This window comes from Arvicanthis niloticus, chromosome 5 (assembly GCF_011762505.2).
Source record: "Arvicanthis niloticus isolate mArvNil1 chromosome 5, mArvNil1.pat.X, whole genome shotgun sequence".
In the NCBI taxonomy this organism is placed as follows: Eukaryota; Metazoa; Chordata; class Mammalia; order Rodentia; family Muridae; genus Arvicanthis; species Arvicanthis niloticus.
The window spans coordinates 74,880,234-75,024,412 of NC_047662.1; the positions used below are offsets into that span (position 1 = coordinate 74,880,234).

Genomic DNA, 144,179 nt, shown 5'->3' on the forward strand with positions numbered 1-144,179 from the left:
TTAAAAGGAAAAACACTTAATTGGGGACTGGCTTACAGTTCAGAGGTTTAGTTCATTGTCATTATAGCTGGAAGCATGACTGCATGCAGGCAGACATCGTGCTGGAAAATTAGCTGAGAGTTCTATGTATACAGCAGAAGGCAGCAGGAAGAGTCACACTGGGCCTGACTTGAGCATTTGAAACCTCAAACACCACACTTCCAGTGACACACTACCTCCCCAAATGCCACACCTCCTAATAGTGCCACTTCCTTTCAGCCTATAGGAGCCATTTTCATTCAAATCTCCATACCTAGTGAACTTTCCAGGGCTAGTAAAGTCATGGATCTTAGAAAGGAACCTGTAAACTATTACTAAACCAGTGCCATTCCAAACTGCATTTTAAATATTTGAACCCATAGTTAAGTTCAGTCTTTAGATGTCATTGAATCAAAGTCTCTTTATAGAATTTATAGAAAATTCTCTCGTTATAGAAAACTGCAACTTATCAAACCGTGGAGAAATAATGTGCAGAAAAACCTGACAGATTTCTGGATTTGCTATCAGGGTTACTTCTTCCAACAAACTCAACTGGACTCTTTATACTTTTAAATGGAATTCTTCAAGTTTTAATTGGATTACCCCAAGGATATGAAAGATCAGACCTAGTAACTCCTGACACCATCAATATAAAATACAAAGAGTTTCAATGATTTCTTTTGTACTTTGCAAGAATACTGTAATTATGGCATCTCATTGAATTCCAGCAAGCCATGTGTCTCAGGAAAATGTCCTACTTGAACCAATTCTGAAAGTTAAAATTCTTTATTGTGGGCTTAAACTAAACTGTGCTAGATATTTTTTGCTGTATGGGTATTTGGGTCAGTTCTATTTCACGGCCTCTAGGTACTGTCTATGAAGTGAATGGTGTGAAGAAAGGTTTGATTTTTGTTTCTTCTTTCAGAGGAAAATAGATTCTTTTTCCATACAATACATGCCGACTATAGTTTCCCCTTACTCCATATCTCCCAGCACTCCTTACACCCCTACATGTTCTCTCTCCCCAACATCCACTCTCCAGTCATCTCTCTTCAAAAAAGAAAGAAGCCTCTAAGAGACAATAAAACAACATCCAATAAGACAAGGCAAATGCTCTAAGACCGAGGCTAGGAAAGGCAAGCCAACAGGAAGAAAGGAGTGACAAGAACAGGCAAATGAGACAAAGACATACTGGCTCCCACAGTTAGGAATCCCCCAAAACACCAAACTAACAGCTAAAACATATTCACAGAGGACCTGGCCTAGAACCCTGTAGGCCCCAGGCTTGACACTTCAGTCATTGTGAGCCCATATGTCCCCTGTTTAGTTGACCCAGTGGGCTTTGCTCTTCTGCTGTTCTCCATCCACTTTGATGCCTACAATCTTTCTGCTCCCTTTTCCATGAGCTTCCCTAAGCTCTGAGGGGAGGGAACTATGGAGACATCCAATTTAGACTCTTTCTCTGAATAATGTCTTGCTATGGGTCTCTGCAAACCCTCTCATCTACTGCCAGAGGAAACTTTTTGAATAACAACTAGACAAGGCACCAATCTATGAATATAGAAAATATCACTAGGAATCATTTCATTATTACTATTTTCTTTTTTTATATTTCTTTCTTTTTCTCTTTTTTTAATTTTCTTTTCTTTCTTTTTATTTATTTATTTACTTTTTTTTGATCAGTCATGTTTTGTTCTACCCTAGGCCTCTGACCTATGCAATTGCTGGTTTCTGGCCATCCAAGCAGTGTTGGGCATGGGCTCCCAGTTAAGTCAGACATTACTTGACTACTCCTACAAGTTCTGCCCCATTACTATCCCAACACATCTTGTAAGCAAGACAGATTATAGGTCAAAGGTTTTGTGGCTGAGCTGGTGTCTACATTTCTGTTTCAGTAGCCTGCAGAGTAGAGCCTTCTGCACCAAAGCACCTAGAACATAGGGGTAAAGGCTTCATACAAGAACCAGCACCACATTTCTACATTCAATGAGATGTGTAGATGCAGTCCTTAACAATGAGTTCTCATTGTCAGTTTTTAGAGAGTGATCCTCTGTCCTAACATCAGCCTAGATTGTTTGGAGATCTGCATAGGACCCCTCAACTAACAGCTTTACTGAATGCACGCCATCCATAGCTACAGGACGTGGCCATATCCTCCATTACTAGGAGTCCTCACTAGAGTCATCCTCATAGATTTCAGGAAGTTTCCATTGAGCTAGGTTTCCACACTGCTCTCCAAATGCTTCCATTTCTAGCCATCGCTGCCCATACTCTCTCCCTCCACCCCATCCCACAACTGACCTCTCCCACTCCTATTCTCAGTCTATTCTATTTCCTCTTCCCTCAGAGATCCATGTGTGCTACCTAGAACCCTTTATGTTACCTAACCTCTCCAGGTCCTTGAACTATAGCACAGTTATCATTTACTTAAGGGCTAATATCCACTTATAAACGAATGCATAGCTTATTTGTAAGACAGGTTCTTAGAGAAAGGGCAGGACCTTTCTGAATTCACAGCAAGCCATCAACGTAACTGTAGTGAGAATTTTAATTTCTCTAAAAACCCAGTTATGTCACATGAATGTTTTTGTTTTAATTCCAGATATGTGGCTTCTTTAGATTGTCCACATAAGCTAACTATAGTTTGTTTTGTGTTCTCACAGGGGCATGATTTCACCAACTGAAAATAGTTTACATTTGGAATTCTAGGGACTTTTGAGAAAGTGTAAAAATGCCAGAAACCTGAGAGACTGTGGCAGCTGCTGTACCCCCTGTTCCTCCTGCCCTGCTGTTGCTGGTTCCTGATATTGCTTTTGCTGTTTGTTGTGTTGTAGTTTGCTGGTTGTTTTTGCTGTTTTGTGGATTGCTGGTTGGAGATATACTAATAACAAAGATCGAACTTGCAGCAAGGAACCCAACACCCTGATTCAGCAAGTAGCCTTAAAGATCTATGCCCCCTTTCCCCTCTAATCTTTTTCTCCTACCTAGGCTAAATTAGATGTCACTATCACTTCCCTCCCCTCAGAGCTTGGGGGATCCAATAGAAGAGGGGGCAGAAAGATTGTTGGCATTAGAATGGATGGAGAATACCAGTAGAGGAGGGCACACTGAGTCAAATAAGCAAGGTGAATATAGGCTCACAATAACTGAAGTGTCAAGCCTGGGGCATACAGGGTTCTAGACCAGGTACTCTGAATATGTTGTAGTTGTTAGTTTGGTATTTGGGGTATTCTAAACTGTGGGAGCCAGTATATCTTTGTCTCATTTGCCTGTTCTTGTCACTCCTCTACTCCTGTTGGGTGAGTTTGTCTAGCCTCGGTCTTAGAGCATTTGCCTTGCCTTATTGGATGTTGTTTTATTGTTGTCTCTTGAAGGCTTGCTCTTTTTTGAAGAGAGATGACTGGAGAGTGGATGTTGGGGAGGGTGGAAGTGTGAGGAAAGCTGGGAGGGATAGGATGGAGACATACAGTTTACAGCTGAGTATTCCTATCTCTCTCTCTCTCTCTCTCTCTCTCTCTCTCGTCTGGCTGTGGGTCTCTGTATTACATTTTCCTGTTTGCTTCAGGAAGAAGCCTGCACTGATCTATGAGTGGAACACTTCATCCTTTAGGAGTCATTGTATTGTTCTGGTTTTGGTTGGTTTGATTTAGAACAGTAGTATTTGGTTTTATCTTAGGTTCCCGAGCTAAGTGTCAGGTTACTGGTCACAAATGCTGTGTCAAATATGAGTTCTACCTTGTAGACTGAGACTTACATCACATCAGATACCGAATAATTACTCCATTTGTGCCACCATTGCTTTAGCATATCTTGCAGGCAGGACATCATTGTGGATCCAAGAGCTTGTGTCTGGGTTGCTGTTTTTGTTCCTTTTTTGGTAACGTACACAGTAACTTCCTGTACAAAAGACACTAGAACCCAGAGCAGAAGGCTCTATGTAGCCACCAGCTTTACTCCTCCATGTTCAGAATTGTGTAGGTATTGTCTTCAGCAATGGGACATTGTTGTCAGTTTGTGGAGAACAATATATACTCATGGCAACAGCATTTGGGAATATTTGGGAATTCCTATGGGATCTCTTGGCCAACAACTCAATAAAATATTACCAAATCAATGGGTGTCAAGAGATGTCCAGTAGGTCTTGTCTCCTCCATTACTTGGTGATTTCATTTAGAGGACCTTCATATATAAAAATATTTTAGGAAGCTTTTACTGTATTAGGTTTCCATATATCCTTTAGATGGCCCTTAATTTAAGCTGTCTCTCTCCATATTTCCTCCTTCATTCCTATCTCTCCTCTTCTTCCCCATATGATCCTCTCATTACAGCCATATCCATTCATCTATAGATGTTTTATTTCTTCATCTATTTCTTCTCTCTAGTCCCATACTCTCTACTGAACACCTGTAGTTCTATAGGTTGTAGGTTGGTTATCACTCACTTAACAGTTAATATCCACATTATAAGCATATATATATATATATATATATATATATATATATATATATATATATAATTTTTCTTCCTGGGTCTGAGATATCCTATTCAGAATGATTTTGTCTAATTACATCCATTTGCCTGTAAATTTCTTGATTTTATTTATTTATTTTTAAGGGCTGAATAATATTCCATTGTGAAAATGTATCACATTCTGACAAGAATGCCTTCCTTACCCATCATGGAATATGCATTATCAAAAGCAATGCACTTCTGTCTGATTTTTTACATTTTTAATTTCCATATTTCCCTCACTTTGTTTTCTTTTTTTCTTTTATTGATTCTTTTTCTACTTTTAGGTCTTGAGTTATTTTCTTCCATAGTTTGTAACATTATTGACTTAAGGAATTCATTTCCTTTTTAAAGACTGCTATCATATTCATAAGGATTATTTTCCAGTCTTTTTCTTGAGCTTCAGCTATGTTGGGATATTTAGGGATTACTGTAGTAGGGATGCTGAGCTCTAGCAACAGATTGTCCTGAGACATGTCCAGAGACATATTATCCTGGTTTTGATTTTTTTTATATGCTGGCCTCTAGGTATCTGAGTTGAAAAAATTATAATTCTAGGAGGTGCTATGTAGTTTTGTATTTGTTGGGTGGGTATTTTTTACTTGATTTCTGTTGCTCTCTATTGTTTTTAGTAGAATGTAGTGACTGTGTATTATCTAGTAGGAAATCTTCTGGGATCATAACAGGCATGGCTACTGAGAGTTACAAGTAAAAAGTGATTCTATATTTAGGGAGCTGAAACAGGAATAGAGATGAATAAGGAAGGAGGACCCGAAGAGTCCACAGGAAAGAGGAGAATAGAGTGTTTCACCAGGATCTGCTTATTCCTGTGGGAATGGGGGCACAGAGTGATAAGTAGCACAGCAGGCTGGGGAAGGGGACTGTGGGACTGGACTTGGAGGAAAGGAGGAAGAAGTGAAGATCTACAGTTACCCTACCTGCTTCTGTGATGGAGTGGTCTGCTGGTTCCTGGTTATTGATGCTGTGATAAAACAATGAGCATAACAGAGAAGTATTTGTGTGATACACTAGAGATTGGCCGAGTGTGTCTGAGAGATATAGGCCTCAGTAGGTATTCTGCTACAAGGCTGGGGATTGGTTTTGGAAAAGCAGAAGGAAGGAGTGGTGAAGATCTGCATTTAGCTTACCTGGTTCCTTAGCTGAAGTGCCCTGTTTTTCTTCTGTCTTCCCCTGACCCCCCCCCCCCAACCTTTCCCACTGAGGCCAGACAAGGCAGCCAAATTACTGGAATGGGATCTAGAGGCAGGCAGCAGATTCAGAGTTAGCCCCTGCTCCAGTTGTTGAGGACCCACATGAAGACCAGCTACACATCTGCTACATATGTGCAGGGGAGGGAAGGGGCTTAGGTTCAGCTCATGCTGGTTCTTTGGTTGGTAATTAAGTTTCTGAGACCCCCAATGGTCCAGATTAGTTGAATCTGTTGGTTTTCCTGTGGAGTCCCTATCCTCTTTGGGTTCCTCAGTTGTTCTCCTAACTCTTCCACAAGACTCCCCCAGCTCCATCTAATGTTTGGCTGTGGGTCTTTGCATCTGTTTCCATGGCTGCTCGACAGGATCCTAGCATAACTGTTCTCTGAGAGGCTCCACCCAGACCCTATTTCTTTTTCCATCAGAATCAGGCATCAGATCTTAAATTGAAAGGGTGACAAAAATCCCAGTATGAAGGAGGAGATAACAAAATGCCCCCTTAACTGAGGCGCTACTGGCAATTGCTCACTGCTGAAAGACATGAACTAATTTTCTTTCAGGTTGTTTTATTAGGTAGGATAATTAAACTTCAGTGGATGGCTCCATACCCAGGAGTATGGAAGGGTACAAGAGAAATGTATAAGGAGGAGGAAGAGGAAGAATGAGGAAGAAGAGGAGGAGGAAGAGGAGGAAGAGGAGGAGGAAGGAGGAAAAGGAAGAAAGAGGAGAAGGAGACATGAAGCTGGAAGGGGTAGGGGAGGGATAGAGTTAGATATAGAATTAAGGGCCAACAATTGACAAGTGAGACCTGATGAAAATGAGAAGCTTCTGGACAGTAAAGGAAATATTTGATTGAATTCATCTTTGCCATGTGTCTTAGTTACTGTTAAGAGACATTATAAAAGTAACATACAGATAAAACTGCAGATACATTAAAAATACACACACACACATACACACACACATATTTAATGAATAAAATGCAACACCAAGATCACTAATTAGCAAAATTAAGTGTAAGAACATATCAAACCCCAATTAATTTCCGAAAATAATCAACAATACAAAGATGTGTTTCAGATCAATCAGCAAAGATTTAACCTCAAAAATTAAATCACCCAGGGCCCAAAATACTCAAAACCATGTTGTTCTCAGTGTGCACGTCACTGTCTTCCTGCATCCATATCCTCTTCCTAACCCATTTAGTTTGATAGTTTGCTGGTAGGAGTGAAGTTACACTTGTAGCTCTCAGATTGTTACCACGTACCACTTGGGTCTCAGTTAAATGCCGTTCTTCTAACATAATACCTCCATTCTTTTAAGGCAGCAGGGTAACTGGATTTGACATAATCTAGTGAAATCATAGAGGTGAAATGAGGTCTCTGTACACTTTATTTGGTTTCTCTCTTTTTTTTCTGTTCCATGATTCATAATGAAATACAAACTTCTGACTCAACTGAGAAGACCAATATGCTTAAACTGCACCTTTGCTCACAGGGAAGCAGAACAAATGAACTCTGGGATACCATCACAACATGGCATCAAATGCTTGAACCTACCACTCTGCCTTCAGTTCTAAGGATGAGTGCCACGAGTGCTGTAGCTGAGATGTAAAATATTATTTAATAAAAATCTACATCATTTTTTAAGATTTAGTGCATTAAGTCATAGGACACAAGTGTGTGTGGTGGGACAAAGAACAACTTTCAGAACTTAGCTCATTTTTGTTTCTTCTACTGTGGGATCTGAGGATCAAGCACTGATTGTCAGGTTTGCAGCACAAGAGCTTTTATCTGCTGAGCCATCTTACCACCCCATAGCCATGTTTGTTAATTGCTAACACACTTACAATGTTATATATTAATTACAGAAACAAAAGCCATCAAAGGGGAAGATCTCTAATGTTTTCTTTGAAAACTATACCAGAAGCAAATGTACAACATCCACATGTGATAATTTTCAATAAGGGGTATATTAGTGTCAAATTATTTTCTCATGATTTATATATATATTATATGTTTTTACATATGTACATTTAATATATAATACAGTTTATATATATTAAATACATATATTTAATATATATAAGTAAAATGTCTATTTTAAATATATATTTATTAGTATGTATTATAAATATACATACTTTATATACGTATTTCATAATGCATTCTTTTGTATGTATCTTCAACATTTTTCCTTTCATTTCCTGGGAATGGCAATTCATGAGTCTATGTTCTTGAGAAGTAATGCCCATGCAGTGATACATCTATTTCTGAGTATTCCTAGACTTACTGAATAGTCCCTCAGTGGTGTGTGACTTGTGGGATATTTAGTTCCATCTTAATTGGCCTATTGGATCTCTCTAATGCAGAGTAAGTGCAGAATTAAGTCATTGTGTGAGGAAAGGTCTTGTGCCTGATGGAAACTCTACACTGTGGATTATAATGCATGTCCATGAAATGCTTTTCCCACTTCTCAGGTAAAAAGCAGGTTACTGTTATGCGAAAGCAGACTAATGTACAACAAGGAATCATTTATTGGGAGTTCCTACTTTTTACTAACATGAAGCTACACAAAATACACTTTTGAGGACATTTGTAGGAATTTATTTAAATTAATATCACATCAAACCCGAAACTCAAGGCTTTGGTAATTAAATACAATGAGGGATATTAATAGTTTTATCTCATCTCAGAAAGGATTCAGTAGAACTGTTTCCCACATTTTTTGTTTGCAGCATTTCAGAAGGCAAAAAGATTTCCTTCCTCCCCAAGGAAATCTTTACGAATCTTGTTCCACATTTATATCTGATCTCCAATCTTCTCAAACAGCCAGGGAGCAGGCTGTCTCTAGGAACCACAGTGGTGACTGGCTGTCAAAGGCTCCTGTGTTATCTCCAGTTCCTGGCTCACTGTTTTCATTTGTAATACAGTAAAAGGAGAACTTCTGTGTCTTTCTTGGCTTTCCCCACAGAACACTGCTGGTGATGTCCCAAAGGTTCCTGCAGCCCGTTACATGATATGAGAGAGGAGGATGATAAGCCTTGAACTTGTAAGTGACAGATTACAATGAAACTGTGGGAACCAGATCCTATTTCACTGACACTGACAAATAGAGTCATTAGATAAGACAAAGAAAACGCCAGATTTATGCTTATATTCATTCTCTTAACAAAGAGCTGTTAATTTACTTACATGATAAATGTGGCTAAAGGGAGAAAGATTTGCATTTGTACAATACACTAGGTTGCTGAGGACTTGTGTTGCCCACCCAGAGCATTCCCTTGGTTCTCACTAATTAGAACACAACAGAATATGCTTTGAGTTAGGGTGCCTTTTAAACCTTTGTACTCTTGATATCCTCACAAGATACATTTATGATGGTAAATATGAGCATTACAGAGTGTTCAGGAGCATATCTAGCCGATCTATTAGATTCTGGTATCATTTTCCTCCTTTTGAATTAAGACAAATGTCAAATACTGTTTCCAGAAGTGCCAAATTGACAAGAGGATCAGCATTCTCACAGGATTGGGGAGCATTAGCTGGTGAATAACAAAAAAAAAACAAGTGCTTGAAAATGAGGGTTCAGCTGTGGCAGTGTAATGATCTGAAAGCCAGCTTGACAAGATGGAGGGTATATATTACTGCTTGTCACAGTGTCCTTGATGTGAGCTGTTGTCTGGTAATGGTCTACAGAGAAGCACATACCTCTGCATCTATGACTTTGTGAGGTGCCCTTTCACATTGACTTAGGTGTTCTTACATGACTTCTTCTGGTTTATGGAACATCACCAACAATGACATAGGCTGACCTTTAAAGTGCATCTGTGCACGGGACTTACTATCTTGGAATGGTGCCACCATGTGAAATAGCCAGTGCCAGTCTTCCAAAAGCATAGGCTAGCAATCACCCAGCACCTGCTCGATGTTACAGAAGCTTGGCAAGTTATTAGAGAAAGCAAATACTAAAACCAACCAGTTGAACCCTGCTCAAATGGGTGACAAAGAACTTATGCACAAATAAATGGTTACTGTTTAAAATGACTGTGTATTGGCTAAGTTACTAGGAAACAAACAAACAAACCAACAAACAAACAAACACCAAAACTCATCTAGCTGGTCTGCAGCAGGTTAACATTAGAGGAAATGAAATGTTTATATATGACATTTTTAATATCTGTGTTTCTTGGTGACTAACAAAAAGGCTGGGATAAGAGAAAGGCAGGTCAAAAAAGATGTAAGAAATACTGGATCATAATTATGAATGAAGTTGACTGGACAATCTTTTAAGAATACACTTTAGCCTAAGCAGTACAGAAACATTAACTCATCTGTCTTCAAAACACATCTACTACTGTCTAACTGCACAAGGCTGAGCTTACAAAGATTCAGTTTAATCAGCTAACATATAAACCTGTAAAGGTATTTCCAAGCTAGTCAATTTTTACATTACATGAAAAAATCAATCTTTAGAATCAATAAGAATGTACATGAAATTACTGCTTATGATAAAGTTTATTGCAATAATGATAAATCCCACTGGTGTATTAGGCTTCAGACCACACATCACTACGATCAGGTTGCTGAGATGAGAACATCTGGGTAGAATGACTCTCATAATTTACTAGTTACACTTGTGTATGGGGCTATGTAGATCTTAGACTCCAGAGAATTCTGTGAGTGTGGCCATGTTCAGGAAGCATCAATCCCTTTGAGTGTGGTCACATTCAGTGCACCATTCAAGGAAGAAGACTCCTTTAGAAAGTCAGCATTGAGATTTATCTTTGATGGCATTTTCTCAGAAGGAGTGTGCCAGGCAGACCCCTCTACAATTTCCATGTTTAAAACAACCTCAGTGATTAACAATAATTTAATCCATCTTTAGAAAAAATGTGAAATGCCGAGTATGATGTTAATATTGCAAACTTGACAAGATCTAGCTTCCAGAAGGGACAAGACTCTGGCCATGTCTGTGAGGTATTATCTAGATTAAGCTAATTGAGGTGGAAGGATTCATTCTAAATGGGGATGCTACCATTCCACAGGCCCAAATCTTACTTGTGGACTGAATGAGAAAGGGAAAAATAAAACCAAGCACAGACATTTGTCTGTCTTTGCTTTATGACCACAAATGCAGTCTGAAGAGCTGCCTCAGGCTCTTACTGCTGAGCTTTCTTTACCATGATAGTTTGTATTCTTTGGACTTGTAAACCATAATAAATCTCTCCTTCCTTAACTTGATTTTGCATTCCATTGTGGCAATCCTGTATGATAGTTTCCTCTGAAATATAAACATTGCAATGTTCAGGGAGGGGAAGCTCCTTAAGATAGAGAGTGAACAACTCAAATCAACTTTAGGAAATACCTGAAACTAACTAGATTCCCTAGGAACTTCCCTTCCAAGAGTAAATATGAAGAGACAGAAAAGTCAAGCTGCAAAGTCAAGTCTCCAGGAATAGGTATAGGCAACTAAGCCACCTGGGAGGGACACTCTCCAACTTGGTGATTGCTTATAGGCTGTGCAATCTATTTCAGGTTCCCAACTTTAGTGAGCTGTCACTAGTGCTGGAGTGGGCTTTATTGATACAACTGTCTTTGAGACTTTGTGTTCCTGTAAGTAACGCTGCAACTTACAGCTTTACCACTTTTTGCACAAGCTCCTTGAAATATAACTCTGAGATTTAATTACATATGAATAAATGTTTAGGTCTGCTTTCCAACTAGCTCATGCCTAAATTACTCATTTATTTCATTCTACGTTCTGTCATGTGAGTGGTTACCTGGTCCTCAGTTTCATATGATGGTCTTCTGTGTCTAGAACAAATCTCCCAGACTTGAGTATTTACCCAGAATTCATCTCTCTATACTGGAACTTCCACCTTTCTATTTCTTGAGATAATGGACCAACAGCATTTTTTATTGACAGGTGATGCTTCCGTACAGGATAAAGATTCTCTCTGTGTAACTGTTCACCCATATTCCTATAAATAACCTGAATAAAACTCAATGGTTTACTAAATTGGACTTTGGCGGTATCCAAATTTGGCTCTGTCAGTGTGTTGCATCTCTCCAGGAAAAGTGTTCACAACAGAAAAAATGTCAAATAACTAATACAGAAAATTGATACTGTTGCTATGATAAAGCTGACCAAGTTCTTAGGGGCTTTGGAAATAGCTTTTGAGTTGAATGTGGAAGAATTTGGAACTGGACCTTGAATACTGTGCACAGAGCTTCATTGTTATTCTAGTGAAAGTTTAGAAGACTAGAATGCCAAGGAAACACAGATAGTGGATGCCCATCTCATGAGTTTACCAAGGAAACAGATTCTATCAGGAACTGAGCTAGGAGCTATTTATGTGATATTCCGGTTAAGAATCTGGCTGTCTTCTGCCTGATCCTTGAGCACTTAACTGAAGAATAATTTAAAGGTAAAAGTCTCAATAGTTTGATAATGTCTTAGTAGTTGCTTACCATTTTCACCCTAGTCTACAGTAAGAGAGCAAATTTGAGCAGAAAGCTAAGAAATATGTGAAGCTTGTCAAGGAAAGTTTTATGAACAGTAGTTTAAGAGAGTGCAGATGACAAAGCATCTGTCTTATTGAAGAATTCAGTATCACTAAAGAGAAAGCCTGTGCAAAACTGTGGAAAAGGTTCCCTGAGGGAAAGGCTTCACCCAAGAATGGTTCATTTGTAAAAAAAAGCCTAAACTGAGACTAAAATCTGAAATACTTCCCTGTTCAAAGCAGCCACCTAGGAAAGTATTTTTTCGTGTTGATGCACAGAAGCAAATACAACTATGGCCCTAGAGAGACAGGCTTTATCCAGAGCTGGTCCTATAACTTACCATTGTCATCCACATTCTACTGGCATGAATGATGTAGGATTGAAGGGGTCCTGGAGTCTGAGACCATGCAGTGTATGTCAGGGTTACCTTAAGGCAGCCCTTGAAGGCCATTGCATGAAGCTGCGAAAGTGAAGCCTAAATTGCAGAGAATTTTGTAGCTGTACGAGATGTCAAAGTTCATGGGATTTTCACTGAAGAAATCTGCAGACATGGCTTATAGCCAGCTCAATAGAGAGACTTTGCATGCTACAGGTAGCAAAGATAGAAGGATGAGGTTGCTCATATGTTTGGAGCATAGATGATTCCACTATAAACCCAGGTGCTAGACACAGCTACAGGAGTAGAAAATGAATAATGCTTTCTAAGAAAGCTAGAAAGCTAAGAAAGTAAGGTATTTACCTTATGGAGTTTCAGTTTTGCTTTGGCCCAATCACTTTTTTTTGCTATGATTCCTATGAAGGGATTTTGGCAGCATGGCTGTGTCAGGCTTTGCCATGCTCTCTCATTCCCTCCTCTTCCTTGCTAAAAATCATTAGATTATATTCCTAAAGCTAGCTACCAAGGTCTATTCTATTTCTTTGGCTACTTCTTCCTCCTAAGACTGATTACCAAGGTCCAGCTATCAAAAGTTTAAAGTCCAGCCATCAAAAACTTCATTTAGTTCACCTAATTAGCACAGCCAATCAAAATGTACCATTGCATCCCAGCCCATTCAAACACAGCCTTCCCCTTTTTCTCTTTTAAAAATGACACCTGTAAGAACAGTTGCTGCTGTTTTTTCTGCCCAAGTCAGAAAGTAGACACTTCAAATTTTTCTTTTTCACTTATTAAAGGATCTCTCTGTGAAACAGGTGTGTTTTGTGAAACAGGGTGTGGTTTGTGCCTAATCCCAGGATCTGAAAGAGGGGAATTCTTGCTGAATGGGGTGTGTCCGAGGGTAGGGAGTCTCCTAACACCCTGTCTTCCCTTTTAGAATGTGACTGTTCCCTCTGTGCCATTGTATATTTTAATTATGTAACTATTTTTTAAAAATAGCTCATAGTAAGGAAATTGTTTGGAGTCACAGAAGATACTCTGATTTTGGACTTTTAAGTATTGTTCTTTAGAATTGTTAAAGACTAGGGGGACTTTTGAAGTTGAACTGAATTTATTTTGCATTGTTAGATGGCCATAAGCCTATGGGGATAAAGAGTCAAAGGTTATGGTTTAAGTTGGTGTGCTTGGATGTTGAGGGGACCATGTGTAGATCTGGGATGCTTAACGGTTGCTAAGTTTGACAGTATATAGAGTTACTGAGGAGACAAGCTTCTGGGAATGTCTGTGAGGGAGTTTTCTAGATTAGATTAATTGAAGAGGTAAGATGCACTGAAAATGTAGACTACACCATTCTATAGGCAGAGTCCAGGACTGAATAAAAAGACAACAAGCTAAAACAAATATTCATTGTAGTCTGCTTCTTACCTATGGATGCCATAAGACCCCTGCTTCTGCTACTATGGCCTCTCTACCATGATGGAATATATCCTCAGAAACTATAAGTAACTAATCCCTCCTTTCCTTAAGTAGCTTTTGTAAGGCATTTTGTCCTGGTAATGAATAGCTAATGTACAGTGTTACAATGAAAAGAAATGGCAATACATAAAATAAAGCCCTAAAGGTAGAGGAAATGAATAACATGACTACCATAAAAGCAATCCAAATGTATTTCAGAGTCCAGGAGCTTGACAGAGAGAAATCTTTAAATGAGCTCACACAGACTGAGGGTTTCCTGGTAATGGAAACACAAGGGAAGTTTTTCTTTATTGTAACTATTATTATTGTCATTATTAATATTATGTAATTAAGTCTTGTTCTGCAGCCAAAACTGGCTTTGAACTCATGGCAATCCTACTGCCTCAACATTCCTGCTGTTGAGATTAGAGGTTTGAGCAACTCTGGCTATCTGGACAAGAATGAAAGTGGAACCATTTTTAAAGATACTATGCAGGGCCGGGCAGTGGTGGTGCACACCTTTAACCCCAGAACTTGGGAGGTAGAGGCAGGTGGATTTCTGAGTTTGAGGCCAGCCTGGTCTACAGAGTTAGTTCCAGGATAGCTAGGGCTACACAGAGAAACCCTGTCTCAAAAAAAAAAAAAAAAAAAAAACCAAAAAAACCAAAAAAACAAAAAACAAAACCAAACCAAACCAAAACAAACAAACAAAAAAACAAAACAAAACAAAACACGCCCCCCCCCAAAAAAAAACCCCACACAAAACTGCTATGCAGGAAGGAGGAGTTATTGTCAAGGAAACAATTAACATTGTCCGTATAAATGTTCAAATCCAGAGGAATATGTATGTAACATCCATAAGTTTTGTTTAGAGAATGTGGTCTTAACCCTGTGACCTATAATAGCAACCTACTTGCAAGATATACTGGTGCAGTCAAAGAAGAAATGTTAGGGAATGACCTTTTGATTGGATTTAAGGTCTACTCCATGAGACAGAACTCATACCTTGTTATGCCTAGGTCTCAGAATCTCCAAGAGCTCTCAAAGACTTGCCATAATCGCTGTAGAGATACATAATATCCCTTTATTTCAAACCCAGGTTTGGACGGCAAATTGCACAAAGTGAAGTTGCAGCCCTGTATCTAGGAGTGTAGGGAATATATACAAGCAGGTTACATAGTGGGAGGGAAGCTGAGGATAAGGGAAGCTGTAATGTTTTTACAAACTGGTCCCAGATGCCTGGGAACGCTTAACTAGCATTTCTCTCTAAGGATGTATGGTTTTTGCTTTTCTCAAGGCCATAAGCCACCTGTGTTGGAGAGTGTTTGGCCATCCATCAGAGAGGGTGCCAGCTTCAGGTGGCATGGAGACTGAAGGCTGTGCTGCATCTGTTTAACTGTTCTCAGGCTAAAGAAGGTAGCAATAAAATGACTCCTAGTGATGTATTTTTATACCTATAGATCAGAGATGCTATTCCCTCATCAGAGATGTTACTTGCTGTAATAACACAAAGACCCACAAGTGAACAAGGCACGGAGCGCGATTCTGAGGGGCATTCAGTCCTATGTTGAATGCCCTTATCAAACCCCTCTCCTTGAGGTTCAGGGATCTGTGTGGAGCCAGAGGCAGTGGGTGACTGCAAGGCAATAAGGCAATAGTGTTTTCTGCACACAACAGGAGTTTTATGAAGTAACAGGACTGTGGCAACACATGATATCTGCCCATGTTCAAGCCAGAAAAATAAAAAATCCCAACGTGAAAACAGGAAGTAGGTGCAAATTCCTACCACTAATCAAGAAACTATATGCAATTGCTAGCTGATGACAGATGCAAAATGAGTTTTCTCCAATGGAGTGTCAACAAGCCTATCAACCATACTCCTAGCCAGACTGAAGGGCTTGAGTTGTTGTTGTTGTTATTTTGGTCTTTTTTTCTTTTGTTTGGATAGTTTGTTTTCTTTGTTCTGTTGAGAGAGAGGGAAGTAGAAAGAGAGAGGGAGGGAGAGAGGGAAGGAGACAGACAGAGAGACAGAGAGTCAGAGAGACAAAGAGACACAGAGAGGCAGAACAGAAAATTGGGTAGGGAGGGAGGTGGGGGGGGAGAATATGGGAGAAGTTGGGACAGGAGAAAACATGACTAAAAATTTTTTTTCAATACAAAAATGAAAAAGAAGCTTTCTTTAAGTAATTTTAGTATTAGTTTTCTCTAAGGCCAAGAAGTCATGGAGTGACAAAATTTGTTTCTAATTAGGGATATGGGAGATCAACATGATAATGCCTAACCTATATAAAATTAGAGAATAAGGTCTTCTGGTACATTTTTCTTTGATACATATTTTTTAAAGGCATCTTGTATATAGACAGACTTACCACGTGTCTGGAATTAAGAGAGACTTCATAGCAAATAACTTTAGCCAATTCGTTATCATATCTCTACCCACTTTTCCCCTTTGGTCGGTGCGTTTGAGATTCATGCTCAAGGGAGGAAGGATTAGTATCTGTGCAAAGGAGCCCCTAAGAGACCGTGATGTGCCTCCAGTAAGTCCCCCAAAGCTTAACAGAGAGATGATCCAGCTGTTGCAGAGAAGACAGCCTGGGAGTCAGGCAGTGTCTTTGCTCCACGGTAGGGTGGAGCCTACACGCAGGGAGGTGGCCAGTGGCGCTCGCTGGCTCAGGGCAGCATTTGGGCGGCTGCAGCTGGAGGCGAGCGCCTGGCTCCCTGGCGCCCCGCCTCACCCGGACATCCCCGCCCGCGGCAGGTGGCGGAACCGGCCGGACTTGCTCCACTGGCCGAGCCTCGGAGCTCGGAGCCCCGCGGTGGCCAGCGGGGCCATGGAGGCGGACGCGGACCCCGAGGAGCTGGCGCGGCTGCGCTCAGTCTTCACCACCTACGACACGAACCGCTCGGGGCGTCTGGGGCGAGCGGAGTTCGGCGCTCTGTGCGCGGAGCTGCACGTGGCCGAGGCCGAAGCCGAGGCAGTGTTCCTGGGGCTCGACACCGACCGCGATGGCGCCATCACCTTCCCGGAGTTCGCTCGTGGCTTCCGCGGAGAGCTCGGTCCGGACAGTGCGGAGGCTCAGGACTCCTGGGACGCGGCAGAGCCGGAGAGCCCCGGTCCCGCGTGGCAGGACTTCCACGGGCGCCTCGGGGACGAGGCCCAGCTCATTCCCAGGTGCGTGGTCGGGCGAGAGCGGGAGGCGTGAACTTCGCAAGCCGGGAAAACCCAATCTGTGAGTTGCTTTTTTCTGTTCATCAACTGGAGGTGACTTCTCCGCAAAGGCAAAGGAAAGGAGATCTGGAGTTACTGGTAGGGAAAGGAGTTCCGGGTTTCTTGCAAGTCTGTGGTGGACACCTGTAGCCTCTGGCGCCGGCGAAGCTGGCACACTCCTGGTGGCTCACAATGACCTCACTCACCGGTTACCTTTTTCTGCTGTTTCCCTGCCTCACTAAAAAGCGAGCCTAAGCAGTTTGCCAGCTTGGCATGTTATATACTAATACTTGTGCATTTGTTGTTTGCTAAGGCCGAAAAGGGAGCTACAGCGTTGCTGGATTCACGTACTTATTGATGTGCACGACGTCACTCGTTTTATTTTAAGGATACTTTGGGAAGTCCATTTGTCTGTTTATGACTTGGGTGAGAAACAGTACTAGAAATTTAAACTCACAAGCCTCAAATGACTTGCTCAGTTAGTTAAAAAAACAGAAATTTGATCCTAGGTCTTCTAAGCTGAAAAATCCTTTTCATTCAGTAGATGAAATGACACAATCACACCGTGACATTACAGATAAGAGAAAAATAACTTATTACCAGGTTTCTAACTTTATTCTCAATGAAGGAAGGAGTACAAGGGCGATGTTAGGGTGAGAACCACTCTCCTCTTCGCTGCATTTCTGCTGCCTTTTACTGGAAGGTTTTCTGCTTTGTGTTTGGAATTTGGCTGCGATGTTATTGAACTCTGGTTGTTATTAAGACCCGAAAGGCTTCGTTTTAAGTGGAGTTTGTATATCTGAGACTTGGGTCTCAGAGAAAGGAAAGGGTCCTGGGAGGTATCAGGCTCCTTCTGCTTCACACCACAAGCTTCATCATCCTAGTTTCTCCCTCAGGTAGGGGAATTTTGTGCAAGGAGCTTGAGTGACTCATTATGTTGAAAAACTGGGTGGGAGGACTAATCCCTTGCAGACATGTGGGAAAAAAACAAACAAACCCCACAATGTCTCAGCCAGGGAAGTAGATAACTTTAAACCCTGTTGCTGTAGGCTATGCCTTTTCTTCAAGCCATCTTCCCAGCACATCTAGTTATTATTATTTGTTTAGTTAACGATTTAAAAAACGAAGTAGGGAGAGATACTGTGTCTGAGTATGACCATTCCCCTTTTTTCCTTCTTAGATTTCACCAGCAGATGCTTGACACTTAACCTCTCAAGGGTATATTGACTTTTCTAGAATTGGTTGACAAACCAGTACTTAACATACCTAGTGGATGATTATCTTTCCAAATGCTGTCAGAGGTTATTAAACTGTCAGGGTCACCTGATAGACCTGTCCTAAGCCCTTCCGATGGGAGGTTAACAAGTACAGTGTTTGCCTTTCTGTGTTGGTCTAGTGAAAAAGTACCAAACTGAGTTGAGCCACCTGATTGTTGCCATGGCAGCAATAAACTGTTTTGGTAAGTTGGGTTGCTGTCACTCTACTTCCTCAAACAGTTAGTTGTTCACTTTTTCTTTGTTCCATCTAAACTTGTTAAAAAAAAAAAAAAAAAAAAAAAAAAACACAACACAATGGAAACCCCACAACTTTTGTTATTGATCTTCTGCTGCATTATTTCAGGCAAATTCATTCTGTGAACCTTTTTGAATGCCCTACAGATAGATGTCAATTACTATCTTAAACGTTCTTTCAGACCTCTGGGGAAAAAGTCAAGGAAGGATGAATATGCTTATAGTGTGCCCATAACATTTCTCAGATATTTCATTAAATAATATTTACAGACCAGTTGGTTGTTTTCAGGAAACCATAAATTGTGAATCATAAATTAGAATTTTTTTTTAATGTTTTGAGGATTTTTAAAAAGAGATTTATCTTACTTTAAATTATATCTGTCTTTGGGTATTCACACGTGAGTACAGCTGACTTCAGAGACCCGTGGTATTGGATCTGTCTAGAAACGGAGTTAAAATTAGTTGTAAGCTGCCTGATGTGGCTGCTGGGAACCAAACTCAGTTCTGTTTGAAGAGCAGCCAGTGCTCTTAACTGCTGAGCCATCACTCTAGTCTCACAGTCTTAAATTTTAATCTTCAAGAAAAATGATACTTGTTTATTTTACTGTGTGATATATTGGGGTTGTTTTGATTTAAAAAAAATGTTATGTTTTCTTCTGCAGTAATAACGAAACCTCCAGAAAGATATAGCATTCTAGCTTGTTCCTAGACTAGTATTCTATCTTATTTGGGGGTGTACCTTGCCTGTCTTAGGATGTATACATATCCAGTTTAAAACAGAAATATACTAGATGTAAGAATGTTTCCTTCCCATAGAGGTAAAGCAAGTTAGTGCTGACAGCTTCTGCATTTTAGATCATCCAAGCAAAATATGAAGTGATTTTATGTTTAAACTCCATGCTCCACAATAATTTTGAGATTAGAGAAGAAACTAGATTGCTCTGTTGTTGCAGTGAATATTAGTGAGAGTTTCTACCCCACCTTAGATCTCAAATGAAAGACATAGACCTTTATATGAATAATAAACCCTAAAAGCACTATGCTATGTTGCCTGCTTCCCTGTCAATAGCCCTGATATAACTTGTCGCGTTCTACCTAGGCTACTTTTACTCCAACAAGTCAGCCCTCATAACCATGTGCTCACGATCCAGGGCAGCTTCTCTGTTCTCACTTCTTGTGGGTCCTTGCCTTAGACCCCACCAGTTTCTCTTCTGCCTAACAACATACTGTAGGCTTCTTTGTTAACCAATAATGGATAACTTGGCAGGGGGCAAAGTTTATACAACAAAAGCTGGTATACATGAGGATCTGCTTGAATTGGAGCAACCAGGTCTTGCAGGACAGAATTTAGCAATTGAATATAAGCAGCATCAGACCAACCCACACCACACTGTAAAAGAATGTAAATCCTTGTGATGTAATCCAATACATGCCTAAGTTTGTTTTCTCTTAGGAAATTGAGGGACTGATTCCTGTACTTTCTGGAAGTTTGTGACTTGTAACTTTGCATCCGGTAGATACAATGATAGAATGTGGTCTTATAACAGTGGAAATAGAATAGGAATCGAGGTGAAGAACTAACGAAGGAGAATTTATCAAGGAACTTGGTCAAAGACCAGCTTCCACACTAGAGGTAAACTGAGGAAGGCATCGAGGTGTGGTGGGCGCCTGGTAGGGGTGGCAAAAGCTGCTAGCTCCTGGAACTTTAGCTCTTTGCTCTCTGGAGGCCAGAGTTGATGGCTTCTGGCAATTAACTGTCTTTTACACTCATGGTACCAACATGGAATGGCCAGCCAGCAAGAGGCTCAGAGCTCATTAACTCCTCATGAGCCAGTGAGAAAGAAACGGATAGGAAGTTATGCTGATACACTCATACTGGAAGAGGAAAAGCACACTCTGACAAGCAAGTTCTAGCAAGCACGTTCCAACAATGTATACATACATATGTAGGTAGGTACATACATACATACATACATAAATACATATATACATATTTACAGTTGACAGAACAAAGCAAGCTCTAGCAATATTTAGTGTTGGTTTTAGCTTTTTATAGAATTTTAGACAAAAGTTCTCTATGTAAGAAAAGATTACCTCATAGGTAATTTTTACATAAATATTATATGAGTGAGTTACAACAGGATGTTGATCATAAGTTCAAAGCAGTTGTTTTATCTGTGTGTCATTCTATAAGCCCATTATAAGTTCAGAGCAATAGTTTTATATATTTGTGGCCTTGTTTTATTATGGTACACACGTGTGGCCTCATCCTTGGACTTAACCTAGAATGAATGTTTTTCCTTAATCATAAATCTGTCTCAAGCTTAGTTCTCTTCCTAGTGCAGTCTACATGCTTGTTGTCTTTTTCATACAGCCTTTACTTATTATTCTATCACGTTATTCTTTCTGATAAAACAACTAAAATAATCTCCTCATGCTCTTTACCAATTAATGTAACTTCCTAAAATTATTTGAATGAAATCAGGAATTCTATAAAATCATTAATTTATCTAGGCAGCATTGATTCATGAAAGTTCTTTTTCATGTTGATCTATAGGAAATCTGTCAAACAGAATGGATAAATGCCCAGGAAAGTATAGAGTTTTTCCACACCATGCCAGATAAGTGAGGAATAGAACATGGAAAGGCATATCAGCAAGCAAAAGACAATCCTGAGACAAAGTCCCTGGGGTCCTTCCATCATCAGAGCATACCCATTGCAGTCATGCAAATTGGTGGGTCACCTCCAGAAAGCTCACTTGCATGCTCAGTCTTCCCTTCATGGCTCTCGCCAGAAAGTGGTGTTGGTCAAGGGGAGTCCTAGAGGTAGGGAGAGCAATGGCTGGAGTGTGGTGTTCATATATAGAGCAGAGGTACAACCATAGAAAACTTCTGGAGCCTGAGTGGTTATATTGGTTATAGGGAGTTTTGTTGGCTGAGTTTTTGGTTCTTGCATTTGCAAACTCCAGGCTGGTTTTCCTCATTCTTTGTGTAGATACCAACACTATTTTGAAAGTTCTTGATGATAATGGCCCATACTTCGTAAAGTAAATACTTCAGGAAGATTCTTGATTCCTGTCTGCCAGAAAAAGGAATTGATCAGAGATAGCTAGATAATAGCAGAAACAGATACTTAGATATTCTGGGTTTGGGCAGTCTTTAGCATAGGTCAAGCTTCCTTGTTCAAGCTCCTTCACATGTCTCTTTCTTTAAGTTGACTGATTCTTTGGCAATTTCATACATGGATATAATTCGGTCTAGTTGCATTAATCTTTCTAATGAATCTTATCCTCCCAATCCCATTAACTGCTCATCCTACCAAGTGTCTATCCCACTCGCAAGACTTTTTTTTTTTTTTTCCGTTGTGATTTATTCAGTTTAATCAGGTCCACTCATGTGAACACAGATTCAGAGCTGTTTCCTTAGTTGGAGTTCCTATTGTTGTGATAGAATTCTAAAGTAACTTGGAGAGGAGAGAGTTTATTTTATCATATTTCAGGTCACTGTCTTTTACTGAGGGATGTCGAGGAAGGAGCTCCAGGCAGGAGGCTGAGATGAACTGAAACAGAAGCCCTGGAGAAATGCTGGTTATGGGCTTACTTTATTAGCTTGCTAGCCTACTTTTTTATCCTCTACAGTGGCTGGGCCCTCCTATATAAATCACTGGTAAAGAAAATGCCCTATAGACAGGCTTGCCTGTAGGCCAGTTTATGGAAGCATTTGTAAAATATGGTTACCTCTTCTGTTTAGCTCTAGATTGTGTTCAGTTGACAAAACAACATAAACAATAACAACAACAGCAACAACAACAAAATCAAACCAACCAACCAAAAACAACTACCAGTACAACTTTCACTGGAGCATGAGTAATTAGCCAGTGGCTATATCACTGAAGACAATGCTACCCACACCCCAACCATAACCCTTGACTGTCATTAGCTCTCCTGGTTAGTGTGAGCTCTTATGAGGCCCTATACATCTATGACTGTATGTTAACTGGCTCAGTATTGTGGAAGAACGATGCAGGCAGCCACAGATGCTGTGAATTTGAGCATCAAAACCATGTCACGCCCACAATATAGCCCACCTTCTTGTAGTTAAACTCTTTCATTCATTTGTCGTCTTTGAAGTGCTGTGTACTGAACTTTGGAAAGGGTAATGTTGGTATCTCATTTAACACTGAGTTGTAAACACTGCTTTTCTTAGTACCTTGACCAAGCATGAATCTACATTAACAGCCATTCACTGAATAAAGAAGCTTTTGTAATTAAGGCCTAGGACAGCATTAATCTATGGATACCAACGTAAATGTTTTAGAGGAAGTTTGACAATATGGGCATTCAGCAAAATATATTTATAACTATGGTGATTTGATTGAGCTGTTCCCTGTAATCTAGCCATCTGAATACTTGGTCCTTAGTTGGTGGTGCTTCTGGGGAAGACATAGGAATTGAGACCTTGATGAGGAAGGTATGTCATTGGAGGCAAGCTTTGAGAATTTGAAGACCTTTGCATCTTGAGTTTGCTCTTGAGACTTACTGCTTGGGGTTCAAGATGTGAGCTTTCAGCTGGTTTTTTCAGTTGCCTTGCTTACCTCCTCTGCCCTGACATCATGTACTCTAACCCTGTGAAACCACATGCACAAACAAACCCTTCCATCTTATAAAATGCCTTGGTCATGGTGTTCTATTACTGCAATAGAAAAGTAACAGGAATGAGTCAGGTCTTTATCTGGAGAAGGAGGAGAGCAATACTGAGGAAAAAAGAGGGAGGAAGATATTTATATTAGTTACTTTTCTGTTACAGTGATAAGGCACTATGACTTCATAGAAGGAAGTGTGATCTGGACCAGCAGATCATTTTTTCAGTGACAAGTTTCTAAGGGGAAGGTTTGGGGAAGAGATAATAAAGAAGACAAGAAAGTTGTGACCAGGTCTTGCATAAGTTGATGGCTTATACCAAGCAACTTTATTAAGAAATACACTGTCTTTTTATATAGTTTTCAGGGGGAAAAATGAGAGCAACTCACAGGAAGCTAATCAAGTAATGCTGCACAAAAGGTTCCTAAGTGCATCACCAAATCAAGAACACAATAGCTTTGGAACTGATAACCTCATTTTTATCAGAAGGAAAATTCCGGTTCCAGGTTCAGAAACCTTTCTTGAGGCCCTGGCTCCAGCCACATCTATAACCTTCTCATGTCTTCCTCTGTGCAAGGACATTGATGTAGCATTCTCCTTCTACTTCATCACGACCTAAGAAAGTTTTGGATTAGCCTGGCTCCAAACAGTAAGGCTTATTTGGTTCCAGAGAGTAAGGTCTGCCATGGCTACAAAGCATGACAGCAAGCAGCAAGCATGGAAGCTAGAGATAAAGCTCAGGTCTAATGTTTGAATGTCTGGGAAGGGTGGGTTGATTTGAAACAGCCAATCTGTTCTCCAATGACATACTTTCTCCATCAAGACTACACCTCTTAAGCCTACTCAAATAGTGCCACCAACTGGGGACCAAGTATTCAAATAGCTGATCCTATGGGGAACTTTTCATTCAAACCAATACACAGAACAACAGAAGTAACTTCACCCCTACTGGCTATAACCTGTTCAGACATGGGTCTTTGACCATGTGCACAACTCTTTGAACACTTGGTCCCTAGCTGGTAGTGCTGTTTGAGTATATTTAGGGCATGGATTCTCTTATTAGAGGTGGGTCTCAGGTCTGATCACAAATCAGATGGTGATTTCTCTGAAGCAGTTTGTGCCATTGTTTCACCAGGGGAAGTTGGTATTGTGAAACACAAGGCATAAAGCTGGGGAAGATTTTTGCTGACTTTTCTTCCCCAGGTGCCAGAATAGTGACTTCCTATAGTATTAAGTATATATATATATATATATATATATATATATATATATATATAGCATTGCAAAAACTTTCAGGTTAGTTCTAGCATCTGTAACCAAGAAGTGTGGTATCTTCAGCAATAGTGGTATCTTCAGTCCAGTTGTGGTTAACAACCAGAAGCAATGACCATAACTTATTTGAGGAATACCTGTGGTATCACATCTCTTTGGAGGAGTGGCCATTTTACTACTGTAATGAACTTTAAGGTCACCTTCAGACAGTTTGGAGTACCTCTGTTCTTGAATTGTTTATATTATTTCTTTTAACTGTTTTCACGATCCTCATTTAAGTCATTTGTTCATATGCTCCATATTCATGAGCTTTTTGCCATTTCAAGTTCTAGTGTTTGTTAAAAAATTTGTATGCAATGTATTTTGACTATTTCCCCTTTTATTTCCTAATTCTTCAAAGATCTTCTCCACCTTCTTACCTATGCAATCTTTCTGTCTGTAAAAATAAGCAGAAAAGAAACAAAAACAGCAAGAAAACAAACAAGAAACACAAAGAAACCCACACAATGAAAATCAAAATGAACAAAACACCCATAAGATTAAAAAAAAAAATCAAATACAAAGCAAAATAAAACAAAAAGTCTAGAAAAATGCCAATGAGATCATTTCATTTTGGCCAACTACTCTTGGGCCTTTCCTTGAAGTGTGGTTAATAAGCCCAGTGAGTCTCCGTTGTACCAATTGTAGATAACTATTTGGTTAGTGGTTGGATCCTGTGCCCACTTAACCTCTTTCAGTGTTGGAATCTTGTCTAAACTGAACCTTTGTAGGCCTTGTTCATGGTACCACAGTCTTTGAGTTCATATGTCCGTCACTCCTACGGTGTCCAGAAGACACTATTCACGTGGCTCCTACTTCTGGCTCTTACTGTCTTTCTGCCTCCTCTTCTGCATAGCTCCCTGGGTCATGAAGGGTTTAATGAAAACATCTCATTTAGAATGGAATGCTCTAAAGTCAGTTACTCTGTACATTACTTACTTGTGGATCCTTGTGTTAATTCTCATGTACTGTAAGAAGAAACTTCTCTGGTGTTTATTGATTGATGCATTGATGTATGGGTATAGCAGTCTGTCATTAGGAATCATTTTATTGCTGTGTGCCTTAACAGAGTAATTATAGTAGTAACTTTTTCACTAGGCCCTAGTTAATCTATCTAGTCTCAGGTTCTTTGCCACATTAGCAATGTCAGCTATGGGTTTCATATTACTGAGTAGGCTTTAAGTCTAATAATAAAAGTGGTTGTGCTACTATTGCACTAGTGTGTTTTAAAGGCAGGTCACTGTAGTAGGTCACAGGGATTGTAGTTGATTGATACTGATAATTATTTTTCTCCTCTGGCAATGCATAGTGTATTCCAGTCCCATGAATACTAGTCAGTAGCGGTGATGTTTCTAGTTAGGTACCAAACTGATTTCTTTGTTTTTTTGAACATCTTTATAGTCACTCTCTTGTAATCATTGTTTTATGCATTATCTAGAAGTTGGTTTCCTCAGAGAATATCGCTAATTTCTGGAGGAGCCATGTTCTTTGTGATTTATGTTGTTTGACTTTTTTTTGTGATGGGTCTTAGGTATCTAGAATATAGAAGCTGGTAGAGTTTTCTGGTTTGGATATCTAGTTTCACATTTGTTGAGTGTTTCTTTAGGTTTTCGTTTGTTGTTACTCACCTTGTCAGTTTGTGACTTGTAGCAGTTTGTCTATATTGCTTTGTGCTCCTGGTAAGTTGCATGTTTCCAGCCACTGGCCCAGGAACTCTTTGGATTTGTGAATGAAAAGCACCCCCCCCACACACACACACACATTAGCTTATTTTTGAAATGCTTTGGCTAACTCAATGAGTTGGCACTCTTAAACCTTCCTCTGCTACCCCAGACCAGTCAGAAGTGGCTAGTGGCCACTCAGCCGAATTCTTATGTGGATGGTTGACTTTCTCTTCTGCAGCTCCTGCTTCCCATCCTTCTTCTCTGACTCATGGTGATCTCTCTTTTCTCTCTACAGTGTCCTAGCCTGCACAACTCTAAGGGTTCTGCTCTGTTTCTCTCTGCCCAACCATTAGCTTCGGGCATCTTTATTGATTGATCAAAAACCAACTGAGGACAAAGATGTTTAGCCTTTGGACATGCAGACTCCCGATTGAATCAAAACAGTAGAAACAATCTCCGACATGGTCCAACAAAATGGTACTTGCTGTTTACTCTTGGGGTCACTGTGTATTGATGAGAGAATGCAGTGTCAGAAGCAGTCTCAGCTTGGCTAAGAATAGGCAACAAACCTTAGTCTAGGAGTGTTGGACTTTCTGATTCTCAGAAAATGTGAGGCTTCAACTAGATGCCAAAATGAGAACCTCCTTTTCATTCCAATGTCTCAATATTTTCCCCTGTTTTTCTAAACTGCTTCTGCCTGAGGTCATGTCTGTACACTTCTGTAACTAGTATACTCAAACAGTGTCTCTCTAAATGTAAAAACCACATACTAAGGAAGTGATGTTAATTGCTTAACAATCAAAAATCAGTATTCTAAGAACCAGTAGATGTTTGAGAAAAAAGAAAATATAAAAATTTGCTATTTTGTTTTCTTAAGGTGAAGACAGATTGAAGGAAGGAGGTGTTGGGTTGTGGCTGCTTAGTCATGGTTTCAAGACCAGAGTGAGTACACAAGCATCTGAGAGCTCAGTGAAGGCACGTGTCAGCCTCTGTCTACTTGAAAACCATGGCTCAAGAGGTGTGGCTTTCATCCATAGACTGCTATATAAAGTTATACGTGGCCTGCTTGGATACACACTCAAATGAGGCTTGAAGTAAGACTTACAGAGCATTTGATTGCTTTGAAAGTTTTGTGTTAATATAAAAAGACAAAGGATCACCTGTCTCCTGCAAGGTACAGTGAGATGACTTTAGGTTAAAGGTTGCAAATGTAATCCAGGTGGGCGTATTGGCTAAAATTAAAATAGGAGTCTTAGAAAGTGAGTGTGTTGAGTTAATGTTCAACAGAAATTGAGGTTTCAGTCCAGTTTTTGTAGTTAACTGGGCTCTGAGAAGCTGAATTTGCTCATCTGTAGTTTAGCTCCAAACATCATAAAGTGACTTACACTACTATTGGAGTTCTCTAGAAAGAAGCAGAACCTGTATATGAGTAAATACACACTTGCATATATTACCTGGCTTATTCTGGCTCAGTGAGGATTCTGGGTGGTTTCAAAGAACCAACTTGCTATGGAGGCTGTTCCAAACTGCTTGAAGATGGGTAGAAGGCTAGAGACGTGAATGGAGACTCTGGCAGGAGTTGGAAGGTCATCAGTGTGATTTCTGTTTTATCTGGAAGTCAGTATTTTGTGTTAAAGGCCTTGGCTCATTAGTTGAGGCCTACCTCCCTACCACTAGGGCAGAATTTGGTTTATTCAAAACCTCTTGATCAAGTGGTATAGAAATAATGTTTACTTGCTGTCACTGTGTCAAGATACTGAAAATAAGGATATTTTAAATTATATAATTTTATTGGAATACTATTTTCTAATAGTATTATAAAATGGTTCTATTCAAAATGTTTTCTAAAAGAATATTGCTTCTGACATATATAAAGATATCTAGGGCAGTACAGGTGTATGTAGTCCCAGCTCCTCAGGACTGAGGCATCTCAGCCATGTAGACTATGGCTACCCTTCCCCATGTTTGTGCCTCATTCTCTTTGGAGGAGTGCTTTTTTTCAGTGCGATCCTGTTCTGCTGTGCTGTGTTCATAGTATTGCTTTCAGTTTCGATAGGTGCATGGCTATGATTATTCTTGTTACTATGATTATTAAGTCAAAATTTGCAGACATTAGCAGTTGACTATTTTTTGTAGCTGAGGTTGCTTTGACTAAGAGAACAGAACATTCCTGTTGAAGTTTGATGCTTGTTATTTTATTGAGATAAATATTTTTGTTTGTTTTTCTTAGTCTGTTGGTATCAGGAGGGTTCATTGCTGAATGCAAACATGTTATCATTTTATTAAAACATGATTTGTAAATGTAAACAGTATGAAAACTGACTGAATCACTGTGGACAGAGCTCTGATTACTCAGTTGCTCAGGGTCAGGATTCCCTTTTCCTGCCCTCTGTGCTTGTTTCCTATAATGTCTCATCTTTCCTAGACACCGTTTGAGCCCTGAAGGAGCTGTCTGTCTCCTTCTTTTATCTGAATTTAATTATTTTATGGAAGAGGAGCAGGAAAACAGAATATTTACATTGTGAACATCAGTAATGGTTTGACCTTACAGTACACATAAGTGCCAGTTCCACTGTTAAACTCACTGCCTACTGTGGATGCAGGAACTAAAGCAAGGGAGGTTAGGTGTTGGCTCTTGCACATAGAGCTAAGGTGATGGAGGTTGTATTTAAGTCCCCCTGAGCTCTAATTCACATGCTGCTCTCTGTTAATCTATGATACCAGAAGCCACCAGGGACTCTTCTCACCTTGTAGCACATTGCCTTCTGTTCTTTCTATTTTACTGTTTTCATTGGCAAAATACCAAATACTAAATGTCAGTGGTTTTGAATAGGAAGCCATTTGCATTTTGAATTCTTTCTTTTGTTTGAGTGATTCCAGTTAATTTTCTCATCTTTCAGGACTTATTGAAACTTTTGGGAGAATGAGGCACAGATAAGTACTTAGGTATTTAAAATGTGTTGCTGTGACACATCTGGAGTTTTAACTACCAGAGATGTATTTGAGCAAGGGACCCTGACTTAGACCTTGGTTTAATAATTTCATGAGATCTTCCTTAGATCATTTAGCAGCAGAACAGAGTCAAGGTAGCCCAGGTCTGCCTGTTGGTATCTTTACATGCTCTATATACTAACTGCTCCCAGTTCTGTACTGACATCATCATAGAACTTTCAACTGTGTATGAGCATATGTAGGATAGCGATACCCCTTGAGTTGCATGAATATGTTGATTTCCTGTCTTTGAATGTTAGGATTAGAGTGTAAGATTTTTTTTTTGTGTGATATTCCTTAAATTGAATGATGAAGATAGACTTGTCACTTAGCCCAGTTTGATTTTGTACAGAGAACCAGGATCTGTATAGGGTGTCTTTTCAATAAACAGTTTAGCCTTCTAGTGTAAGGCTAAGTTTGCAGGAATTGTATCATGAAGGCTAGTTTCTCAAGCAGCATTTCTGGTTATTCTGGGTCACGCTGTTCCTTTCTTTGGAGTTTGATTGTTTTATAGGAGTGTCCTGAAACTAGGTGTGCAGACATTTGCAGGAGAACCCCAGTACGCTACAGATACAAACACAAACATATGTTATCTAAGTGAAGTGTTTGTTTTATAAAAAACGTATGACCTTTGAAACATTTTACATACTCCTTTTTATTTTATTTTTTCCTTTAAGGATCTGAAGCATCTTTCCCAACCTCAATGGTAATACTTGCAACTTAAAATGCTAATATACTCGTATCATTTTAACATTGTAAGTTGTAATTTTTTCATTGGTAATAAATTATTTATACTATCTTTCATACAAATCATGTTTTGATTTTTTGAACCTAAAAAAAAGTACAGGCTTAGATATTTAAGTATCTAAGACTCATCCATAGTTCATTGTGCCTTTCCTAATAGGTTTTAGTATATCATCATATAATGTGACTTTCTATTATGTCTTTATTTATAATGCTTAACTTGAATAGTTTTTTTAAAATATCATGATCAGTCTCTGAGTAGATTGAACAATTTAATTAGAAGAACAAGTTACAAAGAATTTAAAGCAACATTGACATATTTTTTTTTTTTTTTTTTTTTTTTTTTAGCTATTCCTGATTAAGCAGCAGAGTTAATATGAAACTCATGTCATACAGTGTTTCACAGTTCTGGGATTAACTTTAATCCAATTTATTCTCCCAAAGTGCAGGTATTTAACATAGGTGAGAAGTAATAGTATATTATGGCTAATTATGATGTCTGTAGTACAAAACAGAATTTTAATTCTGCCATTCAGTTTATGTGTTCTTGTATCCTATGGGCTGCTCAGGCATTTTCAGTATCAAACACCATAGTGAGTTTAAACATCAGAAAATTCTCATAACTGTAGAATCTAAAACTCTAGAACCAGGTTACAAGAAGGGTTTGTTTATCCTGGTGCCTTTTGTTCTGGGTTTAAAGCTGCCATCTTCCCTTATGTCCACACATGGTATTCTCTCTGTATACATCTGTGTCCAAATTTCCTCTTTCTATAAGTCCACTAGTAAGACTTGGTTAGAATTCACCACCTGATCTCATTTTAACTTAATTCCTTCATCAAAGACTCTCAAATATTATTAACTGGAGTAGTATCTCTCAACCTGTGGTCTACAACACCCTTGAGGGTTGAACAACTCTTTCACAAGACCATCAGAAAACACAGATATTTACATTACAATTCATGACAGTAGCAAAAGGATAGTTATAATGTAGCAACAAAAGTAATTTTATGGTTTGGGGGTCACCACAACATGAAGAACTGTATTAAAAGGTTGCAGCATTAGGAAGATTGAGACCCACTGAGCTAAAGTCTGAGGTCCTAGTGGTAGGATTTCAACTCATGAGTTTGGGGGCATTAGGGTTATGATTTATTTTATAACAGATTTTTAGATCTGCCTGATTTGTAAAATAACTTAATAGAAATACATTCTGTGGTTGTTATGAACATCTCAATAAATGATATACTCAATTTGTGCAGCAGTTAATCTGGAATCTGGTGAGTATGATCTTCCCTACCATAGCCAAAGCCTCTTTATATTGAAGGCTTGCTTCCTGGGATACCATTCATCAGAGACCATGCAGTCTGGCTTCCCTTCTGACACCACTGGAGAACCAGGCTTGCTGCTATTACCACAATCTGTGGCTGTGCAGGGACAATAGAAGAGGGTGGGGACAGTAGCAGAGTGTGGGAACAGTAGCAGACAACTTTTTTTTTTTTAAACAAAGAACATTTATTCTAATTCTTCCTGCTTGCCTTTCTACCTTTCTGTATTCCTGCCTATTGCGGATAATAGCAGCTTTGTAGAAAGGAAGTTGATATGAATTACCCTGTAGATAAGCTTTATTAGAAGAATTATAGCATCTCAGCCTGCAGTGCGAGGACAAGCATTCAGGTCCAGATAAGAATTTTATTGTAAGACAGCTCTCGGGGATAGTGTTGATGGGGTCAAGAAGGGACAGAGCCTTCAGTTCTCCTCAGGTCGGAAGGACAAGGAGAATTATAACACAATGGGATCCTGAAGGGAAAGGTAGACCCATCAGATCCAAGAAACAAAAGACTTCTTGCTCTCAAAGGATTTCAAGGGCAAGCTGGGGAGATGGTTAAGTTCCATACCCTGTAACCTAGCATAGTGTAAAAGTCACAAGACACTGATAAAGTAATAATTCTAGCTTGTCTTGGGTTTAGGAGCAGATGGTCTGCACCTGCCAGAGGGAGGGAGTGAACTCTGTGAAAAATGCAAGGTTACTGAAATACCTTCTCAGCATTGTCTAGGGAGTCTGTAACCTGACCCACCCTTCCTGCCTTCCCTCCTGCCCTTCACCTCCTTGAACTTTCAATCTGTGTACTTCTTTTTCTTCCTTTTAATTTAACAACAACAATTTGCTACAATTTAGCTAAAATGGTCCTGATTAATCTCATAATCTTCTTGTATTAGCTTCTCAGGTTTTTCTTCTGACCTCTGTGGACTTCAGACATGCATGGGATACACAGATAAACATGGGAGTAAAACTCTAATACACACAAAATAATACATCTAAAACAAACATCAAAACATATGTCCTTAACAGATTCTGGGCAAAGTGGATGGAGAAGACGATGTGAATTTTGTGTTCAGGGTATTTGAGCGATCTGTGGTCATCAAATTGTGCATACGTACTGTTCTGGCGATGGCTCTGCAAAGCTTGTGAGCTTCTTGATTTCTTGTCCTACCCAGCAGCTTTTCCAGTGTAATATATGCACATCAAGAGTAATCTCTCCATATTAGGGTCAGGAGATAAGAGATATTTGGCATTGTACAGGGAGTAACTATAAAATCAGTGTCAGAGCACCAAGTAGAAATAGCCACGTGCTGCTGCTGCTTCTTCCATAACGTAGTGTGCATGAAAGGATTGTCTGAGTACTAGCTAAGTACTAGCTAGCCCTAGTATTTTTAACTCTAATGAAAACTGGTAACGTTTCTTTTGTGCTAGTGTTGTGCTAAGTTATTTCAGCTCTAAGGAATTAAATATTTTTCAAATACTTGCTGTATCTTTTAGTCAGTGTAAATGTTATTTGCTTTAAAAAAACATCCCTGCTACTATCATGTGCTGTCACAGTCACAGTTCATGTCAAGTTACAATACTCCTGATTCTCTAGTGGGGTAAGGAGGAGGGTAGACTGCATTGTCTCTGGTGTACCATGCCATACTATAAGTAGATAGTATTCAGCCCATCTGTTGAGAAAAATGTTGGTGCTTGTAGACAGTCCAGTGATTATTAAATTCACACAGAGTGTGTGTGTTAGCTGGGGTTACTACCGTTGTGATACAACAACATGACCAAAGACAACTTGGGGAAGAAAGGGTTTATTTCACTCATAGTTCCATATGACAGTTTATTATCAAAGCAGTGAGGACAAGAACTCAAGGCCAGCTGGAATCTGGAAGCAGGAGCTGATGCAGAGGCATTGGAGGGGTCTTACTGGCTTATTCCCCATGGCTTGTTCAACATGCTTTCCTGTAGAACCTAGGACCACCTGCCCAGGGGTAGCCCTATGCACATCAACCTAAAAACTGCTATGCGGCTCCATCTACAGCCTCATTCTATTGAGACATTTTCTCATCTGAGGTTCCCTCTCCTCTCCAGTGACTCTAGCTTGTGTCTAATTGCTATAAAACTAGCCAGCACAATATATGTTTCTATAAAGACATAAAGAGTTTAGTACTCAAAAAACATGCCCAGTTCATGTAGAGCATTAGCTGCTGATTTCTGTGACTGGAACACCACAGTTTAGCCGGCCAAACTGTTTCTTATCTTCTATCGTAATGAAACAGATGACACCATTAACCTGTAAGTTGCTTCAGAATGGAGGCTGATTATAACAAAGCAAAGCAACCCAGACAAATAAAAACCAATTGTAAAGCATTATCAGAGGACTGGAATTGGGAATTTCATCTTGACTCTGGGGAAGAAACAAAGGGCTGGACTTGAGTTTGACCTATGGTTATAAGAGTGTGCTGGGGAAACTTCTCGATTGGTGAACACATCAAAGTGTAAGTCGAATAAGTGGAATTAGATAGGGCATGAAAACTGTGTGGCCCCTGTCACCCCTGTATGCCCTTTGCATGTTGCCAGTCTTTGTGGTAAGCCGCTAAAAGTAAGTAAACTGTTTTCCTGAGTTCCATGAGCCATTTTAGGAAACTATCAAACCTGTAGATGTTTCGTGGGAACCTCTGATGTACAGCTGTTTAGTTAGGAGGCCTCACTTGAACTGGTGCCTGGCATTTGAAGTGGGGCAGCAGTGTGGATCAGAGCCCTTAGCCTGGGTGTTTGTGCCAACTTTCAGTAATTATTAACTGAATGAAAATGTTGAACATCTAATTGGTGCCTGGAAAATAGAAAATTAATTGGTGTGAGAAAACTCCATTTAGAGTCTGAAACACTAGAAGAAAAAAAAAATGTATGAATGCACCCGTAAAAGTGAATTTGAGCAATTTTCACTGACCACAAAAATAATAGGTATATTTGTTCTTCAAAGTTTAAGGATTAATACATATCTTGTTAGGGATTGGAGAAGCACACAATTTTATAATTAGTTTACCTTTCTCTGAAGTTCTTTACAATTCAATTTTTAACATAAAATGAAGACCTTTTCTAGGTTGCTTCCACTGCCCTTCCCCTGGAGTTCCCGGTAGCCATTTTCCAACATGGGAAACACAATAGGCTCTCTGCCTTGTCTGCTCTCTTCATTCTGGATCAGTCTATAAATTTTTATACCGTTCTTGTTTCTTTTTTAGTTGTCTTTCTCTTCCCTATACATTTTCTGTTGTACTTTTAAACTGATACCATTTAATTTTCATATTTTTGGCAGGAAAGAACAAGTTAGTACCTTGTACCAGAACATCAACCTTGTGGAGCCAAGACTAATCCAGCCGTATGAACGTGTTATAAGGAACTTTCTCCGTGAGATCAAACTCCAGAGCACAGAAATGGAAAACTTGGCCATTGCAGTGAAAAGGTATCAAACCACTTCCTTCCTAAGGACACATAAGGTCCTTTAACTTGTTCTGTGACCTGGGTGGCAAAGGGATTGGATGACACAATCATATTATGATGCAAGTAGACTTCCTGAACTTTAGGAATCTAGAACACTCTGGAATATTCTACACAGGGTAAGTTTTGTCAGGTAGTAATTGCAGGATCAAACAGCAATCTTTTGGTAGATCATTGCCATCCTATGATGTCAGTTCCTCAGAACTGATAAGTCTATCCTGAAATATTCAGAAAAATTTTTATCCAGCTACTTGACAAAACAGATGCTAGGACCTTATTGGACACCCAGTTCTCCCAGGAAGGCAGTGAAGTGGGGTATGGAGTTGGTGATCAGGACTAAAGCCGATTTACCTTTGGAAAATCTTCTGTTGGTGATTAGTAGCTAAAAGCTGTTTACTTCTGGCAATTCTTTTGTCTTCTTTAACTCTTTGCTGGTCTGTGGCTGGAAGCTGCTGGCTTCTGGTAATTTGACTTCTGCTGATAGCAACAGGGGATTAAGAAAAAAAAAAAAAAGACTAAGTTACTTGAACTTTTCTTTCTGACTCAAGGGCCCCTCTCTGGCCAGAGGAGAGGCTTGGAGTTTGTTAACACTTTGTGAGCCAGAGAGAAAAGAAAAGAAAGAAAAGGAGAAGTTAAGCACATATAGACACACAAATACATAGGTGCATGCACACACACAAACACACACATACAAACACACATATACACACTTTGGTTGGGCCTGAACACTTATTAATTCTGCAAATGTTTTGTCAGGTAGTAATTGCAGGGTCAAACAGCAATCTGTTGGTAGCTCATTGCCATCCTATGATGTCAGTTCATCAGAACTGACATACATGTATAACTGATGGTTACATACATGTATGCTTGTATGCATGTACATGTTGACAAACATTTACATATGTACATTTGGTGAATGGGGCAGATCCCCCAAAGCCACACTTTATTTCTTCTCTCTGGCAATTCATATGTTCTAGACAAAAGTTCTTATAAAATTACCACATAGATAAAATACAGAAAGATGTTGATAGTAAGTTGAAAGCCGTAATTAGAAACCATTCCTGAGCGTGTTCCTTCCACTTTAGCCTACGACTGTCAAGACTATATAATAGAAATTTAAAATTGGAACTAATTGTCTATCCCTGTAAAGTTTTTTGTCTAGGCTTGTCACCCAGTTGTGGCAACAATATTTTCAGATTTTTTCTGACAGTCTCCCAGAAGTCTTCTGACTTTAGTTACTGTTTGTTTCATCCTAATATTTAATATCTTTTAGTTGTTTAATGTCATTTTACATTCAAGTAGTCACATTGACAACCTTAGTTTATTATATAGATGGGCTGGGAAATATCATAAAGACCATCTCTATAACGTGAAGCCTGGTGTTTTGAGTTTCTCTTTGAGTTCAGTCCAAGCATACAATGCATTTTTTGAATTTTAGAGCCCAGGACAAGGCGGCCATTCAACTAAGTGAATTGGAAGAGGAAATGGATCAGAGGATTCAAGCTGTGGAAAATGAGACCCGGAAAGATGTGAGTTTTTGGATTGGTGGTTGATTCATTTGGCAGATCTTCGGGGAGACCTTTTCTTGTATAGCTGCAGGCACTTCTCTTGGTGCTAAGGTGTGGGGACAGCAGGCTTCACTGTTTAGTACTCTGTAAAAATATCAACGTTCTGGATTTTGATTTTTTTTTTTTATAAGCAGAAGTGTTTTGTGCTCATGAGTTAAAGAGGTACAGAGATGATAACCAAGTAAGTGAAGGCTGCTCCACAGGAGGCATGGCATGAAATTCAAGTGAGTTGGAAAGGAGTCAGCTTTCATGGGAAGGCAGAGGACTCTTTGAAAAGAAGAATGTCGTGGAGTGGAGGGCTAGTGGACCGTGAGTCGGCTTTGGTGAGAAGATGGCCGCACATCTATCTATATATTGGTCTCACTACCCAACTTTATATTTTTATTGCACTTACTTTAAAATCTGGCCTTGTAACTGTCACTTTTATTATCGGAGAAACTCTTAAGTTGAAAGCGTTATCTTCAGAAATTTCCCTAGAAAGGTATGTTTTTCAGTATAAAAATATATTTGGGCAGCTGATGTTTGCTGAAGGTAGAAAATATACACATTTCTCCAAGTAAATAATATTAGGACTTAAATTTTATTTTGATGCTGAGAGGCAATAGGAGTGTAGACCTGAGCGCTGGTTCTGACACACTTAAGTCTACTCTTAATCCTGAGTTCACTTTTACCAAGGCCAGTGGCGATGGTAAACTAATCTCTTGTCAGTCAAATTTACAGAACAGTCCTACCACCTAGCAGCCTCAAGGAGGATTAATCATCCTGATGTATATAAAGTACTGAGAGCTGTTGTCTGTGTTAGGCACAACCATGGCTGCTACGATTTCTTTCTGTGCCTTTGTTGTTTCCTTTCAGATAATTTACCTTACTTGTCTTTATCACATACTTAGATCCCTCTAGGTACCTTTATTTGTTCTATCTCTTTTAATAAAAATATATTTATTAATGCTTTGAGAATATCATACAATGTATTTTGATCATCTTCAAAACTTACATTTATAGCACAGTCCAATTATGTTTAGAAACAGTAAATTCATTTTTAGCCTTCCTTAAAACTCTCTACCACTGTTGAATCTATACTTTCATTCATGGATCGAACAGTTCTCACAGCCACATATTATACTATGACCATCTCTCCTTGCTTCCACTGCCTCCCAAATCAATTGTTGGTAATGAGGATAATAACATGACCTCTACCTCCTAAAATTTCATGCTTTGCTAATGATAATATCTTCTTATTTTCCTGGCTTCATTCTAGAAGTCAAAAACAAACGTATATCACATATAGCTTCTTTTCTGTATTTTACTTGTGGCCAGTCAGTTTCTATGCATGTAAATCCTGAGACTTTAGCATGCCAGTCAAGGACTTTTCTGCCAGCTGAATGTTTTGGCATTGGAAAGAGCTGTGCTTGGCAGCCCTTCCCAGTACCAACGTCACACCTTTAATCATGTTTTCTCTGGATCACAAGTGCTAGGTCATTGGAGACTTTCCTTAGCTTTCTCCAGTCACCATGGCATCCTTCTGTCTCCTGGACTCTTCATCCTGTATAGCTACCTCCCAGTGGCATCACTTCACTCCTTGTGAGTCTGGTTTTCTTTCTATTGTTTCTTTACCTTGGTGATTTTTTTATTTATTATTTTTTACTTTTTTGTGTAGCACTGGCTGTCTTGGAACTGACTCTGTAGTCCAGGCTGGCCTTGAACTCAGAGTGAGCTCAGAATTAAAGGCTCAAGCCACTACTGCCCAGCTGCCCTGGTAATTTTTTTCAGATTCTTCTATTTTCCTAAATTCTGCAAAATTGAGTCTCCATCTTATACCAATTTCTGCATCTAGTTCTCTAGCCAAGGGAATCTCTTTTCCCCATGACTTTTTTTTTTTTTTGTACATGAAATGTACATTTTTTCACTGTACCATCTTTAGTGACTTAAATTTGTGTTCAGTAAACTGTACTCATACAAGTTTTAAGAATATGGCAAGTGTGGGCATACGTGTGTGTGTGTGTGTGTGTGTGTGTGTGTGTTTGTGTGTGTGTTGCCATCTTTGTCTTTGCCTGGCAACTACTCTTCAATTTTTTTTTTTTGCCACTATAGGTTCATTTGAAGTTTTAAAACTATATATCAAAGGAATATTATACTATGTGCTATTTATTCCTGGTTTCCTTTACTCAGCGTAATTATTGTGAGACTTAGCTATGTATCAGCACTCATTTATGTTATAGTAAAGTAGTAACTTTAAATTGTATAATATGTACATGGTGTGTGTTCTTGCATTGGTTAATATTTCAGCTCCCTTCAGTTTTAGACTAGTACAAGATGTTGTGAGTATTCACGTATGAAAATTTATGTAGGCAAATACTTCTTATTTCTCTTTAGAATTCTTAGAGTAGAATAGTTTGTTTACTCTCTGTGAGTATGATTCCTTCTGTAAGATACTGGTGTACACTGTACAACCAAAGGTGAGAGTTCTGTCCTTTCTTTACATTGTAGGTAGGTGAAAGAATCTGGATACATTTTCCTAATGACTAACCTGCTAGTATGAGTTAATGTGCTTATTTTCATATACTTACATATACATACATTTGTATGTAACTGCTTTGATAAAATATGTTGCTAATTAAAAAACATACATTTTTTATTGCTGAACTTCAGTTTCCTTAAATTCTCTGAACATACCCTATCTGATTCTTGATCTGTAAACGTTTTTATACAGTTCTTACTTTTATTATTCTTCTAAGAGACTTGTTGAAAAGTAGGAAAATTTCCTATCATGAAGTCCAACTCAGAGTGTTTCTCTTTGTGGGCCATACTTTCAGTGATGTAATTAACACCCTGACTGAACCAAGGTGACTGACCTTGTATCTCCTTTGATATAATTTATGTTTTACACTCTCAGTTCACTTTGCATATGTTACAGTGTACATTCTCAACTCACTTTGTACATGGTGCATATATATTGTGCAAAATCTCATCATTGATTTCTATGTTTTTCTATCTAATTATGCTAGTACTGTGGAAAACAGCATTTGTTTGTCCATTTGCTCTGCCCTGGCTCTGCCCTGTGTTTACAGCTGTTGCTTCATAGTGAATCTTGAAGTCCAAAGGTTTCAATCCTTATTTTCATTCCTTTACAGAGTTACTATGCCATTTTTACTTATTTAATTTTCATAGAATCAACTTATATTGATGTTTAAAAGCAAATCTAAAAAAAAAAAAAAATCCCACTGAGGATTTGACTTCCCAGTTATTTACAGGTTAGGGTAGTGCACTGACATTGTGACAGCACTGTGTACTCTCTACAAATGAACCATTTTCTCTATCTTCCTTCTCAGAAGAGTTTGATAGTCTGTAGTATGCAAACACGACACGTGGTTTTTCTTAATTGTTCAATTTTGATGACATTGAAAACATTTTGGATTTTTATTTTTGATTGTTAGTAGTAAATCTGTGAAAAAATGTAAAATATTAGTATATGTAATTAGTGTATACATACACATACATACATGTGTGTGTGTACACATATATACACACACTGAGTAACTTCTGATGGATTCCAGCAAGTTTTCATGGTTGATAATAATCTATGAACAAAGAAAACTTTATTTCTCTTATGAATGATGTTTTCTTGTCTCACTATGATATATTCCATCTGTAATGTTGAATTCAGTTTGCTGAATTATAGTTGTGTATAAAATTGTAGCTCACTGGAGAGATAATTATGTAATTTTTGTTGTGCTGGGATGACCTGCCAAGGAACAAGTGTACAAGAATTTGTGAGACCAGAATTGACTGTTTTTCTGGCATCATATTTATGTCCATCGGAGGTAAGAACTCGCTTTCCAGTTAGGTAGCATTTCATAGCACCATTTCTCTCTGCTGGGGCTAATCATTTAGTGCAAGGCCTAGGAGTCTTTAGGAGTTAGGCATTTAGGAGTTAGTTATTTTTCTTTTATAAAAGACATCACAAGTCATTGGATCAGATGACTAGCTAGCAATTAGGGCCTGGTTATTGGCAGGAGGGAGATTTTTATTTTTATATTTTGGTCTTCGCTTTTGGTCAATGATGTCACTTTTTTATGAAAATAAAAGAGATAGTAGAAAAGCAGTTATTAATATTTATCATTTAATACTGCATTGCTTTTTTCTTAATATATTTCAGTGTTTACTGAGATTTTTCTTCATTAAACATCAATATTTTTATTACTTTTTACAAAAAGTTTAAAATGAAATTACATTGTTTACTCCTTATTTTTTGTCGGTCAAACTCCTACCATGTCCTCAACTCTCATTTTCTCTCAAATTCATGGCCTCTTTTTCTTTAATTGTTACTGGTTCATACATGTGCATAAATATATGCACAACTATGTGCATAAACACAACATGCTCAGTCTGCTTAGTGTTGTTTGTATGTATATGGTTTCTGGCCTGCTCACTTGGTTTTAAACAGTTAAAGAGCTAATCCCTGGGGAAGATTTATTCTCTTCTCTCATCATTCCGTTGTAGTTTTTATTTAGAGATAGGGACCCATGAAATTTCCCCCCTTACTTTAGCATGCTTATTGGTGTTAGCTTCTCTTGTCTTTCCAAGAGACATGGTTTCAGCAGATTGCTAGTTTTCTGACTTTTTCAGTATTTCCTCTCCCTCTTGCATGATGTTCCCCGTGCCTTACATACAGTAGTTGTGGTATACCTGTATCCATTGTGACTGGGTACCCTACTCAACTTTTCTTTGTATTTTGACCAGTTGTGGTTTTCCATACTGTATTGTTCTTGAGCTGTCCTTTGATCGGGAGTATGTTGGGGGGGCAGTAGCTACACTTTTTGTTGTGTAGTAGGATGAGTGTTTAGAATGCAGTTAGGAATCAATCATGCTGGGTTAGTAAAGTGCCACAGTTGTACTCTTAGACATATCATGTCCTGCTGGTCATCGTTATATAAAGGCACAGTTGAAAAAGGATTTTTGGTTCCTTCCCTTTTTTGGCAGCTTCTGTAGCACTTTCTGGTAGTAGAGAAGTTATTCTCCAGGGAAGAAATTTTTGGATGAAATTCATGTGTAGAAAGTACACAGTATCTTTCTTCAGCAGTCGGTAATTTAATAATACTCTGGGAGACAAGCAAGTGCAGCACAATAGACTATATTGTTTTGGAGTCTCTTGGGCTCCCTTGGTTTGAAAGGTCTTTTCTTTCTAACGTTGGGGATTTTGTTAATCTATGGCTCTTGTGGAGAGCATTGCCAGCCCAAGTGACATAGTAAAGTTTTAAATTTTATCAGTATATAAATATATACATATATATTCAATATATGTACTTTTTGTTAGATAAAGAATGATTCCTTGTATTTCTCAAAAAGTCTTAGTGTTGTTTTTCCCCTTTCTTCCTTACTGTATTGACTTCCTTTCTTTTCTCTGACTCAAAAGACCACTATTTTTTGTTTTTTTCTTCTATTTTCTCTTTTATGTTACTTATACACTGCTATTTCCCTCTCTAGAGACAAATTCTGCTTGTTGGTTTATTTTTACTTTCCTGGTTTCTATGGTTACCTTAGGCTATATACTCACATCTGATGATTTGGATATTGGAACTGTAGATGAGAGTGACCATACACATTTGTCTTTCTGACTCTCGTTTACCTCAATATAGCCTTTCCTACATTCATCCAAGTACCTGCAAATTTCATGATTTCATTTTTTGGTTACAGTTAAATTGTATTGAATCCTGTATATGAACCACATTTTCCTTATCCATTCCTCAGGTGAAGGACATTTAGGTTATTTACATTTTCTACCTATTGTGAACAGAGCATCAATGCACATAAATGAGCAACTATCTGTGGGGCTGATAAATCCCCAACATTAGTAATAAAAATATTAGGCATACGCCAAGGATTGTATAGTGATGCATGGGTTATGTGGTAGAGTTATTTTATTTGTTTGTGAATTCTCTGTACTGATTTCCATAGGGGCTACATTACTTTGCAATCCCAACAACAATTAATGAGGGCTCTCTTTTCCGTATATCCTCTCTTGCATTTGTTGTTTAGTTGTTTTGTTTATTTTAGCCATTATTTCTGGAGTCTGAAGAAATCTCAAAGCTGTTCTGAATTGCATTTTCCTAATTTCTAAGGATGGTGAACATTTTAAAATAATTTCTAAGTTAATATCTCTTTGAGGACTCTGTTCAGATATATAACCCAGTTTCTGAATGTGTCTTATTGTTGATTTTGTTTTTTGAGTCTGTACCAATGTGCTGGATGTCCGAAGCAACAAAGGAGTTCTAATTGTGTCTTGAGCTGACTTTTGGTGGTTTTGTAGATGGGGGAACCTCTACTTAAGCCACCACCTGACTGTTTTGGGACCTGCAAGTTGGTTCAGTAGGCCTTTACTCTTAACTTTGGCATTCAATTAACCTTTGCTTGGTGAAGCTAATTCCAGTGCAAAGACATTTTGTTTTACAAACAGATATTTTTATTTTGTATGTGTGTATCTGTGTACTGAGTGCATGCCTGGTGTCCATGGCAGCCAGAAGAGAGCATCAGATTCCCTGAAACTGGAGATTCAAATTGTTGTGAGCTGCCATATGGATTATGGGAATCAAACTCTGGTCCTCTGTTGGAGCAGCTGGTGTTCTTAACTGCTGTGCCATCTCTCCAGCCTGGATACCTCAATTTTTTGATAACTACGTTGACTCTATAGGAATGACCAAGGGAGTTCCAAACTAATGCTAAAATTAAATAGGTATAAGATTAGAATAGAAAATATTCTACTGGTCAATAGTAAACAAGAATTTATACTGAGTTAACTATTTTTTTTTTTTTTTTTTTTTGTAATCAACAAGGATTTAATTATGCCAGGGCTGATCTTAAAGGAATGTCTTCAGATGAACATCTTGGGAAAATAAACTCATACTTACTATGACAATAACAGAGAAGGGGTATGTTTGGGTCATACTTTGTGGAATGTGTTACGCTTTGATTTATAAGAATATAGCTCCTGATAAGACAATCACCAATGCCATTGGTAGATTATCTACCCTTCCCAATGAATTAACAACAGCAACAAAAATAATTAAAAGAATCTCAAAAAAGGACAATTATAAGATTAAATGATAAAAGAAAGAGGGATTTGAAAGAAACAAACTGTTATTGCCCTTTTTATGCTGAACTTAGAGTTCAATAGAGTTATAGGTAACTAGGAAAATGTGTGCTCACTGCCAGCTGTCCAGTGGCACCTGTTCATTTTAAAACCGAGAGTTGAGAAGTTACCTATAGTTTGCTAGGTGACTGAATCAAGGTGAGAAGAGAGAGCAGTCTCCAGCTTTAAATTATTCACTAGAAAAGGCTTTGGTCTTTAAACCAATTAAGATGGTACATTTGGTAATGAGGCAAGTCATGGCCTATGGGGGAAGAAGACAGCAATTTCTCATAATCTGGTTACTTAAAAAAAAAAAAAAAAAAGTAGAAATTACTATCTTGAGCCTGTATATCACAACCATTTTTGCCTTTTCTCTATTTGTGGACCTTTCAGTGGAATTATATATTATTAAAAACCTGCTTTGTTTTCACTAGTGTCTTTTATTTGTTATTACCTCATTTCCAACAAATAGTGATCTAGCTTGACCTGGCTTGACCTTCTGGCCAAGGACCATAAATTTATTTTGCAGCTTCAAGGAGGAGAGGACAACTTTTTTTTTTTTTTTAAATCAACCTTGTCCTGCAAACACATTGTGTGTGTGTGTGTGTGTGTGTGTGTGTGTGTGTGTGTGTGTGTGTGTGTATAGCGGGTGAGAGAGTGGATTGGTTTGCTTTTCCCTTGTTGCTGCAGGTGCCTCTCTGTCAGGTATCTTTGTCAGAAGGACAGACTATCAGGGGACTTCCTTTGGGGACAGAGAAAGTCAGCTAATGGATCTGTGACATAAAAGTCCTGTACCAAAAGAGAGAGATGGGATCATTACCTTTTATGAAACCCTTATATGTTATTTAATTTTTCTGGATGAGTCTGTTTTTCTATATGTAGCCAGCAACATGAGAAGTTTCCACTTTTCCGTCATAGTTGTCTTTCATAAATGAATCCCTTTCCTCCAAGCCTATTCCTTCTACCTCAGTGAGGATTTCTGAATAGAAGTCTTTAGGCCTCCTGGTGTGCCATTTTGTCACTGTCTTCTACAGGAAAATTTAACAGGATACATCAGAGTGCAACATACAATCGCATGCTGTGTAATGGTGTCTCAGCTGCGTGTTGTACAATGACTGGCTCCATCATTATTGCCAACTGATGTTGTAGCCACCTTATTTGGTGTAAGAAAATGTAAGTGTATTTCACCATGTTTACTTGAGAAGAAAAATCACTCAAAAATATTTCTCAGATGGCACCTTCTTAAGAAAATCTTCCAGCCTATCACAATTTTTGTGCACTTTGCATAGAAAATTTTTCCTTTTTTTATTCATTATTTTATCTATTTACATTTCAAATGTTGTCCCCCTTTTTGATCTCCCTTTGCTTCTGAGAGGTTGCTCCCTAGCCACCCACCCACTCCCAGCTCACTCCTACAGAATCCCCCTTCACTAGTGCAACATGCCTCTACTAGACCAAGGACCCTCCCATTGATGCCTGATAAGGCAGTCTTCTGCTATGTATGTAGTGGAAACCATGGACCCACCCATGTATACTCTTTGGTTGGTAGTTTAGATCCTAGGAGCTCTCTGGCGTCTGCTTAGTTGATACTGTTGTTCTTATAGGGTTGCAATTCCCTTCATCTCCTTCAGTCCTTCCCCTAAATCTTCCATTGGGGTCTCCAGGCTCCGTCCAATGGTTAGCTGTGAATTTCTGCATCTGTCTTCGTCAGGTCCTGTCAGAACCTTTCAGAAGACAGCCATACCAGTCTCCTGTTTGCAAGCACTTCTTGGCAATACTATTGGGGTTTGGTGTCTGTGGATGGAATGGATCCCAAGGTGGGGCAGTCACTGGATGGCCTTTCCTTCAGTCTGTGCTCCATTTTTTTTTTTTTTTTTTTTTTTTTTTTTTTTTTTTTTTTTTTTTTTTTTTTTTTTTGCTGCTGCATTTCCTTTAGACAGGGTCAGTTCTGGGTGAAAATTTTTAAGATAGGTGGGTGGCCCCATCCCTCCACTGTGGGCCATATTGGGTTTTATCTCCCTGCTCTTGGGTATTTCAGCTAATGTCATCCCCATTGGGTCCTGTGAACTTACCTTTGTGGCATCTGGGGCATTTTAGTGGTTCCCCAATACCCCACCCACATTACTACTTATTTCTATTAGGTATCCTAGCCCTATGGACTTCTCTCCTGTCTCTACCCATACCTTATCCTGCTTTCCATTTTTCTCTCTCCTCCTCTCCTCTCCCACCCACCCAGGTGTTTCCGTTTCTCTGCCTCCCATGATTATTTTGTTCTCCTTCTAAGTGGGAATGAAGCTTCCATAATTTGTCCATCCTTCTTGTTAAGCTTCATATGGTCTGTGAGTTGTATCATTGGTATTCTGAACTTTGGGCTAATATCCGCTTAATCATTGAGTACATACCATGTATGTTCTTTTGGATATAGGTTACTTCATTCAGGATGATATTTTCTAGCTTCATCCATTTGCCAAAAATTCCTGAAGTTCTTGTTTTTAATAGCTGAGTAGTTTCCATTGAGGAACATCTTGGTTGTTTCCAGCTTCTGGCTATTACAAATAAGGCTGCTATGAACATAGTGGAGTATGTGTCCTTGTTGTATGTTGGAGCATCTTTTGGGTATATACCCAATATTAATAAAGCTGAGACTTCAAGTGGAGCTATTTCCAATTATCTGAGGAAATGCCAGATTGATTTCCAAAGTGGTTGTACCAGCTTGCAATCCCGCCAGCCCATTTATCCTTTGTGTAGAGGAAGGCTACTGATTTATTTGAGTTGATTTTATATCGAGTCACTTTCTGAAGTTGTTTATCAGTTGTAGGAGTTCTTTGGTAGAATTTTGGGGGTTGCTGATATATACAATCATATCATCTGCAAATACTGGTACCTTGACTTCTTCCTTTCCAACTTGTATTCCTTTGACCTCCTTTTGTTGTCTAATTGCTCTAGCTAGAACTTCGGGTACCAATTGAATAAATAGGGAGTGAGTAGGCAGCCTTGTCTTGTCCCTGATTTTAGTGGGATTGCTTCAAGTTTCTCTCCATTTAATCTGATGTTGCCTCTTGGTTTGCTGTAGATTGCTTTTATTATGTTTACATATGGATCTTGAATTCCTGACCTCTCCAATACTTTAAACATGAAGGGGTGTTGTATTTTGTCAAAGGCTTTTTCAGTATCTTAATGAGATGATTATATATTTTTTCTTTGAGTTTATGTTGTAGATTATGTTGATGAATTTTTGTATATTGATCCATTGCTGCATCCCTGGGATAAATCCTATTTGATTTTGGTGAATGATGGTTTTGATGTGTTCTTGAAGTCAATTTGTGAGAATTTTGTTGAGTATTTTTGCATTGATACCCATAAGTGAGATTGGTCTGAAGTTCTCTTTCTTTGTTGGTTTTTGTGTTGTTTAGCTGTCACTGTAACTGGCTTTATAGAATGAATTAGCTATTGTTTCTTCTGTTTCTCTTTCCTGGAATAGTTTGAGAAGTATTCAGATTAGGTCTTCTGATAAAATTCTGCACTAAAACCATCTTGCTCTGGGCTGTTCTTGGTTGGGAGACTTTTATTGACTGTTTCTATTTCCTTAGGGTTTATGGGACTGTTTAGATGGTTTATCTGATCTGATTTAACTTTGGTACCTGGTATCTGTCTAGAAAATTATCCATTTCATCTAGATCTTCCAGTTTTGTTGAATATAGGCTTCTGTAGTAGGAACTGATAATTTTTTGAATTTCCTCAGTTTCTGTTGTTATGTCTCCCTTTTCATTTCTGATTTTTGTTAACTTGGATACTTTCTCTGAGCCCTTTAGTTTGCCTAAGGATTTATCTATCTTGTTGATTTTCTCAAAGACCAGCTCTTAATTTTGTCGAATGTTTATGTGGTTCTCTTTGTTTCTCATTAGTTTATTTCAGCCCTGAATTTGATTATTTCCAGCTGTCTACTCCTCTTGGGGCATGTTTGTTTCTTTTTGTTCTAGAGCTTTCAGATGTGCTGTTAAGTTGTTAGTGTATCACCTCTCGAATTTTTTTATGAAGCCAGCACTGTTTTCATTTTGTTTCAAAAATTTGGGTATGCTGTGTCTTCATTTTCATTGAATTCTATAAAGTCCTTAATTTTTTCTTCATTTCTTCCCTGACCAATTTATCATTGAGTAGAGAATTATTCAGTTTCCATGTGTATGTGAGCTTTCTGTTGTTTTTGTTGTTATTGAAGACCGGCCATAGTCCATGATGATCTGATAAAATGCATAGAATTATTTTCATGTTCTTGTATCTTTTGAGGCTTTTTTTGTGTTTGATTATATAATCAGTTTTGGAGAAGGTACCATGAGGTGCTGAGAAAAAGGTATATTCTTTTGCTTTAGGGTGAAATGTTCTGTAGATATCTGTTAAATCCATATGGTTCATGACTTCTGTTAGTTTCACTGTATATCTGTTTAGTTTCTGTTTCCATAATCTGTCCATTGCTGAGAGTGGGGTGTTAAAGTCTCCCACTATTATTGTGTGAAGTTCAATGTATGTTTTGAGTTTTAGTAGCATTTTCTTTACAAATGTGAGTGCCCTTGCATTTTGGGCATAGATGTTCAGAATTGAGAGTTCAGTTTGGTAGAGTTTTCCTTTGATGAGTACAAAATGTCCTTCCCTATCTCTTCTGATAACTTTTGGTTGAAAGCCTATTTTATTGGATATTATCATGATTACTCCTGCTTATTTTTTGGGACCATTTGCTTGAAAAATTTTTCCAGTTTTTTTGTTTGAGGTAGTGTCTGTCTTTGTTACTTAGATGTGTTTTCTGTATGCAGCAAAATCCTGGGTCTTGTTTATGTATCTAGTCAGCTTAAGATTTTTCATTGGGTAATTGAATCCATTGATGTTGAGAGATGTTAAGGAGAAGTGATTGTTGCTTCTTGTTATTTTTGTTGTTAGAAATGGTATTATGTTTGTGTGTGTTTTTTTCTTTTGGGTTTGTTGTGAGATAATTAATTTCTTGATTTTCCTTGGGTATAGTTTCTCTCCTTGTGTTGGAGTTTTTCTTCCATTGTCTTCTGTAGGGGTTGGATTACTAGAAAGATACTGTTTAAATTTGGTTTTGTCATAGAATATCTTGGTTTCTCAATTCATGATGATTGAGAGTTTTGCTGCGTATTGTATCTTGGTTTTGTATTTGTGTTCTCTTGAGGTCTGCATGACGTCTGTCAAAGGTCTCCTGGCTTATAGAGTCTCTGTTGAAAAGTCTGTTGAAATTGTGATAGATCTGCCTTTATATGTTACTTAGCCTTTTCCCTTTACCACTTTTAATACGTTCTCCTTGTTCTGTGTATTGATTATTATGTGATAGGTGGATTTCTCTTCTGGTCCAATCTATTTGTTGTTCAGTAAGCTTCTTATCTGTTTATGGGCATCTCTTTCTTTAGGTTAGGGAAGTTTTCTTTTATGACTATATTAAAGATATTTTCTGGCCCTTTGAATTTTGAATCTTCACTCTCTTCTATTCCTATCATTCTTAAGTTTGTTCTTTTCATTGTGTCCTAAATTTCCTGTGTGTTTTAGGTTAGGAGGTTTCTGCACTTTGTATTTTCTTTGATTGCTGTGTCAGTATTTTCTATGGTATCTTCTACACCTGAGATTCTCTCTTCTATCTCTTGTATTCTGTTGCTGATGCTTGCATTTGTAACTCCTGATCTCTTTACTAAGTTTTCCATTTCCAGGCTTGACTCACTTTGTGATTTCTTTATTGTTTCTATTTCCATTTTTAGGTCTTGATGGTTTTGTTTAGTTCCTTCTCCTGTTTGATTGTGTTTTCCTGTATTTCCTTAAGAAATTTATATGTTTCCTCTTGAAGTGCTTCTACCTGTTTATCCTTGTTTTCTTGTATATTTTTGAGCGAGTTATTTATATCCTCCTTAAGGTCCACTATCATCTTCATGAGATATGATTTAAGTCAGAATCTTGCTTTTCAGGTGTGTTAGGGTATCCAGAGTTTGCTGTGGTAGAAGAACTGGGTTCCAATGGTACCAAGTGGCATGGGTTTCTGTTGTTCATGTTATTGTGTTTGCCTCTTTCCATGTGGTTATCTCTGGCGTTAAGTGACCTTGCTGTCTCTGACTAGAGCCTGTTCCTCTTGTGAACCTGGTTATGATCAACCTCATTGAGACAGGGTGTCTCTGGGTGTGGGAAGGGACTGGGAACTCCGGATTTGCAAGCCTGGTTATGACAGACTTCCTGGGAGTCAAGCTGTTTTTGGATGTGGGCAACTGGGGGAATACTGGAGCACCTGCTTTGCCCCCAGGAACAGTTCTGCACCAGAAGAATGATGTCTCTCCAGGGTGGATAGGTCCTGTCAATTTTGGGTCCTATGGAGGTTCCAGTTATGCTTGGTATTGGGATGGGGAGTGTCACCTGGGAGCCTGATTATAATGTATGTCTTGGGAGTCAACCTGTCTATGGGTGTGGACAAGGGGGAAAGACTGAAGCACCTGACACTCCCCTGGGGACAGTTGTGGCTGCATAGAAAATTTTAATGTGATGTGCTTTCAATTCAGGTTAAAAAAAAAAATAGGACAATTATACTGGTTGTGCCTTCCTAAGTCCTGAGACAACACAGTATGTGGGAATTCAATGGAGCCCATAGATGTACTATATTTTTTGTCAGTAATAGTTAACTGATTTTTTGGTGTGTTGTGAACTTTGCAAAGTGTTACAGTCTTAGAGCCTGCACTTCAGGATGATGTGTGAATCTTGATATTCTACATTTCCTCCAGTTTTGTAGGTTTCAAGTCCAGCACTGGTGTATACCTGAGACTTCCTGGCATTCTTTTCCTACCTAGTCTTACTGTTCTCATTTAGGAGCATTTTGATCAGTTTAGCTTGATTAAAAAAAAATGCTTTATGTTAATGTGGGTTTGAAGGACATTTAAGAGCAGAAATTACTTACATGATGCTTCTTATTTTCCTTCTAGGAAAAACGCAAAGCTGAGGAAGCTCTCACTGACCTCAGACGTCAGTATGAAACAGAAGTAGGAGACTTACAGGTGACCATTAAAAGGTTAAAAAAGGTGTGTATGTGGCATCTAGATATTCTAGAAACAGCCTTAGTATCTCATTAATTGAAACTGGAAAATTTTTGAATTCTATTAAAGTGGAAGTAAGAATGACATTTCTTAGTTTGTCCAACTCCTTGAGACACTTATTTTTAAAGGCCCATCTGACTTTTAACATGGGAATAATAAAATGTTTTATCCTTGAACAGTTATCATACCTGTGGCTTTAGTTTCATTTATTAATTGCTTTGAGTGAATCCCTTGTTTTTAGTAGAAAGTCTGTTCTTTACTGAAACATTTTCTGGATAGGCCAGGAATCCTTGAATTCCTGTTCCTACCTGACTTCAAGCTGTGTGACAGATAACTAGTAAATATTAAGATTAAGTGAAATAAAAAGCTTTAAGTAGAAAGTTATGTGTCTAGAAATCACCTGATTACTGAGAGGTAAGGAAAAAATTGTAGAAATATGAGCAAAAGCATGTTTAAGTCCTGGCATTCTCTCTCATTGTTCCAATGAACAGTTTCTTTGTGCTCTGTGTCTTGCTAGCGCGTGTTTAAAAGTGGCTGTGGAGTGAGACAGCAGGATAGGTGAGACTTGGAGGCCTTACCTGCCTTGGTGCAGATGTTTATAGTGTAATTGATATTGTGCTATCAAATTGACATCTCCATATACAGAAACAATAATAACAACATCAACAAACCCTCTTACTGTCACTACAAGCTGATGTCTCAGGGTTAAGCTTATATCTTACATGTGGTTGTTTCCATAAGTACTGCAAATAGCATTAGACTTCATAAACATCAAAAGAAAAAAAAAAACACCAAGAGAATGTCTCAATTCTGAGCATCTATGCCCCAAATGTTAGGGCACCATCATTCATAAAAGAAATTTTTCTAAAGCCCAAAACACACATTGGACCCCACACAATAATAGTGGGAGACCTCAACAACCCACTCTTACCAATGGACATGTCATTGAAACAGAAACTAACCAGAGACACATTGAAACTAAAACACAATTTTAATAATAAATTTTCCCACCTAACCATAGCAGTTGATATTTTATCAAATATAATGTATTAAGATCATTCCCATAATTTGAAAATGTTAAATATGGGTCTGATCATTTTCTTAGATATACTAAGAAAATGTTGTACTTTGGTCAGCTTTCTTTAAGTATTTCTTTTGAGACTTAGCCTTGATCTATTTAACCACAGTCTTGATCAGCTTGACCTTGAATTCACTGTGTAACCAAGGCTGGCTCCAGACTTACCAATCTTTCTGCCTATGCCTCATCTTGATTAATAATTGATAGGAAATTGATTGCCCAGACTCATGGGGAAGTTATTTTTGCATTAGATATTCTTGAACTCTAGTATGAGTGTCTCATCAGCTAGCAAAGAGATCCGTGTGCAACGTCATAGTTTATTTTCTCTCTGTGCCTGTTTAGCGACACATCATGTTTAGTTAGTTATTACCGATTTCAGTTATTGTTGCAAACATTTCTTAAGTTCACCATGAAGAAAAAAGGTGGGTCTGACATTAACACTTGTCTTAAATTTTAATTCTAGCATGCATCTGTCTTCCTAGTACTTGAGAGGTACTGTAAACAGCAGTTTAAAGCAAAATTGTGACTAGACTCTGCATTATGAGACTGTATCTACCAAACCAAAATGGCAACAAAAAATGTATACACTGTAACAGAAAGTAAGATATTACAAAGATTACAAAGTAAAAGAGAAAGTGTTAAGCAGAGATGTGTTGTAAGTTATTTGATGACATTGTGAACCCCAAGATTGTGTACTGGACAAACCTTGTTGTGGTGTGGCTCAGCACTAGCAGACACCTTTCACCCAAGACCTTTCTGTTTATTGTAAACAGGTTGTTGTAGTGTGGTCTTTTGTAACACACACCCTTAAGTCTTCATTTGGCGAATCAATATTTGGGATTTTGTTTTAAAATACAACCGACAGGATAAAAAAGAATGCACACATTTCTTTAGCAAACAAGGAAAGAAAGAATTGCTTTATAGGGCTTTTCCAGTATTTTAAAGAAAATAAGTTCAATAATAAAAATCCCCCTTCAAATGTTTGTGTTATTTAGAACAAATGTTTTAATATTAAGGATTTTATGTCATTTAATGATTCATAAAGCCATAAAGTGTTAAAAATTGAAAATGGCTAGAATACCCTCATTCATATTCAAGAATATCGCTAATCCTCACCAAAGCACTTCTAAATGAGTTTTGTTTTCTTTTTCAGCTTGAAGAGCAGTCAAGACAAATAAGTCAAAAGCAAGATGTGACTGCTTTAAAGAAACAAATTTATGATTTAACAATGGTAAGAATTATACTGCACTAGAAGAAATTTATTTCCTGTTAGACAGTGTCTTACTTACCTTCTATAGGGATGATAAAGCAACATGACCCCAAATAACTTGGGGAGAAAAGTTTACTCCATCTTACAGCTCTCAGATAATAATCACCAGGAAAAGTCAGGGCAGGAAGAGAAGCAGAAGCTGATGACAAACACTGCTTCTTGGCTTGCTCCATAACTTTCCTTCTTGTACAACCTAGGACCACCTGTCTGGAGATGATAGCACCCACAGTGGAAACTTTCATATCGATTATTAATCAAGAAAATGCCCAATAGACTTGTCTATAAGTCAGTCTTATGGAGATGTTTTTCCAATTTAGATTTTCCACTTCCCAAATGACTCTAACTTGTGTCAAGTTGACAAAAATGTAACTTAACACAACAACATGCCCATGCTTGTAGTGTTTATTGCTTTTTGTATTTCAGGAATAAAGGTGTAAAGAGAAACTGATACTATAATTATAAAAATTTTTTGCAAATATTATAAGAGTTTTTCCCTTCAATTATGTACCATATGCATGGTTTTATTCTTTTATATTTATTTACTTAAAGTGATGCATATATGGTGTTGAAAATTAGCTTATGTGGCTAGTATGTGTGCCTTCCTCTGCCTTCAGCCTTTCTCTCTGATCTTTTAAGAAAATCTGTTCCTATGTTTATAGTTTCTTTCTCTGTCATCAATGACATTTACCTTTGCTAAGTTATTTTATTTGTTTTGATTTTAGATTAATCTCAAAAATTAAAAGTGCTTTGCGTACTCTGGCTCTTGAGTTGGAGTTGCACGACTTTCGATCTAATCAGCATTATTCAGTTTAGGAGAGATCTGCCCTAGCCTCACAGTCTGTGCCATTCCTGATGCCGTTGCACTGTAGTCGGCTTTACGTCTGGATCCTGACTTTCATGAAGAGTTGCTGCTTTCTTGGATTTTCTGATTGTGTTTTTTCGGTTTCTTGTTTTAAGAAAGATGGTTTAAATAGGGTTACTGTTGCTGTGATGAAACACTGTGTTCAACAGCAACCTGGAGAGGGTTTACTTCAGTCACAGTTCCAGTTTCCAGTTCACAGTTCATCTGTAGCTGTGAAGGCAGGAACTCAAGTAGAGCAGGAACCTGGAGACAGCAGTTGATGTTGAAGCCATGAGATGGTGCCACTTAGGGATTTGATGCCTCTGGGTTACTCAGCCTGCTTTTTTTTTTTTTTTTTTTAAATTTTTTTATTTTTATTTTTTTATTTTTATAGAGCCCAGGACTTCAGCTCACAAAAAAAATACCTACAAGGTGCTGAGTCCTCCCATATCAATCTAATTGAGAAAATGCCCTATGGATTTGCCTATAGCCAGATCCAAAACTCTAGCTTAGGTCAAGCTGATATAAAACTAGGCAGCACAAAGATAACCATCTTTGTTATGCCACTACTACTATAAAAATGCTTTATTTTCCCCTCAAAGTGTTAATTGTATGAAATATATTATTGTAATGAAATGACAGTTTTACTGGATTGTTTTAATCTTGTTGTACGTAAATATCAACCTAAAATTTCTTTACTTTGAGCCCTTCATTATAACTATATTTCTTTGACTTCATGGACCTTGAGGGTCATTACACTCAGTGTTTCTTGCTTCTGGGAAAAATGAAGCAGTACATAGCATAACTGTCACAATCTTATCTTTCCCTCTTCTTGAAATCTTCTTGTTCAAAGAACAATTGATTCAACTATTGTGTATTATTAAGTGAATATTTAAATTTTTAACATCATTCATTATCATTCATTATTCTTGTATGTGGCATTTGATACCAAAATATGGTAGACAAGAGTTGGTCACTATGCCTCTGATATGTTATTCTAGGCAGACAGACAGAAAGACAGATGCACATGTTTCTGTTCACACATGCATGTGTGTGTGCACACAGACACACACACACACAGACACAGACACACACACACACACAAACATACTTTATTGAAAGTTTGTCTAAATGACTAGATAAGAAACCCTGTCTGTGCAGAAGAAATTGGCCTCAAACTCACAAACATCCACCGGTCTCTGCCTCTTCACTACTGAGATTAAAGACAAATTCCACCTTGCCCAACTGATTCTAATTTATTTCCCCTGTGTTCCTCGCCCCTTTTCGAGTCCCCTTCGCCCGAGAAAGAGACACGTGAGGCAGTGTTCGGGTGGTTACTACAGCGAGGCTTTATTCTTGTATCAGCAGAAGCAGAAAGACCCAAAGCCCGGGAAAGGCACTGCTATATGTACCCTAGAGTGGCGTGTTCACTTCTGATTGGCTGTTCACTCATCACCCCATATTACGCCCAGGGATGGGCAGTGACTTTGTCGAGCTTTTGCCTTTTGCACCTGCGCAGTTAGTTGTTTACTTGTGGGAGCACAGGATGCCCGCGCCATCTTGTAATGATGAATGCTGTCAAGCTCACCGAGGCTCCTAACACCCCTGTCCCCTCTCCTTTTAAAAATTTTATTTACTTTTATTTTATGGGTGTTTTGTCCTGATATATGTATATGCCATAAAAATAAAATAAAAATCTGGTGTCCACAAAGTCTAAAAGATGGCATGGGACCTCTGGAAGTGGAGTTACAAATAGTTTTGAGTCACCATATTGGTTCTGGGAGTGGAACGCAGGTTCTCTGGAACAGCAACAAGTGTCCTCAACTGTGGAGCCACCTCTCTAGCTCCCTAGTTCCACTTCTCATTCTCCATTTGGGTCTTTGACCAGGCAACTTGGCCTTTTCTTTGTTCAACAGCAGGACCTCCTAAGCATTGAAGGTTGCCACGGTGCCTTTTATTAGTATAATTAAATACTGGAGGCAGGCTATCTTTATTTAGCTCACAGTGGGAAGGATTCAAGAGCTTAGTGCAGTGTCAACTTAACTTTGTTGCTGAACTGATAGTAGACAGCTGGGAAAAGTAGCCAAAAGGCAAACAGGAAATAAATAGTGACCTCCAGAAACCACTTCCAAGGACAGCACTCTAGCTTACCTAAGGAACACAATTTTGGCTTAATTTTCCATTAACATCAGTGCATTATTATCAGCCCTTATTCATTATAGTTTGGGATAGATTTCAAGTACAAAATGAAGAAAGGCTTTAAACTTTAATAATGTACAACATTTGAATATATAATCGATTTTTTGAGCAGGAAAATGTGAAGAACTAAGGAAAGGTAAATGTTATTTTTATGGGGCTGCACTAGCTAGTTTATAATAGAAATTTTCATATAAACGGATGCTGCAAATTGACACAGTAGCTGTTTTTCTTTATTTTAGATAGTTCACCAATAATGACACAGTGTCACCAATATATATTTAATCAAGCTTTGCCGAACTACCTAGAGGATATTAATCCTCTAGGCTAATCTGGCTACCTCCCAGCCAAAATACCTGAGATACTAGCATTTTAGTATATTCTAGTTCTCTGGACTAAAGATGAAATTTTCTATGATCTCTCTTCTTGCTATCCTTGTGGCTCAATCTGTCTTCTGTCTTTCTCCCTCCCCTAGCTGACGGAAGTCCCACCCTATTATTTCTTATGCCCAGCCATTTCATGATCAGCTTTTATTGACAAAGCAGAGAATAAATGGTAAGCATTGTTTACACAAACTTGAGACAGGAGATTTTAAAGATAAACATTGCAATGCTTTGTCCAGACTGAAATAAGATATGAGGGCAGAAAAATTAGCATTTGAATATTACAAGGATAGACTTTACACAGTGCACAATATTATGCCTACATATGTTAACTGCAAGAAAAGTCTGAGTCTAATGCATCTCATGATTTATTTGCTTTAGGAAAATCAAAAACTCAAGAAAGAACTTTTGGAAGCACAGACAAATGTAGCTTTTCTACAGAGTGAACTAGATGCTTTGAAAAGTGATTATGCTGACCAGAGTCTGAATTCTGAACGGTATGAAACTATTCATAACAGAGGGTCATTTGTTAACTTTGGGGAATATATATTGCTTTGTAAATATGCTACCTTTAATGACAGATTTCCTCGTGTGTGTGTGTGTGTGTGTGTGTGTGTGTGTGTGTGTGTGTGTGTAAAGAGTTTTGAATTATAGGTCTCTTAGGACAGTGCAGGGCCTAAAATATTTGTTTTAAGTGGCTTTGGGAGGAAAATACTGTGTAAAAACAAACCTGTGTTAAAAGTGGTTGTCAGATAGGAATCCTGGCCTAAAGCAAGAGCCATTAACTTACTCAGTGCTTAGTTCTGAGGTATTGGTATTAGCAACATATAACTTCATATAATCAGAGACAGACATTTTTACATGAGAAACACAGTTATATGCATATATAAGGAGAGTAAATTTGGACATTTGAGGAAAAGAAATTTTATTTATTTATTTATTTTTGCTTTCAAACTTTCAGAATTAAGGCATTATAGTATAATTAAATGGTACAACTTTTACTGCATGTACTCTGTCTGCATCCTTAGAGGTAATGAGGTGTAAGTTCAGCATATGTAAAATAAAAGAAACATATGCCACTGCTCTTTAGAAATTTTAAGTTCAGTTGGAAAATCCAAAACAAAAAGTTAAGCAGTGTACACTGAGGAGGGCCAGCAGTAATAACATTAGCTACATCAGGGCCAGTTTCAGCCTTTGTTCAGGAGACACAGGAGGTGAATACAAGAGAAAAGATCTGCTTTTGTTGGGCAAGCAACAAGAGGATCCCATGACAGCAATATCAGCTGAAGCAAGTAGAATTGCCACCTACCAGGACAATCCTTGGCGCATTATTAGTGTTCATGACTTCATCTGTGGAATATCCTCTCTTGTAGAGACTCTTATTATCTCCACTTTACAGATAGGAGAAACAAAACGTCTTAGAGACATAGGTAAAAGGAAAAAAAAAGCAAACTCACAGAGAAGGACTGGCTTGGAGAAACAGAGATGATTAGACCACTGGTTTGAATAAGAACCTTTTAGAACACAAAAAGTTGATAAACAAGTTTACAGACATTCTGATAGGGACCAGCTTTTTGGCTAAGAGACTGAAACTTCTATGTGGCACTGGCTTTTAACTCAGCAGCAAATGGACGGGTTTCTATAAATGAAAGCTGATAGCTCATGAGGATGGGGAGATAGTGATGAGTTTGCCTATGCCCCGCCCCATGCTCACACCGGCTGTCTCTTTTCTCCTCACTGAAAGATAACATATGATTTTGCAGGGATCTGGAAATAATCCGAGAGTACACAGAAGATCGAAGTAGTCTTGAGAGGCAAATTGAAATCCTCCAGTAAGTTCTTTTATAAAATGCTCAGTGCATTTTAGCCAATTTGTGGTAATGAAACATATAACACAACCTGCCGTGTCCAGGGTTTAGGTCACTGTGTCTTCTCAATGCAGCACATTTGGCATGGCTGCTACCCTTTCTGATTCATTTACCTCTAACTGAATTACTCCAGTGCAGTCTAGTTCTCCAAGTGTCTGCAAGTTAGAAAAGCATATCTCATGTGTTCGTGTTATATCTCTTAGGAATGAGGCCTTCAACCTCGATGGGCTATACTGGTATCAGGAGAGATCCTCAGGTCCACACATGAATGGGCCATAGGACAGTGTTTAGTCATTTTTTTTCTACTTTTTTATACACACACACACACACACACACACACACACACACACACCTATATATGCCCTTAGGTTTTGTTTTTTTGTTCAATACACTATTGCCTAAAAAATTCTATCCTAAACTTCAACTTCACAATAACTTGTGGTACTTTGATCCTTTAAGGGTCTTTTTCATGAAACCTTGGTGTTCCTGCATTTGTTCAGGTATACTGTATAGTCTTTGTTTTTCAATCTTCTAAATGAAATAATGTTAGGCTGGGCATATTTTTCTTATACAATTTTTAGAATTCATTAAGTCTCAGCTGTGGAAACTGCAGACGTCATGTGTTATATAGACTTATGAGTTCATTTACTCATTAACTCAGTAAATAACTTTCTTGGTTAACAGCTTTCATGGGTGAGGTACTGGGGATAGAATAGTGAATGGTAGACTCCTTAAGAGTCTAGTAGAGGAGGAAGATAGAACCTGGTTACTCAAAGAAATAAATAAATTACATATATAATTATATATATGTATGTATGTGTATCAACATATCAATACACACATATGTATGTATGTCACCAAATTTAGAAGAATACAACAAAGGAAAAGTATATGTTTCCCCCATTGAGAGCTATGGAAGGTCAATAAGTTATTCCTGGTGGAAGTGATAAAAGAACTGAGAGATGAAGGATCAAGTGGCTACAAATAAGAAAACTAGATACTCTGTGGGAAAAGGACTCTGAGACCCTCATATTTTCCCTAAGGAAACTGGATGTTAAATGACTTTGATTATATCCTGTGAGGTTCTTAAGTTCATATTTAAACTCTTAATTAGTCTAAGATCAGTAGTCAAGTGTTTGCTTGATATAGAAATCCCATCAAGGGCATGAAGAGGAAGAGATGTAGGAATAGCCAGCATGCTACATAGCACACTGCATCTCTGCCTGGGACTGAGCCATGTGAACTGGAGAATAAAGAACTGTCTGAAGCCTGTTGACACAAGAGTTATCCGTGGGAAGAGTGAGTACCTCAGCTCACCAAATTTATTCTTAAAATGCTCCCAGATGGGCAGGAAAGTAAATTAATTAACCCACTCATTGTAATTTGTTTCTGACTTTGTTTCTGGGGTTTGAAAGGAAACAGAAAGTTACAAGAAGTATGACATCTGTGAATTCTGAATGTCACTGCCTGAAAGAAGAGTGGGAACATTGATCTTCTGGTGTGGTGTGTTTGTCTACTTCTTCCCATACAGGTCAGCTAACCGGAAGCTGCATGACAGTAACGACGGCCTGAGGAGTGCACTGGAAACTACTTACAGCAAGCTCAACAGGTCCTTGGTATGCAGTGTCTTCTTACAAGATATTCAGGTCTTTCTCTTGATCAAGCGTTTTAGGTCACAAAAACAATATGATACTTTAGGATAACTTTATGTTGATCTTATAGTGAGATAGTTGTAAAGTAAAAGGATAATGGTTTTTAAATCAAAATATATGGTCTGCCCATTTATATAAATAAGTGAAATGATGTTAACCAAATTCTTAAATTAAATATTCTAAGAAATAAGGGAAAGATTTTAAATGTGTGATTTTTTTTCCCCTCTGGAAGATTTAATGATATAGGAGCTGATTAGTTTGCAGAGAAGGACAGCAAAGAAAATGTGAGATATCTTGTGGTCATTAAAAACAATGTTGCCAGTTGATGTAGCTGTGATTCTGGCCAGTGATCGTCTCTACTGCATGCACTTGACCTTGAGCTTTGGGTTTGGGGTTCTAAACCTTCCTGGCACAAACAAGTTTGCCCAGATTTCATTTGTAATGAAGCCCCTTATTGTGTTTTTGTGACTCAGCTTTAGGAATGAGACTATAGTGTCATATTAGGATGTGGAATACTTATTCAATTAGATTTTGTTTCTAGAAGAGACAAATCTGAGGAAGCTGATGTAGTGCTCTCTTGGCACACCTGAAGAGCAAGCAGACTTTTGTGGAGTCTGCAGTAGAGCTATATAGCAGTGAGATCAGATAAGAAAGAGAAGCCATTTCTGTTATGTTTACTGAAACTTTTAAAATGATTTTTTTCGTGTTCACATTTATTCCTGTGGACTCACAGATTTTTTTTATGTGTATTGGGAGTTAAATTGTGTGGGTATGCATGAGCACGTCTGACTGTGATATATAAAATGTCTACATATTAACAACTACTTATGTGTTACAGCGTATAAATAACATATCGCCAGGGAACACAATTCCTAGAAGCAGTCCCAAATTTAATCAGCATTCTTCTCAACCACTTGCCTATGATAGGTACGTAGCATCTGCTTCTTTTGTTGTCTGAGTTCTAGATCAAAGTCAAAACCAAGACAAATTATCTTAGAGCTGAATTAAAATAAAGTAATATATTTAAGTAATAATTAATACTTATTACTATCTTATATTAATGTCCAGAAACGTGAAAAGAAGAAAACAGTAAGTAAACATATTTCATAGAGGACAGTAATTTTCTCCATCTGCTTTGAATGATTTTGTGTATACCAGTCCATGCCGCCCCTTAAACCATGCACTGTGCTGTTGCATTATGGATGGTATATTGTGCTGTGCCTTTTGTCATGATCTGTCATTCTTTTTTTTTTTTTTTTGAAAACACTGTATTTATCAATATTTGTATAAACATATATACTTTTACACATATACATATATAAACAATAATTAAATAATAAGATGTATTTAAAAAGTATGGGGAGTTGGGAAAGTGGGAGGAAGGAGAGAAAGGGGAAAATTATGCAAATACAATGTTCATATATGAAATTCTCAAAAAGGAATCCAGTTTTTTAAAATGTTCAACAGATCAACTAGCATTTTACAATACAAAAATAAAATGACCTATAATTATGTTAAAGGACATTTTAACTCACTGCAAACTTTGAAGTTTAAAATGAGATCAATAAAAATCATTTTACCCAGCACAAAAACCACAGTAATGTTTTATAATTCAAAGTGTTTCTGAGAACAAGAAAATAGATTGTCAGGAGCGGGGAAGGGGATGGCACAGGAGCATAGGTGTTCAGGGGGAGTACAGATATCTTTCAAAACAGGGTATCAACTGGGTGAAGGTTCAGGGGTCAGGTCACTATGACTCTGCCTATGATTCACTTGTTTTTATCTAATTTGGTACTATCTGCCAAAGGCTGCCTATTTACAAGGTCTATGACTACTCAGGCCGGTAGATTTCAACAAAATCTGCCTGTTTACAATAGTTTATAGCCCTCTGTTTCAGTGTTTTTCCATAGAGACCCAAGCCTTTGTGTTAGCAGGCATGGAAGTCAAGCCTATTGTTGATTTTAGGCTTATGGCTGATTTTAGACCTTCAGTGTATAAGCAGGGCTGCCCTTGACATCTCCTCCCTTCTCCAAGTATAGAAGGGCTGTGGCGATTCTAATCTTGCCAAGGCGGGGATAGAGGCCTGACCTCCAGTAAATAAAGGGGACCTTGCAATGGCTCCAGTCCTCCTGTCGTTGTTCAGTGAGGCATGAGGTCCATACCCGTCCCGATGTCTTTTTCTTGGAGAGGGGATACTTTTGACATCAACCCCTATGCAGTCAGGTTTGTCCCTCAGGGAACCCAGGAACATATTTTTAACTTTTATTTATATGTTATTCTTTAGTATTCAAAACAAGTAGAAAATATGGCTATCTTTGAGTTACTAAATATTAAAGAAATCATTGAGACATACCAAAGTTAGAATTTAACTTGCCTTTTTAGTATTCAAGTAATAAACAGTGATTATTTGTTTGTGTGTATGTGTGTGTTCTGTGTATATGTGCATGGGCACACATTTCCAGTTTTGCTAGCTAAAAGTTAAGTTTGTGGTACATCAAAGTGTAAAAAACACAAAAGGTAAAAAGTATACTGTAGTAAATATATTTTAAAAATCCCTGCTTAGGGTTTCTTCCCCATCTTTGACCATTTATGGTCCTAGATAAAAAACACACACACAACCTTTACATTTTAATATACCTTAAGCAGCACAGTAGTTGAACAACTGCCTACTCTCCATGCTGTCAGAATCTACCTTCCTATCCATAAACCATAGTAAGTTATGACTTACTATGTTTCATCTGGGCTTCTCTTAGCTCCAATTGGCCAACTGACATGGTTATATTTTTAATGCTCAATTAACCCATGGCAACTCTCCTATCTCCTCTCTTGCACATTCTTCTACCCCATGGTGGCCTCTTTTTCACAAGCCCATGAAACCTCACCCCATCTATGTCTCCTTTGCCAGATATTGGCTGTCAGCATCACTAGTCAGAATTAACTTGGAATCAGGGTTCCAGGTCTTGGGGGGGGGGGGCTGCACTTACCATTACAATAGACAGTAAAAGACAAAACCTCAACAGTATACATTAAAGCTTCCCATGCGTTTGAAGCTCTTAAACTCAGTTTTGTCCTGTTTTGTATTGTATTTTAGTATAAATAAGCGTGTTCTCAACTATCCTGATATAAAATGACTTTTCCTTGAGCATCAAAAAAATGCTAAAGATATATTTCCACTCTAGTTTGATCTGATAAACCAGTGAGTTTATAGGGCTTACTTACAGGACCAGGAGGGACCCCAAACAACTGTCACTGGAGAATCTCATTTAGGCATAGATGATTTGATCCCCCTTCTTTTTTCCCTTTAAAAAGACATGTTTATTATTTTTACAATAGAGAATTCATGTGTTATTTTTATGGAAAAACAGAACAGTAAGAAAAGTTTTAAATGAAAATACAAACTTAGAAATCGGGTACCCTTTCAAGCACAGAAAAATGAAGAAGAAAATGTCTACCCACAAGGTCAATTCAATGCTTTTAAAGTAGAGATGCCAAACAATTACTTCTAAATAACAACTTTAGTAGTACATCCAAGCATTTAATAGTTTTCATACCTGATTTCTGATTTTGTTCCCCCTTATAATACTACTTTCTATTCTCTCCTCAATCCTGTGGGGATTGTCATCATTCCAGTTTTGTGACAGATATGTAATAGCTGCTCAGACTTCAACTTGTTGATGGTTGGTAGTGCTCCACCACACCTGGTGTTAGCTTATGATTTTTCTGAATGTGTCTCTCACTACAGACTGCCTGTGTAAAAACACAATATTGATTTTTGTTGGCTGATTCATCAATTTTATAAATCGAATGGCTTCTTTATGTTTAAGCAGGTGATTATAAGGTTACTGAAAAATATACACTTTTAAAATTCAAAGTTGGTACTACTTTTTCTGTACTAATATTTAAGAACAATTGTCAACAAAGTGTAGAAAGAAGCATACAAAACAAAATTATTTCAGAAGTCTCATTAGGATTTATTCTTGAAAGAATGATGCTACAAATGAGGTCTGGTACTGGAGTGAGAGTTCTTCTCCAGTATGTTCTAAGGGACAGGGTCTTCATTGCATCACCAGGGCCTCAAAGGCTATCACATCCTCTCCTGCTCTTCATTCTGAACTCAACTACAAACTGTGGCCTCTGCGAATCTTCCTTCCTTAAAGTTAGTTTGATGTATGAAGTTAACAGGGTGCTTTTCTTTTCTATGCTAATATACAGCTCTGCTTGCTTACAGAAAACCTTAACGCTTGGGATATTGACTGTTTATTTTCTGTCATACAAGAAGAGGATAGTCATGAGACCTTCACCTAAATATTCAGTCATTGACCCCAAACAGTTGTATGTAGTTTTGTACTAATTGCACATGGCCTTGAAGTCTTGAGGAGGGGCCAGCGTACATATCGATTGGGAAAGCTAATACTGCTAAGGGGCTCACCTTGTGCAGCTGAGGGGAAGCTAGGCACACTGGGTTACACTTTCCAGTGCAGCTACTTGGGGCTCACTCATGCTCCTGTGAGTAGCCCCTCACCCATGCTCTGTAAGAAAGCACAATAAATTTATTTTTTCCCCAGGGGGAGCTTTTGTAAAATTGAACTTTGTTTTATTGTTGGGTTGTTTATTGGACGAGGGTAGGCTTTGCCTAATTGCTGCCCCTCACCCCTAAAAAAAATTCCCAACACCCTGTCTCAAAAAATAAAAAAGTAAATAATACAAATAGAAAAGAGTTGCAATCTAGAAGTAGACAAACTATTCAGAATGTGGTCTAACTATGTTATAGTAAAAATAGTGCTGCATTGTATTTGTATAAAGGATACTCATTTTTTTGTATCAGGAAATAGATCAGCCAATTTCAAAGAGTAACATATATAATATTTCTCATTTGAGCACTTTTGTCATCATAGATAACTGAACAGAATGAACTGATTCCACTTTTCACACTTCCCTTTGCCAATGCCAAGGAAACATCCTGTCCTGTATCTCTTGGCAGATGACAATGTTGTCAGCCTGCCCCTTTGAGCTTTTGTACATTTTGAACTCCTTGGTAAAGTTGTCTCTTCTTTTATTACAAGGTCATTCCATTCTTCATATGCAGATGAGGATTGTGACTCTTTGGCTCTCTGTGACCCTCTGCAGAAGATGAATTATGAAGTTGACAGCCTGCCCGAAAGCTGTTTTGACAGTGGCCTGTCTACTTTGAGAGATTCTAATGAGTGTGACTCCGAGGTGGACTACAAGCACCAGGGAGGATTTCAGAGTTTGCACAGAACAGAGGAGAGCCTTGGGGGAGATGCATCAGACACAGATGTAAGCCAGAAGCCATGATGCTCTGATTCTTTCCTTTGACTGAAATCTTCCATCATGTTTTATGGAACTCTACCTAACAGCACATAACCTGTGCTGTTAAGGTCACAAATAAGGAAGCTTATTCATTAGAATGGATTTCCCCCCTAGCACACAAGGGAAGAATCTCAAAGGTTTCCCTTGAAGAGGCGGTCTGCTCAGTAACCACACTGGCAGTAGACTCAGCAGCATAGTTTTGCTCTCCTTTGGTTTGTGATGTATATATGTGAAAGATTTGGTTTTAATGGTTGATGGTTTTTGACAGGTTCCTGATATAAGGGATGAAGAAGCATTTGATTCCGAAAGTGTGGCTTCTGTCTTACACTGGCAGCCCCAGGGGTCTGCTGGTGAGGGCAGCAATGTTATTTCTTCCAGAAAGCCCATCTCAGCTCTTTCACCTCAAGTAGGTAGCTTCCGATAATCTTTTGTTTATGGCATGGTACTCAAGAGGACAAATAGCCCTGTCATCACCCATGCGGCTATTTCCTTCTAGATAGACATGGTGGATGACACCTCCAAGCCCACCTCTCAGAAGGCTTACAAGATTGTGCTAGCTGGCGATGCTGCAGTGGGAAAGTCCAGCTTCCTCATGCGACTCTGCAAGAACGAGTTTCAGGGGAACACAAGTGCAACCCTAGGTATGGCTCTTCCTTCCACTGATAACATTAGAATTGCTATCTCTAGCTTGATTTCTCTTCTTTTAGGATTATATACACAGATTCTCGAATTAAAATTCCTGTGTATGAATTCATGTATAAACAGACTGTGTGTGTTTGTATGTGTGCATAGAATAATCTTTTATTTTGATTAAAATCTAAAGTGAAAAAAAAAAAAAAAACCCTGACAGATGATGGGAATCTCCATGGACAGTTCATTAAAACAAAACCCTGCTTAGTTGTAGTAGATTCTTTTATTGGGCATTATTTCTCCAGCCTTTTGTGGAGAGCATGCCTGGTATCGTCGAAATGCTGAAGGTACACAGTAAAGAAAGTTGAAAAAAATCTTTATATTTAAATTGGCCAAAATGAATTTGAAAAATGAGATGCAGAAAGAAGTGCATATTTCCATAGGTAGCTAGGGAAAACTTTTGGATGCTTTGATTTCATGCTAAGAACTTTGTAAGGAGCACGACAAATTGGAGTTTAAGGTCACAACTGAATTTGTATTTGTGTTCTGTTCTACATGCCCACAAGAAAATGAGTTGAAGTAGTAGAATTTTTCTCTTCATTGTTTCTTTTCTTTATTTCTTTTTCATTCCTTTTTTCTTTTTTGAGTCCTTTATAAACACTTTTTAATTAAATTTTGTGCACAATCTATTTTGATCATGTTGGCTCCCTCACTTATCTCCCAGATACTTCCATATCTCCACCCACCGAACTTCATGTTCTCTCTCTTTCAAAAACAGAATCCACTTTAAAAATAAAAAAGGAAGAAAAAAGAACAGCAAAACAAAGAAGAAACAAGACACAAAAAAATATAACAAACCAAACCAAAAAGTTCTCCCATCCAAACCATGGAGTTTAATTGTGTTAGTTTGCTATGCCTGAGCATGGAGCCTGCCCTAGTGTGTGGTTAATATACCCAGTGACATGCCATTGTAGAAAAAGGATTTTCCTTTTGACACAAGGTATCAATTGCAAATATCTTCTTTGTTAGGGATAGGACCCCATGTCCAATTTTCCTCAGTCCTGGAACCCCATCTGACTTGAAACTGTGCATGCTAACATAATCTCTGTCAGTTCATATGTTCATCAGTTCTGTTGTCTCTGGAAGACAAAACTCCTTAGAGTCATCCATCTAATCTGGCTCAATTTTTTTTGCCACCTCTTTTACATAGATTACTGAGCCTTGATCTATTTATGGACTGAGTGTTCCAAAATCTTTCACTTGCTGTACCTTGTCCACTTGTAAGTCTCTGTGTTAATTCCCATCGACTCTAAGAAGAATCTTCTCTGGTGTGGTTAGCATAAACACTTATCTGTTAGTGTAGCAATATGTCATCAAGAGTAATTTTATTGCCTTTTTATAGCATATTGAAAGCATAAGAGCTAATAGGCACATATAAGGGAAGATGTGGGATATATTTGGGGGGCCTGGGTTACCTTGCTCAGGATGCTCTTATTCTAGCTCTAGCTACTTGCCTTTGAAAGTAATATTTCATTATATAAATGTATGTCATGTTTATTATCTATTTCTTGGATGGTAGACATCTGGCCTGTTTCCAATTTCTATTATAATTTCTGCTATTATGATTAGAGTAGCAAAGAACAGGGATGAACAACTATCTCTGTAGGTAGGACATAGCGTGTTTTCGTTTTGTGCCTCATAATGTTATAGCTGTATCTTGAGGTAGATCTAGTCCCAGCTTTCTGAGGAACTACTACACTGATTTCCATAGTGGCTGTACAAGTTTGGACTGCTACCAGCAATGAATAAGTGTCTCCTTTCCCTGTTTTCTCACCAATATTAGCTCTGTTATTTATTGTATTTGTCTTGATCATTCTGACTAGGAAAGATGAAATCTCAAAGTAGTTCTTTTTTTACTATTTCTAGATGACCAAGGATATTGGACATGTCTTTTAAAGGCTTCTCAGCCATTTGTGTTTCATCTTTTGAGAACTATCCACTTCATTCTGTATTCTGTATTTTAATTGAATTGATTTCTTGATGTTCAGTTTTTTTCTAGTTCTTTAAATATTCTAGATGTTAATCGTTTATCAGATATATAATAGGTAAGAATTTTTTTTAACCAATGTGTGGGTTAAAATGATAGTGTTCTTATAGTAGAAAAGTTTTTGTGAGGTCCTATTTATTAATTGTTGGTTAATGACTGTTTTATTGATGTATTCTTTGGAAAGCCCTTTCCTGTTCCTTTTCCTGAAAGTTCCTTTTGTACTGGGTGATAGTTTGAATCTATTAGCAGTCTTCTACATTAGTGACTTTCAACTTTCTTAATGCTGCAACCTTTTAACACAGTTGACCATGTTGTCATGACTACAACCATAAATTTATTTTTTTTACCTCATAAATTTAATTTTGCTATTATGAATTGTAATGTAAATATCTGGTATGCAGGATATTTGATGTATGATCATGTGAAAGGGTCATTGGGCTCTCAATGGAGTCATGGCCAATAGGTTGAGAAAAAATATGTATATATGTATCTACAAATCAAATAATAATCAGTAAACATTTTAAAACTTAAAAAGGAAAAATAAAATAAAAATTTGTATTTTACCAAACTGGAAAAGCATAAAAGAAATGGATGAATATTTTTATTTATATAATCTACCATAGTTAAATAAAGATGAAATAAACAATTTGACAAGGCCTATAGCCCCTAGTGAAATAGTAGCAATTTTAATCTCCCAAGCACAAATAATGCAGGGTCATGAAGATTAAGCAAAGAATTTTACCAGATCTTTAAAGAATTAACACAAATACTGTTCAAATTATTGTGCAAAATAGCAACTGAAGAAGCATTTTTTAATTCTTGCCACTATTGTTCTGGTACCAAAGCTACACAAGGAACTAATAAAAAATGAAAATTTTAGTATTCTTGTTTCCAAATTTATAAAATAATCAGTAGAAGGGGTTTGAAACACATTATTGTTTGTTTTTCTTCATCTGAAGAGTTATTTAGACAATGAGAAATGAAACAAATTGACATCATCACATTGGGCACATTTGTTAATTTATAATTCTCTGATAAACTCTGAGATAACAAAACTGAAAATCTACCTTATTTTAATTCATAAAAAAACTAAAATATTGCTCTGGTTGCTAGAGACCTGACATACATATGTATGTGTGTGATACATAGCTCTCTGCATACATATGTATATAAATATACATGTTTCTATGTATGTAATGGTCACATGTGAGCATCCATGTACATATAAATACAATGTTGTATGCATGCATATACTTAAAAATATATAAATAGAACACATGTAACATATATGCATGTGCATACAGATACATTCAGTTTTGCATGCACACATATGGATCTGATTTTAATCATCTTGGAAAAAATAAATGAGTATTCTCTATTCCATAGAGCCAGCTCTTCCTTGAATCAGCCTGGCTTTAGATAGCACATCTATATGTATACGTGTAATCTAACTTATTTGAACTTCAGTCTTTGAAAGCCAAGTGTATTATTTTCTACTTTGGCTTTGGCTTTAGTTTTCCTATCATCTAAGTCACAAACTTAAAGAGTTACCTGTATTTGTGTTTCAGGAGTTGATTTCCAAATGAAAACTCTGATTGTAGATGGTGAACAAACAGTTCTTCAGCTTTGGGATACAGCTGGGCAAGAAAGGCAAGTGCTTTTCATAATGTTTTGGATTAAAGAATACAAAGGCAAGCCTCAGGGTTGGCTATACTATTATTATTCACAATATATTGCTGTGCATTAAGATATTGTATTTATAATTATAAGGCATATAAGTAATAATAAAGCTCCTCATTTCAATATCTACTCCCATATGTATGTATCATTTGTCTGAAAAGAGGTTGTTTGAACTTCCACTGAGATGATGATTGGTTTGGACATCACACTTCACTGTGGAGAGGAGTCAGCATTTCTGAATGCAGTGTCATGTTGAGGTGTACCTATTTTTGAAGCAACAAATGATAGCGGAGGAGACTGTTAAATATCCTTGATTGAAGGGTAATAACACCAGATAAGTGACAGACACACTCTGGTGATTCCATAGCTTAAAATTTTTGCCCATAAGTATGAAGCACAAGTTTTAATTCTATCTTATTCTCTGTGGGTCAAAATTTATTCAAGTATGCAGTGAGTATTTGAGATTCCTGTGTCTCTACCATACTCTGTGTATTTTGCTAAGATTCAGTGATGAATTTGGGAAGCCTATTCCTGCTCTTGGTCACTACAGATTTCACTGCACTGCTTTTCCCTCTTTTAGCCTTTTGGAGATAGGCTACAGGCATGGTTCAACTTATATCCAGGTTCCTCTCTATCGGCCCTTTAATAAATTATGTCCTTTCATGTAAAAAACAAAACAGTCGCAAAACCCACTCAAGCCCTTTCAGTTTATTATTAGCATCTAGAAGTTCGACCATTTGTATTTTGGGGTATGTGTATAAACACATGTACACATGTGCATGTGAAGGTCATTGCTCAATATTAGATTTCTTTTTCAGCCACTCACTGCCTCATTTTGAAGCAGCTTTGGTTCTCCACCTGTCTGGTATCTGGTTTCTAGGTTGAATTTTGTTTTCAGTGTGCTCTTGGAATTGTTGTGGCTAAAGATAGGGGTTGGGAGACATTCTTAGGATTATCTGGTGGAGAAATAGCTTCTTCAGTGCTCTTAATGAAGTTCATGAGTAATGTTTATTACTAAGGCTTTATTTGTTGGAATTGGTTATAGAAACTAAAGACTAAAAGGCATAGTAGAGAAGAAGTGCACAGGAATGACAAGATGGCAGGATGGCATTGAGATTCTGTTTTGTCTTTTCCAGATTTAGAAGTATCGCCAAGTCTTACTTCCGGAAAGCAGATGGTGTCTTACTGCTGTACGATGTGACTTGTGAAAAAAGCTTTCTTAACGTACGAGAATGGGTGGATATGGTTGAGGTAAGAAGTATAACAAAGAAAGAGAAAACTCTGCAAAGGAGTCATGAACTGTCAAGAAATCCAGCTTTGTGCTGGGTGACTAGGAGCCAGTGATCTCTGCAACCTTATCGCTTCCCAGGGACTTTTCTAAAGTTGAAGATACTCCTTCAAGTAGCTTCTGAACACAACTTCTGGGTTCTTTGCTAATAAAATATAGAAACCTTGTGTAATGAAGTGGAAACACCGGTAGCTAAGAAAGCAAACATGATAGTAATTTAGTTGGATGTACATATGATAGGAATTTTATAAACAGCTGAGAGACCACTGGAATGTTAGAAAGCTGAGATCAAAAGCTGACCTTATTTTTGTTTTGATATGGGATTTTTAGACATCACAGATACGTTAGAAATATGAATTGATATTGGGGGACTTCAGTGTCAAGATGGCTGTGTCTCCACTTAGGACCTTCCATATGATATAGTTTCATAGTAAGAATTTTTTAAAATAAGAAGTATACCAATAAGTGTTACTAATGAGCATAAAAACAACAGGGTACTTTCTTGAAAATATAAACGAGTGGTAAATACAACTTCCCAAGTAAAGAAATCACTTGTATTTTAAACATATTAAGTCAGAGTCACGCCTGGAGGCAAGTGTTGTATGATCTCAAGTGTGCCTGTGGATTAATATTCTCTTCCTGAATACAGAATTAATGGAAAAGATATTGTATGATTGGAATAATTCTTAGATGGTGAAACATAAATATGTCCTTTCTTCTACCAGAGTACCTATCTTCAAAGTCACTATAAATTCTGTAATATTTTACTTGATAAAATTACCCATATATTACATTATTTCTATAACATCTGAAAAAATGAGACAAAAAGAAACAAATTTTACATATTATGAGAACCCTGAGGCATCGAAAATATATGGCACTGGCTTGTGTTCATCATACTAGTATGTAAAGATAAAAAGGAGCTCACACTTAACATTGACAAGAGTGAGCTACAAATGAATAGTACTTGCCTGGATGAAACTAAAGAAAGCCTAAGGAATGAGCAAGAGGGCATCCTGCTATTGAGAAGAACACAGTGGGCTACAGCACTGAGTACTCTGAACAATATTTTATCATTAATATTTGGGACTTAGTCTCTGTTTTCCGACCTTGTATATGCTGAAGGACATGTTCAGAAAATCGCTATGGCAGAAAAGGCAAGGCAGCCAAAGAGGAAAACGTCCTTCCATTATGTGAGGCACTGCATGTGTGTATTGTAAGTGAGCTTTTCAGCCCTCCATAGCCCTTTTCCTGGGGTCCGCAAAGGAAGAAAAGTAGATGAGATCCTATAATTTTTACAAGAGAGAAGGTAGGTGTCACATTGCATTTGGATCTCACTGCAGAAAAAGAATGGCAAGAAATAGCTTGTTCCAAGATGAGGCATTGGAATTACATGAGTCCCTATTAATTAGTTAAAAAGAGTGGTGCCATTGCTAGTGGCAGACATGGTGAAGACAGCTGGCTAAAGTAAAAGTGTAGTAAGGAAGTGGCAGGACAAAAAGGGACAGGGATTGTGGGAGAGTAAATAGGGTGGAGTCCAGGCATGTGAAGAGGCAGCAGGACCAAGGAGCCTTCACGGAGAAAGCAGTGTTTAAGTCAGTACTTGAAGGGGTGCTACATTCTGTTTATAAGACGTTAGACATTCATTTAGACACTCAGCTCCTTGCCTAGTGTGACTAATTATTGGTTTGTAATCATTGTGAATTCCGAGGAGATCACCAAAAAACATAGTTCATAAGCATCTGAACATGTTGAACAAGTATGGAGGAGGGCCATGTACACATGTGCTGCCCTTTGCATTAAATATATTTATATGTGTGAAGTCAAAGATCCAAAGTCAAATACAGTCTTCTGTTTGGCCTATTGTCTTGACCCTGTATGAGGAACATACCCAATTGAGTGACCATGCCATTTAAGTACTTCAGTTTAATTCCAGTGTGTTTGTGGGTGGTAGGACTGCTGCTTATCCTGACTATGAACCTGAAGCTTGTGTTTCTGTTCTGTCATGTGTATCCATCTTTAATTATATTGTAGCACGACAAGATAAAATATGGCCTATGAGGTCTTCACCTCCAGAAGTGGGCCTCTGGCTCCTCTGAGGGTTCTGTTATCTTGTGGAAGTCTGCACATACTGAGTGGTTTTGGAATCTATGACTTAAGAGGATTGATATCTAAGAGTATTTCTCTTTGTAAATTAGACAAGTATGTGTGGAACTTTGAACCCAGTTTTATTTTAGGATACATGAAGAATTATCTACAATTTGCACATGGGATAAAGCCATTGATGTAGAATGACCATTGTTTTAAGGAGAGACTGTCTCCCAATATTCTGTGGACATTCCACCTGAACAGAATTCTGTGGTCATGCCATTGAGTTATAGAGTGATTATAGTACACTGTACACTGTGTATTGTACAACAAACTGTTCTTGTACACTTTACTTTTTTTTATTATCCAGGAATGGAATATTTCCTAAGTGTGGCAGTATAATCACTTTGGACCCAAACCTTCAGCTTTACATATTCTTATTTCACCTCTTTGAATTTCATAATTTATAGTTGTGAATGAGGAAGAAGGGTGATTGTGCTTCAAAGCATGCTGGGTTTTAAGAACATTAGCTTAAATTTAAGCAATTTAATTTTTAAATGAGCACTAAGACACATACAATGAAAATAGCTATCAATTTCGTTCTACAACTGTAAATGATTATGAATAGTAAAGGCAACTGGACAACGGCAGCTACTGGTACCATTGTCACAGCACCATACCATAGTTGGTTCAGTGTTTGATGTATTTCCACTTATTTTCCTTGCTGGCAGGATGGAACCCACAAAACTATTCCAGTCATGTTAGTAGGAAACAAGGCTGATCTTCGTGATGTTGCTACTGCAGAGAAACAAAAGTGTATTTCAGCATATCTTGGAGAAAAACTGGCCATGGTAAGAATCAGGAATTGTCCCAAATGAGGCAATGTTACGGTAGCTCATTGTTCTCAGAACCAGGGGCAAACTCTTAAGCCTTTGACAAATCAATATTCTGTCTGCTAGGGCATTTCACCTTCTTACCAACAGATTTCCCTAATTCTGATTAACTGTAATTAGGCACTCACAGGAAGGACAATTGACCCACCCTATTACTGTTTTCCAAGTGTTTGAAATTTATCAAGATCAGGAAAAATGTTTCCCACTTTTTTATTTTTGATAGATGCTGCTGGCTGTGGGACTCTTTCCCTAGTCTAGGAATCCCATAGAAAAGAAAATTTTTTTTAGTGGATGTGACTGGCTATGAAGAGTTGTCGTGCCAGTGATAGAAGTGTAGCAGTATCTTGGCCGATGGAAAGGAATGTGAAGGCTTGGTTCTTTTCTTAAAGAATTGTACTTGGTAGGAATTAACTAAAATTGTTTGCAGCTCTGGATTTGTCCAGAGAATGAGGTACATTTGTACTTTGAATGCTAATGTGTGCATTGTTAGCCTGTTATTGCTATCATTGTTGAAAGACGATTTGTGTTCTTGACTGTTCTGACTCATAGTAGAAAGCCATGCAATAGAACCAAACAAGATTGCCTGATGGAAATGTGATTTGATGATGCTAGTCACTTCTGTCATCAAACCCAAGAGCTCATAGGGGCAAATAATTATGAGAAGGTAAAGAAGTGTGTATTAGGTAATAAGAAATGAAAGCTAAATGTGACAAACATAAAAACTAGACACAGAAGATAAATACTATGGGAAACACTTCATTACACACACACACACACACACACACACACACACACACACACACACACAGAGCTGAATAAATCAAAGGCCATACTACTCCACTACTCTGAATTGCATTATATTGGGGTCTTCCTTCACTGAGTGAATGTGTGTATGTGGTTGTGTGTGTGTGTGTGTGTGTGTCTGTGTCTGTGTGTTTGTGTGTGTGTATGTAGCTCACAGTGTTAGACATAGTCCTCACCCCAGTGTATTATACTTTGATGGAGGCAGTCTTTACTTGATGTAGCTCACCGTGCTGCATCGTTCCTCTCCTGTGTTGTATACCAAATTGGAAACAGTCCTTATGCCTGTATAGTTCATTGTTTTGGACATAACCTTTGCCCCTGTGTACTTCATTGTGCTGGACAGTCTTCAACCCTATGTTTTACCCTTAGTTGGAGATGATGTCGAGTCATTCACTGTGTTACACATAGTCCTCACATTGTGTAGGTGGCTGTTTTAGGAACAGTTCATACCTGTGTACTTCATTGAGTTTAGACAGTTATCCTCTCCTCTCCTCTCCAGTTTCTCATGTTTGAGAAATTACTTTTTCTCTATGTAGTTCATTGTGTTGGAGAAGTTCTTTATCCTGTGTCATTCGCAGTTTTGGACACAGCTCTTACTCCCATGTAGTTCACTATATTAGAGAGGTTTCTCATCCTGTATATTCTACTTGTTGGAAACAGTCCTCACCTATGAGAAAATCTTCTGCCTCTATTTTTTACTCTCAGAAACAATCTTTTTATCTACAAAATTTATTCGTTTTGTTCCTTAATATGATCTTACTTCTTTAGTTCCTACAACTGAGGTTTTCCACCTAACCTCTTTCAGGCCTAGGATCTGTGCTTGGCGTTTGCTAGCTCCAGTTTGTGTTTTCAACTTGTTCCCTCATGCATCCTGTGACTGAATCCTGTCATCCTCCAGATTTAATTTACTTCTTCCTGTCATCCCTGTCATCCTTAACCATCACCAGTGTTGTTTCTACTACAAGTGCATTTGTGAATTGTATAGCTTTTCCTGTCAGTTTGCTTGTATAAACCTGGTAGAATCTTTTTTTATTGCCAACTTTTCTAAGTGCTACAGAGTAGTTACCAAATCTTTCCCTTGAATTTTGTGTTAATATTGACTCTTCATCCAAGGCTATAGTATCCCTTATTGTCCTTTACTAAAAGAATTTGTCTTCATCTTGGTTTATAATAGCATACACAAATAACTGTTGGAATTGCTGCAAGTACAAAACCCTGTGAGGTTTTATGGCAGGAAGACCTGATAGATACTTTTTAGAATTAGGAGCAACTTAGCAATTACTAAAGAAAAGCACTTGAATATTATCTCAGTACCCTCTCAGAAGCAAAGGGGATGGGGCATGGGATGAAAAACTCAAGGAGGGAGGACTGGGAAGGGGAGCAACATTTGGAATGTAAATAAATACAATAACTGAACAAAAAAGACAGTCATTTAAAGGTTATAAGCAATGGAGTAACATAAGCAACTATACGTGGGCAACCACCGGGAGTTGTCTATGGATGGCAACATTTCACTGCAGCAACATAGGAGCTCTGCTGGGAGAGGCTTAGAGTGTGAAGGATGAAGCCTTAGCCACTGGAGCAAGCAAATGCATCCTCCCCCTCAGTCCCTGCACTGAGACCAGATATCGCTATGTAGTCACTGCAATCCTAGTAGTTACAATGGATCTAATACCGAAACACTCTTTTGATATTTAATTCCCAAATTAAATATACGTTAATCTGTTATTTTTATCTGTCTCAAATTATTTAAACAGAATATTGCTTTATTATTATAAATAAATACCCTCAAAATGACATTTTGTTTTTTTTTTTTTAAATGTAAAATAGAAATCCCCTGATTAGGAAGTATTCCTAGAATTATTCTGTGTAGACTTTTTGTCTGCCTTTTGCTTTTGTCTGTCTGTTTGTGACAGGGTCTTATTGAATGTCTGCTTCCATCTTTCTAGTACTGGTACTTTAGGCACGTTCTACTACATGTGGACAGAGTGATTTTTTGTTGTTTATAAGTCTTGAAACTCTGGAGCTTACTTTTCTTTGCTGTTACCCTTAGCATTCTTCACACACACACACACACACACACACACACACACACACACGCACTTACTGCCATTTTTCAAAACAAGCATTTTTTTCGGTGTAACACTGACAGTCTCATAACTTGATCTGTAGACCAGGCTGGCCTTCAGAGATCAGGCTGTCTTTACCTCTCATGTGGCGGGACTAAAGGTGTATGTCTCCGTGCTTGGGTTAAAAAACGTTTTTAATGTAATAACAAATTTGAGAAAATTTTATCCAAGCCTTCACTGGATTGTGTGTGCTTCTTTTCTACAGACCTATGGGGCATTATTCTGTGAAACAAGTGCCAAAGATGGCTCCAACGTGGTGGAAGCTGTTCTCCATCTTGCTAGGTAATGTTTGCTTGTGTTTAGAAATCTCAGTGCAAATCACTATTTTCACTTACTTAATGGATATGTCAAACTGCTGCCGAACATAGTTCTGTCAGTCATGGTAAGGAAAACAGTACATGTGTCTATTATAAAATCTAATAATTTTGCTTGTTCATAGTGAACATTGTGTAAATATTTTCCTACCACAGAAATGAGATGCAGTGCAATATTTTTAAACTTTTCTCAAAGTATCACCAAGAAGGGTAATAATTGACTAATAGAATCATCTCCTGAAACCAAAATATAAATACAACAGTAATAATAATAGTTATTAATCTAACTATATATTAGGACATTTTGCTGATCAAATAGAGTATAGAAAACCCAAACCTCAAATTGCATATTATACCAGTTAGAATCACTCTCTGAATTGCTCACCATGTAATTATTAGAAGAAAGCAGTGTTGTGGAGAATATGTAACATTTTAGCATGTGGATTAGAGAAAAATTCATCATTAGAAGACTTGTATAAAAAATGTGCATGTCAGTTCTTCAAGTGTTCCTAGATGTGACAGTACTATCTCCCTGATTTATTAATTTTGTTTGGTGTGTGTCCTGGTTAGGTTTTTGTCAACTTAACATAAGTTGTTGTTATATGAGAAGACAGAACCTTAACTGAGACAAGACTCCCACTAGATTGATCTGTGGGCAAACCTCTGGGAAATTTTCTTTATTAATAATTGATTTGGTACCAATATGTGTGCTACCACCTCTGGGCATTAGGCCCTGTGTTATATAAGAAAGCAGACTGAGCAAGCCATGAAAAGACAGCCAATAAGCTGCTTTCCCCCATTGCATCTGCTTTAGCTTTTCTGTCTCCAGCTTTTGTTCTGAATCCCATGATAGATGGTGGTGTGGAACTATAAGATAAAATAAATTCTTTTCTCCAAACATTCCATTTGGTAATTGTGTCATAGCAATTGAAACCCTAACTAAGAGAAATTTGTACCAAAGACTGAACTATTGCTGGTACAGACCTGACCATATTATTTTGTGGAGGACTATGAAAAAGAATGGAAAAGCTTTTGATCTTCAAAACTTAACACTTTTCTGTAAGAGCTTGGAAGGCAAAGTGGAAGGTAATTCAGATGATAGGATCTTGACTGTGAAGTTTCAGAGGGAAGTTTCAGAGTTCTTCCAAGACTCTAACATGCCTGTTCATATGATATTTTGAATGGAGAACATATAATTCTGGTCAGCTGGCACTGTCATTAACAAGAGACCAGAAGCACTAAAATGAAACTTTTGCCTTTTGGGGCCTTTCAACATTGTTAGCTTGAGCTGATAAGTTAGTGATGACAAATAAAAGACTAGTATTACGGTGAAATCTTCTGGGTTTGCACATAGACTCTCTGGTATGTTGCCAGGGGAGGCTGTATCTCATGCTGACAACCACATGGGATTATGTCTCTGAGGTGCTACTTTTTCTTAAGGCATGAAAGGGTCACGGAGAGCAGTTGAGGCTTGGTGTGATGAGAAGCCAAGTGAGGCTATTGGTGAAGGTGCTCCCTCAGATGCAGTAGAAACCCTGAGACTATTGGGGTCCTGGACAGAAGTTGAGGTTCAGTATCATGTAGCAGTGTCAGAGTCCCCACAGAAAGCCAAGGAGAGTCTGTTGCTGAAAATGCAGCCCAGTTGCTGCAGACCCAGCACTTTAGAGATGCCAGTACCATTGGAGTGACCATCAAAGGCAGAAGCAGCTTCAGCACAGAGTTGGCCTCAGACTATGAACCATCCTGTGAATCTGCACTCCACCACACAGGATTCTACAGTTGGAGACTTTCGAATTTTAGAGAGACTGGACATTTTTTGAGAAACTTTGAATTTTGAAATATGTGCTAAAGAGACTTAATTTAAAAAATGCTTGAATTTAAAAACTTTAGAATTTTAAAGGTTGTAATGTTTCATGTTGTTATGCTAATATTGAGATTTGGGGGATAAATAAGAAAAGTTATGAGTTAACAGTAGTGTGGTTGTGTTTTAAGTTGACAAAGAGGTCTTGGACAGTCTCCCTAGGCTTTGCTTTTTTTTTTTTTTTTTTTGTCAACTTGACAAAAAACTCTGGGAAGAGAACAACACAACCAGGAAAAAGCCTCCATAGATTGCCTGGTAAGCAAGCATGTTGAGCATTGTCTTGATTAGTGACTGAAGTGGGGGGGGGGGCACAGCCCACTCTGTGGTGCTAATCCTGGACAAGTAGTCTGGGGTGGATAAGAAAGCAAGTTGAAACATGGGAAGCAAGACAGTGAGCAGTGTTTCTCCATGGCTCCTGCTTCCTTCATGGCCTTCAGTTTCCTCCTATGGCTTCCTTAAATGATAGACTATATTGTGGAATTATAAGCTAAAATAAACCCTTTACTTTTCAAGTTACTCTTGGTCATGATGTTTTATAACAGCAATAGAAACTCTAACTAAGACAATCTGCCACTAATGGAAACATGATTTTTTTCTGTAATAAAGGAATTATTATATCTACCAAATCCAAAAAAAACCCTCACAAAATCTAAATAAAAACATTAATATCTAATTACAGACAAACAAATACATAGTTTTCTGCATGCAGTTCTTTTTCTGATTATTTTTAATTTGTGTAAGAGTCATTAGTGTGAAAACTGACCTTCTGGTTTTTCTTGCTATGTTTTAATTAGTGACTGGGGTTTATAGCACTAAGTAAGTCACACTCCTATCTACAGAATGTTTGGAGTTTGGTCTTGAAATAGATGAGATACCCTGTCTTGAAATAATTAAGAAACAAGCCTCAGGTCTTCAAGAGGTCCAAGGAACATCTGTTTGTAGCAATGAACAGAAGGTGTCCTGGGCTCAGACTTGGTATAATTGAATAATTTTGACTCCCACCTCAGCCAATGAAAATATCTGCTTAAAGCAAAGCCTCATGACATTACATATAACCTAGAATAGGCAGCAACTGGGATATTTAAGCACAGTCTTCCGAACATGTGGATTTTTGTTTTGTTTTGGTCAGAGCTAATGTTACATGTGGCAGAAAGTAGCCATTTCCATACTTTTATCTATTAAGCCAAAATGATGACTGTGTGCTTTGAGAACATTGGGAGCAGCAACTCTTTTGTCTAAACAAGTTACATTTAGTGAAGGGGAAATTTCAACAAAATACAATATTTGCATTTAACTCATTCCAGGTAGTAGATTGTAACTTTTAAAAATGATAGTCTTTATATTGATGCCTGGGTGGGAAGACGCAGCTTCTGGAACACATACGGGTAGGAAAGAACCCACAGATCTTACAGAATTGCTGGGCCTAGGCTTAACAAGAATTGGCATTGTCCTTATACTTGTGGGTATTGTTATGATGATCAAAGCAACAAGATGCTGCCTACATACTAAAAGAGAATAGTAAAGTGAGACTCCAAAGCTCATTAAAAAAAAGTTTTATCTTCATCATCATCATGTGCCATGCACACATGCTTCTGTGTGTTTGTGTGTGTGTGCGTGTGTATGTATGTGATATGTTTGTGAGTGTGAGCATGCACATGTGTACATGTGTAGAGTTGGCTCTCTCCTTTCACTTTTAACTGGATTCTGAGGATCAAACTTAAGATCTAAGGCTCGTGTGAAAGGTGCTATGCTTCTGAACCACTCATTGTCTCTCAACATCTTTTCTTATATGGAGCACTGTGTAGTCCTCGAGTTCTGATGTTATCCACACATCTCTGCTTTACTATAGACATCTCTAATCTGTAAAATGAAAATGAGGACTGGATACGTGGCCTCAAAGTCCCTTCCAGAAGTCTACATGTTTCTGTAATAGCCTGCATTCTATTAAATAGTATAGTCACCAGTGCTCAGTTGTCTTAAGGGGCCGTAGTAAATCACATGGTTAAAGTCCTTAGTCATATCCAAACTAGAGGCTAAATTCATTTTTATTGTATAAAGATGGAAAAGCCATTGATGTTTGTCAGTGCCTATGTGAACTCCAGTGCAGTTTAGACACCAGATTTACTTACTTAAAACAACTGGTGTGCAAGGCTGGAAAATGGTTCATTGGTTAGGAACATTGCTGCTCTTTCAGAGGACCTGGCTTCAATTATTGGTATCCATATGGTATTTTACAACTCTCTGTAACTCTAGTTACAGGGAAGCTAATGTCCTTTTCTGGTCTTCACTGGCAACAGGCATAGGGTGTACAAACATACATGGGTAAGGCTCTTACATACAGAAATGTCTTTAAAGACAACTAGTGGGCCAAGACATTTTGATGGAAGGGTCATCTCAATCATGTGACAGTTAGGTCATAGCTGTTTTTGTAGGCTCTTAGGCTATTAAATCAGATGACTTCTTATGAGTCACTGGGGTTTTTCGTTGTTGTAAGTTTTATTGCATTATGATCTGGTTTGGACTTCTAGTTTTATTATCAGTGTGTCCTCAACATAGCATATGCCTGCCTCTTTGGTAGATTTAAGAATCTGGAGGCCAGCTTATCCTCAATAAGATATTAAGTTAATAAGACCAGCTTTGAATTTAACATTATATGTAATAATGTTAAGTATATAACTTGGAGCCATAATGCAGAGCTGCAGTTAAAGCCTAGTCACACAGTTTGATCTTTACTTGACTTTGATGCCAGAGAACTCTTGATTGATTGGTGTTTGTATGTCTGCTAAAACTATCCTTTATTCTCTTCACTCCTTGAATTGGGCTGAGTATTACAGTTTTCACCGTGGAGGCAAATGTTTGTGCTCAGATTTCCTCCATCTCCATTTACTCTGCACTCTTCAGTCACTGTACATGTGTTCCTTTGGTTGCCTGATTTTGCTTTTCCATTTTTTTTTCTCACAGTGCTGGATTGGACCTTGTGTGGGCTGCACATGATTTCCACAACTGAGCTATGCCCTAGCGCTAAAATAATCTTTATAACTAGAACTGCAATTTCTAGTTTGGCTCATAGTCTCCACCTTGCTCTTTATGTAAAGTATAAAGTCCAGGCTGCTCCCATGTGCCCAACGATCTTCATGGCCTTGCTTCACCTACCTCTCTACATATACATCTTGGTGTATATAGGTCTAGGCTATGAATAGCATATACAGAACATAAATATTCCTGTTACTTATCTAAGTTGTATAATGTATGTCCAAAAATTCTTTTTGTGGAACTAAAATAGGTGCTTGGGCTAGCAAAGTGTCTCAGGAAGTAAAAGTACTTGTTGCACAAGCTTGCCAACCCTAAATTGGGGTTTTCTAAGTAGCTTCCTTTTGTTGTGATCCTTTTCTCCCATTTCCCAGGGAAGTGAAGAAAAGGACAGAGGATGACGACAGCAGATCCATCACCAGTCTGGCTGGTTCTACTTCCAGAAAGTCACTGCAGATGAAGAACTGTTGCAATGGCTAAAGCCCAGCTGTCCTTAGTTCACAAAGTCCTTGCTTCCAGATTACTGATTGTGAGACAGTGGCTCTCAAAGACACTGTGCATCGTATGACACTGGCCTCCTAAGAATCACAGCCTGCCAAATTGTGCTGCTCCTCCCTGTTCTCAGCAACCTCAGGCTTGCTTTGCTTTATCTCAGAGAGACATTTGGGCTTTTTGGCCCTATAGATAACTAAGAGAAAAATGTGTTAGTGTTTTTAATATGATATAGTGAAATAAAATAACATTCTCAGATCAAAACTATCGAGAAACCACTTATAAAATTGCTTTAGAAGAAAACCTGTAGTTTGTAGTTAACCTATGACAGTGTTTACTTAAAATTTTGGACAAAAGAGTATAATACTTTATTTGTATTATGGAAATCAGTGCTTTAAAACAGAGAACTAGGAGACTGGCTCTATATTATATATTATAGCTTTAAACCATGGCTGGTATAAAGTAGCATGAATATTATCATTTGGCACCTCAGCTTTGCTCTTCCTTAGCCTGGTAATGTTGTACATGTCCAGGCCACATTAGATTTGTTGCCCTCTGTAAAACCCAGAAGTTGAACTCCAGGGCCTTTTGACTCTGGATTCTGTAGCATTTTAAGAAACAAGAAGGGTACAGTGGCCCACAGTCATGAGGAACCCTGTGAAGCCTACCTTTTGATCTGAGGAATTTGTTTTGCAAATTCCTGAAGAACAGAATTACTTGAGAAAATGGAAATATTTTTACGCTCCAGTGAAAATAAAAACTACTTTTCATGAAAAGAGAAAGTATGTTTGAAAAATGTATATAACAAAAAAAATAATTTCAAGAGGACTTGTGAAGTAAGTCTGAGGCTTAAATCATAAATGAAATTTTTAGTAAAGACATGTATAACATATACTACTGAAAGAACAATGCCACCAAAATGTATCTCACATAGTGACTGCCAGAGGCTGGGGGAAGAAAGGATTGGCACTAATGGCCAGGGTGCATGTGCCTTCTTAGAAGAATGGCCACAGTCTCATGGAATCAGCCTGGCAGTATTCCTGTTATAATTTTGAGTATGGTAAAAGCCACCAAATTCAGTATTTGAAAAGAATAAGTGTTAAGAATGTGAATTATGTGTCATGGAAAATATAATGGTAACTAAAATAACAATACTTTGCCGAATGAATATATTGTTGCTATTTCATACTGTCCTGTGGTTTAACATTTTATCTGTAGCATAATGCCAGTCCCTCAACCCCTAACTTTGAGCATTAACTTCCTTCTTGATGAACAATGCAAGATTGTTATTAGGCATAGCTTTGTAAAGTGCTGTATTTAAAAGAGGACCAGCCTTTAAAAAGTTGAGTCTTTCCTTTACATAACGTAGCTTGTAGCTTGTGACGTCTCATCACGAGTTTTGTTTTTCTCCTGGAACCTGAACCTGCAGTGCCTCCCTCCCATTCCTCCTGATGAAAATGTCTTCCAAGAGTCAGAGGCTTCAAAAAAAAAAAACAAAAAAAACAAAAACAAAAACAAAAAAACAAAAACAAACAAACAAAAAAACCCCATGTTTCCAGTAGCATGAACCAATTAGACCAATTAGATTATTCTTAGTAAGAGACAAACATCTTGGTGTATATAGGTCTAGGCTATGAATAGCATATACAGAACATAAATAATTCCTGTTACTTACCTAAGTTGTATAATGTATGTTCAAAAATTTTTTTGTGGAACTAAAACAGGTGCTTGGGCTAGCAAAGTGTCTCAGGAAGTAAAAGTACTTGTTGCACAAGCTTGCCAACCCTAAATTGGTACCTGAACCCACAGTGGAAGGGCAGATCTGACTCTTGAAAGTGGATCTCTGACCTTCGCATGTGTGTTCTAGTGTCCAAATGATATGTGCACACACATATACAGAGTAGTAGTTATATTTTTTAAATAATACTTCCTTTAAACAACCCCTGCCATGCTTTTGATTTTTATCATTAAACTTTAAATTTCTCCAGCTTCATTTTTGTTTTCTAAATGGGAACTGACTAGATACATTCATATAAAAAGCCACATACCTTATCCCTACAGAAATACTCTTGGGTTTTAACAAGAAAACTGAATCTTCAGTAAGTACACATGAATTGCTATTTTATGGTTAATGATTTCCAGCTTCAGTTGAAAGGTTATGTTTCTGATCAAAAAGAATACATTGATGGTGAGAAATGGGCAGAGAAGTTGACACAGAGCTTGGAGTGGTGGTCATTTTTGTAATATGGGTCACACAGAAGTTTGCCATTAGTTTCACCCACGGGAGTGGGTTTCCTAGACAAGGCTGAGTCTTAGAGTGATAGATTGCACTCACTGAACAGACGCTGTTAGCATGTATGTTACCTTGTTCTTTTTAGTTATTTCTCTCAAAGTCCTTTTATCTTCTCTGCTCTGTAACCAAGGGTATATTATTAATGCAGATGTTCTGCCTGGGGTTTTGCCTCTAGCTGAGAGGACAGAACAGCTGTGTTTACCAGGAAGTTGACTAGGTAATTTGACCAACAAGCCAACATACTCAGTGATCCAAATATAAAATATTCAAATTAAAGACTACTATCTCTGCTTAACAAACTTGTTTAAGGAAAAGCTAATTAAAACTATTTTTATCTGGTTTGTTGGAAGACTGTATTTTGATTTCTCTAAAGTGTTCTCAAATTTAAAATATATTTTAAGTAAAGACAATTAAGCTTACTTTGATATAGTCACACATTTCTTGCAAGTAATGTATTTTGTGTTTATTTTTTCTTAGACAGTTTTTAAACACTCAATGATGTTATATTTTCCTTTTAAATACACTATAACACATTGGTTAATATATTAATTATCAAAAATAATGTTGGAGAAGTAGGCATTTTTTCACTGTTAACTTCTAGGCCTGTTTATATTTTTATAATTTATTTTTCTTCATGCTGCTTTATACAATGTTATACAACATTTAACTATTTAATAGTAGGTGTGATTTGAATAAATAAAAACTGCCCCCTCTCCTCTAAAGATAAAATTGATTTAAGGGTAAAGACTTATTCTCATATGTATGCATTGGTTAACCTCAGAATATTGTTTTTGTAGGTTTTTGTTGTACATATATGTAAGAAATTCAGTATGTATATGACAGGTAGGCAACTGAGAACTGAGTCACTGTTATGTATATGATTTTGATTCGTATGGTTTGCATTTTCCACAGTTTGAGTTGTATTTCATCCTACTGTTTTATATCTTTCCAAACCATGGATAATGATCCTAAAAATATAATTGCATTACAATGCAGATATCCAAGGGGCTGCAAAAATCTGTGCCTTAAAAGTACAATAAAGCGTTCTTCTTTTGGTCCCTTGGTAGTTTCTTGACCTTTCCTGTGGGTATTGTGAAGCCGTGATTCCACAGTGTCTGCAGGAGACAGTGATCCTTCAGCACTTGTCTATTCTGGTCATGCAGTTCTAGCAATGGGAGAAAAGAATGAATGAATGTGTGCATCAGGTGCTTCAGCACAGGGCAGCAGGAAGCTCACTGAGCAAACTGGGAGACTAATAGTATGACTTTTGTAATAACATTACTAGATATGCTATAGCCAATCTTTATTTTTAATTCTTTAATCTTTTTTTTTACAGTCCAGTCTTAGCTTATTTTTTTTAAAGAATTTCCTATTTTACACTGTACTTAACATTTCAACCTCACCTCTATTTTTCTCCCATGTCCTTTCTGTTTCATGACAATTTTCATGAACTCTTACTTTATTTTTATACACACTCACACACTCTCTCTCTCTCTCTCTCTCTCTCTCTCTCTCTCTCTCTCTCACACACACACACACACACACACACACACACACACACACCCCTGCTGAGCCTGTGAAGTATTGATTCTCTGTGAACACATTTTTAGGGATGAACACTTGATAACCTTTCAAAGTACGAAAACATATCTTAATGGCCACAGTTATGGGCTCTGCAGTCAAATTGCTTAACCTCATACCATAGTAGAGTATCTGAGCAATGAACAGGGCATCTAACTGCCAGGGTGTATTATTATTATTATTATTATTATTATTATTATTATTATTATTATTTTATTATTATTATTATTTTATCAGTGAAATAAGTATGATAGCAGACACTTCTCATGTTTTCATGAGAATTAAGTGAATTCATGTCTTTAATTGTTTGGAGTTGTTTCTGGTACATTGATATCCCTCAGTTTGAAACCTTTATGTTTCATTGTTTATTCTTGCTTAGAATAAGAGTTTCTGGAGCAGTGAATAATTAAAATTGTAAGTTCTCTGGATGACATGGGACATGAAGCATATAGAAGAATATCTCTTGCATTAACTGTCTCCTGTATGCATGCTTGTTTCAAATGACTGAAATTTAGCATTATATACTATAAAATATGGTGTAAGGATGAATTGAAGAGGAGGAAATGATTAGAGGAAAATGAAGGTTTGATCATCAGAATGGAAAGGTATGAATGAAGTCACAACTGAGGTGAGACCTTCACTAACCAGTGACTGGTAGAACAAGCTGTGAAGGGATGAAGAAAATGAGGACACTGGCTGAGACCTCAAATCTGTAAGACAGTAAAAGCACAAGGTACATGATGGGCTTTACTAAGTAGAAAGTTACCTTTATGCTTATACTACATGAGAGTCAAAAATTCACAAAGGAGTAAATCCCCAGATTAGTATATCATTCTCAAGCCTTAAAGTAATAATTTTCTATCGGATTTTTAATCTTAAGCTATATTTTCCTATTTGAAAATCAAAAGGGAGTGAAAAATGCTTGTGATTGCAGGGTATAATTTTTATGTGTGCAAAATTCTAGGAATACCATTTGCCTTCACAGCGCGGCTGAGAGCTGCAGAAGGGCCAAGAACAAAGTGGCAGATGCAGGATGGATTGGAAAAAAAGAGAAGGGACAGAAGCTCCAGCTGTGTCCAGAGGGGACGAGAGTTGTTGGCTTGTGGTGGTGGCTTGCTTGGCTTGTTGGGGTTGGTGGTCAGTGTAGCTAAGAACTCAGAGAGTTCTGCTGGAGATTAGACTGCAGCTCTGTAGTAGCCTGCGAAGGCCTGCTCCATTGTTCCCCAAGGAGGAGGATCCAGATGAAAAGAAACAGTCCATGGTTTTAAGATGTTAATTGTCATGGTGGAAAGGAGATGAGAAACTATACCCAGGGCGGGCCTGAGATTATCTTTTGCAGGGAGGAGAGGGTATGGGAAGGAAAGCTTAATAGGCTAAGCCCCTCTGGCCTTTAGGTACCTCAATATGGAGGTACTGACTTGAGGCTCTGTGACCTGTGGTCATTTCTTCTACTTGTGGAAGGGATAGGGGTCATTGCCCTACATGACTAAAGGACACAAATCTATAGAGGGCTGAGGTGTCATGTCAGGAGCCTGGAGTCTGGGAGCATGGCGAAATGCCTGTGGTCCCTTAGGATACCTTGGGTGCTCCAGACGTTTCTAGCCTGTGCTTGACCATAAACCAGGCTTCCTTTCAGGGTCCTACAAACAATAATGAGGAAAAGTACAAAAGTTATAGAGGGAAGCCATATGGATCTGAGACCAGACTGACTATATAGCCAGAGGAAAGGGTCTGACTCTAGAGTGATTGGCTGCCTTTCTTTCTGTATTGTTGTTCCCTATATTGTTCTCTGAGTGAAGGTGACAAGTCTTTAGGATGTTAATTTTCTTTCTTCTCAAACTGGTCATTCTTTGAATACAGCAAAATTTAAGGACTAAATTTCTCTCTCTGCTTACTGTATCCATAGAGAGATATACAAACACATAAATATACAAAGGAGATTTATTATAGTGCCTTATGGCTTGTTTTAAGTAGTCCAACAATGGCTGTTTACCACAGAAAGTCTAAGAATTCAGTACATGTTCATTCTGTGAGACTGGATCTCACGGCTAGTCCTCAGTTTATGCTGGAATCCTGAGGAAGTGGGATTTAATGCTGATGAGAGAATAGAGTTGCTAGCAAGAGAGAGCAAGCAAGCAGTGGAAATTTTCTTCTCTCATCCCCTTAATATAGAGTGTCACAAGAAGATGGAGCCTAAATTAAAGATGGCTTGATCTTTCCATCTCAAAAGATTTGGATTAAAGGTGTATTGCTCTTCCTATCTCAAAATACTTGAATTAAAGCTGCATTTTCCACCTTAAAAGATCCAGATTAAAAGTGAGTCTTTCCTCTTGACTTAACTAAATGACTTAACTAAGAAAATATACTTCATGGATATACCTAGCCACTTGGGTTTTGGTTTATTTCAGATGACAAGTTAGCAATCAAGATTAACCACCACTTGTACATATTTCGAAATGTAACTTTCTCAACCTGTATAATGTTATTTGTATGTATGTTTTCAGTGCTATTTGGTATTGAATAATAAATTGTCATGCTATTCCACGAGAAAGAAATTTCTTCCTGATCTAGGCATTAATTAGTACCTGTAATACTTTGTGTAGTTTCGGGCCTTGTGGAGTTCCCTCTGTCCAGTTTCACATGTCTATTGGTAATATTCTTGTTCAGCTTAGTTTTTAGGCAGTCACATTGGTAAGACTTTTAAGAGATGAGATTTTGATATCACTAGGAGATACAGTCTCACAGCAAACACCCTGATCCTTTCTTGGTCTTTCAATTTTTTCTCCACTCTTCTCTAATGTTACTTGAGCCTTAAGTATGGAAGTATTTTGTAGATGTATCTACTACGACTGGGCTCTGCAACTCTGCCTTTTGATTTTTTTTTTTTTTTTTTTTTTTTTTTTGTGCTTTTCTGCAGTGGTATCTATTGCAAAGAGATGCAGTGTGGGCACATTGGGTTTAATGATAAATAGTTACAATGTAGTTAGGGATTATGATAGTTTAGTAAATTGGTATTTGTAGGTTTTCTAATATCTATGACTTCACTACCACTGAATAACTAAGTTTCCACTACCTGACATGGTTTCTTTATTGTGGTACATGTGTTTCTTAGTCACTGCTCTATCGTTGTGAAGTGATACTGGTGACCACTGCAATTCTTATAAGAGAATTTATCTGAGGCTTTGTTACACTCTCAGAGGTTTAGCCCATTGTCATTATGGTGGGATACATGCTGGCACACAGGCAGACATGGTGCTGAGGAAGTGGCTGAGACTTCTATATCCAGATCATAGGCAGTGGGAAAAGAATCTGGGCTTTTGAAATCTCAAAGCACACTCCCAATGGTACTTCCTCTAGCAAAGTTCTCTTAATCCTTTTAATTCTTTCAACCAGTCCCATTTGCTGATAACTAAGCATTCAAATATATGAGCCTATAAGGGCCATTCTTATTCAACCCACCACAGTATGTGTGCCACTACTGCACCCTTAGGGTTTTCAGTTCATGCTGTTTGTTCATGTGGTTCATAAGCATCACAGATTGGTAAAACAATTGGTTGTCTACCTCCTTTGCAACCCTACATGTCTCCTTCTGGTACCAAGAAAGCTATCTCTCCAAGAGAACATATTCAGGTCAGTTCCAGCTCAAGGGCCTCTAAGACCTATTTCTGAAGTGCATTTTTTTTTTTTTTTTTTTCTGCACTAGGAACTTCCACTTCTTGGTGTGGGATAAGGGCAACCAAGGGCAATAGTAATTGGCTATGCTTTGAGTGTCTTTTGGACATTCCTGACCAATGACTCAAAATAAGGCTTCTCATGTTTGGAATTAGGTATTTTTAAAGTTAATCTTTGGTTTTTGGAGGGAGTGCTGTTAACCTGGATGAGAAAATTTCATTAAAACTTTGTATGTATATTAACACACAGAATTACATACATTAATAATTTTATTAAATAGTTAATAGTATGATTGGTTATGACATTCGGACATCCGTATTGTTATTCTATCATTTTCTTTCTTCTTTCATTCCTCCATCTCTTCTCCCTAAAGGTTTGCCCTTTCCCATGTTTCTTGTCACAGCCCTTTGCTTTACCTTCCTCCCTTCTTTTGTATTCGCTGTTCTCCTGCTCTCTGAAGATCTCCCCTTCTCAGCACCCTGATCAGGTCAGGTGTACCTCACTCTTCCTCTTACTATTGCTCCCCAACCTTCCTATCCTGCCTGCCGTCCTGGTTTACATCTTGGATTTTTAAGATATTTCAGGTTATGTACACATATCTGAGGATATGGAGCTAGGAGCTTCAAGTGAGAGAGAACATGCAATGTTTGTCTTTTGGGGACTGGCTCACCTCATTCTAGGTAATGATCTTTTCTAGTTCCATCCATTTTGTTTTAACTTCATCTTCTGGGCCGGACCTCTGCCAGGCCGGCTTGTGGGGTACCCTGGATTCCACCAGACACATTCTGGGGGATCCATAGAACCCATAGCCAGCACTAGCACTCACCTGCCGCCACGTGCCCCTCTTCCTGTCTGAGGCCTGGGCCGGACCTCTGCCAGGCCGGCTTGTGGGGTACCCTGGATTCTGCCAGACACATTCTGGGGGATCCATAGAACCCATAGCCAGCGCTAGCACTCCCCTGCCGCCGCGCCCCCCTTCCCGTCTGAGGCCTGTTGGTGAGTGCACCCTGTTACTGCTGCCAGACACATTCTGGGGGCTCCACAGATCCCACAACCAGCTTTAGGTAGGAAAACCCACATACTACCCTGAACTCATAGCTGGGTGCCCTGAGGGCTCAGAATCCAGCAGATTACACCCCCCCGCCGCCACTGCTAGCACCCCCCTTCTGCCCATCTCCCGGGTCTGAGGCCTAGACCAGACCTCTGCCAGGTCTGCAGTTGTGTGGACCCCGGATTCTGCCTGAGACATACTGGAAGGTCCACTCAACCCAGAGCCACAGAGGAACAACTGAACTCAGAGTGTCAAACAACATATCCTGAGATATCCAAGAGGAGACACTGCACCCAGAACAGCAGACAAATAGCTGGACTGCTACCTTGGAGGCACCATATCCTGAGGTATCCTAGAGATACCACCTTAATCAGTGCAGCTGGAAAAAATCATAGAGACATCTGGACCCCTAGAAGACCAAACACAAGCGAGACAACTGGAAAGGCAGGCTACAATCAGAGACAGAAGCACACGTAAGTAGCACTAGATTTAACCAGATGGCAAAAGGCAGGCGCAAGAACGTAAGCAACAGAAACCAAAGTTACATGGCATCATCAGAACCCAGTTCCCCCATCATAGCAAGCCCTGAACACCCCATCACACCAGAAAAGCAGGATTCAGAATTAAAATCACTTCTCATGATGATGATAGAGGACTTTAAAAAAGACATAAATAACACTCTCAAAGAACACCCTTAAGGAATTGCAAGAAAATGCAACCAAACGGGAGAAGGAATTAAACAAAACCATGCAGGATCTAAAAATGGAAGTAGAAACAATAAAGAAATCACAAAGGGAGAATACCCTGGAGATAGAAAACTTAAAAAAACGATCAGGAGTCATAGACACAAGTATCACCAACAGAATACAGGAGATGGAAGAGAGAATCTCATGTGCAGAAGATACCATGGAAAACATTGACACAACTGTCAAAGAAAATGCAAAATACATAAAGCTACTAACCCAAAATATACAAGAAATCCAAGACACAATGAGAAGGCCAAACCTAAGGATAATAGGTATAGATGAGGGGGAAGACTCCCAACTTAAAGGACCAGTAAATATCCTCAACAAAATTATAGAGGAAAACTTCCCTAACCTAAAGAAAGAGCTGTCCATAAATATACAAGAAGCCTACAGAACTCCAAATAGTTTAGACCAGAAAAGAAATACTTCCCGCCACATAATAGTCAAAACATCAAATGTACAAAACAAAGAAAAAATACTAAAAGCAGTAAGGGAAAAAGGCAAAGTAACATATAAAGGCAGACCTATAAGAATTACACCAGACTTCTCACCAGAGACCATAAAAGTCAGAAGATCCTGGACTGATATCATACAGACCCTAAAAGAACATAAATGTCAGCCCAGACTACTATACCCAGCAAAACTGTCAATCATTATTGATGGAGAAACCAAAATATTCCATGACAAATCCAAATTTATACAGTATCTCAACACAAACCCAGCACTTCAAAGGATAATTGGTGGAAAACTCCATCACAAGGAGGGAAACTACAACCTAGAAAAAACAGGAAAGTAATCTTCTAAAAACTGTAAAAGAAGGTAGCTACACAAACATATCTCCACTGCCAATAACAAAAATAACAGAAAAAAACACTCATTTTTCCTTAATATCTCTTAATATCAATGTACTCAATTCTCCAGTAAAAAGACATTGACTATCAGACTGGATATGTAAACAGGACCCAACATTTTGCTGCATTCAGGAAACGCACCTCTGTGAAAAGGAAAGACACTACCTCAGAGTAAAAGGTTGGAAAACAATCTTCCAAGCAAATGGTCCCAAGAAACAAGCTGAAGTAGCGATTCTAATATTAAATAAAATCAGTTTTCAACCAGAAGTAATCAAAAAAGATAAAGAAGGACACTTCATATTCATCAAAGGAAAAATGTACCAAGAGGAACTCGCAATTCTCAACATCTATGCCCCAAATGTAAGGGCACCCACATATATAAAAGACACTTTACTAAAGCTTAAAGCATACATTGCACCCTACACAATAATAGTGGGAGATTTCAACACCCCACTCTCAGCTATGGACAGATCGTGGAAACAGAATCTAAATGGAGACACAATGAAACTAACAGAAGTTATGAACCAACTGGACCTAACTGACATCTATAGAACATTTCATCCTAAAAAAAAAAGAATATACCTTCTTCTCAGCACCTCATGGTACCTTCTCCAAAATAGACCATATAATTGGTCACAAAACAGGCCTCAACAGGTACAAAAAGATTGAAATAATCCCTAGTACCTTATCAGACCACCATGGGTTAAGACTTGTCTTTGACATAGACAAAAACAACAGAAAGCCCACATACACTTGGCAACTGAACAATGCTCTACTCAATGATGACTTGGTCAAGGAAGAAATTAAGAAAGAAATTTAAGACTTTTTAGATTTAAATGAAAATGAGGACACATCATATCAAAACATGTGGGACTCATTGAAAGTAGTACTAAGAGGAAAAATCATAGCTCTAAGTGCTCACAAAAAGAAAGTGGAAAGAGCATACATTAACAACTTGACAGTAAACCTGAAAGCATTAGAACAAAAAGAAGCTAATATACCCAAGAGGAGTAGACAGCAGGAAATAATCAAACTCAGGGCTGAAATCAACCAAGTCGAAACAAAAAGAACTATACAAAATATCAACAAAACCAGGAGCTGGTTCTTTGAGAAAATCAACAAGATAGACAAACCCTTAGCCAGACTAACCAAAGGGCACAGAGACAGCATTCAAATTAATAAAATCAGAACTGAAAAGGGAGACATAACAACAGAAACAGAGGAAATTAAAAAAATTATCAGATCCTACTACAAAGGCCTATACTCAACAAAATTGGAAAATCTGGAGGAAATGGACAATTTTCTAGATAGATACCAGGTACCAAAGTTAAACGAGGAGCAGATAAACCACCTAAACAGTCCCATAACGCCTAAAGAAATAGACACAGTCATTAAAAATCTTCCCACCAAAAAATGTCCGGGGCCAGATGGTTTCAGTGCAGAATTCTTTCAGACCTTCAAGGAAGACCTAATACCAATCCTCTTCAAGTTATTCCATCGAATAGAAACAGAAGGAACACTACCCAATTCATTCTATGAAGCTACCATTACACTCATACCTAAACCACAGAAAGACCCAACAAAGAAAGAGAACTACAGACCAATCTCTCTTATGAATATTGATGCAAAAATACTCAATAAAATTCTCGCAAGCAAACCGAATCCAACAACACATCAAAACAATTATCCATCAAGATCAAGTAGGCTTTATCCCAGGAATGCAGGGATGGTTCAATATTCGGAAATCCATCAATGTAATCCACTACATAAATAAACTCAAAGAGAAAAACCACATGGTCATCTCACTAGATGCTGAGAAAGCATTTGACAAAATTCAACATCCCTTCATGTTAAAAGTCTTGGAAAGATCAGGAATACAAGGCCCATATCTAAACATAGTAAAAGCAATATACAGCAAGCCAGTAGCCAACATCAAACTAAATGGAGAGAAACTTGAAGCAATCCCACTAAGATCAGGGACTAGGCAAGGCAGACCACTCTCACCTTACCTATTCAATATAGTACTGGAAGTCTTAGCCAGAGCAATTAAACAACAAAAGGAGGTCAAAGGGATACAGATAGGAAAGGAAGAAGTCAAAATTTCACTATTTGCAGATGATATGATAGTATACTTAAGTGAACCTAAAACTTCCACCAGAGAACTCCTAAACCTGATAAACAACTTTAGCAATGTGGCTGGATATAAAATCAACTCAAACAAATCAGTAGCCTTCCTCTATTCAAAGGATAAACAGGCAGAGAAAGAAATTAGGGAAATGACACCCTTCACAATAGCCATAAATAAAATAAATTACCTTGGAGTGAATCTAACAAAGCAAGTGAAAGATCTGTATGACAAGAACTTCAAGTCTCTGAAGAAAGAAATTGAAGAAGATCTCAGAAGATGGAAAGATCTCCCATGCTCCTGGATTGGCAGGAGTAACTTAGTAAAAATGGCTATCCTGCCAAAAGCAATCTACAGATTCAATGCAATACCCATCAAAATTCCAAATCAATTCTTCATAGAGATAGAAAGAGCAATTTACAAATTCATTTGGAATAACAAAAAACCTAGGATAGCAAGAACTATTCTCAACAATAAAAGAACCTCTGGGGGAATCACCATTCCGGACCTCAAACTGTACTACAGAGCAGTAGTGATAAAAACTGCATGGTATTGGTACAGAGACAGACAGGATGATCAATGGAATAGAATTGAAGACCCAGAAATGAACCCGCACACCTATGGTCACTTGATCTTTGACAAGGGAGCTAAATCCATCCAGTGGAAAAAGGACAGCATTTTCAACAAGTGGTGCTGGCTCAACCTGAGGTCAACATGTAGAAGAATGTAAATTAATCCATTCTTATCCCCCTGCACAAAGCTCAACTCCAAGTGGATAAAGGACCTTCACATAAAGCCAGATACACTGAAACTATTAGAAGAGAAGTTGGGGAAGACCCTCGAATACCTAGGCACAGGGGGAAAGTTCCTGAACAGAACACCAATGGCTTATGCCCTAAGATCAAGAATCGACAAATGGGACCTCATCAAATTGCAAAGCTTCTGTAAGGCAAAGGACACTGTCAACATGACAAAATGGCAACCAACAGATTGTGAAAAGATCAGTACCAATCCTACATCCGATAGGGGGCTAATATCGAATATTTACAAAGAACTCAAGAAATTAGACACCAAACAACAAAATAACCCCATTAAAAAATGGGGTACAGACCTAAACAAAGAATTCTCAACTGAGGAAACTCGAATGGCCGAGAAGCACCTTAAGAAATGTTCAACATCCTTAGTCACCAGGGAAATGCAAATCAAAACAACACTGAGATACCACCTCACACCAGTCAGAATGGCTAAGATCAAAAACTCAGGTGATAGTAGATGCTGGCGAGGATGTGAAGAAAGAGGAACACTCCTGCATTGTTGGTGGGGTTGCAAGCTGGTACAACCACTTTGGAAGTCAGTCTGGCGGTTCCTCAGAAAATTGGACATAGCACTACCTGAGGACCCAGCTATACCACTTCTGGGTATATACCCAGAAAATGCCTCAACAAATAACAAAGACATATGCTCCACTATGTTCATAGCAGCCCTATTTATAATAGCCAGAAGCTGGAAAGAACCCAGATGCCCTTCAACAGAGGAATGGATACAAAAAATGTGGTACATTTACACAATGGAATATTACTCAGCCATTAAAAATAATGAATTTGGGAAATTCTTAGGTAAATGGATGGAACTAGAAAATATCATCCTAAGTGAGGTAACCCAATCACAAAAGAACACACATGGTATTTACTCACTGATAAGCAGAGATTAGCCCAAAAATCTGAAACAACAAAGATTCAACTACCAGACGACATGAAGCTCATGAAGAAGAAAGAACAAGTAAGGATGCCTAGGTCTTTCTTAGAAGGAGTAACTAAATATCCAAGGGAGCAAATATGGAGACAAAGTGTGGGACAGAATCTGAAGGGGGGGGTTGTAGGGAGACCATTCCATCTGGGTATTCATTCCATGGGCAGTCACCAAAAATAGACGCTGATAGGGATGTCAGGATGGGAAAGCTGACAGCAGCCAGATAAGGGTATCTCCTTAGAGGTCCCCCAGAGTCGGACATAGGACATACCCAGAGACATATACCCACAGCTATCCATTAATCTGATCAAAGGTTCCCAATGGAGGAGTTAGAGAGTAAATAGAAGGAACCTTAAGGGCTGGTGGCCCCGTGAGGAGAGCAACAATACCAACCAGCCAGAGCTCCCCAGGGTCTAAACCACCAGCCTAGGAACACATATGGAGAAACACATGACTCCAGCTGTATATGTAGGGGAGGATGGCCTTGTTGGGCATAGGTGGGAGACAAGATCATTGGTACCCTGAAGGCTGAGCACGGGGGTGGGGGGGAATGTGAGGGTGGGGAGGTGGGCTGGGAGTAGGTGGGTAAACACCTTCATAGAGGCAGGAGGAGGAGGGATGGGATAAGGGGTTCCTGGGTGGTGGGGGAAATATGGTAAGGGGATAAAATTTGAAATGTAAATATTATATCCAATAAAAGAGGGGAAAAATAGAAAAGCGGTTAGAACCAACATTCTTAATAAAATGTCAGCCCTCTTAAAAAAAAAAAAACTATCTTGATACTAAAAGTTGTTTTGAGAATTGTATATTGCAGAATGATCAGCCTTGGTGTATCTACTTAACTTCATCTTATGTTTTTGTCAAATATTAAATGGAAGAAGTTATGTTTAGTCATGCTTGGGTCTTCAATTTTATTCCACTGGTGTGCATGCTTGTTTTTGTGTCAGGACTATATTGTTTTAATTACTATGGCACTGTAATATATCTTAACATCTGGAAGAGTATTCTCACCATCATTTTTCTCTTCCTTTTGCTCATGATTTTTTGACTCTCTGTGGTCTTTCCTTGCTCCTTATGAATTTTAGGTTATTATTATTATTAATTTTATTACATTTTAAATAGTGTCCCCTTCCTGCCTTCCCACTACAAGTCCCCCACCACATCCCACTTTCTCTTTGCCTCTAAAAGGATGCTCTACCACCCACCCACTTGCACTTCACCTCTCTAGCATCCTGTTTCTCTGGGGCATCAAACCTTCATAGGACCAAGACCTTCTATACTCACTGAGGCCAGACAAGACAGTCCAGCTACATATGTAGCTGGGACTAGGGACCAGCCCATGTATGCTTTTGGTTGGTTGCTTAGTCCCTGGAAGCTCTGAAAGGTCCTGTTAGTTGATACTGATGTTCTCCCTATGTGGTTGCAATCCTTCAACTCCTCCAGTCTTTCCCCTAACTCTTCCATAGGGGTCCCTGGGCTCAGTCCAATGGTTGGCTGTAAGTATCTGCATCTGCCTCAGTCAGGTGCTAGCAGATCCTCTCAGAATGCAGCCATGCCAAACTCCTGTCTGCAAACACATCTTGGTATTAGCTACAGTATAGGGATTTGTTGTCTGAAGATGGGATAGATTCTAAGGTGGAGCAGTCTCTGGATGGTCTTTCTTTCACTCTCTACTCTATTTTTGTCTCTGCATTTTCTTCACACAGGAACTATTCTGGATCAAAAATTTTGAAGATGGGTGGTCCCATCTCTCAATTGGGGGTCATGTCTATCTACTGAAGGTGGTCTCTTCAGTTTCTATCTGCCCACTGTTCTGCATTTTGGCTAATGTTATCCTCATTGCATCTGGGAAGCATCCCACGTCCCTGGTGTCTAGGAATTTCTAGTGGCTCCCTCTATTCCCCACCCCATACTGCTGCATATTTCTATTCATTCTCTTGGCCCTCTGGACTTCTTTCCTATCTCTCCTCATACTTGATCTTGCTCCCTTTTCCCTCTTCCTACTCTCTCCCATTCAGGTCCATACTACTGTTTCCTGTGATTATTCTGTTCCCTCTTCCTAGTGTGTTTGAAGCATCCACACTTAACTTCTTTCTTGTTAAGCTTTATATGGTCTATGAGTTGTGTCATGGATATTTTGAACTTTTGGGCTTATCAGTAAGTACATACCCTGAATCTCCTTTTGGGTCTGGGTTACCTCATTCAAGATAATATTTTCTAGTTTCATCCATTTGTCTGCAAAATTCATGATGTACTAAGCTAAGTAGTATTCTATTGCATAAATATACCACATTTTCTAAATCCATTCTTCAGCTGAGGGTTGTTTTCAGCTTCTGGATATTATAAATAAGGTTACTATGAACATAGTGAAGCACATGTTCTTGCCGTATGTTGGAGCATCTTTTGGGTATATGCCCAGTAGTGATATAGCTGAGAGCTGGTATTTCAGGTAGAACTACTTCCAATTTTCTGAGGAACTGCTGAGTTGATTTCCAGAGTGGTTGTAGCAGTTTGCAACATTCTAGGATAGTTTTTTATATTTCTTTAAAAAATATAATGAGTATTTTGATTGCAATTGCATTGAATCTGTAGTTGGCTTTTGCTAAAATGATCATTTTGAAGTGTTAATTTTACCAGCCCATGAGCATGAGCATGTTTCTCATTTTCTAATGTCTTTTCTATTTCTCTTTTGAGGTTTAAAGTCATTATTATAGATGTCCTTTATTTCTTTGATTAAGTTTATTCTTGGATATTTCACTTTACTTTGAAGATATTTTGAAAGGACATGTGCTTATGATTTTCTTCTTTTTATGTTCATTGTTGCTGTATAGACAAGCTATTGTTTTGTGAAGGTTGATTATACTATCACATTTATAAATTTGATTATCTTTTCAAGGATTTTCTGATAGTGTTTTTAAAAGATCTCTGGTGTATAGTATTATGACATCTGCAAATAGGGATTGTTTGATTTATTTCTTGCATCCTTTAATTTCCTTCTCTTGTATTATTGCTCTAGCTTGTATTTTGAGCACATTATTGAAAAGGATTGGAGATAATTGATAATTATTTCTTCCCTTTTTTTTTTCTTCCATCCAACCCATCTCTTGTTCTCTCTCTCCAACTCTTCCCGTCTATCCATGTTTGTCTGTGGGTAGCCGACAGAAGGCGGCTATCATCATCTTGAGCCTTATACCCTGACAAGAGATTTGATTATAATAGCCGGCAACAGCTGAGCACACTCTGATAATATCTTGTTTTAGATACTAGGATTTTCCCTTGGGTGTGAGATCAGATTTAGAGATAAGACCTAAGGGTGTGACTTAGGGGCGTGGCTTAGAAGTGAGACATATAAAAGGCAAGAGGCAGACAGAAGAGTTCAGTACAACTTGGAGTAGGAATTAGGCATTGAGGAAGAAGACACTTGGACTAGAGAACTCTGAAGAACTAGGTAGTAGGCATTAGGCACTTAGCATTAGAAACTTGGAATTTGGAGGCACTAGGGACTAGGAACTAGGGACTTGGAGAGAAGAAGAGAGACTGAAGAATAAACGGGATTGAATCACACTCTGTCTGGTCTCCATTTCTCCCAGCTGTCCTCAGCCTCTCTCTCTTGCTAAACCCCAACTCACAGACTGGAGCAGCTTGGGGCAGTGCGAGCTAAAAATTTAGTCCCCAAGGCTTTTGGCAGTGCGGGTTTCAATATTGATAGAGTGGTCCACAACATTTTTGGCCCTCAAACATGGGGCAGCTCGGGCCATGACATTTGTCTGAGCTTAACAGCCTCCTTTTCTTTATTATTGTTTCATATAGATAAATAGATGATAAATAAACACACAAAAATGTAAATACAAGGGCTTATTCTTTTTCTTTGTGTGTTTATAATTTCATGGCTAACCACTTTGTATTTGGCATCCATCTAGCAAGCTTATCCCTGAGGGGGCTAATTCTCCCTTTCTAGGCAGTCATTATTTATGTATAGTTCTTTGCATGAGGGTGGGATTCTGTGAAAATTTCCCCCTCTGTCTCAGCATACCTACTGATATTTGTCATTGCTTGGGCATACAGGTGTCCATTTCTAGGAAGCTCAATCTTAAAAGACTTCCTGGTCCTCTGTCTCTCACATCTCCTTCTTCTTCTATGGTATTCCCCGAGTCTTAGATGCAGGAGATTTGGGCTGGACACCATAGAACCTCTTCCCAACTGTGTTTTCTTGTTCATATAGTTCTTTATCATCTTTAGGGGTTGGACTTCTTAATATGTTTCCATCAACTTTTTTAATGCACATTTTCTAGGGGTAGGCCCCAGCCAGGATAGGGCTAGAGATCCTTTTGGGTAGAGTTTCATGGATGGTTTCAATATGATTTTAGTGACAAAATAAATATTATTAAATTTGCCACAGGTATGTTTGGCTAATTATTCAAGAAACAGATACTTAATTCTTTTGGTAAAATCCAGAAAACAACATGGTTTCTTGCTTTGTGACCTAGCTTCTGCCTGCCCATTGACTGATAACTGAATCAGTAAACATTTATTGAGCTCCAGTGTTTCCTGACTTTTAATGTTATAAACTATGGCAGTATCACATGAATTTAGAAACCTGTCACTTTAGTTTCCTGATATTTCAAAGAAATCAGAAAAAAATTGGGGGAAGAAAATAAAAATCTTTATAATTTATTTAAACTAAAGGGGGAAAGAGATTGAATTGCATTCTTCGTATGCATATGGCCACTGTGCAATTTATCAAAAAATTTAGGGATAGACCCATGATCTCATCATTCTTCAATTTATAACTTTTTTTTTCTCTCTGTAAGCTTGGCTGTCCTGGAATTCACTCTGTAGACCAGGCTGTCCTTGAACTCAGAAATCCACCTGCCTTTGCCTCCTAAGTGCTGGGATTAAAGGCATGTGCCACCTTGCCCAGCCAGTTTATAACTCTTAATTTATAATCTGCTTCTGCTTAAAAGCATTTTCTCCTCACTTATAGTTGCAGATGAGTATAAAATAAAGCTTGGCATTTCTGCCTTCACTTTGGGTCTCTTCTTTTGGCTCAGACTTCTGCTTGATTCCACACAGGCCAGTTAATCACTCAAGGAGTATCTGTCTACCTAACCTATTCCATATCACTTAAAGTCTAAATAATAGTAAATAATGTTGCCAGAGTTTCTACAGTCAAAGCCTGGACCTGTCCAACTGTAATAATCTAGTGCTTGACTTCTGTCTTCTATAAGACAATTAAAACAACAAATAATAGTGAAAATCTGAGAAAGGAAATGTATTCCCTGCGGCAGTATTGGGAAGAGAAATGAATAAAGTAGTCCAGTCATCCATCACCCTCTTGCCAACCTACACATATCCATCTTGGAGTCCTGAGGTGTTTAAGTTTAAATGGATTATAAATAGTATGTGTAACTAAGCAATCCTGTCAAGGAATGGTTCTGTCCATTATTGAACAGAGAAAGAAACCTATCGTTGTCTCCAATGTGCTGTGCAAAGTGGTCTGAGAAGGCATCAATACTGTGTTGAAGGCCAGCTTCAACATTACAGAGTAAACCAAGGAGGGTTGAGTGTGGAGTTGGTAATTAGTCACCAAGCAGACTTCTTCTGAGGGAGCAACACTTAATTCTTTGGGGCCAGCAAGAAAGGGGAAACATACACACACACACACACACACACACACACACACACACACACATACACACACAGACAGACACACACACACACACACACACACACACACACACACACACACTGGATGAAACCAGTTCTGACAAACTCCCAACAATTTTATACATACCATACATACATACATACGTACATATGTACGTACATACATACATATTTGATGGATGAAGTAAAGCTCCAACAGCTTTACACATATACATACACATACCATACATACATACATACATATGTATGGACAGACATATACATATTTAAACATCGAGTGGATGGCACAGAGCTTCAACAAGCAGGCTCTAACAATTTCACTTTTTCCCTTTGGCCTTTTATACCCCCTAAGACAAAGTTTTTTATGTAAGGAGAAAATTATCTCATAGCCAGAAGTTATGTATTCTCTAAAATACTATCACCACAAAAATATTCTTCATAAATAGATTAAAATCATTATACAAAAAGAAATTACAGCAAGATTATTGACTATGTATTCTTCTTTTGAAACTCATACCTAGCTAAACATTTTCCTTCTATTTTTCTCTACACAAGTGCATCATATCCCACAAAGCAATAATTCATTTGTCATAGATTAACAAATTTTAAGCAAGTCAGTCTGTAGTAGTAAGTTCTTTTCTATGCTTAGCTGATGAAAATTTGTATTTATGAAGAAACAGATAATTATCTATCTTACATCTTATTTTTGAACTTATTTTATTTATTCTTGATCAGTTAAACTGGCTAATCATCTTTTCTGTTCTTACAAATACAATAGAATTACCAGCTTTTTGTTAATGACCTTCCTTTTCAGGGTGCACACTGAAACCAGTGCTCATATCCCTAGACACAAGGTCTAGAAGTCAGACCCAACCTAGAACAGATGTTTTCTTTGACCATTAACTTGTTCGTAGCATATTTTTCTTGCTCCTACAATTATATGCTTACAGTACATAAAAGCTCATGATGCCCCTTTGCTACGCTATACAACACTTGCTACTCTATGAGGAAGGGGCACATTCTATTCTTAATTCTAACTTAACACTTCCTACCAACTACACTAACTGGCCAAGTTTAATTAACTCAAACTAACTTCCTAAATCTACTTAAAACAGTATTCCATGAAAACATGAATTCCTCTAAACAACATTATCTCAAGAACGTGTATCTTCATGTTGATCTGCAGAAAACTTGTCCTAAAGAATGGGCTATCACCCAAGAAGTAATCATGCCAGGCTATAGAAAATGAGGATCTCTCCAAGCTCAGTAAATGAGGAATATGGCCATGACAAACATGAGAATGCACATCAGTAGAAAGAACCAATCCTGGGACAAAGCCTCTAAGGTTGTGCCTTGCTAAGGTATACCTGTTGCAGCCAAGCAAAATGGTAGACCATCTCCAGGAAGCTCACTTGGCAACTGCAGCTCTTCCTGAATGGCATCTGCCAATACTGTGTGAACTCTTTCCTAGAAACAAGTTCTAGCATGTGGCTGCAACTTTGTCCTCCTTAGAGAATGAGAATCTTGGGCTAAATTCCAAGTTAAGTGTGGGGCCGTGGGCTGTGAGAGGCAGCTAGGCACCTGGTTGAGCACAGGCCTCAAACACCAGACCCTAATCGGACAGCAGGTGTTAGGCTCTGCTCCTGGGCCCTGCTCTCAACCCCCCACCCCCCGACCTGATCGGGCCGGAGATTTTCATGGGACACCCTCCGGAACAGAGACCCACAGTCAAAGAGATCCATTTGTTCACTAGTTTGATAGCGAGGAAAGGAACAAACGTCTCTGTAGAATGTCTACCAGGATAATTACATTACTAATTACTAATTACTGTCACCTTTAATTCCAGAGACAGCTATGGACTCTAGCAGGATAAGCTATACTTTAAATGGAGTGCCTACCTATAAGGGAGAGTTTGTACCTTGGAGCAGCAATAATCATTTTATATAAACCAGTATATTCCTCCTAGCAATTACAACTGGAGGGAGTTCTTCAGTACCTTCCAGAAGAAGACCTGAGAAACTGATGTAATATTACCTGGTTATAAGTTATTCCATATTGTATAAAGCAGTACTTTTTCAAATCATACATTGCCCTGACAGATGCCATTTTACAAGTGACTTTTGACTTCATCTTGAGAATGAAGAATGAAGCTGCACCTTGATGGACATTAAACAGCAGAATCTGTCCAGCACTCCCGTAGTGCATAAAGGGATAAATAACCCACTTCTCATGCTGGCTGGTTATATGCTAACTTGACACAAGCTAGAGTCATTGTGAAGAAGCAGGGACCTAAACTGAGAAAATGCCCATGCCAGACTTGCCTTTGGGCAAGTTTTTTTAGTATTGCCTTCTTGATAGAAGACTAATGTGGGAAGGCCCAGTCCATTGTTGGTGCTATCTCTAGCATGGTGCTTCTGGGTGCTATAACAAAAAAGGGCAGGCATGTAGGGGACAATATTTAGAAAACAGCACCTGGTCCAACTTGTTCCTGGGCAGCCACCATGTTCCTGCTGTTCCTCGGCTCTGACCAGGGCTCTGGCTAGCTAGATGTGCAGGCAGACCCTGGCACCCATGAGACACCAGCATGTGGGATGGCTCTGCCAATCTACCACACTGCATGCACAAATCTCACTGACCCCCAGGCAATATCTACCATCCTTGCACTACCCGGTAGAAATGAGACTCTTAAAGCTTAATGATTATCTAAAGGATTTATATATTTAGAAATGCTCAGTCAACAAGATGCCCACACAATTAGCATCATTACCCAATATCTAAACTTTGGATAGAAGTTGCTACCCAGGACAGCTTTCGACCCATTCATGGTTCTCCATAACTGATTGCCTCCTTTTCTTCCCCTTTCTCTAATTCTTCCCTGCTTCCTCTTTTTCTCCCCTCCCCTTCCTCTCTTTCTCTCCCACCTCCACCTCCTCTTCTACTGCCTAATCACCAAGCTCCACTGCAAATACAACGTAGCAGAATAAGTATCCTGTTACACAGGCAAGCCATGCATATCAAACCAGTAAGCATTCTTTCATGTACCAGTTTCTACTTCCAAGTTCCTGCTTTGCATTTCTGCCTTTTCTTCTCTGGATGATGAACTACAAAATATAAAATGAATAAACACTTTTCTTCCAGGTTAATTTTAGTCATAATATTTTATCATAGAATGAAAACTCTACTTAAGACCAATGGTATAAACCCTTAAAGGTAGCCTCCAGTAATGTACTTTCTCCTGCAGGGCTCCACTTCCTTAAAGTTTTATAATCTTCCCCAAACAGTGCTACTGTTAACTGATGAGGAAGCAAGCACTCAAATTTATGAGCACTGGGGACATTTCTCAGTAAACCAACTAACTATGAACAGGTAGAGTTCTTTTCAGGACAGCAAGTAAGGACAGATGATATCTGTTACATTTTTAAAACAGGGATTGCTTTCAGGACAAATGATGAAGAAAGGAGACATTAATAGTCCTTTTGTCCATTTGTTGATTGATCAATTGCCTTTTAAGGTTATTTCATTTAAAAAATATCAATTGTCATATAGTATATTTTTAATATATTTTTCTCCCCAAAAATTCCTCCCAGGTTGTCCTCACCTCCCTAGCCAGGCAACTCCATGTTCTTTTTTCTCTCTCTATTTTAGGAGAAAGAATGAAATAAAAATAGACAGGCATGCAAAAAAATTAAAAAAATCCAGAAATTAAAATAAATAAGCAGAAGACTAATGACACCAAAAAAATATGTCTAAACAAAGCAAAAAGAGACAAAAAGTATACAAAACCACCACCAAGTTACTTTTATGTCCTGGATACAAGACCTACATTCAGGTTTGGTTAATACATCCTGTGAGAATCCATTGGAGGATATTGAGTTTTCTTTTGACACCAGTTATCAATTTCAGATAATTTACTGATGGGGCTGGGAGCCCATGTCTTCTTCCTCATCTCAGTATTGTGATTTCATATGATTGTACCTGTGCTGGCCTTGTGCATGCTACCAGAGACTCTGTGAGTTCATTCGAGCATCAATCCTACTGTATTTCAGAGGCACTGTTTCCTTGAAGTTATCCATTATGTCTGTTTTCCACATTTTTCATGTATCCTCTTCTGTACAATTGACTGAGCTCTGAGAGGAGGTATTTGATAAAGACTTCCTATTTAGGATTGAGCGTTTCAAAATCTCTCACTTTCTGTATATCTGTATATTGTTCAGTAATGTGCTCTAGGTTCCATCTACTAAAAGAAGAAACCTCTCTGATGAAGGCTGAGCAAGGCACTGATTTTTTGGTGAAAACGAATGAATATCTATATATCTATATATCTATATATCTATATATCTATATATCTATATATCTATATATCTATATATCTATATATACATCTATATAGATATATATCTATAGATATATAGATATATAGATATATAGATATATAGATATATAGATATATAGATATAAATGTCATGGAACATGGAGAAGTTAAGCTGGTGCCTACGTAGAAACTTCATCCCCACTGACAGGTGTTCATTTTATTAAATGGTACTGCATCTTACTGGAGGAGAAAGGTAATCATCAACATCTTCCAGCTACAGATCCTGAACCTTAACAACAGTGACCAGTCTGCAATATATACAGGTGCAATAATGTCATAGGTGTAACTAACTACTTTCTGATTAGATTTCCAACTCACTGAATGAGATGTAATCCATGTCTGACCTTGCCAAAGTGTCCTGAAACTTGACAGTAGAGAGTTCATTAACCTAGGGGAAAACATACTATTATTATGCTAAAGGAACATAACAATAAAATAACTCTTAATCACAGTCTGCTATGCCCATAGACATTAATAATCTTAAGACTCAAATAGTAATTGAATTTGGTCTCAGAGAACTGAAGGTCAACATTTGAATTACCAAATGAATGATAGTGTTTCTTAGATTTCTGTTTTGACTTTTATTGGAATCTTTATCCAATAAAATAGTTCTGAAGAAATTAAATACAAAATAAAATTAAAATGAAAGTTCTAGCAGAATTCATTCTTATGGTAAACCATATCCATTTCTTTTATAGCCTCATAGAAAGATGAAATAAAAGATGGGAAATAAGAGCAACAGGGAGAGTATAGAGAAATGTCATGGTCCCAATCAAATGGAGATAGTTATTTTGCTTTAGTCTAGGTGAAACTTGGAGTTAGGGTCATACCTAAACAGTTACTTGAATGCTTTCCAACAGGAACATCATAAAACTTTTAGTGGGGTGATCCAGTTTTAAAATTATCAGCCCATTATTGGACAATTTCATATTTATAAAGCCTTAGTTTTGAAGGTGTTCCTATGTCAGAAAAATGAATAGGGTGGAGTAAAAGCAACATAGCAGAAGCCACCCCCATCAAGGGCATTTTGCATAAGTGTTTCTGAAACTTTCCATATTCCAACACACACACTATTCCAATAGGGATTGTTTTGAGACATATTTTCCTAATCATTTCACCCCCATGATAATTTAATGCCACAGCTACATTTCATGTCTCCTACATACTGGACATACTCATATGTTATACACTAAGGAAGACTTCCTGTCCTACACCTCCCCACAAAGACTTCTGACTCTTGTGGGTGATGTTGCTAATTGATAATCTAGATGAGAAGTGAACCCAGGTTCATAACCTGGGGTTATGACAGAGATTACTGGCTCAGCACAGCCTTACTATAAACTGCATTTTTGCCAATTCCAGATTTTATGATGCTTAGATATAGATATTAATTTAAAAAAATCAAGACCAAGACAAAAGAAAGCACAGCCAAGTAAAGTATGGTGGTTCTTAAAACTGGCTGATTTCACTCCTGCCTCTCTACTCCAATTTAGTTGACTTATCTCTTGACAATATGTATCCCTGTTGGTCCTGAGAGTTCACCTTTCTTCATTTCCACTAGTCTCCTTTGTCCTGACAATTCTTTTCAAATTTGTTTCTCTGGCATCCATTGTTTGAGGTAATGCTGAGTGCCCTGTCTCTTTGCAACTTAGCTGGCTAGAGCCTACCATCTTGTAGCCAGGCCTCCTGTGTTAACAGAATCATGTACCTCATAGTCTCACAAACTATCTGGGTACCAGGAGAAATGTGTCTACATCGTTGGTCATAACACAGATAGATAAGCAGGAATGTCATCATCAACTTTTAAGACCTTTATTAGAGAACTTGTTTTCTTTATCCACCTTTTTCTTCCTTTACTGATTTGTTGATTCTTTTGTTCATTTATTCATTAAGTTCTTCTGAACAAGGGAAGCAAAACCAATGGTTCAACAGATGTTAGCATTAGAAATAGACCTAGAAGTTTTGTGTTCCTCCACTTTTTTCTGTATTTCTGGATGGTCCAGCTTATTATTATAACTTGACATTTAATGATCATTTTTTTCCAGGTACAACAAACAGATACTTAATTTAATGACCATTACAGATGAGCTTTGTTTCCACTGGCTGAGGGGTTTTTCTTTTTCACTAGTAAGATTCTCATTATTGAGGTATATGGTGATAAAAAAGAAGGTCCACACACCAGCAACAGCCACCAGATATCTTGAGTAAGATAAGAAATTTTGCCCAGAACATCATCAATATGAAAAAGACTTTGATTTGATTATGTCTCAGAAATGAATCTAATTATCCTATTCAAATATTTATTGAATATATACCTCATACATGAGGTAGTAATTGACCTAAGAAAACTTACTTTTGTCCAATGCATGTTAAGAAGACATACACTTAACAGTGGGTAAGATAAGAAAATATCTCTTGAAGTGACTGATGAGTTTCAACCAAGAACAATCCAGGAGAAAATGCTGCTGGGTCCCAGAACACTAATGAAGATTTATGACCATTTCCAAAAGCTACAAAATCTCATTTGAATTATCATCCAAGAAGTAAAGAATGGGCAGGCAGCAGCAACAGTGATACCACATTGAACAGTTCACAGAACTAAGTATTTGTTACTTAGGCTATCCTAAGTTTTAACTCTGTTAAACTTGAGATTTAGAAGAGAAAGACAATCTAGGCTTGGACTGAGGCTGTTTCCCTCTGTGCTTCACAATCCCATCTGTAATATGGTGGTATGGCAGTATCTTACACATGAGCTAGGTAGAGATTGAGTCAAAGTCCTAAAATAGTGCTAGAACCACAGTAAATATTTTCTTTCTTTTTTTTTTTTTTCCATTTTTCCCCAATGGTACTTCTTTTTTTTAAATTTATTTTTAATTGAGTATTTTATATACATTTCAGATGCCATCCCCTTTCCCCATTTCCCCTCCCTAGAAAACCCCTACCCCATGCTCCCTTCTCCTTTTTGCTTTTATACAATTTTTAAAATGTTAACCAAAGGCTTTATAAGTTTGGTAATGCTCAATATCAATCAGAAGTGTAACCTAATATCCAACCTAGATATATCAACTATCTTTGACTGGCGGAGACATGTGAACATCTGCCTCCATGTCTGTCCTCCCTCTCTCTTTGTCTCTCTCATCACCTAGCTCCTCCTCTCCTCCTCCTCTCCTTCTCCTCCTCTCCTTACTCCTCCTCCTCTCCTTACTCCTCCTCTTCCTCTCCATACTCCTCCCACCTTAGCTCCTCCTACATATCACCCTTCCTGTTAAAATAAAACTTTTCTCTCAAAATACAGTTAGAGCATAACTATACCAATTTGGGTCAGTAAGATGCAAGATAGACCTAATACCCAGTCCATCATTTTTGTTGACTAAGCAGAACCTCTGTCATCTCTCCTAACTAAAAGACTTAGTTCTGAACCTGTTTTTTTTTTTCTTTCTTGGATTTAGAATGAATATCAGCTGAAAGCCATCCTCTCAAATCTTTTCTCTCAAAGTAAATAGCAAGGATTGGCTATGAGACTATAAGTTTTCAACCCCATCAGAAATCCAGAATGACTGAGTTATCTGAAATTATGGGAAGCACAAAGCATAGCTTCTAAAACTTAGCCAATTTATAGAGACCGCTGAACACCTGGACAGTCCCTATACTACAGAATGTTGGAGCATCTGATCTTCAGCCTTCTGGCCCAGGATTATCTAATAGACCTAGTGATGCAGAATTATTTAGGGCTGATTACTCTCTCTTGGCAGATATAATCAGTCGATTATTCTGCAAGTGTGTCCTTTTCTGGACAGTAATTTGTCTGTAGCTGGAAAGAGGCTATTCTTGCCTAGTGGCCGTCTGACCACAACTGGAATAACTCCAAAGATGCTCAGTTTCTTCTTAGAATCCAAGACAGGAAGCTGTCAGGAGCAGACAGGTCTCTAATCAAAATGAACATTAATACAGAAATGTTTCTAACGTCAATTCTGTGGATTTCTGATGTTTTGAAAAACAACTATTTATGTAATGCATTTTGGACTGTTGTCTGTTAACAGCTATTTCTAAAGAAAATATAGAAAACACCCTAACAATAAACTCAAAGCCATGAATTTGCTATAGGCCCTTAACTTACAGTCTAACCATCTCAAATAACTTAAAAAAGTTAAAGAAGGACTGGGTCTAAGCCTTGTATTCCTAAATGTGTTATACAGGTGCAATGCCTATGATAGTAACAATATTCATTTCACTTTTATATTAATAAGAAGCTCGTACCAATGAAAACCTTAAATTTGAAATCAAAGTAAATTTTGTACAATTTAAGAAATTATAACTTCATCTTAATAACAATTATACATATTTCTACCAGTAGGTATGCAATGAATCCTAGCTAATCCTCCCTGTTCCAACAAAACCACTACTTTTCCCTAGAAAGACAGCCCAATATTAACCACCTCAGTCACCACGCCCAGGGAATAGGGGTGCCGACTCTTCATTAACTTCTTCAAGATGATTATGGGCATTGAGATATTAGAAGAAGGGTGGGGGGAAGAGTAAATTGATAAGCCTCTGACACTGTGTCTTCACTGCATCCAGCTTTAATTCTAGGACATCAGAGGTTTGAGCAGGTCTGCTCAGCTTGCTTGATGAGTAGATACACCAAGGCTATGTATTCTGCAATATACAATTCTCAAAACAAATTTTAGTATCAAGATAATTGTTTGTTTGACTTCTGGAATCTAGTCTTCTGGCAGCCTGCCTCTGTCATGTCTAATCCATATAATTCTGGAAGTTTCTATGAGGGTGTGCTCCTACCATCCTCCCATTTTTCGCCTTCCTGCTTTCAAATTTCCCAACATTAGGGAATCCAAACTTTCAGGCACCAAGTTTCTCCACTTCCACTGATGCCTAACCCCATACTCCATCCCTCTCCTCCAATTACTATGAGGGTGTGCTCCCAACATCCTCTCATTCCCGCCTCCCTGCTCTTGCAATTCCCCAACACTAGGGAATTCAAACTTTCAGGTACCAAGGCTGTCCACTTCCACTGATGACTGGCAAGGCCACCCTCAACTACCTATACAGGTGGAGCCATGAGTCCCTCCCTTTGTGTTCTAGGGCTGGAGATTTAAGAATGGCTACTCCAGCTTGTTTCTTAGGACCATTTGCTTGAAAAATTGTTTTCCAGCCTTTTACTCTAAGGTAGAGTCTGTCTTTGTACTGAGGCGGGTTTCCTGTATGCAGCAAAATGCTGGGTCCCGTTTATGTATCCAGTCCATTAGCCTATGTCATTTAATTGGGGAATTGAGTCCATTGATGTTAAGAGATATTAAGGAACAGTGATTGTTGCTTCCTGTTATTTTGTTATTAGAGGTGAAATTATCTTTGTGTGGCTTCTTTTGGATTTGTTGGAAGAGGGTTACTTTCTTGCTCTTTCTAGGGTATAGTTTCCCTCCTTGTATTGGTGCTTTCCTGCTAGTATCCTTTGTAATGCGCGGTTTGTGGAAAGATACTGTGTAAATTTGGTTTTGTCATGGAATATCTTGGTTTCTCCATCTATGGCAATTGAGAGTTTTGCTGGGTATAGTAGCCTGGGCTGGCATTTGTGTTCTCTTAGGGTCTGTATGACATCTGTCCAGCATCTTCTAGCTTTTATAGTATCTGGTGAGAAGTCTGGTATAATTCTGATAGGTCTGCCTTTATATGTTACTTGGCCTTTCTCCCTTATTGCATTTAATATTCTTTCTTTGTTTTGTGCACTTGGTGTTTTGATTATTATGTGATGGTAGGTATTTCTTTTCTGGTCTTGTCTATTTGGCATTCTATAGGCTTCTTGTATGTTTATGGGCAACTCATTCTTTAGATTAGAGAAGTTTTCTTTTATAATTTTGTTGAAGATATTTATTGCCCCTTTAAGTTGGGAATCTTCACTCTCATCTATACCTATTTTCCTTAGGTCTGGTCTCCTCATTGTGTCCTGGATTTCCTGGATATTTTGTGTTAAGAACTTTTTGCATTTTGCATTTTCTTTGACAGTTGTGTTGATATTTTTTATGGTATCTTCTGCACCTGAGATTCTCTCTTCTATTTTTTGTATTCTGTTGGTGATGCTTGTGTCTATGATTCCTGATTTCTTTCCTAGGTTTTCTATCTCCAGGGTAGTCTCCCTTTGTGATTTCTTGATTGTTTCTACTTCCATTTTTATGTTCTGGATGGTTTTATTCAATTCCTTCACCTGTTTGGTTGTGTTCTCTTTTAATTCTTTAAGGGAGTTTTGTGTTTCTATTTTAAGGGCTTCTACCTGTTTACCTGTGTTCTCCTCCAATTCTTTGAGAGTGTTATTTATGTCCTTCTTAAAGTCCTCTATCATCATCATTAGAAGGGATTTTAAATCTGAATCTTGCTTTCCTAGTAATACAGGGAATTCAGGACTTTCTTGTGTGGGAGAACTAGGTTCTAATGATGCCAAGTACCCTGGGTTGCTGATGCTTATGTTCTTTTTTTTTCTCTCATTTTTAAATTGGATATTATATTTACATTTCAGATTTTATTCCCTTACCGCATTCCCCCCTGCCACCCAGGAACCACCTATCCCATCCCCCCTCCTGCCTCTACAAGGGTGTGCCCCCACCTACATCCACTCTCCTCTCCCTTCTCCACCCTCTTATTTCTCCCTGCTCAGTGTTCAGCCTTCATGGGACTAAGAATCTCCTCTCCCACCCATGATGACCTTGTCAGGATGCTTATGTTCTTGTGCTTGCCTTTTGCCATCTGTATCTCCTTAGTGCTACCTGCCCTGTTTCTGACTGGAGCCTGTCTTCCCTATTATCTTGGTTTTATCAGAACTGTGTGGAGTGGGTATTACTACTGGCATAAGAGCTGGGGCCCAAAATCTGCTCAGTGCTCAGGAGCAGAGAGGATACTTCCCAGGTTAGAGCTCTGGGAGCCCTGCTTTCTCAGGGATCTTAGAGATTGGGGGCAGAACTCCTGCCCAAGATCTGCTCAGTGCCCTGGCCCAGATTGGAAGAAACCAGTGCTCCAGGCCAGAAGTGACTTCCTGGGTCATTGTGGGTCCCAGTTACTCCCTGTTTGGGGCGGATGTTGTTGTCTGCTTACCTAAGATACTGCCCGGGTTAGAGCTCCTGGGAGCCCAGCTTCCTCTGTGTTCTGTGTGATTGGGGGCAGAGCTGCTGTCTGGGATCTGCTCAGTTCCTGGGCCCAGACTGAAAGGCCACAGTAAATATTTTCAAATGAGAGCAGTTACCTTAGTGGTGATTAAGTTTTGCTCATCCTCAAAAGTCCACATTTTCCAGAAATAGGACTGTTAACTTACTTAATTTTGAGATCTGCACTGGCATGGACAGTAAGATTTTTACTTTACAGAATACTTTGCAATTTTGAGGCTTTGCACCTTTACTCTTTCCATATACTTTTTTTTGGATAACTACATGCTTTATTTTTTGCCCCCTTTCCCTTTCCCACTTCCTAGAGTTCTTACCTCCAAACCCCTCCACTTTGCCCCTGAGAGGGTGCTCCACACCCCCCTGCCATCTCCCTTGCCTGGGCCATAGCATCTCTACATGATTAGGCTCATCCTGTCCCACTGAAGCCAGACAGGACTGTCTTATGCTATATATGTGCTGGGACCTCAGACCAGCCCATGTGTGCTCTTTGGTTGGTGGCTTCATCTCTGGCAGCTCCCAGGGGTCCATGTTAGTTGGCATTGTTGGTCTTCCTATGGGGTTGTCATCCCTTTCAGCTCCTTCAATTCTTCCTTTAACTCTTCCATAGGGATCCCAGTTCAGTGCTTGGCTCTATGTATCTGCATCTGTTTCAGTCAGCAGCTGGAAGAGCCTCTCCAAGAACAGCCATATTGGGCTCCTGTCTGCAAGCATAACATAGCATCAGTAATAGTGTTAGAGTAATAGCTCATTCATAGGATGAATCCCAAGTTGGTCTTGCCACTCGTAGGCCCTTCCTTCATTTTTGTCCTACTACGTTTTTGTCTCTGCATTTCTTTTAGACTATTAAGTTATTAAAATGAGGACATCATGAATTTTGCAGGCAAATAGGTGGGGCTAGAAAATATCCTGAGTGAGGTAACCCAGACTCAAAAGAACAGAAATGGCATGTACTCACTGATAAGTGGATATTAGCCAAAAAGTACAGAATACTCATGATACCACAGACCGTAAGAAGTTAATGAGAAGGAAGGCCCACGTGAAGATGCTTCAATCCCATTTAGAAGGGGGTACAAAATAATTATGGAGGCAGAGGTAGGGAGGGACCTGGGTGAGAGAAGCAACAGGTTGGAACAGGGGCAGGTATGTGGGGAAACAGGAGAGAAGCCCTTAGGGCCAGGAGAATAAATGCAAATATGCAGCTACCAGGCATGGAGGTTTGGACATGGGGGGAACCTCTAGAAAGTCCCAGAGACCTGGAATGTGAGAGGCTCTCAGGACTCAGTGGGGGTGACCATCTCCAGTAGTTAGGGCTCCCAGTGGAGGGATGGGGACACCAACACACTTTCAAATTTTTTGATTCGCATGCACTTTTAGCTCAAAGAAAGTGTTAAAAACAAAGGATCTGAAGGATTTGAATAAACATGGTTGACATACACTGAGTTTATATGTGCTCCCAGATTGAAACAGAGCCCATCATCATTTGGCTTAAAATGTGACAAGTTTTACATGGTAAAACTTTGTCTCACAATTTTGTTCAGTTCTTACCTCAGTTACAGTTAACACCTGATTTTTCCCAGACCAGTGTTCATCGTATTAGTAGCTTTGAAAAAAAGAATCCATCATGAAATACATGTTCCTAGCGCTTGCTAAAATTCTTTGCCTTTGTGAGCAGGTAACACCGAGTAAAGAATTTCCATGCTAGAAGAAAGATCCTGCTTTCATGTCAAATAATGCAAGGCTTATTTCTCGGGAAAGCACCAGGCAAGGTCTTCACTCGCATCGCTAGGTGGCAGTACAACATAAAAATGGTGTTCCTTATGCCCCTGGGTTTTCCTTCCCTCTCATTGCTGGCAGCGGAGGCTAGATTGGCATGGGGAAAATAATAATTAAAAAGAAATTCAATAAAAAGGAGTACGTTATTATAGTGGAGCACTGGAACCGCTTTAGTTAGAAGTATATCAATTTCCCATTAGAAATGTTGATTGGGCAAAGTTTGCTGTTAGACCACAGAAATTCATTAGAGGTTAAAAGTGATGCTGGCACCCAGTCTTATAGTATGTACTTTCCTCATTAAGTTTGATTTTAGATATTGCATATCTTTGAGGAAGCATGTAAAGCCAGATGGATTTGTTTTACTTCAGGCGATTCAAAATTGTTCTTGGTATACTGAAGTACATTGTGACCTAATGACAGGTTGCAACCCCATTGGCCATATCAGAGACTTATTAGGACTTCAAATTTAATTTAAATTCTGAAAAATGACTTGTGTAAGCAGAAGGAAAATGATTAAAAACTATTGCTTAGTCAAAAAAGTTAAAATCCAGTTTTTTTTCACCAGCTTCCATCTCCACTTTATCTAACGCCAATGTCTTCCTTACAGCTTTTTCTTTATAAAATTGAAAATAGATTCTTTTCTCCTACAACGTATCCTAGTTTTAGTTTCCTATCCCCTGCCTTTTGCAATTCATCTCCACTTCCCTTCCCCTCTGGATCCACTCCTTTTCTGCTTCTCATTAGAAAAGAACTGGCTTGTAAGAGATAATAACCAAACATGACAAATTAAAGATGAAGCAAAAGCATTCATACTAAAATTGGACATGGCAACTCAACAGAAGGAAGAGTCCCAAGAACAGGTGATACAGTCAGAGGCCCATTCTTTCTCCTATTCAGGAATCCCTTAAAAACACTAAGCTAATAGTTATTTAATATATGCAGAAGACCTGATGTAGACCTATGTAGGCCTCGTGCTTGTTGTTTCAGTCTCTGAGATCTCATATGCACCATGCTTAGTTGATTCAGAGGACCATTTCACTTTTCTGTCCTTCACCACCTCTGACTCTTTCAATCTTTCTGCCTCATCTTCTGTGGGATTCCAGGAGCTTTGAGGGGAAATCGGATGGAGGCTTCCAACTCTGGATAACGTCTCTGTATCTATTCCTATCTCTTGCCTGAGGAAGACTCTCTGGTGATGAGTAGATAAGGCATCTTATCTACTCATATATCTACTAATATATATATATATATTATATATAATATATATTACATATATAATATATATGCATATATAATATATATAATATATAATATATATAATAATATATGTAATATATATATTTATATATTATATATTATATATATTATATACACTAATATAGCAGAATATCATTAGGAATCATTTTATTAAGTTTTAGGTTTGCTTGGTTATAACCTAGGTCTCTTGGTTATCTAGTTTCTAGTTTTGGTTCCCCAGGCAGTGTCAGGTAGGTGTTCCTTCATGTAGAGTGGGCCTAAAGTCAAATCAGACATTGGTTGATTACTCCTCCAACTTCTGTGCCATCATTGCCGTAGAATATTCTGCAGGCAGGGCAGATTGTAGGTTGGAGGTTTTATGGCTGGGTTAGTGTTAGCATTTTTTAAAAGCTCAATCCCATAATTACCTGGCAATGGCCAGGAATGCCTGACTCACTATAAAAGGGGCTGCTCACCCCCTCTGCTTTCTCTTGCTCTTGCCTTCTTGCTCCAACTTTCTCCTCTTGCCTCTTCCCCCCTCTTTCTCCACATGCATATGGACTGCCTCTACTCCACTACTGTCTCTCACTCTCTGCCTTTCTCTGTCTCTATTACCCTCTCAACTCTCATTCCCATGCCCTGAATAAATTTTATTCTCTATTATACCATCATATGGCTGGTCCCTCAGGGGGAAGAAATACCTCAGCATGGGCCTGCAGAAGCACCTCTTCCCCCCCATACCTTACAATACATAGAACAAAACATATTCCATTCTTTGTTATATTTTTATAAACACAACAGTTGATGTCCACATTTTTCTCTGCATAGCCTTCCGAAGAGACTAGAAGGTAGTGTTATAGGCACCACTTTGACTTCTCCAAGTTTAATGAGTTTTGTAGATGTTGTCCTCAGCAATGAGGCCCCCACTGTCAGTTTATGGAGAGCAACCCTTTGTCTTAGCCTGACTTGCTTTGGTATTTACATGGGACCTCCTTGGCTAACAACTCATTTGAATACAATCCAGTTCCACTGGAAGCCTTGCCTGGCTATAAGAGGTGATCAGTTGAGACTCAGTAATCTCCACTTCCCAGGAGTCTTCATTAGGATCACCTTCATAGATTCTAGGAAGTTTCCACTTCAATAAATTTTCACCCCTCCCCCTAAAGATGAAAATAAATAATCAAACTGAAGGCTGAAATCAATAAAATAAAAAAAACCCAAAGATACAAATAATCAATGAAACAAAAAGTTGTTTCTTTGAGAAAACCAACCACAAAGACAAACTCTTATCTATCCTAACTAAAAAGGCAAAGAGAGAATATTCAAATTATCAAAATCCTAAAGAAAATGGGGAATGTAACAACTGACACTAGTGAAATCCAGAGACTCATGAGAACATATTTGAAAATACTATATTCTATCAAATTCAAAAATCTAAATGAAATGGATAATTTTTCTCTCAATAGATAACACCAATCCGGATCAGGCAAAAGAATTTAAATAGACTTATAATTTTCAGTGAAACAAAGGCACTCATTAAAAGCCTCACAACAACAACAAAAATAGTAACAACAAAGCCAAACCAAACCAAACCAAACCAAACAAAACAAAGACCCCTCAGGGCTAGATGGTTTTAGTGCAGAATTCTACCAGACTTTGGGAGAAGTTTATGCTAATACTCCTCATATTATTCCATGAAGTAGAAATAGAAGGAACATTGCCCAATTTATTTTATGAGGCCAAAGTTATCCTAATTCCCTACATCGTCCATGAGCACATTTGTTTCCATTGTCTTCCAACGAGAAGTCATTCTCTGAGGACATGAATATCCAGGTATCAAGGCAGATAGTCTGAGTTTGGTGTGAAAGAACAAATTCACCTCACCAGGATGCATGCCATATGCAATACCTGTGACTGGGTCCTCAATGACAGTGTTTTATAATATTGAAGACCTACTAGATAAAATTGTGCCTGTAATATGTGTTCTCTGGCCTCTTGTCATGTATTCTGTCTGGAACAGAGACACTGAGTTATTAATTTTGCTTCTTCCTCTACCTCCTAGAACTAGCCCCACCCAACAACCTTGATTATCACTGCATTGTTCAGAGTGTCTTTTAATTACAAGTTTCTACCTCCCTGCAAAGAAGTAGGAGAATTGCAGGAAGATATGACAACCTCTCTCTTAAGTCAGTTTAGCTCTTCATTCTAAGATTCTGTGGTTGGAGGTGGTTATGGTCCTCTTCTTTTTGAATGTCCTCACTGGTAACATCAAATTTACATTAAGTTTTCAGAAACTGAATTGATTGGGTACTTTCATATCTTCCAATCTTTCAACAGAGCCTTGCATATGTTTTCTATGAATCATTTCTCTTTTATTATGGGTAAAATCTATTGCTCCTCATCTCTGCTTTGGGTGAGTTGTGGATCACAGACAGCTTTGTGGCTTCTTCATCTCCTCTGGTACAGAATGACCTTCCTGATAAGAAGCTTATTTTTATCCATCTTTGTATTTTTGATGATCTCTAAAACAATATGTGAGGCAGGATAAAATATAGAAAATCAAAGGGAACATGGGACTTGAGCTTGATTTTCAGGCTGACAATCACAGAGCCAGGAAACCTCAAAGATGACTTATAAGAAAAGTTGCCTAGAGCGACTCTGTGCCACCTCCTAAAGCCATTTGTGCCCACTTGAGGCCAGAATGACATGAAATATTGAGTTCTAACACTACTCAGATTTCTAAAGCCATCTATGCTGACCTAACCCCAGAATGACTTGCAACTATCCATTTTGACACTTCTCTACCTTTATATCAATTTTAACAACCTTTTCAGAACATGTTACCCTTACAAAATACACTATTTGAGCATTGTTGAAAAGGACAAGGGGCTCTTAGCTACTATTAGAGATGTAGCTAGAGACCTAAGAAAATTCTATATGTACCTATTGTAAAGGCAACCAGGGGCAACTCTCCCTTGAGAAACCCACAGTCACACTTGGATGTGTCTTATTCTCTCCTTGAGCATCTCTTTGTATTATGACCTGTGCTTCAGATATGTGTTAAAAATGTCTTTTAATAAACGTCAACTCTGCTTCATCTCAACAGATAATGACATTCTTTTCTGTGCTAACAGGGTCCTGGTTTTGCCTGAGTGTAGATCTGTAAAAAGAGAAATAACTAGACTGTTGGTAGTAACACCAGGGAGATAAGTCTCCGAACCTGCTGCCACTGACAGCACATATAAGGTAAAATAATAAATGGATAGAAAAAAATTAACCTATAAAACAATGATAGAAATATTATTAAGGATAAACCTGGGTTATATCCTCATTCCAAACTAATAATGTTATAAAAATAAACAAAGATGTTTAGCATAGATAAGATAATCAGACATCTTGTGACTTTCAATTCCTGTAGTAAATCTGTGACGAGGTAAATGAAGGCTGTGTTGAACAGGAATCAATTAACTTGGTTTTTGTTTTTGTGGGTTTTTTTTTGCCATTATTTTCATTAAGTTAGTGTCTCTTTATGTAGCTGAACCTGGCCATGAATTCATGGTCCTCTTTCATTAGCCTCCCCAGAACTGTTATCATTACCTTTTCAAATGCATGAGATTTCTGTCCAGTTCTTTGATAATTTATTCATGTGAACCAATATCTTTTAAAAATTTAATTAATTTATTGAATTTTTACTTACTTTAATGCCCAATCACTGACTCCCTCCAGGTCACCTACTACCACAATTCTTCCCTCATCTCTTTCTCTTCTGAGGACTTCCTAAATATCCCTGCCCCCTTCCACTTCAAGTCTGTGGGATGCTAGGCTGTTCCTCTCCCACTGAGACAAGACAAGGCAGCCCAGATAGAAGAACATACCCCGCCCCTCACGTGCGGGCTTTTGGGATAACCCCTGCTCCAGTTGTTCAGAACCCCCATGAAGACCAACCTACACATATGCTGCATATGTGTCTGGAGGTCTAGGTCTGGGTCCTGTATGTTCTTTGGTTGGTGGTTCAGACTCTTAGAGTCACAAGGATCCAGGTTAATTCACTTTGGTTGTCCATTCCATTAGTCTCTGATCTATCCCCCGTGCCTGCATTTTTTGTAGATAGGAATAATTTTGGGTTGAATGTTTCATAGTTGGTTTGGTATATCTATCACATCACTGGGGTTCCTGCCAGGCTACAGGAGGTGGCCTCTTCCAGTTCAATATCTCAATGTAGAGAGTAACAGCTAAGTTCACCCCCATTAATTATTGGGCACATACCTTATTCCAAGTCTCTGTCTCATCCTGAAGATGCCCCCATATACCCACCCTCATCAGTTGCAGATTTTCATGTCAATCTAGCCACTTCTGTCCTTCCCCATATCTGATCCTGAATCTTGCCTTATTCCCCTCCCTATCCTTCCCCCTTTCTACATTCCCCCATTCATCTATCTCTTATGACTATTTTATTCTCTCTTCTGTGTGAGACTCAAGCTTCCTTTCTTGGGCCTTCCTTCTTGTTTAACTTTTTTGAGTCTGTGGAGTATAGCCTGGTGCCTATATTATATGGCTAATATCTACTTGTAAATAATTATATACCCTGAATGTCATTTTGGGTCTGGATTACCTCACTCAGGTTAATATTCTCAAGTTTCATCCATTGACCCACAAAATCCACAATGTCTTTGTTTCTAATAGATAAATAGTATTCTATTGTGTACCACTTTTTCTTCAGTTGAGGAACATCTAGCTTGTTTCCAGTTTCTAGCTATTATAAATAAAACTGCTATGAACGTAGTTGTGTGTCTTTGTGGGATAGTGGAGCATCTTTTGCCCAATAGTGGTATAGCTGGCTTTTGAGGTAGAACTATTTCTCCCATGGCAGTGAAGAAACTGAGAGTTCTACATCTTCATCCAAAGGAAACCAGGAGCAGACTATCTCCTACATGCCTAGGAGGAGGGTCTCAAAAACCCACTCCCACAGGAACACACTTTCTCCATCAAGGGCTCAACTACTTCAAGAAGGTCACACTTCCTAATAGTGCTACTCTCTGGGCCAACCATATTTAAACCATCACTGGGGTATAAGATGGAACCTCAGAGTTATTTTGATTTGCATCTCCATTTGAGATTCCTCTGTTGAGAATTCTCTGGGTTTCTTTTTTTGGTTGTTTGTTTTTTTTAATTTTCAAAATTAGATTATTTGGGTTGTTGGTGTCTAACTTCTTAAGTTCTTGGTAAATTTTGGACATTAGCCTTCAGTCAGATGTAGGGTTGGTAAAGATCTTTTTCCAACCTGTAGGCTGGTGATTTGTTTTATTGACAGCATCCTTGGCCTTACAAAAGCTTTGCAGTTTCATGAGATCCCATTTATCAATTGTTGATCTTTGTGCCTGAGCCATTGATGCTCTCTTCAGGAAACTGTCTCCTGCATCAATTCAGTGAACCAATATCTTACAGTACCCTAAATTCTGATTTGAAGACTTTGATTAGAAAAACATAATTTAAGATTAAAACATGGCGCTGGAATTCTTAGTTTAAGAGCACTGTCTGTTCTTCTAGAAGACCCAGGGTTAACTCCAAATGCCCACATGGCAGCTCATGATTGTTTTTAATTCTAGTTCTTAGGGATCTGATGCCCTCCTCTGGCCTTAGCCTGCACTGCACACAGTGGAACACATGTATTCAGCTAAAGTATCTCTACACATAAAAGTAAAATATGAAAAAAAAGAAACATTTTACTCTGTAAAGAATTATCAACTTGGAATAAAGATATCTATGGATTGTAGGGGATTTGCATTCTATTTCTACAAATTGCACACGTTTGAATGAGACTCATCATGGGTATGAGCCCCAAATCTAAGATCTGTAAGTAGAGCCTGATCATTGCTTTTCCACTTTATATTGTGTACTGGACATCTTGGTGAAATATAGCTAACTCATTCAGTCCAAAGGGCACCAGATAGTTCTGTCCAGTGATTTTCCTGGTAATGTTTTTGGGTTGGTCCATTAAGTACATTTTGCATTGCTACTGGGCTACTGAGAGTTCCTATTATCTGATTTTATATTTTAAAAGTCTTAAAGTATTTAATTTTAATAATTAAAATAAAATATAAAATAATTAATCCTGTTATCTAAATGTAGTACTATATGATCATTTGCCCTAACATTTTACTCTTCCATTATCCATCAATTCCTCAAGAGTTTCTCTAGAAATTCTCTCTACCCTTTAATCCCAGTGAAGTTGGAAGTAGCAATACTTGAAGTGTATTACAACAAAAATTGGTTCAAAGAACATTTAGGAGTTCAAATCCAGAAATATATAACCAAATGTATCTGGAAATTAGATACAAAGTAACTTTTTCTTAGTAGACTTGAACTCAAAATGGTTAGAGTTGTATTGGCACAGGAAACCTACAATAGGAGCTTCCTAAAATATGTATATATATGAAGGCAATCTAAATAAAATCATTAAATAACATTGGAAACAGAACCTCAACTGGACATCTTTCATCACCAAATGAGACTTTAAATTTCAGCTAATCAGTTTTGTCCAAGGCTATTGGTTGCACTCTACAAACTGATAGACTATTTGTTAAAGACAACACATGCCCATAGAGTCATTCTTGTCTATAGAGGCTCTGCAAGTCTGGCTGCTGTGTCACATGTGTATAAGTAGGTGGTCGAGAGGAAAGAGACTATCTCGATACTCAGGGTTCTGACCTGTGAATATCTGAATAATTAGTAGCTTAACACTTTGTGGGGGGAAATATGAGAACCTGAGAAGACCATAGTCTGTACCATGGGGCTGGAAAGGGAGCTAGCCTGAGATGACCACCAGTCTGCCTGGGACTGTGGTCCTGGGTGAAAGTTAGCCCTTATATAAGACCACTAAGATGGTCTGGGTGAGGAATGAACCTAAGAGAGTCATCAGACTAGCCTAGCCATGGGATCTAGATGGAAACCAGCCTGAGATGAGCACCAGCCAGTGAAATCTGGTATGGGGAGACTATGTCTTAAATGAAGCCCTGCCAGTGCCATAATGCACCAGATGTTGGGGGTATACTGTGTGAAATTGTGTCTCTATCCTTCTTCACCTACCTAGGGCATTTTCTGATTGGTTTTAATAAAACTCCGATGGCCAATTAGCTGGGAAGAAAATAGAAAGTAGGATTTCCTAGGAGAGAGAAAAGAACTGTGGAAAGAAGAAGGAAAGCCTTTTCTCCAGGAGACATGTGGTATGTTTGGGCATTAAGATGGAAAGGAGTTTAAATAAAGTTAAATTCAGGGCAGAATGTTAAATTAAAAGAGAAAAATGGAAAAAAGATACATACAGAAAGAGTAATCTGCAGAAAACAGAAAAGGAGATTAAAATTAATACAAATGTTTTCAATGTTACATAGTTGCTAAATAAACTTATGCCTTTGATGCCAGTACTAGGGAGACAAAGACAGAGCTATACAGGTTCCTTTTGAGCTCAAGGACAGCTTGATCTACACGGCAAATCTAAGATGGCATGAACTACACAGAGAAAACCTGTTTCAATAAATGATAGTAAATATATATCACTGTAGAGGAGGATGTTTGGATTCCATACAGTCATGTTTTGATTTATCAATATGTAAATAGTTATATTGTCAGTTTTAATAGTGATATTGAACATCCTCTTTGAAAGAAGTCAAAATAGAGCAGACCTAGATAGAAAAGGGGTTGCTATATTGGATTAATCTATAGTTATGGTCACTTCAAATTTCTGGACAAAAGATATATTGTGTTGGAAAAGAGACTTTATGTTTATGTCAAGAAAAGAAAAAGATTTGGATTCTATCCAAAATAATAAGGATCAGATTTTACTGGGGAAGGCTCCCTGAAGATCCTGGCTACATACAGAAAGGAGGAAATCAGAAGAACCAAACAGACTGGTAATATATTATGCTAAACCCTCTGTTAAAACAACTAATAAGGCTCCAGCTTACTTCAGTTTTTCCAGCTTTACAAACTGATCCAGTCAGGACTTCACTTAAGCCTGAATTTTCTCAGCACACAGAGACTGGACAACAAATGTTTTCCCAGGACTTGAACAATATGGCAAATTTTTTAGGGTCCTCAAAAGATGTCATTGCCCCTAAACAGCAAGAAGCAATTTAAAATTAATATTTTGTCTCATTTCCAAAAGATGAAATAGATGGTTTTTAGGTTATTCATTGAGTTATGTATATTTGTTGTGATGAAGGGGCTGGTTGCAAACAGTTATTAGGCAGGGGTAAAGTAAAGTTTAGGAACTTAGACCCAAAGATTACTTTTTTATTTTCTCTGCCCCCCCCTTAGGTAATAGAGAGGGGGTTGAGAAGAAAGATGAGGCAATATAGAAATGTCATAGAAAGTATGGAATAAAATGGTAGATTATTGAGTCTACTCTTCAACTGAGAGCTATTGCTCTTCCCAAATAAGGTTATTTTGTTTACATTCATATGGATTATCATATATTGATAGAGGTTTAAGGTTTGCATTGCTACAAATCTTTGTATGTTGATAAAAAATGTAAGGTTATTTTTGTTAAAACATATTATGTATAAAAGTTTTAACATTTGCATAAGGCATTGGACCTTTGTAACTCATTTGACAGCACATTCTTTAGTTCAAGTCCTTTTAAAACTGCTATTGAAATTCTGTTTAGAATATTTAAGAAATACAAGTTAATACTCAGATAATCCTACACATGATTATGTTATATGCTAGTCTAGATTATCACAGAAAAATACATCTTATGTTGAATAGATTATGAATAGCTATATAAAAGCAACACTTGCTTGTTCAGATATGCTGTAAGTAAATGGCTTTCAGAAATCTCAGAGACTTACAAAATATGGCTTTTTTTTTTTTTTTATTGATTTGCGACTTTTCAACATTGAGAAATGTCAGCCAACACCTGGCAGTAACCCATTCAACTTGGAAGATGATGAACATCAAATGAAGCCATTTGGTTTCAATTGTGGCAAGCTAGTCACTTGGGCATGACATGAGGTAGGATATGCCTGAACTACATTTACAGACAGAATGCTCTTCGTAAAAGACAAATGGACGCAAGCAAGACTCTTGTCAAGCTCTTCCAAGACAGGATAAACAAGTCCTTCATAGTTTCTGCTTCAGAAAAGATCTGTCAGATATTCTGGGTCAAAGACTGAAGATGATGCTCTTTTTTTTTTTAGAGAATATTTAGGACTGTCCAGCAAATCAGTTGTCTGTTCTTTCTATAATTTTTGGAAGCTGCTTCCCTGTGCTTTCTATATGCTCAGACAATATATTTTTTTCCTTCTATGGTCTCTGATTGGGGTTAAAAACTAGATAATCGCAATCTTAATTTAAGCTTAAATTGTGAAGGAAATAAGAAAATGTTTTCGGGTCTAAGGAGATGTTTTAAGGATAGTAAATTAAGGTTAGAGGGTCCAGAACTTGCTTTATAAATGTTGGAAGAAATTATAAGCAGGATGTTTTAGGTTGGTAATGCCAATTAGAACAGAAACTGAATTAGATACATAATTCTGAACTCTTAAAAATAGGAGAGTAGAGTTCTTTCTATAAAGATTGCCAAATACAAATGGTTGAACTTTGTGAATGTAATTCTTACCTGATAGTTCTTGTAACTTTTCTAATTGTATATAAGGCTTTTTTTTTTTTTTTTTGTATTATACAGACTTTAATATATACAACTTTTAAGACAAAGAGCCTTCATTAGACTTTCTTGAGAGATGTGAGGGTACACTGTGTGAAATTGTCTCTGCCCTTCCCTACTTACTTAAGACATTCTCTGATTGGCTTTAATACAAATATAATAGCCAATTAGCTGGGCAGGTAGTGGAAGGTGGGACTTCCTGGGAGAAGGAAAAGAACTCTGGGAAGAAGAAGGAGGAAAGGCTTTTCAACCAGAGGCCTGCCAGGAAGCAGACATAATGGAGAACTGGCCCTAATGTCATCAAGGTGGGAGAGCTTTCCCTACCCTTCACCTACTGAGTACTAGGGAGAACAGGTCCTGTACCTTTCCTGCCCAGCATAGTGGAAGTGTCCCTGTACATGAGAGTTGCAGGTAAGATGGCTTAAGGATGTGAGCCTGGGAGAGTCAGTTTTGCTGTTTTCTTTGATATGCTGTGGTTTGGACAAGTGAGATATTCCCCTTTCCCCTCCCTTGTCCCTCACTACCTATGGTGGCCAGAAGAGCTGGTTTTGGGTTTGTGAGAGTAGAAGAACTGGACCTATTGCATACTGGCTGCAACACTTGAAATAGTGGGCCCTGCATGTTGCCTGGGCAGCAGAGCAGAGCTGGCCCTGATTCCTGGGGTTGCCCATGGGCTGGCCATGAGGGTGTGAGAAAAGGGAGAGCCTGTAGACTGACTAGGTCAGATATATCTTAGGAGCAGATCCAGGGCTTTGAATTGGCCTACCCGACATCTGCCTCATTGATAAACTGTTGGAGTGTATGAAGTCCTACAGATCCAAAACTACAGTATCTCATTGACACATAACAGCAGGATATCTGAGTGTAGTCCCAGTGAGGTTCCAGTATTGATATAGAAGCAGAAACCAGAGGACTTGTACCAGACCAATGAGTCATTGGAATGAACATTTGCAAGTAAAGAAGTGTGGACCAAAGGGTATACTTTAGAACATACTGTGACCACTACCTCTTCCACAAGCTCTGTTGAAAGGATGGAGGGTTAGTAGATTTGGAATGAGGGGAGGAGGAGGTGAGTGGGATTGGAATGTATGTTGTGAAATTCACAAAGAACCAATAGAAAACACACACACACACACACACACACACACACACACACACACACACACACCATGAAAAGTTGAGGTAGTTCCTACTTAAAGCCTTCATTCCTACTGACTAGTGTTCATACTACTGGAAGAAAATCTACAATAGTGGTACAAATCTACCAGCCACTCTCTGGTTGAATTTAAGGTCTACTCCATGTGATGTCTCAACACTGCTAGAGTGGTCAAGAATCTAAGACTAGATAAAATAGGGACCCAGGGGCAAAGCAAACACTATTGTTACGCTAAGAGAATGTAGCAATAAAATGATGCCTACTGCCATACTGTTATACTCATGGATCAGTGCTGTCCTTGGCCATCATCAGAGAAGCTTCCTTTTTTAATAGATGAAAACAAATACAGAGACCAGCACAGGGGCAATGTGAAGTGAGAGAAAGACCTTAGAAGACCAAGTCTGTAATTGGATGTCTATATCAAATCCATCTCCTCAGAACTCAGGGAACTCTAAGGAAAAGGATGTAGAAAGATTGCAAGCACATGGGGGTATGGAGTATACCAAAGCAGCAAAGACCAAAGAAACGGCAGAATGCACATATGAAATGATGGAGACTGTGGCAGCATGCACAGGGCGTGCATAGGTTTGGGACAGATGGGGTCCTAGTACTCAACATGGAGGACAGTGAGATACAAGCCTCCATCCCTAATTCAGAAGAAATATCCAAATGATACAACTTACAAATGAAAAATTAAATTTCTTCAACCATATTTAGCTGGATATATAAACCCCCCCCCTCTCTCTCTTTTTGTATAAACCACTCTTAAGGGTAGGCCCCATGCCCAATCATAAATGCCTAACACAAAATGGTCTTAATAGCATTTTTATAGGTTCTTTGTTTCATACAGCTTTGCCAAAGTTTTATTTTTATTTATTTTTTTGTCTTACAGACCCTTTGTATATATTGTATGTGACCCTTCTAGTTTTATGTCAACTTGACACAAGCTAAAGTCATCTGAAATCAGAGAGTTTCCATTGAGAAACTGTCTCCATAAGATTATGCTGCAGGCAAGACTGTAGGCCTTTTTAAAATTAGTGATTGATAGGAGAGATCCCAGAACACCGTGGGTGCTGCCAATCCTGGGTTTGTGGTTATAATAGGATCTATAAAAACACAAGCAATGAGAAGAATGCCATTAAGCAACACACTACTGGATAGCCTCTGCATCAGCTTCTGCCTCCAGGTGCCTTCCCTTATTGAGCTCATACCCTGACTTCCTTCAGTGGTGAACAGTGATGTGGAAGCATAAACCAAATCAATCCCTTTCTCCCCAACTTACTTTTGACCATGGTCTTTCAGTATGGCTATAGAAATCCTAACTACAATATTATGGCTTTTGGTTGTATGTTTTCATAGAATTTCTGTGTTGTGAACATGTGTTTCTCTATGTCTATATGTGTTTCCTGTGCTGTTTCTTTGATTGATTTTCTTCTGTTTATTTTGTACTATTGCAGTTTGTTTGTTTTTCTGTCTTATTTTATTATTATTCTTTGGATGCTTGTTTGTTTTCTAATGTGAGACAGATGCACAGAGAGGGGGAGGGAAAAGAGATAGGGCAATACATAGAGACAGAGAGAAGAGATAGAGAGACAGAAAGACAAGAGAAAGGACAGGGATTAAGATGGCAGAGGAGGCAGGGAAAACAAATTTGGGAGAGGGGAGATTTGGGAGAGGGGAAAACAAATCAGAATAAATTATATAAGAAAAATCTACTTTTAATAATAGAAAACATTGAATAGAGTTGCATAGCTATATTACCCACTGCCATGGGGCTGAAAAGTACCCACAGAAAGAATGGAACTGAGGAATGGAGAAAGAGAAGGAACCATTGGAAAATCTTCTGAACTTTCCTTGTAAAACTCTCAATCATATATTGCAAGGTAAATTTATTAATATGTATACATATTTGCTTATGTGTGTTGGCTTTTGCATGTGGTATGTGTGTGAATGTGTACTTCATATATATGATTAACTAATTTAACGTTAGCAACTGTGTGATAAGAGGCTTGAAAGAGACCTGGAATCTATGTTCAACATGGGAGAATAGACAGAAATGAAAATTCATAAGTCAGAATTCCAGGTGAAAGCCAAGTAGATGCATAGGGGTAGCTCAGAGGTACAAAATGAAAGAACAGTACAGAATCACTGTAGATCAAAGGTAACAGATTGAAAATATGAGGGGTAAATATAATAATAATAATAATAATAATAATAATAATAATAATAATAATAATAATAATAAAATGAAGGGCACTGACTACTCTTCCAGAGGCCCTGAGTTCAATTCCCAGCAACATGGTAGCTCACAACCATCTGCAATGGGATTTGATTCCCTCTTCTGATGTGTCTGAAGGAAGCAATATTGTACTCATAGAAATAAAATAAATATTTAAAAAATGAAATCTACAAAGAATCCTTGAACTTCTGGATGGTAACTTAGGCTCTCATTTACATATCAATTCTGGACACCAGGGCAAGTAAGGGAGTAATCAGAAGTTGTAAAAACCCAAGAGGAAACAGGAGTCTGAGCTGCCTAGACAGACCATCACAAGACAGAAACATAAAAGAAAAACTGAATTGTGGTATAGTTCGAAAATTTCTTTTTCTGCCCCTCCTCCTAATTACTGCCATGTCTGTATTTGTTTCCACATTTGTTGTCCTGACAGAAACAGTAATCACAAATTGCCACTTGAGACTGGGAAGTAATTAGACATGTCACAGGTGAATTCCTCTTAGAACAAAAGATTTCACTTAGACCTGAAGCAAAAGCTATTTAAATTTTAATCAAGGAAGCAGAACAACTACCTTATTAGACATTTTTGTGATCAAAAGGAAATTGCCCTGTAAAAGGTTCAATTACACATACCCATTAATTGGCTTCCCAATGGTTTTAAACTTCCTTAAAGGTAGAGAGCATAACAACTTTACACTTGTAGGAATTACAGCCAATCAATAAAACAGATATTCTGGAATGACAGGAGATCTCTGCTTTTCCCATTTATAAGCAAGCCACTGTTTTGCTTCAACCACCACATATGTGTGCTTTAGTGCATCCTAGAATCAATGTTCTCATGCTTGCTTTTGTCATGCTTTGGTGACTCTGGAACATTTATCCATGTTATAGCATGGCCTTCTGATCTACTGTTAACAGAGCCCTCATGCCTCAATGATTTTGCTTGATGGTATGTAGACAAATTGGTACTTAGTATATTTTATGTTTTTAAATGAATATTTATTACACACAAAGGAGCAGACAATTAAAGAATGATGCAACCATTTTGCAGCAGGAAGTTAATGAAGTGTTTATAGTCTAAGATGACTTGCATTTTATGTAGCACCATTGGTCTGATTCTGTGGTGTGTTGTACTATATTAATTTGCTTCAATAGTCTGTGCATATTTATACATTAATTATTGAGCCACAATATACCATCAACTATATTTTTAACATTTAACTTGTGTATACAAAGTTGTAGGTATAAGGACATTCTGAAAAAGATATTTTCTATTGTGAAAAATTAGATAAAATTTACATCAAAAGTCAGTATTACATACAGAAACATAGCAGGATATAAAAGTTTGTTAAAAAATAATAAAATAGTTCTACATTAGCTGAGCAAGAATTATATATAAAAGCTAGGAGATCTATAATAGGTATATTTAATATATAATTAATTTTATTAAGCTTCTGGTCCACATCACCACCTGCAGTCCTGGATCAACTCTTTATTCTCTGACCCCATATCTCTGCCTAGTTCCCAGAAGGAATGCTCTAACCTGGGAAACACAGTTCCACCTGCCTCCCATGAGGACTGCTTCAACCTAGGACATCCAAGCGAGCCAACAGCAGAGACCAACATCTAGTTGGCAAAAGGCAAGCACAAGAACATAATCAAAGAAAGGAAATTTAATATGACACCATCAGGACCCAACTCTCCTACTAGAGCAAGCTATGAATATCCTAACACACCTGAAAATAAAGTCTGTGACTTTAAATTTCATCTCAAGAAGATAATAAAGGCCTTTAAAGAGGCTATAAATAATTCCCTTAAAGAAATACAGGAAAATACAATTAGACAGGTAGAATCCCTTAAAACCAAAACAAATAAATCCATTTAAAATGCAGGAAAATACAATCAAGCAGGCAAAGGAAATAAATAAATAGTCCAAGACCTAAATATTGAAATAGAAGCAATAAAGCAACTATAAATGAAGGTAGCCCTGAAGATGGATATCTTAGGAACGAGAACAGGAACTACAGGTGCAAGAATCACAAACAAAATAGAAGAGATGGAAGAGAGAATATAAGGCATAGAAGATACCATAGAAAAAATTAATACATCAGTCAAAGAAAATGTCAAATGTGCAAAGATTATAATTCAGAACATCCAGGAAATTTGGGACACCATGAAAAGGCCAAACTGAAGAATAATAGGAATAGAAGAGTATAAAGATTCCCAATACGAAGGGCTAGAAAAAATTTTAAAAATTCATAGAAGAAAACTTCTCTAACCTAAAGATAAATGGCTGTAAACATACAAGAAGCATACAGAACTTCAAATAGATTGGCCTGAGAAAAAAGTCTTTCCACTACTTAATAATCAAAATGTTAAATGCATAGAACAAAGGAACAATATTAATAGTTGCAAAGGAAAAAGGTCAAGTAACATAAAAAAAAAAAAAAAAAAAAACTAGACTCCTCAGAATTATACCTTACTTTTCAACAGAGACTCTAAAAGCCAGAAGGTCTTAGACAGATGTCTTGCCGATCCTAAGAGAACACAGGTGTCACTGAAGACTACTATACCAACAAAAGTCTCAGTTACTATAGATGGAGAAGTAAGATATTTTATTACAAATGAAAATTTAAACAATATCTTTCTACTAATTCAGTCCTACAGAGGATACTAGAAGGAAAACTTCAAAGCAAGGAAGGTAACTACACCCCTCCCCCCAAAAAAAACCCATGAGAAATTAATCATCTCACAGTAAAATCAAAAGAAGAGAAACACACACACACACACACACACACAAAGTAACACCTCCAACATAAATATGACAGGAACTAACAATCATGGTCATTAATGTCTCTCAACATTTATGGACTCAATTCTCTAATAAAAAGATGCAGGCCAACAGACTGGAGACATAAATAGGATCTTCTATTCTTCTGAATATAAGAAACACATCTCAGTAACAAAGATTGACACTGTCTTAGAGCAAAGGTCTTTAAAAAGGTTTTGCAAGCAAGCAGACTCAAGAAACAAGCTGGAGTAGACATACTAATATCTAATAAAATAGACTTTTAACCAAAAGTTATCAAAAGAGATAAGGAAGGACACTTCATACTCATCGAAGGAAAAATAGTCTAAGATGATTCTGAACATTTGCAATCTAAATGCAAGGGCACCCACATTTGTAAATGAAACTTTACTAAAACTCAAATCACACAGTGACTCCCCCCCCCCCCCCATAATAGTAAGGGATAGGGGACTGGAGAGATGGCATTGCATAGTATAATGCATATTCCATGATGAGTAAGGAAGGCATTCTTTTCAGAATGACCTAATACAGGCTCAGTACTGTTAATAAAATAAAAAAGGGGGAGAGGCAGAGAGCCTTTGGGGCTGCTTGGCAAGAATCTGACATGGGACAAGGAAATGGGCTGCTTGGCAGGAATATGACATTGATCAATGACAAGGAAGTAGGCTTCAGGCAGGAATCTGACATTAGGCTAGAAAAAAAAAAAGCAATTTCAGGTAGGAATCTAAATCATAGTCTAGAACAAAGAAGTAATTTTAGGCAGGAATCTAAATACTAGGCTAGAACAAAGAAGTAATTTCAGACAGGAATATCTAAATTTTAGGCTAGAAAAAGGAAGTAGGCTTCAGACATGAAAATGGCTTTGGACTAGGACAGGAAAGTTGGATCAGATATTTTGGTCATGCTGATAAGCCCTTAGAAACAGTGATCACAGGGTTGTTCACGTAATTGTGTTTAATGCTTTAATTGCTTGTTCTTTTAATATTTGTGTTTATTGTCTTGCTTGTTCCTTGACTATTTGCATCTATTGTATTGCTAGTTCCTCAACCTAGAACTGACCTTAGTACATGCATGTAATCAAAATGGAATAAAAGCAAAAAGGAAGAGGGGGGATGGGATAGGAGGTTCTAGGGAGGGGAAGTGGGGAAAGAAGATGACATCTGAAATGTAAATAAATAAAATATCAAATAAAAAATAGTGAGGGATAACAATACCCCACTCTTACCAATGAACATGTCATCAACCAGAAACTAAAGAGAGAAACAATGAAACTAACAGATGTTATGAACCAAAGGAATTTAACACATATCTACAGAACCTTTCACCCCAAGCAAAACACTATACCTTTTTCTCAGTACCTCATGGAATCTTCTCTAAAACTGATCACATAATCTAGCACAAAGTGAACCTCAATACGTACAAAAAGATTTAAATAACCCCATGTATTTCATCAGATCACCATGGATTAAGACTATATTTTAGGAAAACCAAAAACAACAGAAAGCCCACATACTCATAGAAACTGAACAAGTCTTCACTCAATGATCACCTGGTCAAGGAAGAAATAAAGAAAGAAATTAAAGACTTTCTAGAATTCAATGAAAATGAAGGCACAAAAAACCCAAACTTATGAGACACAATGAAAGTAGTGCTACGATGAAAATTCATAGGACTAATTGCCTTCATAAGGAAATTGGAATTATCTCATAGTAGCAACTTAACAGCATACCTGAAAGTTTTGGAATGAAAAGAAGCAAACACACCCAAGAGGAGTAGATGGCAGGAAATAGTCAAATTCGGGGATGAAATCAACCAACCACTTAGGAACAAAGAGTAAAATTTAGAGAGTGAAAAAAACCAAGAGTTGGTTCTTTGAGAAAATCAGCAAGATAGACAAAACCTTAGCCAGAATGACTAAAAGCCATAGAGACAGTATCCAAATTAACAAAATTAAAAAACACAAGGGAGACATAACAGTAGAAACTGGGGAAACTTTTAAACATCAAATCCTACTACAAAAGCCTGTACTTGGCAAAACTGGAAAATATAGATGAAATGGATGATTTTCTTGACAGATACTACATGCCGAAGTTAAATCAAGATGATGTAAACTATCTAAACAGTCCCATAACCCCTAAGGAAATAGAATCAGTCATTAAAAGAATCCAAATCAAAAAGATGGTAACATTTTACCACACTTTCAAAGAAGAGTGAATACAAACACTCCTCAAATAATTCCATGTAATAGAAACAGAAGGAACACTACCTAATACATTCTAGAGTCCACAATTACCCTGATACCTAAACCACACAAAGACACAACAAAGAGAACTTCAGACAAATTTTGCTTGTGAACTTTGATCCAAAAATTATAAAATTCTCACAACTGAAGACAAGAACACATCAAAATTATTATTCACTACAATCAAGTAAGCCTCATCTGAGAGATTCAGGGATAGTTTAACAAATGAAAATCTATAAATGGAGACAGCGCTGGGGCAAGTGAGAGCCTGACGGGCACTGGGCGATTCTGTGCCTGAAGGAGGAAAAATCAACTAAACATGGGCAAAGGAGATCCTAAGAAGCTGAGAGGCAAAATGTTCTCATATGCATTCTTCGTGCAAACCTGCCTGGAGGAGAACAAGAATAATCACCCAGATACTTCTGTCAGCTTCTCAGAGTTCTTCAAGAAGTGCTCAGAGAGGTGGAAGACTATGTCTGCTAAAGAAAAGGGGAAATTTGAAGATATGGCAAAGACTGACAAGGCTCGTTATGAAAGAGAAATGAAAACCTACATCCCTCCCAAAGGGGAGACCAAAAAGAAGTTCAAGGACCCTAATGAACTCAAGAGGCCTCCTTTGGCCTTCTTCCTGTTCTGTTCTGAGTACTGCCCAAAAATCAAAGGAAAGCATCCTGGCTTATCCATTGGTGATATTGCAAAGAAACTAGGAGAGATGTGGAATAACACTGCAGCGGATGACAAGCAGCCCTAGGAGAAGAAGGCTGCTAAGCTGAAGGAGAAGTATGAAAAGGATATTGCTGCCTACAGAGCTAAAGGGAAACCTGATGCAGCGAAAAGGGGGTAGTCAAGGCTGAAAAGAGCAAGAAAAAGAAGGAAGAGGAAGATGACGAGGAGGATGAAGAGGATGAGGAAGAGGAGGAAGAAGCAGAAGACGAAGTTGATGATGATGAATAAGTTGGTTCTAGTGCAGTTTTTTTCTTGTCTATAAAGCATTTAACCCCCCTGTACACAACTCACTCCTTTTAAAGAAAAACTGAAATGTAAGGCTGTGTAAGATTTGTTTTTAAACTGTACAGTGTCTTTTTTGTATAGTTAACACACTACCAAATATGTCTTTAGATAGCCCTGTCCTGGTGGTATTTTCAATAGCCACTAGCTTTGCCTGGTACAGTGTAGGGGTTGTAAATTGTCATGAAAATTTAAAGCAGGTTCTTGTTGATGCACAGCAAAAATTAGTTATATATGGGGACAGTAGTTTGGTATTTTCTTTTCTTTTGGTTTTATTTTTTTCCCATCTTCAGTTGTCTCTGATGCAGCTTATATGAAGATAATTGTTGTTCTGTTAACCTAATACCACTCTGTAATTGTTTTGTTGACATTCTGAATGCTTCTAAGTAAATACAATTTTTTTATTACAAAAAGAAAATCTATAAGTAAAATCCACCATATAAACAAACTGAAAAAAAAAATCACATGACCACATCATTAGATGTTGAAAAACCCTCTGGCAAAATACAACATGTTAAAAGTTAAAGAGAGATCAGAAATTCATGGCATATACCTTAACATAATAAAAACAATATACAGCAAACCAAGAGCCAACATCAAATTAAATGGAGAGAAACTTGAAACAATCCCACTAAAAACAGGGACAAAACAAAGATTTCCATTTTCTTCCATCTATTCAATATAGTACTCAAAATTCTAGTGAGAGCAATTAGAAAACAAAAGAAGGCCAAGAGGATGAGGATAAATTGGAAAGGAAGAAGTTAAGGTATCACTATTTGCAGATGATATGATAGTATACATAAGCAATCCCAAATATTCTGCCAGACAACCCCTACAGCTAATAAAAACCTTCATCAAAGTGACTAGATGTCAAATTAACTCAAAGTAATCAGTAGCCTTTTCTTATACAAATTATAAACGGTCTGCGAAAGAAATACGGGCACAACACCCTTCATGATAGCCACAAATAATATTAAGTATCTTGTTGTAACTCTAATCAAGCAAGTGAAATACCTGTATGACAAGATCTTTAAGTCCCTGAACAAAGAAATGAAGCGGGACCTCAGAAGATGGAAAGATCTCCCATGCTCATGAATAGGTAGGGCTAACATAGTGAAATTTGGCCATCTTAACCAAAAGTGATCTACAGATTCAGTGCAATTCCTATCAATATTCCAACATAACTTTTATAGAACTTGAAAGAGCAATTTTCAACTTCATGTGGAACAACAAAAACCCATCTTAGCCAAACAAATCTTAAACAATAGAAGAACTTCTAGAGGTATCACAATCCTTTACTTCAAGGTATACTACAGAGCAATAGTGATAAAAACTGCATGTTATTGATACAGAAACAAATGGGTTGATCAATGGAATCGAATCAAAGACCCAAAAATAAAGCCATATACCTATGGACACTTGATTTTTGACAAAAAAATCAAAAAAGAAAAAAATCAAAAACAAAACAATACAATAGGAAAAAGAAAGAATATTCAACAAATGGTCAAATGGTCATGGTCTAACTGGATGTCTACATGTAGAATAATGCAAATGAATCCATATTTATCACTGGGTACAAAACTCAAGACCAAGTGGATCAAGCACCTCATCATAGCACTACATACATTCCATCTCATGGAAGAGAAAGTGGGAAATAGAGTTGAATGTATTTGTATAGGAGTCAGTTTCCTGAACACCATAACAAGGGCCCAGACTCTAAGATCTACAATTGACAAATGAGACCTCATAAAATTGAAAAGGTTCTGTAAGGTAAAGGACATTGTCAGTAAGACAAAATGGCAGCCTACTGAAAGATGTTCAGTAACCTTATGTTTGATAGTGTTAATACCCAAGATACATCAAGAACTCAAGAAGTTAACTCCAGTAACCCAAATAACCCAATTTAAAAATGGAGTACAGAGCAAAATGGAATTCTAAACAGAGGAATGTCAAATTGCTGAGAAGCACTTAAAGAAAGACTCAACATCCTCAGTTATCAAGGAAATGCAAATCAAAATGCTACTGAGGTTCTACTTTACACTATTCAGAATGGCTAAGATGAAAAACTCAAGGAACAGTACATACTAGTGAGAATATTTAGGAAGTGAAACATTTCTCCATTGCTGGTGGGATTGAAAACTTGTACAACTACTCTGGAAATCAACCTGGAAGTTTAATAGAAAATTGGAAATAGTTCTACCTAAAAACCCAGCTATACTGCTCTTGGGTTTATACCCAAAATATTCTTTACTATCCCACAGCACACATGCTCCACTGTGTTCACAGTTGCTTTATTTTTAGTAGCCAGAAACTGAAAACAATCTAGATGACCCTCAACTGAAAAATGAATACAGAAAATATGGTTCACAACATTCCAGTTTCTGCTCCACCTTTGCCCCTGCATTTCTTTTAGGTAGGACACTGTTTTGTGGGTGGGTTGGTATCCCTAACCCTCTATTGGAAGTCCTGCCCTGGCTATAGGAGGTGGCCTCTTCAGGTTCCATGTCATTTTCTAGTTCTATTCATTTTCTTCCAAAATACATGATGTCCTTGTTATTAATAACTGCATTGCATTCCATTGTGAATAATCATCCTGGGAGCCTCCCCCATCTCCAGTCTCTGGGAATGCCTAAAGATATGAGAACTCCTAAAATATGTGGGAGAGGGGAGGGGGAATGGGGCAGATATGTGGAGAGACAGAGAAGAAGGCCAGAATGCAAGGAGAATGAATGGAAATCTGCATCTGTCAGGAGTGGGGAGTGAGGGGAATCTTTAGACATTCCCAGAGACTGGAGATGGGGGAGGCTCCCAGCATACAATGTGGATGACCTTATCCTATATGCCTAACAGTGGAGACATGGAACCTGAAGAGGCCACCTCCTATAGCCAGAGGCAGGACTTCCAATGGAGAGATAAGGACACCAACCCACCCACAAAACATTGTCCTGCCTAAAAGAAATGCAGGGACAAAAATGGAGCAGAAACTGGAGGAATGGCCAACCAATAACTGGCCCGCCTTGAAACCCATCCCATGGGCAAGCACCAATCCCTGACATTGTCAATTATCCTCTGCTATGTTTGCAGACAAAAGCTTAGCATAACTGTCCTTTGAGAGGCTCTGTCCAGCAGCTGACTGAAACTGATTCACCCCTTTCAAACAATGGTCAGAGGTCAGGGACTCTTACAGTAGAGTTAGCGGAAGGATTGAAGGACCTGAATGGATGGAAACCCTAAAGGAGGACCAACAAGTCAAAGTATTCTGGACCTCTGGGAGCTCTCAGACACTGAGCCACCAACCAAAGGACACAGATAGGCTGGAATGATGACCTCAGGACATATGCAACAGGTGTCCAGCTCAGTTTTCATGCAAGCTACACAACTGGAGTGAAGGCTCTTTCTAAAGGTGTAGCCTGACCTATGGTATCTGTTCCCAAACAGGGGTACCTTATCTTGCCTCAATGGGAGAGGCTTCACCTAAAATGGCAGATACTTTATGCACTAAGATGGTGGATACCCAGGGGAGCCCACCTTCTCATAGAAGAAAGAGACGGGGTATGTGAGGAGGATCTCTGTGAGGGGGGACCAGAAAAGGGGGCAGCACTTGAGATGTAAATAAATAAATAAATTTATTAAAATATTAATAAAGAAAATAAGTTTAACTTGTTAGCAGCTATAACAAATTATCATAAAAACATTTCAATATAATTTTATTTTAAATCTTATATTAAAATGAGAAGCACAAATTGAATTTTCATTAGGGAGTCCAATTTGGTACACATAGAAATAATTCCAGATTATCATGGCTTAAATACCTGTTATCAAAAAGTGAACTACAGATACAATTAATTCCTGCTGATGTTTGTTTGTGGGAGAAAATAATGGAGTCTTTATCATGGTAGAAATCTGTAAGCCAAGACTTAATGGAACATATAGAAACTCATTTGAAGATAGGTAAAATAAAAGATTTACAGGATTCAGAAATCTCTGCAGCTTATGCAGGTAAAAGAGATTCCCTGGGAAGAGGAAGAAGATGTATCCAAGGCCCTACTCATTCAACAAGTGGTTCTGCTTTCTAGCTAAAGGCTTATAGCACTCAAATCTTGAAATGTAGCTTGTTAGGCTGTAGAAGGGTATCATGGTTGTGGGTTTGGCCACGCCCCCAGAACCCAGGCTCCTGACATGAGGTCTGATCTCCATTCAACCTGTGCCCTTTAGGACACAGGTGGGCATGATAAACAAGCCCCAGGCTCTAGAGAGATTTACATACTAATGAGGTACCTGAAGGCCAGAGGGTGGAGCCAAATAAGCATTCCCCCAGCCCCTTCCTCCCTTCCCCTCCCTATTTAATTCAGGACTCTCCTGGGTTTGGGGGGGGGTGCATCCAGATCCATCCACCATCCAACATGCCAATAAACTGGTTTTGGAAACCCAAGGACTTTCTCTTGCTTGGAGCCCTGCTGTGTTTGGTGCTGTGGAGTCACAGCAGCCTGGCCTAACATCCAGCTGGAGGAACCCAAAGCGTTCCCAGCCAACTACACACAGCCTGGCATGAGGAGCCCTGCGGTTCCCCAGCCACTTTTACCTACAGCTGGCGCAACCAACGTGGACCATGAACACCCACTCGTCTGCAAGAACTGTCCTGGCTGAGTCTGCTAAGCAGGTATACTTCCTGTGAGGCTTGGCGCCAAAGCTTTCCCTTCTCAGCACATGCCACATGCTCCCTACCTCTATCCTGCCAGGCGTCCAAAGACCCCAAGATGGTGGCCAATCTTGGCGCATGGACCTGTCGCCATTTGTGCCCACCCGTGTGACAGCTGGGGCCCAGAACAGAGATTCTCAACGAGAGCCTTGCGCCCTCCCCTGCTACCCTGAGACATCCACCCCTGACAAAAGATGGTTCAACCAATGTGGGACTTGATCACCCATGTAACCAAGAAAGTACAATAACCTTTCTTCTGTGCAGTGCTGCCAGAGCCTCTTTCTTCTCCCCTCCCCTTCATTTCTCTCAGCTGTGGGCTAGCTGGTCATGTTCCCACATGCCCCCTCGTCTCCATCCTTCTGCCGCCTCTTGGCAGTCTGAGAGCCCGAGGGCTTGAGACCAATCTCTGGTCACCTCCAGGGATCCCCATCCAAGAACTCTGCACCCCACAAAACTTCAGATTGAGTGAGAACTCTCCCCGCCAGACAGGCCCATAATGCCTCCTGGTACAGCATGAAACCAACTCAGTTAAAGATCCCACACTTCTGCTTCTGCCATATTGAGCCACAGTTCCAGCTGACTGAGCCATGACAGACACATGGACCCACAAGACAACACAGACTCATGCCCACGCAAGAGCCTACATCATTCCCTACAGGTGGGAGAGGACTTGGGCAGAGCCAGCTCCAAGAGTGTCCCCCCCCGCCCCCGCTGGTGCCCACAAAAAAGCCTCTCCATGAAACTCCAAGACAGTGAGTAATCCCCAGCCTAGTTCACAAGACTAGGCAGGCTTCCTTCTGTCTCCCCACTTTCTCTCTCCACATGTTCCTTACTAGTGTCTTCTCTCTAATTTTTAGCTACCACTAGCTCCTGCCTAGTTCAAAAAGACTAGGTCCTTCTTTTTCTCTCTTCATGTGTTCCTGGTCAGCTTCTCTGCTTTAACTCCTCTCTCTTCCTTTTTCTCTGTCTCTCCCTCTCCATGTGCTCTCCAGCTCAAGGACAAGATGGTGGCAACTCCCTAGCCTCCACTTTGCCCATCCCCCAGCTCCACAGAGAGGGCTCCTTCACAGGTAACAGCTGTCTTTCAGGCCACAGCGCCTGCTGTGACCCTTGTTCTAAGAGTCTTTTTCTTGTCCCCTTTTGTTTTAAACTCTCAGGAGTGCTGACTTCAGTCTTTTGTGCTGCCTGCTAACATAAGTTTCTTTTTCTCTCTCCCCACATGTTCTCCAACTCCACAAGATGGCGGAGACTTCCTAATCTTCGCTCAGGACTGCCCTGGGTTTTACAGGGGGGGAGGTGGGGTGCATCTAGATCCATCCACTATCCATCATGCCAATAAACCAGTTTTGGAAACCCAAGGACTTTCTCATGTTTGGAGCTGTGCCATGAGGAACTGTGGAGTCACAGCAGCCGGGCCTAACTTCCAGTTGCCTCCATCTGGAACCCAGAGCGTTCCCAGCCAACTACACACAGCCTGGCATGAGAAACCCTGTGGTTTCTCAGCCACTTTTACCAACAGTAGCTGTTACTACATTAGAAAACTAAATTATACTTTAACTTAATATTAACTTAGGAACTCTGAAGCAGCTGTATCTTTGCTGCTTAAATGTATGGTACTATGATATTATTCTAGTTTGAGTATGAGTGTGCAATGTGATGAGTAGAAATGTACAGTGTATGATCCTGGTGTGGGTGTAACTGAATATGGTTGTGGTGTGAGGGTGACCGTAAAGTGTGATCCTGGTGTGGGTATAACTACAATGTCACCTTAGTGTGGGTTTTACTGTGCAGTGTGATCATAGTGCAGTGGTAGCTCTACAGTGTGCTCCCCAATGTGTGTGTTACTGGTCTCTCCCTCTCCCTTTTTCTCCCCCTCCCCTGTCTCTCTTTCACACAAACACACAGACAGACAGACACATACACACACACACACACACACACACACACACACACACACACACACAAACACACACACACACACACACACACACACACACACACACACACACACACATTCACAAACCAAACCAAACCAAGCCAAACCAAACCAAAACCTCAACTCAATAGTTCTCACTTTAAAGGGAGTAAGAGAGTTTATTCTAGAATCAAATTTATATAACATGGCACAGAAACACAGATTTAGGGTACCCCTTTATTAAGTTAGAGTTTCTATTCCTGTAATAAAACATCATGAGCAAAGTAAATTTGAGGAAGAAAGGCTCACGTCACATTGCATCTCATAGTCCATCATCTAGGGAAGTCAGAGGAAGAACTCAGGGTAAAAACCTGGATGCAAGAACTTATGCAGGGACCATGGAGGAGAGCTGCTTACTGGCTTGCTCTCTATGGCTTCTTTCTTTCTTTCTTTCTTTCTTTCTTTCTTTTTTTCTTCCTTCCTTCCTTCCTTCCTTCCTTCCTTCCTTCCTTCCTTCCTTCCTTTCTTCCTTTCTTTCTATTTTTCAAATTCTATTTTTAATGATGGTTCTTTTTTGCTTTTTTTTTTATTAATCATCCCATTCATTTACATCTCAAATAATATCCTACTTCTCAGTTACCCCTTCACCACCCCTTCATATTACAACCTCCCCCTTCTCCCTCCCCTTTGCCACTATGAGGGTTCTCCCCCCACCCTCTCCTGCCTCACACCTCCAGCATCCCCCTCTACTGGGCCAGCAAAGCTCCACAGGACCAAGGGCTTCTTCTCTCATTGATGTCAGACAAGACCATTTTCTGCTACCTATGTATCTGGAGCCATAGAGCCTGTACACTCCTTTCTTATAGCACCCAGAATCCCAGCCTAAGAGTAGCATTGTCCACAATGATCTGGGTCCTTGCCTATAAATCCTCAACCAAGAAGGCAATGCACCACAGGTTGCCTAAAGGTAAATCTTGTAGGAACATTTTTTCAATTTCGGTTTCTGCTTCCCAAATGATTCTTGTGTCAAATGCTAGCTTATGTCAATTTAGCATAAAACTAAATAGCATACCCTAAATTCCATGTTGTAACATGAAAGCAGTTTTATGTAGCATTATAGTTTTATAGAACAAAGTCATATTATAAATCAAGGCAAGTTTAAAATCTTAAAATTAAATTGGTGGGTATGACAGGGAGCTACAATAGGAACAAATCGGAGTATGACTGTATAGTGTGATCCTAAGGTGAGTGGGACTGCATAGTTTGGTTACTATATGGATGTGAGAATGTAATATGAATGTTTACAATGAGAATAAATATATGACTATACAGTGGGATCGTATTGTAAGTACGATGAGATCCAAGTGTACATGTACTGGGTCATGTAGCCCAAGTGGATCGTGTGAGAAATTAACTATTCATAATTTTCTAGTCCTCCCTGTGAAACAAGAATTCTTTTTCTGTACCTTCATTGTTAATAAAGAAACAAGGACCCAAAGTGTCCATAATATGCCTAAGGTCACATGTGAAGCCAAGCCAAGCTGTTAGCATTCAGTCAGCACTGAGGAGTATAGAACAGAT

General features: G+C 38.3%; 1 protein-coding gene and 1 non-coding gene across 2 annotated transcripts; both read left to right on the top strand.

Moving 5' to 3' along the window:
* Nucleotides 1-16,733: 16,733 nt before the first annotated feature.
* Nucleotides 16,734-82,686, top strand: Rasef (RAS and EF-hand domain containing). Its single transcript, XM_034503693.2, has 17 exons — nt 16,734-17,244; nt 34,770-34,916; nt 36,390-36,480; nt 50,608-50,703; nt 52,950-53,027; nt 56,868-56,983; nt 58,250-58,318; nt 59,886-59,970; nt 60,845-60,933; nt 65,070-65,304; nt 65,606-65,743; nt 65,834-65,978; nt 69,583-69,664; nt 70,831-70,945; nt 73,802-73,921; nt 77,102-77,178; nt 82,476-82,686. The coding sequence occupies exons 1-17, from the start codon at nt 16,904-16,906 to the stop codon at nt 82,579-82,581; spliced, it is 2,130 nt and encodes a 709-aa protein (XP_034359584.1). The 5' UTR covers nt 16,734-16,903; the 3' UTR covers nt 82,582-82,686.
* Nucleotides 82,687-123,485: 40,799 nt separating this feature from the next.
* LOC117709720 (small nucleolar RNA SNORA17) lies at nt 123,486-123,617 on the top strand. Its single transcript, XR_004606960.1, has one exon. It is a non-coding gene; the product is annotated as a small nucleolar RNA SNORA17 (small nucleolar RNA).
* Nucleotides 123,618-144,179: the final 20,562 nt, after the last annotated feature.

Coding starts and splice junctions, on each gene's coding strand:
- Rasef (XM_034503693.2), top strand. CDS start 16,904: ATGGAGGCGGACGCGGACCCCGAGGAGCTGGCGCGGCTGCGCTCAGTC. Junction 36,481..50,607: donor AAAATGAGACCCGGAAAGAT/GTGAGTTTTTGG, acceptor TTTTCCTTCTAG/GAAAAACGCAAAGCTGAGGA. Junction 53,028..56,867: donor AAATTTATGATTTAACAATG/GTAAGAATTATA, acceptor TATTTGCTTTAG/GAAAATCAAAAACTCAAGAA.